Genomic DNA, 113,218 nt, shown 5'->3' with positions numbered 1-113,218 from the left:
AAAGACTCATTACAAACATGGCATTTGTAGCATCCAGTGGGGACATCATTACTTATTTTAATGATTTATACTGTCTTTTTTTACGTGTTAAATTGTTAATCGTGCGGCGTGAACATTAAACTATGTTTGCATTTGTGATCGGAGAAATGACAAACAACAAAAACTACTCTACACTGCTCAAAACTCAAGTTTAAATTGTAAATTTTTCTAAATTGAGGTTTATACATCCACTAAAAGCTGAATAAATAAGCTTTCCATGGTTTGTTAGGATATGATGATATTTAGGTGAAATACAACTATTTGAAAATCTGGAATCTGAGGGTGAAGAAAAATCGAAATACTGAAAAAAATCGCCTTTGAATTTGTCCAAATGAATTCTTAGTAATGCATATTACTAATCAAAAAATACGTTTTGATAAATTTACATTAGGGAATTTAGTAAATATCTTCATGGAACATGATCTTTAAAATATCTTAATGATTTTTAGCATAAAAGAAAAATAAATAATTTTGACCCATATTATTATTATTATTTGCCTATTGCAAAAAATATACCCCAATGACTTAAGACTGCTTTTGTAATAAATATAAAATACAAATATAAAAAACGTACTTATATACTGAGTCAGACTGTCTTTCCAAAGTTGGAATTACCCCACTTTCTAGAAACAGCCTTTATCCACAGACGCCTCCGTAAAATCTGAATATTTGGGTTGAACTGTTCTGGAGCAGTGTTGTAAATAGAACTTAATCACTGGTTTCTAGTTGTGTTCTCTTCTGGAAGACCAAACAAAGTAGTCCGCTTTCACAATGAAACACACAGCATCTCCACAACAAGACAGCGGCAGCAAAAGAGAGAATAAAAGGTACGCCTTGTTTCTTTCCCTGAATATTTGGTGGGGATATGCAAATCTTCCTACATGGTGACGTAGACATTTGGGGGCGTGTTAGAACGAGCTGTGTTTGGAGAGCATGGTTGACTCCTAACTTTTATAAAGATATCTCTTTGGATTTGAAACTTTAGTCTTTGCAACTTTACAGATCTTCTTTATGTATCAAGAGCTTGTAAAACTCCAAAGAGAAAGGAAATTTTAAATGGCATCACATGACTCCTTTAAATAATGCGTGGCTACTCATCTGTACGTGTGTGAGAGAGAACGACAAAGAGCCGCTAAAGGACCGGGCGTTTCCTCAGTTGAAACTCTCGCAGCGTGTTGCCCGTTAAAAAGAGAAAGCGGTCGGAGTGTCGCGGCGAAAGCAGGTGGGCAGATCGAATCAATAACCCTGATAATGAGATCCGTGGGGCGTCATTACCGTCAACCCCTCCGGCCGTATATGTGCCTTCTTCCGTGACGATCGAGCGATGTCTCCGTCGAGCGCAAAACACACCTCATTACCCTTTACAGGTCTCAGAGCACTCTCCTTTTCCTCAGGACATAGGCTATGTACAGTTTTTATGAAGGTATAATGGTTATACTTTTCTTTTAAAAGCTTAACTGGAAAGTAAAGCCACATATTTGGTCGTTTTCCTGGACAAAATCTAAAATCACAAGTCAGACCGCTGTAATTTACCAAGATTTATATCACTGTGTGTGACTTACTGTTTTTATACAGTTAATTTAATGAGGGCTTAATCAGACCACGCTGACAAGAGGAAGTCACTTCACTTACAAATGAGTAATAATGAACTATAAACCACCCGATCGCCATTTTTCTTCTTGGTTATTTTAATTTCCTCAGATTACTCAACCTCACCCTTTCAAAATGCGTTGACAAGTGTTTCAGAAGTTTTACAGTCTACCCAGCTAACAGGGAATAATGTTCTCTCAACTTTTAGGCTACTAACGTTAGGACAAAACATATGTTTATAGAATGGTCTTTTAATCGTATTAATATTTTATTTATGTTGTCATAACGTTGAGAGAAAATGTTCTGAGATCTATATTTTGAGGAACGTTCTAAGACGTTTTTGTAACACTTATATATAAAACGTTTACAGCAAGAAAACTGGACAGTTTAACATTCTTAGAATATTAAAACTAAATGTTCAAATACTGTTATATTTGGGGTAAAAATAAAGTTAGTAGAACGTTGTAAAAAAAAATGTGTTACCTTTAAATAACGCTTTAATCACAACAAGAAAACTGGACTTGCAACAACAACGTTCCTACAACCGTTTTTTAACGTACATTTGCTATCCACCTTTTTCCTCGGAAGCTAGTCCCAAAGAATTTACAAATGGCGGCGCCCATTTTTACGTCAGGAAAAAGGTGGATACTTGAGATTTCCATGGGTGATATAATAAAGTATTACAGTGAGTTCAGTTTATTTGACTGAAAACAAACAACCAAGGTGTTGTAGGGAAAATCCAGTCTTTGTTTTTACACATTCACACTTGAGGGCACCTGCAGAGCCCCTGAACGTCTTCAATCGTTTATCTAAAGCAGGGGTTTCATAGCGGCCAGCCAAAGGGCTTGATTCAGAAACAATTGCACCAGCGTCCTGCGTCGTCGTTGAGTTGTGTCACGCCCTGCTGTCAAATAAAGTCCCGCCATCAGCGCTGGGAGTTCGCGGGATTGAGTTGGACTAATGGTCACTCATTTCCCTCTTGCCAGAAGGCCAGCAGGTATCGATCAATATCCCATAGACATCCATCAAACCCAATATTCCATTGGGAATGGTTTTATTATTAGCGAAACAGCCAGGCGATAAACACATTATGTCTCTCGCTGACCCTGGGAATTGAGTTTGGAGGATTTATGCATTTCCTTGAGCCGCGGCACAAAAACAAGGAGCTCGTTTTGAGCCCGGCTCCATCGGATATGCATAAGATTATTAATATTGCATGAATGCATAATGGACGCAAGCATTTCATACCAACAATAATTTGCTTGCTACGAGGTGTGTGAAAGTAAATTAGGTAAAAACTATTAGTTGCGTGCTGAATGCATACCATGAGTGTTTATATCCGTCAGAATGTGTACACGTCAAATGTTGCGACGTCCCTAAATATCATAACCACGGGATTTAAGTGATTTATTGCCGTAAACTTTACTCAGTCCTGTTAAATAATTAAATGACATTTTCTTCATAATTACTGCTATTGTGAGAGCGCAACGCTATAAATAATGCACAAATGTGTCCCTCATGAGTTGCATGTGGATTTCGCGTGAACTCCGCTATAGATATTATTGATCACGTCTAATTTAATTACATACAAAACTAGATTTTTTTTCTTGAGAGTGATGGGGCCATGTGATCTCTTGGGTTTGAAGGGCACGACAGGATCTCCCGAATTCAAAGAACAGAGCGAATTTATGATTTAGCACTAACCTGGACATAATGCATTCAAAAATCTACACATTTCATCAGAGAGAGAAAAGAGGGGGTTGATTTTTATATTTTTGTCTGGGTTTTTATCCCGTTCTCCACTCTGTCTTGTTATCTATCATGTGATATGATTTAAATATGCTTTATGGCAGATTATCTCATTTATCATGTAGAGCAGGACCTTGCAGATTTCATAGGCCAGTAAGCGACGTTCATCTCGGGTTGCAGCAACTCTAATGCAGCTATTTATCCCAACAGACGCGCCATTGCGCAGTCCGTCACCCTAATCTACAGACACAAGCAAACTCAGTTAACATTAAGACCAGTTCTGTTGACATTTATGCCTCAAGTGTGAACCTCAATAAGGATGACACAAGACAAACCACTACATAGTACATGTCAAGTCAAAAGCAATGAACGCTAATTTATTGGTTTAAAATACTACTGACCAAACGCAGGATGTAAAGGGCTTTACAAATATCTTGTCTTTTAAATACGTCATGCAAATGACAGTTAGCAGAAGCTAGAGATTACAGTTTATAAAGTTTTAAATATAGATATTTTTCTTAACCATAAGCCTTTATTAACCCCCGGAGCCATGTGTACTTTATGATGGATGGAGGCACTTTTTTGGGCTTCAAAATCTCAACACCCATTCACTGTCATAACTGAGCTTTGGAAGAGCCGATTGTATTTGGAGTTGCAATAAGTCTCAAATGTATATTTTATTACAATATTCATACTATAAATGGTGTTTTGGTGCTGTTTGATGTGGAGTGACTGGTCGCTGTAGTGCATCGTCAATATAACGGCTTGTAAACAATGTCACATATATCACATTTACATATTCCTAAATTTACAGAATAAACTCCAAATAGGAGCATTTTGCAAAATATATGCACAATATAAAATATCCATAAACATTTTTACTGTACTTAAATTTTTTAATTTATGTTTTAATAAATCTGTAATTTTTTTTATGACAGCCACCTTTTAATTGTTTATATAAAAAAACGAATTGTAGTAGAAATACAATTATGTAATTGTAAAGTAAACTTTAGCCAAGTGTTAAAAGTGTACAAATCAGTTAATTTTAATCGTGAATATTATACTAATGTAGTATCAACTGACTCTTGTGTATATTTTATATCATTAGTTGAGAGGGGTTTTTTTCTTGAGAATGTACTGTACCTCATATATCCAAAATAATCTATATTGAATCAAATCGAATTGCAAGCTTGTGAATCAAAACCAAATCAAATTGGGAAATTTGTGTCAAAACCCAGCCCTGGTATGTAGTATAAATCTATAGTGCATATATATGACCTGCCATATTTATAAAATTTAGTTATAAAATGTCTTGACTTTTGACTTTAAAAAATGCTTCAGAATATCATTCTACCATACAATTTTTTGTTGTTCTTACATACTGTTGTTACATACTATTCTTTCAGTATGTAGTGGACATTTCCCACGAGACAAATGAACAGCAAGCAATATTAAATATAATTTTAACTGTCTTTTTTCACTCAGTATTTGATTGGACCAGCCAAAATTACATTTTTGTACAGAATTGAATTAAAAAGGCTAAATAACCAGATCTTTTGCCTTTTGCTCATACTAGATCTGGAAGGTCAAGCTTGTTTGTATACAGCACACTGCACGTTCCAAATCAACCCAAAGTCTCTTCCCTGACCTGTCAAGAACATACGCTCACACACACACACACACACAGGCATGCTCATTTACATATGCAAATAAGCCACAGCAGTGGCATTCATTTAGAGGCTTGCTAATGAGCCCCCTCCAGTGCTCATTTATTAGACCTTTAGGCCATTTAGTGAGTCACTTAGCATGTTGCAAAAAGCATATAATTGTTTTCGATGGCATGATCAAGTGTCTTGTCCACGAGAGATGTGCTGTTAGGTCAAAGATCAAGGAGATGTGCGATTACTCAACGACAGCAATTAAGCGGCAAATCAACGGCTATTTAACCATTCTCCACTGTAAGCTGCATACGATCTCCTCATGAGCCTGCGTTGGCGTCTCCTCGCCCCAAAATGAAATGAACGATCGCTGCAGACGCGACCATCGCCCCGTCCCAGCGGCAGATTGTTTATGAGGATCTATGGCTGTGCTTTGGAGGACAAAAACAATGGCAAATCTGGTTTCTATTGATCAGTAAGTCCTCTGCCTACGGGTCTCCTGTTAGTGGCTTTCAGGATGGCAATTTATCACGGCTTTAATGCGGAGGCCGACTTGTTTCTGTCAGGGCTTGAGACTGGGGAGATTTCTGCTGGTGTAAATTCAGCTTCAGCCTTAAAACATTGCAAACAGCTGTCGAAACTGGGAAGTCGCTGGATATTTCGGTAATGATGTGTCATTGCGTTACTGGTGATGTCCAACTTTGCAAACTCTAGTTCTCTCCTTAAAGATGAGGAGATCAGATTAATGAGTTACTCCAAATTTCACAATCACACACACACACAAAATTCTGGACATGATTATAATATAAGTCAGACACTGAAGTGAGTTGCTGTTTTGTTACTCTTCTGAGGAAGATGTCATTCACCTCTTTGGCAGTGTACCACACAGAGAATTTAATGTTCATCCAATCTCATTTTGAGAATTACTCAAGTACTCAAAGAGAATATAGGAAAATGTAACTTAATTGATTTGTGTTTCCTGCAAGCTAAATTTCACATACATAAGAATCTGGCTTTCTTTATTCAAAGTTTAGACAAGTCTATATGGAAACTATCCAAAGCTCTGCTAATCCAAAAGCATTCAAAACTGCATCTTATATTCATCCTGTGTCTGCTTAAGGGTCAATTTATTATTGTTTTTGACCTTTCAACACCTCCCTTTCTGAGGAAAATAATATTACATTAAATTACTATTTTACTATGGTTAAACCATGGTAACTACAAATTGTTTTACAACAAATGCCTAGATAAATCAGAGTATTTGTAGTAAAACTGTGAATAAAAAAAAGAATTGGTTAGAAAATTGTTAAACATTCATTCATTCAATATTTCTCAAGTGATTTGTATTTCTTTTTTGGTTTCTTTTTATAACTGTCTTGGTTTGATGTTTTCTACTGTTTAATTAAAAAATAAATCAGGAAAAAAAATATATAGTAAGGATCTGAATAAATAATTTTTTGAGAATCATTTCAGATTAGTACTTCGGAACTCAAATCGCAAATCATTTAGTTCGCAAAATGATTCACAAACTCACCCTGAAGTTCTGATCTAAATCAAATGATTCACGCTCCGTATTCCTGATCTCAATCAGATGATGGCAGGCCAGGGGCGGATCTACTGGGTGGCAAATGCCACCCTAAAAGAAAGCCTTGCCACCCCTGCTGCCACCCCAGTTGGCAGCAACGAATTAAAGGTTATGGGCAATTTGAAAATTTACGAGCGCGAATCTTTCGTGATCCCGCTCCGAACTCCCGAACTGATTCAAATGATTTGCGATCCCCAAACTGACTCAAATGATTCGCGAACCCGCTTTGAACTCCCGAACTGACTCAAATGATTCGCGATCCCCAAACTGACTCAAATGATTCGCGAAAACCGCTTTGAACTCCCGAACAGACTCAAATGATTCGCGAACCCGCTCCGAACTCTCGAACTGATTCAAATGATTCGCGAACCCGCTCCGAACTCCCAAACTGACTCAAATGATTCGCGATCCTGCTCCGAACTCTCAAATGATTCGCGGTCCCCGTAACTGACTCAAATGATTCGCGATCCCTACGAACTCCCGAACTGATTCAAATGATTCGCGATCCCCAAACTGACTCAAATGATTCGCGAACCCGCTTTTAACTCCCGAACTGACTCAAATGATTCACGATCCCCATAACTGACTCAAATGATTCGCGATCCTGCTACGAACTCCCGAAGTGATTCAAATTATTCGCAGTCCCCAAACTGACTCAAATGATTCGCGAATCCACTTTGAACTCCCAAACTGACTCAAATGATTCGCGAAACCGCTCCGAACTCCCGAACTGATTCAAATGATTTGCGATCCCCAAACTCTAATAATTTACAAAGTATTAATATACCGTAATATTTTTGTTGTTGTTGTTGCTATAAAAACAGACCTAAGCCATCAATAGCCTTTAAAATGGCTTAAAATGCATTGTATAAAAAAATAATGAGGCGATTGGTTAATAATAACACTGTTAAAATACATAATGTAGGCAAATACAAAATAAACTATTTATGTACATGTTATTACAAATGCCTGCACAGGGAGACAAATGCCATGTGATTATTGCTGTTACACTTACAGGACAATCAAATCCTTGTTTAGGCTACTGACCAAACATTTAATTAAAAAATTCACTTAATCTTTCATTTTTGGACACCTTTTTGCTATAGATGACACAGGCTTTATAATTTCTTCAACAAAAAACATGTGAATAGCACAACCCTTACTAAAAAAAAACATGGTTTTATTATAGTAAAACTGCTTAGTTTCCTTTTGCATGATTTCTGAATGCTTGAGACTATAAAATAAATTAGAGTCATAATAAAGTTATAGCCACAGGTAAATGTCGAGAGCTACAATTGTGATTTGTAAATAAGTTATTTTTTCACCCCTATAGTAGGTGTTTTTTCCATCATCATATTTGAGGAAGGGGGGCACAACAATACAATCCTGCTTATGGGAACCCTTAAGGTGTTGTTATACACATCTCTGGGAATGTGTGCTCTACTACTACACACACACACACACACTGAAGCACGCATGGTGTTTTCAGCTCTTCAATATATTGACACATGATGTATGATACACATGTGCACATCAGCGCGCTATGAGAGGATTTCACCATTTCATTTGATAAAACTATCGTCATTCATTCGTATTGGATACACAGACTGACAGAAACGGCAATGTCTTTACGACAACCTGTCAAAATAAAATTTCGGTATAACTTGAAGAAATTAGTACTATTGCACAGTAGAGTATGCTATACGTCAAGTGTGCTCAATAGCTGATAATAATAGTTTATTATAAAACACAAAAACTCTGTCTACAACTCACAAAAATAAAAGTTTGGTCTAACTCGAAATTATGTAAGAAATTGCTTAGAAAAATATACTTAAAAAAAGATATACTAAAACATTATTTTAAAGGAATATCACACAAGTTTTCATAGAAGTTTTAATTTAAGCTTGCCAAAACAATAACACCATATTTTTCAAAAACAATTTCTAAAAGTACATTTGTATTTGTGCCTATGTTTATTTATTTATTATTATTGTCAGCTAATAAAACCTGTGCTTCAGGGACCATATTCATATAACATCTAAGGCTAAATGTAGCTCTTGACTTCTTATAATAAATTGACATATTGATAACACTGAATCTTTTATAATGCTCTTAATTACATGTCGATGCATACTGTATGCATTAGTGAGTGTGGTGGTGCTGACAATAATAAATAAATAAATATTTAGGCACAAATACAAATGTACTTTTAGAAATTGTTTTTGAAAAATATGGTGTTATTGTTTTGTCAAGCTTAAATTAAAACTTCTATGAAAACTTGTGTGATTCCTTTAAAATAATGTTTTAGTATATCTTTTAAGCATATTTTACTAAGCAAATAGCATAATCTACATATGATTTACAGATTATTTTAATAAATATCAAACATTTAATTCAATTGTGCATTATAGCTGACACCTACATGAACAATTACAGTTGTTTTTATGACTATAGGTCATTCTCCTCAAATGCTACTGACGTTAGAAAAGTGTATACCAATATCGCATGTAACTTTAGAGACGGTCCCTAAATTTGATACTCGTCCAGTCAAGCCAACTTTATGTCTGGGTTTTTTTTTTTTTTTTTTTTACTCTTAGTTTTCTTTTCTCTTTGCTGGATTGGATTCATCTGTCAATTATGAACATTCTGCCGCAAACATGAGGTGCGAGCGGTCGCGAGCGCGGATGGGAGAATGGAGGAAGTTTTTTTGTTTTTGTTTTTTGGAGCGACTGGGATGGTGGTGCCCCCTTCATGGAGTTGGTGCCCTAGGCAGATTGAGTCAGTTCGGGAGTTCGGAGCGGGATCGCGAATAATTTGAGTCAGTTTGGGGATCGCAAATCATCTGAATCAGTTCGGGAATTCGGAGCGGCTTCGCGGATCATTTGAATCAATTCGTGAGTTCGAAGCGGATTCGCGAATCATTTGAGTCAGTTACGGGGATCGCGAATCATTTCAGTCACTTCGGGAGTTCGGAGCGGGTTCGCGAATCATTTGAGTGAGTTTGGGGATCGCAAATCATTTGAATCAGTTCGGGAGTTCGGAGCGGCTTCGCGGATCATTTGAGTCAGTTTGGGGATCACAAATCATTTGAGTCATTTCGGGAGTTCGGAGCGGGTTCGCAAATCATTTGAATCAGATCGGGAGTTCGGAGCAGGATCATGCATCACGAAAGATTCGCGCTCGTAAATTTTCAAATTGGCCATAACCTTTAACCAACTGGGGTGGCAGCAGGGGTGGCAAGGCTTTCTCTTAGGGTAGATCCGCCCCTGCTGCTAACTATTTATGTGACAAGCTGCTGATCAGAATACACGTTAGATGAAAACATTGTGCATTACGATCGAGTTTGTCGCTTAATTCACTATATATGAAATAGTTTGAACTGCAGTTTGTGAAGGTTAAAGGGAAATCAGTTGAAAGCAACAAACATTGAAGGGAATGTTCAATTCATCAGTGGAATAAACATTTGAGAAATTGTATCTGACTGTATTAGTCTAGAGTTATAGTCAATGTGAAAAGAGCAGATGGGAAAAGCAGATGAACACAAAACAGCAGAACAAAATAAAGTTAAAGAGTTATCATTCAAATCAATATTGATGTATAGATAGCAGCACTGCAGCTAATATTAAACAATAGATAACTGCAATGAAGCTACAGGTGATGGATAGGAATTTTTGTGTTGCATATATAGATTATTCTGGAAAACATCTGAAAGCCCCTCAGCAATCCCAAAATTGGATTAGATGACTCTAGAAACAGCCACATCCTAGAAAACGACCAGAAGCAGGAAATTAGGCTTGAGTGTCTGGAAAACAAGCCTAATGGGGTGGCAAACCTCGTGGGAAATGGGTGTAGATGTGAGCACGCTCATTTCAGCCCGATATATATCTTCCCATACCCCCAGGGCAGTTACTTACGCCCTCTCAGGCATTTGTTTGCTCCGTAGAAGTGACAGCTAATCTATGGGCGTAAATCAGACGACTGGAGGTTGTGAAAACAGCTACAGAAGAGTCTTTCTCGGCCATCGCCCGCCTTATAATAAATAATTGACCTCATTTTTTTTATGACAAATCTCCAGTTTCTATTAAATCAAGCAAGATACATTGAAGCACTTGATGAACAAGTGTTTATCGACATGCAGAGGAACACTATGAAGATGAAGAGAGGATGTTTTGAGTATAAGAAGTGCTGTTTGGTCGTGCATGTTGAAATATTTCAATGCACCCAAAACTCAAATCAAATACTAGAATGCCTTCAAATTTTTGTGTGTTTATTTAATGTTAGACGTATTTAATGGACTTTTTTGTTTAGAAGTTTGTTGGCGCAATATGAAAATTCACAGGGTTTTTTTTTGGGGGGGGGGGGGGGGTTGACTACCATTTGTATAACCACAGTATAACTACAAATGCCAAAGTTAAACTATGGTTAGTTTTGCATAACCATGGTTAATTTGGGTTACAGTGGTTTTACTCAGGTTTACTATACAGTTTGGGTTTATTTGGAGTAAAACCATGGTTAATTTCTGTAAGGCCTTTTCTGTTAACAGCTCTCCCACAGCGCATTTGTGATTCACAATTAAACCACGTCCCCAAAAAGTGATTCTTATGAGCCGACCCTTGCACAGCTACTGTGGTTATACACATGTGTGAATAGAGTAGGCTTCAGAAAATGCTTCTTCTAAACTAATACAGTACAAGTTACAACACGATGAAGCTGTTACCTAACAAGGTATTTAAAAGATACTTACATTTTTTTTAATATTGAGTTAAATTCTTATTAAAACACAAGCCAACATATTCTTACCTGTGAAAGGTTATCTAGTTTCTTTAGGTGGTTTTTACAACCAAATACTGCGCAATGCTGTTGCATTTTGAAACTAATTTATTGTTGTGACGATATAAACTGCTCCAAGATGGCGGACATGTTAACGTATCCAGTATTTAATCATACAGGCAATATACAACATATTTTCAAACAAAATTTGTTTAAACATTGTTGGTCACAATATAAATACTATACATACTACATACCGCAAGAACAGTAGGCCTATGTAGTATTAGTCACAGTATACATAACGGTATACTAAACCAGTATTAAAACTCAGAATTGTCTTATATTTTATAATATCATCTCATGTTCTGAGGTGGGTTTTCTGTATTTTCTGCAAGCCTCCTCACTGTGATGGGTCATAACCACACGCAACCAGACCATCCATCTGCAGATGTAGGGAAACTTCAGAACGCGAAAGCGCACACCTCAGCGGTCTCCTCAAGCCGAAGAGATCCATCACCAAACATATGCGCTTGTCATGCGGACTTATGAATGGATGAACAAATAGGAAGGCCTGTTTATGAGGCATCCTCCACATTTCCAGAGCCCAGGCAATAAATCTGTCCGTGTCAAAACGGCGCGCCCACGTTCATGGACGAGAGCTGCACGTTGGCGAGCATCTGCCCACAGAAACCTGAAGAGAACAAATGTCTGAAACACATTGCATAACAGCATTTTCTCACTCACTGTGTAGGTAAATGGCCAAATCCTGCCTGCAGTTCTGCAAAACTGGCTGCTGAACTGAATCAGCAGTTTTTATGTTTAGGCTATACAGGAGGTAAGCCAGCTGCTAACATAAACGTACATTAGCAGAAACATTACGTTTCCTGTCACAAGTCTTAAAAACTAAAATTATAACCTTCTAAATTACAAGCTAATTGATTTGAAGTGGTTTTAACAGTCAAGCTACCATTTAATAACAGTGCAAACAACTAGCTAACTGCAATAATGCAACAAATAAAACTATTCAATTATAGTTAGCAAGTTTGAATTAGTTGCTATGTTAGCTAGTTTTTCTAGTAGCTTGTAGTCTGGTCAACTGCTTTAAACAAAAGGGTAGCTTAAATAGCAACAATTTAAAACTTAATGTAGTAGCTATAACGTCCTTGCAGTTAGCTAGTTCTTCTAATAGCTTGTAGCGTAGCTAGCTACTTTAAACTGAGTGGCACAACTAAATTGAGTGGCTATCTTCACTGCACTTAGCTAGTTTTTGCTAGTGGTTTGTGGCATAACGAAGTGCTTTTTGTAAGCGTAGCTTAACTTAAAATGACTTTGAATTGACTCTGTCTTTTCAAATAGTTGATCTTTTAAAAAGCAGTTAGCTACACTACAAGCAAAAAGTTAGCTTAACGTTAAACTACTTTAAATTGAGTAGCTACTTCATGGCAGTAGCTTGTATATTTAACTACTCTTTTTAAAGGTTAGCTTAACCAGCTAATATTTAAATGTATTTAAGTAGAGTAGCTTGTATTTCATATTAAATCAGACCACTATAGCCTTATGTGCCAAATTCAAATAAATTACACAAAATACTACTAAGAAAACTACGAAGAACTTCAAAAGAGTTAAAAGGTTAGCCAATGAGCTAACTTGCTCAGAATAGAATTCAAGCTTACATACTGTATATTGTAAAATTAATATTTTAAAACTATATGGATTAGCATTTCAAATACTGGGTATTTTAGGTCATCTTACCTTTTGGGAACATTGTGAATTGAGTGAAACTCATTAAATCATCATTTATGGTGAAGGGTGGGATATTTTTAATATAGATTACACGTTCTACATCAAACAGCAATTCGTTTTTATACAGCAGGAAAATTGAATTATATTCTATCATCTTATTGTCATTTTGAAGATGACTCGCAATTTTAGCCCCACATTAATGAGGCGTAAATGTATAAAATAAAACAACTGATGGCTTAATAAACAATCTGTTGAAACACTCCGAAAGAAGAAAACATTAAGGCCGATCTTAAAGATACAATCTGAAATTGATAAAACTACATAACCTGGACCAAATCTTTAATAAATAGACACATCAACCATTGTGGCAACAATTCCAAACTGTTTCTCAGTTTAAGACACCTGGGGAGGTTTAGTTATATTCAGATTCAATCCAATAGAAAATTATGTACTTTTATTATAATTATAATTATTATTATTCCACATTGTTATTGACAGGTTGGAAGAATGGCACTTGATAACCAATCGATTTTACACATTCCTTTCCAACAGACAATACGCACAAACATAAACTAAGAGTCTCTTAGTCTTTCAGACGGATGGGGATTTGGTCCAATGGCGTTGAGTCCAACCGTCGGCCATTTTGGCTCACCGTGAACAACCCTGGGGTTCGTGGTAGAGCTCTGGAAGAAACCGCTAGGGGAGGAGTTATGTAAAACAAGCCGATGTTTGTGGCTCCGCCCCTAGCTGAGCCACACCCCCGATCCCTCCCCTCGTGTCCCCATTGAGGAAGCCATTGTTTACAGGATCTGTTCAGTGCTGGAAGCGGAGATGTCTAAGAGTCTCCAGGCGGCGTAAGGGTTCAACTCGTCCTGATCTCGACACAATGCCCAAACGTACATCATCCTGATAACCTTTTCCTGTGGAATGCACAAATGCAAATATGTGAGAATTTCATGAAAACATAGATTTTTACACAATTATTCGTATTATATTTTAATAAAAAGAAAAATCGCATTAAAATTAAAAAAATATATAAAAATCATAATTTAGATTACTCTCAATATAGATATTTAATCACTGTAGTACAATCACTTATTGTTACATTTAATTATTTGATTAACATTAATACAATTTTTTTTTTCAAATTAGTCGGTAAATATTAATAATATAATAAATGTAATATAATTTTCAAAAATACAATTCATATTAAAGAAATAATTCATATAGTCATTGTGGACGTTTTTTAATCATATTTATACATAATAAAAATAATATAAATAAGTTATATAATTCTTAATGGTTCTATAGTTTTTTTTAGGTAAAATATTTTTTTCTTTAAATTTTTGTGGGGGTGAATTATGAGATGTTAATAATATTATTATTTCCATTAATAATAATAATAATAATAATAATAATAATAATAATAATATTACCATGTAAAGTAAATACAATTATTTATTTCTTTTTATTTAAAATATTTCAATATTTTTCTATGTATTCAAGTTATTTTTTTAAATATTTTTTAAATATTTAAATTTAAAAACAATATCAATTAAGATTAAATTCACATTTAATATATAGACATGTTTAATTGAATATTTAATAGATAGATTCAGCCAACAGCTAATGAGAATCAGACATTTTGCAGGAGAATCTTTATATAGAAACTAGAAATGAACTTTTAAATGTTGAGATTTATTCAAACACATGACAGCTACTTCAGCCGTGTGAAATAAAACAACGTTTCTAATATCCACGACCGTCTGAACTCAGCGACTCGAGGGCACTGGGCGGCGGAAATTAACTACAAACTCCTCACGCAGAAACATCCCTGGTGTGTCGTTACAGTTGGCCTTTGAGCAGATTTATATTTGGTGATTTCCGCAAAATGCCCAGCCACGGCGGCTCCAGAGGTGAATCACGCCACTGATTCACTAGCGCTAACGGCTAACGTCATCGCTAATGCCAGCGCTCACTCACCGGGTCGCCCTCCACCACTTCACCCTTCATGTTACGGATGACCATCACCAGCTGAGCCTGGAAGGTGATGATGAGGACGGGACCTTGCTCCATCATTTTCCCCATCGCCAACTACAGCGAAAAACACAACCGAAACGAGTTACTCTGATATCCCATTATTCTGCATTATACGTGCAGCAGGACGCTCTGATGGAGTTACTGGGCCATTAGCGCGCAGCAAATGGACGTTACACATCTTTCCGATGGTTCTTACGTCAATGTTATCGATGTCCAGGATCTTGGAGTGGAACTGGAGACCCATGGCTTTGGCCTGCTGGATGGGGTGAGCCAGCTGACTGTACGTCTGCAAGCAGAACCAGTGAAAACCAGCGTTAGACCGTCAACTTTACACCAGAATCTGTGACAGCAGAGGTGGATTGTGGGACACTCACCGCCTCGTAGCACCAGTCCTTCAGGACGTCCAGCTCTCCCTGGATCATGGCCTGCAAACAGAGCGCATGTTCAGCTTTTGGGGGTTCAAGAGCAAGGCATGCTGGGAGTTGGGCGTCTCACCTCCAGGATGTTGGGAATGATGTCCCGCTCGCACTGCTTCAGGAACGAGTCCTTGTCGAAGTTCGGATCCACCTTCAGGATCTCGGTCAGAACCTCAGACATCTCAGTTTTAGAGAACAAGCCGCCTGAGAAGAACAGAAAACACTTGATCTATATATTTACTATCCATCCATCCATCCATTTATTATCTATCTATCTATCATACATCTATCTATCATCTATCCATCCATCCATCCATCATTCATCTATTTACTATGTATCTATCCATCCATTTATCTATCTATCCATCATCCATCTATCTATTTTCTATTTATCTATCCATTTACAATCCATCCATCTATCATCCATCCATCTATCTATCTATCTATCCATCCATCGATCCATTTACTATCTATCTATCCATTTACTATCCATCCATCTACTATCCATCCATCCATCCATCTATCTACTATCTATTTATCTACCCATTTACTATCCATCCATCCATCCATCCATCTATATATCTATCTATCCATTTACTATCCATCCATATATTATCTATCAATCTATCTATTTGTCTATCCATCTATCTATCTAGCCATCTATCCATCCATCCATTTACTATCCATCCATCCATTTACTATCCATCCATCCATACATTTACTATCCATCCATCCATGTATTATCTATCAATCTATCTATTTGTCTATCTATCCATCTATCCATCCATCTACCCATCCATCCATCCACTATCTATCCATTTACTATCCATCCATCCATCTATCTATCTGTCTGTCTATCCATCTATCTACTATCCATCCATCCATCTATCTATCTACTATCTATTTATCTACCCATTTACTATCCATCCATCCATCTATCCATCTATCTATCTATCTATCTATCTATCTATTTGTCTTTCCATCTATCTAGCCATCCATCCATTTACTATCTATCCAACTATCCATCCATCCATCCATTTACTATCCATCCATCCATCTATACATCCATCCATTTATCTATTTATCCATCATCCATCTATATATTATCTATCTATCTATCTATCCATTTACTATACATCCGTCCATCTATCCATCTACTATCTATCTATCTATCTATCTATCTATCTATCTATCTATCTATCTATATATCTATCCATCCATCCATTTACTATCTATCTATCTATCTATCTATCCATTCATCCATCCATTTACTATCTATCTATCTATCCATTCATCCATCTATCTATCCATTCATCCATCTATCCATCCATTCATCCATCTATCTATCCATTTACTATCTATCTATCTATCCATCAATCTATTATCTATTTATCTATCCATCTACTATCCATCTATCCATCCATCCATCCGTCCATCTATCATCCATCCGTCCATCCATCCATCCGTCCGTCCATCCATCCATCCGTCCATCCATCCATCCATCCATCCATCCATCCATCCATCCACCCATCCGTCCGTCCGTCCATCCATCCATCCATCCATCCATCCATCCATCCGTCCATCTATCATCCATCCGTCCATCCATCCATCCGTCCGTCCGTCCATCCATCCGTCCGTCCATCCATCCATCCATCCATCCATCCATCCATCCATCCATCCGTCCATCTATCATCCATCCGTCCGTCCATCCATCCATCCGTCCATCCATCCATCCATCCATCCATCCATCCATCCATCCACCCATCCGTCCATCCATCCATCCGTCCATCCGTCCATCCATCCATCCGTCCATCCTTCCATCCATCCATCCGTCCATCCATCCATCCGTCCATCCATCCATCCGTCCGTCCATCCATCCATCCATCCATCCATCCGTCCATCCGTCCGTCCATCCTTCCATCCTTCCATCCTTCCATCCTTCCATCCTTCCATTCATCCACCCATCCATCCATCCATCAGTAGGGTTAAGCAGAGATGCCGTGGTGTTGTTACCGATGATGTCAGTCATCTTGTCAGTGACGGCGCGGGACGCTCTGATGAAGGCGTTGTCGCTCTCGTCGTACTTCATCTTCATCTCGAAGAACCCTGGGAGGAGGACAGCACATGAACATGAGTCGGGATGATTACATGACACATACTTTCACTATTTCTCTCAGTACAACAGTCTGACACTAAATCATGCTTCGGTCAACACTCAGCCCTTCCCGTGAGAAAGCCTTCGATCATGAAGGGAAAACAGTCTCGGCTGCTTGTTACTGCGTCTCATTATCACTGCGCTCAACGAGCCTCTGACTGATGCAGTGAACTCAACACAACTAACACCCAGAGCCGCTCCTGAAACATCCAGCAGATCCCTGCAGCACGGCGCCATCTGTTGATCACACATCAGCATTTCAGTCCCACTCACTGTTAAAAACAGCATTGTTGTCCTTGAAGTCCTTCCACTGCTGATACCACTTAGAGTCCTTGTGCAGCACCACACCCATCGCCTCCCTTTGAGAGAGAAAAACACCTTAAAACAATCCTGGAATATGCAACAATACACTTTCTTCCTAACATAAATATATGGTGATGATATCAGCCCCTGAGATGCGACCTACTCGTTGGCCTCAAAGACTTTGTCTTCTGCGACTCCTGCCTTGGAGGAGAAATCGCTCCTCTTCCTCAGTCTGGTGGGCGGCCGGTACGGGCCCATCTGTCCGAAATCACCGATCTCTTTCTTGACACTCTCCACACCCTGAAGACAACAAGAGTTGAAACGATTAAGCCATTCAGGTCATTCTTACGCCACTTACATGCAAGAAAAAGCCACGTAATTCATAGCCTATAACGTAATGAGCATTTCTGTGACGTGAAAACTCAACAACATGATACAGACCTGTGAAATCGCCCGAAACGCTCCGGTCTTTCCCAGTTTTTCTCCCCCTTTAGACACCGTCTCCGCCGACTGTTCCATGCCTTCTTTGATTTTCTTTCCGATGTCCGAGCGGCCGACCTCTTCCAGACCCTGAGGAGAAACGCATGGCATTAGCATGAATCAGCTCCTAAAATATTATACAAATGTATTACAAATATAAAGCTTTGCAGAACGTTTAAATAACACAACATGCATTGAATAAAACGGATCTGAGCAGTCGTGCAAATCACTTCAGTTAAATCCAAATGAATAGGGTAAAAAATCAACCAAAAAATATCACCATTACTTCCTAGTTGAATGATTAGATTAAGAATTGCAACTTTTATTTTGGTATTACAAGTTTTCTAAAATATTTAGTTTAGATATACAAATGAGAGATTATCTAAGTAATCTGACACTAATTTGCAAACATTTTTTAGAGCAGAAATATGCAAAGCTAGGCTCGAAATTATTGCGTCACTTTGTTGACATATTAGAGTCAAAGGTTTTTACAGAAGGAATTTCGGATATATATTTTTTTCACTCCAAAAATCAGAAAAACACTGTCAACAGACGAAAAAAAAATCATGTTTTTTTTGGAACACAATTTTGTAAATAAAAACAGGTGATTGATATTTATTTATAAAACTAAAACAGCAAAAATGTTCAGGATACAAATGGGAATAAAACTGTAAAACTTGGTGCATGTAAGTGCTGCTGAAGTTGAGAAAAAACTCATTTAGTACAAGTCACCTTTCAAGATAATATATTGTAATTGAAATCTAAAGAGACGAATAGTGCAGCAATAAACCATGCAAATGATATATGAACAAACCCCACAGTAAAAACCTTCAGGATATAGATGGGTATAAAACTGTAAAATTTGGTGCTTGTACGTGCTGCCGAAGTTGAGAAAAAACTTGTTTTGAAGAAGTCTCCTTTCAAGACTTCTATTGTAATTGAGGAATAAAGTGCAATAATAAATCCACGCAAACAATAAATAATGAAACCCTCATTAAAGATCTTCAGGATATAGATAGGAATAAAACTGTCAAATGTGGTGCTTGTAAGTGCCACCGAAATGTCGAAAAAATTCAATTTGCCACTGAATTAAAAAAACAAAAAAAACAACGGTTTTGCTTTAAATATTAAATGTGTTTTCCACATAAAGTCAAAACTAAATCCAACAGATTATTGTGCAACGTAATCCTTCGCAGAACATGACAATAATGTGGTGCAAATATTCTGGAAAAACATAACATTCAGCACTTATGCAAATCGCTGCACATTTAATGAATACATAAATATAAATGTGCTCTGAAATGAGAAAAATTGCATTTCAAGATTTGCTGGAACGGCCAAAAAAAACCCCAGCTTTAATTACACTCACCTCCTTCACCGTCTCTGATATCGTCCCGAGTGTTTTCTTCAACACGTCAGAAGTTTTAACTGTTTCGGACTCGATGGTTTTCTGGAAGACACCCACAAAAAACACCATTTTAAATTAGAGAGACGCCATGTCTGGCTAGTTTAGAATCACGAAATCGTACATATTTCCTCCGGGCTTGCTTGAGGGCTTCCGACTCCTCTAGTTTTTTGGCCTCCTCGCGAAACTTCTTGATGTTCTCCTTCATCTCCTTGTTCTTGCTCAGTTCCTGCTTGAGATTGTCCATAAACTCTCCGAGAAAGCCTCTGCGACCGCCACCGGAGGACATAAACCTCGCCTGCGGATGACTTACGTGTGAAAATAATGCTTTAAATCCACTATTTCCCCCCCAAAACAAATAATGTGTGACCCTCACCTGCGCCGTGGCAGCCGCCGGGCCACATATCCTGTACACATGAGCTCTGTTGTATAAAGACGCATACTGACGAGCAACTAAAAGTGCAGAACTTCTCCTGACACACAGCTGAGGAGAAAAACATGCATCATAATGCAGTTTTTACAGAATTATGAATGAAAAAACACCATCTAGTGACAGTTTTGCCATAGATAAACATGCTCAGGAATTTATGTCACTGTCAAACAAGACTTTATACATAAATTACTTATATATCATAAAACTTTGATGCTTTTCCAAAATATACCATGGTATTCCCATGGTGCACGTCCATAAAGCATGGTAAAAGCATGGTACTTCATGGTTAAGAGGTCTAAACACAATCAATCCCTGTATTTTTTGTGATTTGTACATACGTAATCTGATTTAAGAGCTTCGTTTGTTATGTTATTACAATATGTAATGTTACATCAAGGCCAGAATCATGTTTCATAAGCATGACTGATCCATCTATTCACATTGCAGCGTTATAAACGCGCGGTTCTGTTGAACCAATCGCACGCTCGTGCTGCTTTAATCGCGGGCGTCGCGTTTATCATACCAATGTCGATCGCGTTGTTAAAGAGCCCTTAATAATCGGTTTACATGAGAAACTCACCTGGTAACACTGACACAAGGAGGCCGCCATCTTGGAACCGCTGCGAGTGACCCGTTTGGCTGGTGACCTTGTGACGCAATTCCGGGGGAGGAGCGACGTCTCTGGGCAGCCAATGAATAGACTCGTGTTCTCTGACGTGTCGCTTGGTATGTCTTTTATATATTGTATGGAATCTATCTATCTATCTATCTATCCACACACACACACACACACACACACACACACACATATAAACATTTAAAATACAACATATTCCTTGCTGACATATGGCAAAGATTTTATTTTGTACAAAAAATGTTCCTTACAGTAACACAATAGACATTTTGCTTTGAGTTGACGTTTTTCATTTCTGTGTCAACTTAACAATTTTTAAAGCAAAACACAATTATAAGGAATATATTAATTATGTTTAACATGGATATTAAGCTTAGACTAAAAGTATCACAAAAATCTATAAAAACAATAATAATAGAGAACAATAAATCACCATAAAACATGCAGACAGTCCTAATGTTGAATCAATCAATGATATAAAGCACTACCCGACCCACATCTGGCCCACATGAATTTCACATTGATCTGGGCCAAAACTATGGTGCTGTCTGGGATGTCTTGTTTTTTCGTTTCTTTTTAAGTTAGTTGTAGTTAATCATCAGGCCATGTCCAAACCTCGCCCCCAAAAACACAACAGCCAACCAGATGTCAACTAACCCATAACACGTCACAGGTATAAATTTCATCTGTAAATATTAGAAAGTCATGCAAATATATCAATTTTACTGTCAGGGGTATCTTTGACAGTCAATCTTTTTAAATGCTCAGGTTATGCATTGAGGAAACTACAATGTCTCAAATGCATTAAACAGCACAAACATTTGCTGTTTGTCATGGTGGATTTATTTGATTCATAATCGACATTAAGGGCTGCTTAAGAATAAGCATGCACATAAAATTATCCTGACTCATTGAATCTGGATAGAATTAGTGAGATCGTGTGAACTTAAATCGTTGTTTATGAATCTGATGTAGTCCCAATAGATTTCTTAGGATATTTCAAGTCAGGTTTTGACTTTAAGCTCCGCTTAGCATCTTTTATGAAACTCATCGGCTGAGTTTTTAGCGTGGTTATTGGTCAATGTTCATCGTTGAGTTATTTCTGAATTCACATTGATTTTCACGATGGTTGTTGCTGCCTCCATGCGCCGTGTTGCGGATGCATTGCTCCATATGGCAGAGATGGATGCATTGGTATAGATGGAGGATAAAACATGTTATTTTGCTGCATTTTGCTTTTTATTTTTATTTTATATTTATTTTTAATTTTTCCATCTCTCGTCGCATCTCCTCATTTATGGCGTTCTCCTCCTGTGGTCTCTTCTGTTCCTCGACTAGTTTCTTACGATGTTGTTTGATCATCCAAATCTTCTTTTGAGTTGCTACTTTTACCGGTGCAATGGCCTTTTGGGCGTTGAGTTTGCACATTGTGCTGCTTTAATTGAGAGGGACCTTCGTCTGAAGCATCAATGGAATACTTTTGCGCAACAAAGAGTTTTACAGAGATAGCAGCAGAATTATGGAGTTAATTTTGTGGTGGTTTTCCAACGAATACACAATGGCTGAATCGTCGCTGATTTGTCGGTTAGTGATTGTTAGTGTTTAGTGGTTGAGCTCGAAGTTTGTCGCATTCATCCGGGGCGGACGAAAAATTGAGATTCATGTTTTTGGATGTCACAAGTTGAGAGCTTCCACTGCGGTCTAGACACTCGCACCATTGACTTCCTTTGTCAGTAGCTGGTTCTTTGTGCAAATATGTCGTAGTTGATCTTGATTGGTTGTAGTTTCACCATCTGTTGGTGTTCGTAGATTCAACGACTTTGATTCTTCCATATTGGATTCTGTAGCAGCTGGCAAGTTAATTTTGATACTGTAATGCAAGCTTAATTGCTGAGATGATGGAGGACCATTGTTTCGACCTAGCGACGTCAAATTGTATGTTTCGGTAGGAAGTATGATGTTTGATTCATTGATAAAGTATGGCCCACGAACTTGCTTTACTTCTTCCTCGACGTCTAAAGATAGCAAACCAACCATTCTGCTCGATTTGAGAGCTTTGTGGTATGCTTGATCTTGTAGAGACTTGTCGCACAATATCTCTTGCACCAAAACTGCAAAAATTCTTGCGATATCCAATAATGTATTGGCGTCTGTTGACTTTAAACAGCCAATGTTGCAACTGTTCATACATTCTCCATGCATTTTGACCATTTAGGCTAAGTATTTTCCAATGTGGCTGTCGCTGTTAGCCATTAGCTTAGCGTGCACATCTCTAATCCGTTTAAGGAGAATTAAGCACATGGTATTTAGCATTTCTTCGGCCCGTGACCATTTTGAATGTCAGACTGACCCATCAATCATGACCAGCCTGTGAAATGATCTCAGATGCCTTGGAAAGATTTGCGAATCCTTGATCCACATGCTCTGCTCCACCATCTGCCATTGATTACACAAAAACACAGGCGTTCATATGTGAATATGTGCTCTCGTGTGACATGCTCAAGCCATTCCATTCAATATGAACTGAGTGTGAGCTTCTGAATGCTGAAATACAAAGTGAAGTCTATTTTAACATTAATTGTGATATTTGCCAAACTAACAGAATATAGCCTATTCTATAAACGTTTTGCTAAAAAAATTTTTTACATTTTGCAAACACGTTTTTAAAACATTATTTCGGAATGTTTTCTGAACGTTCTGAAACGAGTAGTAACATTTAAAATTATCAGACATTTAAAAAATCAACTGAGATGTTTGAGAAACCTTTCTGTCAACATCATTCCGTGTACAATGCATCCATAAAATGTTTGTACTAACGTTTTGAGAACATTATTACTAGTGGCGTTCATTATTACTAGTGGACTGATTATCAAACATAAAGAGGTTTCGCTGTTTTATATCTAAAACATTTAGTGACACATGGGTGTTTTAAAGACTGAATGTTTGTCTTTTTTTGCTCTCTCTTGCAATGCGGAAGAAGGTAAAAAAAGAAGAAGAAAAAAAAGGACTTCTGTAGGACAGATGACCAGAGGATGGCAGTAAAACTGACTAGGAAAAGTTTTGAATAGAACTACCTGTTGATCTTGTGAATTTTCCTTTACGTTGTTTAGCATACATTTTATAGACTCGTTGTTGTTTACTTGTCCGTTTTTAATTTTATTTTTTATTTGAATTATTGTGGGCTTTCATACTGCATATACACTCCACGTTCTACTGCAATTAGTTAAGGCTACATTTTGCTAAATAAAAAAATATATTAACATGAGAAAATAAAAGTGATTTTATTATTTATATTTGAAACAATACGTTTTTCTTTGTTCTCAAACTATATAACATTACGATTTAACACTAAGAAGTTTATATAATTAATAAAAAAATACTGTTCGTATATCAATCGACATTGAATCTATATTGGAATATTTAATTTTGTTTGTAAATTTAATAAAAAAAAAAGAAAAAAAAATAGAAATTAAAAATGTGTACTTTTATTATGTAATAAACCGCCAAATGTCGCGAGATTACAGAAGGAGCCAAGCATGTGCGATAACGAGAGCAGGGTTTCGCGCGCTGAGCATAAGCTCCGGCGACGCTCGTGAGTGACGCGCGGCTCGACCAATCAGCAAGCGGCTCAGAACTCCGCTCGGCCAATCAGCGACGCGCCGTGCCCGCGGCAGGAGGGGAAACACGTTGTTGAACACTTTTATTGATTCGAGTCCCAGTGCGTTTCGCGGCAAGATTGAACTGTAACAAAAGTGCCACATTTATAAACTTTTAGCGCTTTTATTGAATTAAAACCACGTCTTCAGTTCTCAAGAGGAAGATTACAGGTAAAGAGCCGTTTTTAAAATCAGTTTCGGTTGACCTTTAATGGTATTGTCTTTAAAACCACGCTTACGCGCCTTATTTAACTGTGTAAATATGAAGAAATTTGCATGTTTATCTTGCGCACATTAACGGTTACGTCATATTTAGCGCTTTTCAGACACTTCTTTCTTTCACTTTCTGTCTTTGTCTCTTTGGTATTTATTTTATATCAGCAACGTGCCCTTAAATAAAGTCTTCTTGTGAGGTTAATACGATTTTTGCTATTAGATCAGTTAAGATTTGTGTTAGCAGTGTCTTGAGGGCTGAAATAATTCCGCGTATCTGTGCAAATAGAGTTCAAAACAAGCCCATGAGAGACAGGAAAGTGTTTGTGAAGGTGTAGTAATGTAGTAATGCAGGAGTTCAGAATGGGTTAGCGTTATTTACAATGATTTTATGTCATTAAAATGATTCATGTTTAGCTATTTGACTCATTTAGTTTTCATTTTCAGTTGCTCCTGGTTTATATTTGTCATTTAAGTGTCTGTTTTTGATTCGAGACCACCCACATCATGACCAGCGTACAACCCCTTAATTAAATGAACGCGATTTGCGTTAATTCTGGTCTAAACTGATTGTTTTCTACGAATAAACTCCAAATAGACTCATTAATTAAATTCAAGTCCCATTTCAGCATCCTGTTTTTGGTTTAAACTCGACAACATAAAGACTTAAGGTTATTTCATTCAATGCACTACCATTGAATGGCGTTAGGGGGCGTTTCCGTCTATTTCCGCCAATAACAGGCGTGGTTTGGTTGTCAACAAGGCCTTTTATTACTCTATTATATACTATCTTACCCGTAGGAATGGAAACTAAGCTCTCACAACACTTTGAAATTGGATCTAGATGGGTAGCATGGGAATCCCTTGGTTTTTAGGCACGTACCATTGTTGTAAACCATGTTTTTATAGGCACGTACCTTTTATGAGAGTTTTTTTTTGGGGGGGGGGCACGTATCTCGGTAACACCTTGTTTTTTTGGGCATGCACCATTAATAAAGCCATGTTTTTGTGCATCCATCATGGTAATGCAATCTTTTTTGGCCTGTACTTTGGTAAAACCATTTTTCTTGGGCATATACCATGGTAAAATTGCCTTTCTTGTTCATGTACTTTGGTAAAAACATTTTTCTTGGGCATATACCATGGTAAAACTGCATTTCTTGATCATGTACTTTCGTAAATCCATTTTTTTGGGGGCATATACCATGGTAAAACTCCATTTTTCAGGCAAGTACATTGGTAAAAACCATGTTTTACTTTGGTATTGTTTGGTGTGCCTTTTGTAATCTCATGTTATATAAATATTGTAAGCATTTGTCAATGATAAATATACACCATGCACTAATCATAAATTGGAAAACTAAGGAACTAAAATTAGTCAAATGATGTGGAAGTGCTTGGAAAATAAAGTACCTTGGGTTTTGTCATTCGGTGCTATCACTATATCATGCTTTTTTTGTGAAGGTAACATAACTCTATATAAAGTTGTTGTAAAAAAAAAAAAACCTGATCGCTTTGAAGCAGCTTCTCAGAGTATCAACCCTAAAAGCGCCGTAGGAGACGAACGAGGAAAAAGCTGCCCGTGTCGTTTCACGTCACTGTGAAACGAACACCTTTTTCCTGCTCGTTTGAAGCTCTTGGCTCAGAGCCACGGACTGAGCTATAAAAAGCAAGACGGGGAAACGGTCTGACTCACTGACGTCGCTTGTTGCAGGTTTGCCGCCATGTGGATCCAGGTGCGCACTATGGATGGCAAGGAGACCCATCGGGTCGACTCCCTGTCCAAGCTCACCAAGGTGGACGAGCTGCGCGTGAAGATCGCAGAGCTCTTCAACGTCGAAGCTGAGAGGCAGCGACTCTTTTACAGGGGCAAACAGGTGATGTGGACTTCAGAAGCGGTTTCATCTCCATAAAGTGGACAGGGATTGGTTTATCTAGGGATGCACCAAAATTAAAATGTTTGGCCGATGGAGTTGATGCTTTTTCTCGGCTTTTATTTTGAAAGAAGCCCACAGGGTGATCGCAATGCTTTTTTTTTAGTTTTTGACAACAGTATGCAGATTTATTAATAATTCTTATCACGAATTTGGGAAGATGTTTGTCGCACGAATCACATTGTCACATGCCTTTTAAAAATAAATAAATCGCAAAAGTGTTACCGAGCAACTGACGAGTATCAAGTTCAACGCAGATTTTCCTCGCGCTGTGTGCACTTTGAACCCTGGCAATTCGTGCATGCATTAGAAAATATAGCATTCTGCACTCCATTTACTAATCGTTTGAGGTAATCTTGTGATTTGAATAATCATACAGTAGCCGACATGTTTGCTGCATTAGTTCGTGCCTCTGTTTGATCGCGTTAGTTATTTATATTACCGAAAGATAAGTAATTTTTTTTTTTTTTTTTTTTTTTTTACTATCTTTGGCCAAATAATTTTGGTTGCCGAATATTCTGTGCATCCCTAGTTTTATCTGTTAGTAATTAATTGGGTAGTTAAAAATATGAAGCATTATTTTGTGTATTGTTGTTTTCCTGATAATTTAATCTCCACCATGTCATCCAAGTTGTTCGTGTCTTTCTTCAGTCGCCAAGAACTGAAGTTTATTTTAGGAAAACATTTCATGGTTTTTGTCTGTATAGTGGACTTCAATGGTGACCAACGATTCAGTGCAGCTTCAAAGTGCTCGTCACAATCCCAGACCAGGAATAAGGATCTTGTCTAGCGAAACGATCTGTCATTTCCTGGATAAATAAAATAACGAATTCTCTGCTTTTCACACGATGTAATCCTGTTGGAAAGATCACGCATGCTTAGTTCTTCGGTTAAAAACTCCCTAATTCTCCAGCTTTAAAAATCATCTGTATTCATTGAAAATGCATTTTTAACGTTCAGTCCATTGAGCACCACTGAAGTCCACTAAATGGAGAGTAAATTAAGGAAAGTTTTATTCTGAAAGTGAACTTGCCCCTTAACGTTTAACGTCTTGTTTGGGCATCGTAGATGGAAGATGGCCACACAATCTTTGACTATAATGTTGGGTTAAACGACATCGTGCAACTTCTGGTGCGTCAGAAGCTCCCGTCGGCTCCGCTGCCGAAAGACAAAGAGGCCGAGCTGTCTGACTCTGACTCCGGCTGCGGATCGGCCCAGAGCGAGTCCGATAAGAGCTCCACGCACGGCGAGAGCGACGGCCAAAGCGCCGGGACATCGGGCCAGACGGACACGCCGGATCTCATCGACCCTGGCTTTGGCTTCTACAAGGTGAGAAACTGAGATTAAACCTTCCCGGACGCTCAGGAAATCGTTCTTGCGTAAATTGTCAATTACACTATAAATGCCTCAAGTTTGTCGCTTGTATATTGACATCATTATCTTTAAACACAGTTATTCAAATACTTTAAAAAAAAAAATTTTATTACACTAATCTCTTAAATCTCTAAATTGTCAAATTTGCATAAATTGTTTCTAAAGCATTCATAAAACTTTTTACTTTTGTAAGAACTAATATGCAATGTTTGGAAAATCCCTTTGTGTGTAAGTTGTCGCAATTCAGTTAATCGCAAATTTACGATAAATGCTTATGAAAATATTAAATTGTTGACCATGTTATTGGATGTGTTCTTTGACGTTTTGCTGGCTAAGTTTGTCGTATTTTTTTACATAATCTACAAACTTAATAATTTTAATAGTAAAAACCTTTTTGTTTGTGTTCAATAAACGTTTTAAATATCCATACAAGAAAAAAATGAGTTTAACAATCTCAATGTAACAAACACTTTGCATAATGAACAAAATTCAATATTGACATTTTATATTTCATGTTTTTATATTGCATTTATTATACAGTTAATAAGTTGTCTTGTTATATTTACCAATATGTAGCACATGTAGCAGACGCTTTTATCCAAAGCGATTACCAAAAGCAATTTTTCAGTATTTAAAGAGCGCTAGACTCTAAAATAATTTCGAAATTGTCCAATTTTTGTAAATAGTGACGTTTCATTTGCATCTCATCGATTCTCCTACAAACGTCTTGCCGTTTTTGTTTTTCCCTGATTTGATGGTAAATGTATTTCCTTTAACCTAGATCAATGAGTTTGTGGACGCTCGAGACTTGAACATGGGTGCCTGGTTTGAGGCGCAGATCGTCAACGTGACTAAGTCTTTGAGTGAAGACGGAGGATCCGACGGGGAAGAGGAGATCATTTACCATGTCAAATATGAAGAGTAAGTAAATACTCACTCTACATAATCACACTGATCCTGCTACAATGTAAACAGTCATATTTAACTTGAGTTGTGAATGTGAGTTTGCCGTCAGAATTGAATGACCCCAATATTTTCTTTACGACAAAATAATGGTAAGAAACATCTTTATATTTCGTCCTTGCGAGCTGAACACAAAAATGAATATACAATGTAATCGAATGTAATTGGATTGTTTAAAGTTGAGTTATTGGCATAAATTCATGTCTAATTTACAGCATCAGCATTGAGAGTATACCTTCCTGTAAGCAAAATGGACTTCATAACTGAAATATGCCCAAATTAATAGTGAAATCAGAAAAAAATGGTTAGCTTGTGAGCTAAATCAAATGCAGATGTCTTTAACGATACTCCTCATGCCTTCACTGTCATGTGTGCTTAACAACGAATACAGTTTGACATCAATAAATCATGAACTAATTAAAATAATTTAATCAAAGTCATTTTCAGCCAGGTCTTATGACCCAAATATAAGGCTGAATTGACTTTGAAGACTGACTTTGTAAACCTGTAATATGCAATATTTTCCAAACAGGCTGAAATTATCTACAAAATAGTTTTTTTTTTTTTCTTCTCCAAATTCAAACCGGTTTTCAGCATGAACACCTGTGTTCTTCGCGAGTGCCTCATGCACCTGTTAACATCTCCCAGTTTCAGTCTTCCTTTCATCTTTGTCTTAAGCTGTTTATCAAAGGCGGTCTGTTTAAACGTCCCGTGCTGTTGAATGCTAATGGCGGGAGTGTGTGTGCTCTTTGCAGTTACCCTGAGAACGGCGTGGTGCAGCTGCGCGGGAAAGACGTCCGTCCGAGGGCGCGCACCGTCTACCAGTGGCACCAACTGGAGAAGGGCATGATCGTGATGGTGAACTACAACCCGGACGAGCCCAAGGAGCGCGGCTACTGGTACGATGCCGAGATCCAGAGGAAGAGGGAAACACGCACCCAGCGGGAGGTTTACGGCAAGATCCTGCTCGGGTAGGACCATGTTTTAGTCTTTATAGGGCTAGTTCACCTAAAAATGGAAATTATCATTAATTACTCTGTAAAGGCCCGTTCACACAAAGGACGATAATTTTTAGATGGATAACAAGTAGATGTAGTTATTAAATATTAAAGAATAGCAGAGTCCACTCCACAACTAAAATGATAAAAGCACAGAAAAATGAAATCGTTGGAATCACTTTCAAAATGATTTTTTTTTTTTCAGCTTATGAACGATTCAAACATTGACGTCCAATCAGAATCCATCCATCGAGCTCGATAATTTAAAGCGACAGACGAATGTGCACTTAGACGATATCGTTCGCTGGTGTAAACGCTAATCTCGTTATCTTTATAGTTATCGTTCTTGGTGAGACCGATGCTACTAGAATACTTTGTGTGCAAAGAAAACAAATGAATTCATTCAACCACTTGAAGACAATCATTTACCCATCATTTCACTTGTTCCAAATGTGTTTCGTGCTTCTGTTGAACACAAGATATTTTGAAGAAAGTTGGTAACCCAGTTGTTAACGGTAGCGATCGACTTCCATAATATGGTGAAAAAAAAAATACAATGAAAGTCAAAATGCTACCATCAACTCTTTGGTTACCAACATTCTTCAAGATATATTTTGCACTTCCTTAGGCCAAGCTTTTAGCCGAACAATGTAGAAAAAGTTGTTGCGCAGTGTTTTGGCCAACATTTTACATAGTAGCTGCGTTGGGTTGGCATAATGTATTTGCGTTAATTGCTCCTTCAAATCTGCTTAAAAATGGTCTATTCCACTTGCTGACCATTTTCAGTTATTGGTCTAAATAAATGAAGTTTAAGTGAGTTTCTCATTTTGATTTATGAACTTAAGGATTTTTTTAAAGAACTTTTAAAGCTTTAATATGAAATGTGATATTTAAAATGTTTAAAAAGATTTAAAACTATTACATAGCATGGGTTAAATCATAATTTTTTTTTTTTTTAATATGTTGTAAAGTGTCAACACAAAGGTGTTGCTTCCAGTTAGGAGAGCAAGTTTGCGTTAATTTCTAATGAAATCGTAAGTTTATCTGCAGACTTAATGGTTTCAAAACCATTTTTTATTAAACTTATCACGTTCATTGACAAATTCTATTAAAGTGGTCAATTTTGTGGTTTGATCAAATTGTGCCTAAGAACGTAAGTATTCTGAAGAATTAAAATGGATATTAAAATAGAATATTTAAGTGTATTACAAATTTAATACATTTAAATCTCAACAATCATCTGTAAACATGTCAAAGATTTCGTAAAATAATTAAGCAAACGAATATGCAAAATGTTTGTAAAGCCCCTTTTTATGGAAGTTGTTACCTTCAGCAGGAAAATTAGGTCTTATTCCTCGTAAAAACCAGTGTGCAACTTATCGAGCAAATTAGATATTTAAAATTGCATTGGTTCTGCTGGTAATTTCCTTTGTTTCGCTCATAATGTTTGTCCACACTTTCTACAGAGACGCTGGCGATTCTCTCAACGACTGTCGCATCATGTTTGTAACCGAAATCTACAAGATCGAAGAGCCAGGAAGTTCTGAGGGTCCAGGAGCCTCTTCAGACAGCCCTCTGAAGAGTAAGTCTGACTTGGTATCAAATCGAACCTACATTTTGTGTTTACTGTATTTTTTTTTTTCAATGTTAAGCGTAGACTATAAGTTTCCCGTTTCTGTCGAATCAGGGTCGAATGGACCTGAGTGTAAGGTCTGCAAAGACGACCCGAAGAAGAACTGCCGTGTGTGCAACTGCCACGTTTGCGGCGTGAAGCAGGATCCCGACAAACAGCTGCTGTGCGACGAATGCGACATGGCGTTTCACATGTACTGCCTGAACCCGCCGCTCACCACCATCCCTGAGGACGAGGACTGGTAAACCAGTTTATCTAATACTTCCATCCAAAGCAACAATGAATCAACTCTCGAGGGATTTGAACCAACAACCTTCTAGCTACATCAAAAAACTTGATAATTCTCGCTGTATTTTTATGTTCACAATGTATGTTTCTTAAACGAAAATTCTGTCATTAAGTAATCACCCTCATGTTGTTCCAAACCCATAAGACCTTCGTCTATCTTATGAACGCAAATAGAGATATTTTTGATGCATTTCGAGAGCTCTCTTACCCTCCCACAGAGATCAAGGTCCAGAAACGTAGCAAGGAGATCGTTAAAGTAATCCATGTGACTTCAGGGGTTCAACTAATTTTAATAAGCTACGATAATACTTTTTGTGCGCGAAAAAAGCCGCTATAGGGTAATGTGGGGGAGACGAATTGTTGAATAAACTTTTTTTTTATTTTTTTTCCACACAAAGTATTCTCATAGCTTCATAAATTTTACAGTTGAACCCTTGACGTATCTATACATCAGATAACATTATAGAAAATACAATTTGTAAATTGTTGAATTTGCGTAAATTGCTCGTCAGCTGTTCGTAAAACCATTCTTGCGACACACTGCTAAAATTGTTCTCGTAATCATTTTAATACGTTCATCCAAAGCAAAAAATTGATTCTTGAGGGATTTGAACCAACAACCTTCTGACAACGGCAAATAAACCTGTTAGCTTTAGCTGTTTTTTTTCCTCGCAATTTGTAGTTTAAATTGATCTACAAACCTAAATACTTGAATAGTATTTTGAACGAAAGTTTAAGCTTCAGTATCATAGTTTTGTACATGAAATATTTTAATGTTAAAGATTCTTCGTTTTTTTTTTTTTACAGTAAGATCTAAAATAATTTGTAAATTGAATGTGTAAATCATTCACACTGTTTGTAGAACCATACATGTGACGAATTGTCAATTACTAATTTATTTTATACCTTCATCCAAGACTACAATAAAGAACTCTTAAGGGATTTGAACCAACAACCTTTGGCAAGAACGAATATGTAAAATATGAAACACATTTAATTACTCCTAAAACCCAAGCGTAAAACAATCGTCGATTTCACTCTAAATATGTTTTTCGCAGGTATTGTCCTGAATGCCGTAACGACGCCAGCGAGGTGGTTCTGGCCGGAGAGAAACTGAAGGAAAGCAAGAAGAAGGCCAAGATGGCGTCTGCGAGCTCGTCCAGTCAGAGAGACTGGGGGAAGGTGCGTTTCAGACCGAGTTTTCAAATCACAAACACCCATGTGGTATTGGTTCAGATGAAGTATTTATGAGCCTGGTGTCTCGTTTGGCAGGGAATGGCGTGTGTCGGCCGCACTAAACAGTGCACCATCGTTCCCTCCAACCATTACGGCCCTGTTCCTGGAGTCCCTGTGGGAACACTGTGGAAGTTCAGAGTGCAGGTTTGTTTTTAGTATGCCTCTTAATTGGTCACAGCCTATTAACCTTGACCTTTAAAAAAAAATGTGTTAATTATTAGCTTGAGTGCAAATTTTTAAGTTATAATAATATTTTTTATAGGTCTTTTGTAATCATGGAAACCCTAAAAATGTTTTTTTTTAAATGTTAATAGTTTTAGTATTTGTCTTATTTTGAAAATTATATATATATAGATTTTTTTTTAATGGAGTCCATTTATTAGTTTAATGTAATAAAACTAGTAAATAATGCTATTTTTCAAAAAAAGCTGAATTTTTGTACAAACTTTATAATTTTTAGCTTTTATAATATAATTAATGTGGTTTATAAGGATGTTTAGAACAATTATATAAAATTGTATAATGAACAAGCTGATTACATTTTTAATGCAGTTAGTGTTTATATGCAAAACCTAATTTTATTACATTTATGCGTATTTGCATTATTTGCATATGTTTAAACCAATAAAAGGTGTTACTAATTGAAATTTTTCAAAATGATTCATTAGTTGAAAATCTTTCTAAAATGAAGAAGTCCAGTAATCATGGTAAGGTGATTGTCTTGGGGCTCATGTTTTCATGTTTCTGACGCTCAGGTGAGTGAATCGGGCGTTCACAGGCCTCACGTCGCTGGGATTCACGGCAGAAGTAACGACGGCGCTTATTCTCTGGTTCTCGCCGGGGGCTACGAAGATGACGTGGTACGTTTGTGACTCTCGTCCAAAACTGTCTTTCGAGACCTCTTTCTCTTCCTCCTTTCACCTGTGACCCTGTCTTTACTCAGGACGACGGTAACGAGTTCACCTACACGGGATCCGGGGGTCGCGACCTCTCGGGAAACAAGAGGACGGCCGAGCAGTCCTGCGATCAGAAGCTCACCAACATGAACAGGTCCGAGAACCGTCGCGTTATTAAACATTCTTAATGCTTAGCTGTTTGAGTTGTGTTTTTTGTCTTGCGCTTTATGCAGTATGGAAGATCTCAGAGTCGCGAAGCTGAGATTGCATCAAACGTGGAAGAAATGCAAGATTTTGTACGAGTTTTGTTTTGATTGTTGGTTTGTGATTTGTTAGGGCTCTTGCTCTGAACTGCAACGCGGCGGTGAACGATAAGGAAGGTGCCGAGGCCAAAGACTGGAAAGCTGGGAAACCCGTGAGAGTCGTGCGCAGCTCCAAAGGACGCAAACACAGCAAGTTCAGTCCCGAAGACGGCAACCGCTACGACGGCATTTACAAGGTGAGCGATTTGTCCCTGTTTTCAACATGATTATTTATGTTTTAGATATTTATAATATCTTATTTATTCATACATTTTCTGGAGATTGCACATGATGGACCTTGAAATTGTAACACATACTGCTTTAATTATACTTTCAATATTTTGTTTTTATTTTTATTAAATTTTTTTTTTATGCATTTGTTGTTCAGTAATTTATAGTCATTTATTAATACAAATTTATGACCATCCTTTTATCTATTCATAACTTTTTTTTAATTTAAATCAATTATATATTTTAATTGTACAGTTTAAACAACACTGTTTGTTTTAACTACTTGATTTTGAGTTTTTATTTTGATTATACTTTATATATGCATTTGTTACTCAATTATAATTCTAACCTTTTTTTGTAATTAAAAAAAATTTAAGACTATCCTTTTTTTTAATTCTAAACTTGTTTTAATTAAAAAGAACTTGGATATTTTTTTTAAATGATACAATTTCAAGCACCGTTTATATTTTAATGATACTTATTTTACGTGTTTTTTCTCTATAATACTTTAATCATGCTTTAGTGAAGTTATTTTGATTATTATATATAGTTTAAAATTTAGTTGTACTGCATTTCAGTTGACTGATTTTTTTTCTTTTTTGTTTTACATGTTTAAGTGTATTTAATAATGCATCTTTTTGTATTGTACTTAAGCACAGGAACATGTATTCATTTACTTCAATAATTATAATTTTATTTATTATTCCCATTCTTTCCTTCTCAGGCTTGTATTTATATTTTTCAGTTAATACTTTGAGAACTTTTTTTTTGATAAATTATTTAAATACTATCGTTAATGCAGTTGTATGTGGGAAGTAATTAATCGGCGTGTTAATTAGGTGGTGAAGTATTGGCCAGAGAAGGGCAAGTCTGGCTTCCTCGTTTGGAGATACTTGCTGAAACGTAACGATGATGAACCTGCGCCGTGGACTCGCGACGGAAAAGAGCGCATGAAGAAACTGGGGCTCACCATGCAGGTAATGTCTTCTGCCACATTTCACTCAAGTTTCACAGATTTTGTTTGGGAATCGCTCTGAATCCTCATTCTCTGGCGCTTCAGTATCCTGAAGGTTATCTGGAAGCCGTAGCTGCGAAAGAAAAGGAGAAAGAGAACAAGAACGACGAAGACGAGGTTGAAGAAACGCCCACCAAGGGCAAGAGGAAGAGGAAATCCCAGACCGGTAAGTAACATCCTGATTTAATAAAGACCGAATCTATGAATCTGTCCGTAATGTCTTCGCTTCTCTCTATCGCAGTGGACGAGAAGAGCTCTCCGGCTAAAAACACGCCTAAGAAGATGAAAGTGGAGGCGTACAAACTGAGCAAAGAGCAGAAGGCCTTGATCAAGGACGACGAGCTCAACAAGAAGCTGTGGGACGAAGCCATGGCGTCTCTCAACCTGGGACCTGTACGTTCAGACCACAGAGCCTTCGATATTGTCACTTGTCTTGTAATTAAGCTGCTCTGATTGTTGGTTTAATGTGTTTGTGACACACTTGTAGCGCTTCATCAACAAAGTGGAGGAGGTTTTCCTGTGCATCTGCTGCCAAGAAGTCGTCTATCAGCCCATCACCACAGAATGCCAACACAACGTCTGCAGGGTAAGAGATAAAACCACAGACAAACTTGCATTATAATGCAACAGCGGACTTTAGAGTGGACAATAGAACGCTATTACATTTACTTAAGTATTTTACTCACATTCACAAGTTTTTTTTCTAGTTCTTGTTTGGTTATTGATTGTAATTGTATTCGTAAAATTTGTATATTTTTTTTTTTTTGATAACTCTACTTTTAGAATTTTTACATTTGTTTCAATCAATTTTGTAAGTTTTGCTTTAGGAAAATTATTAAAAAAAAATGTTTTTTTTTTTTTTATTCTTTCATTTGTCCTAAAACCGAAATGTGGTCTTGTCTTGGAATAACTTTTTTTTTTTTTTTTTTTATCCACTTCAAATGCTGATTGTTGTATTATACTTAAAAAAAAAAAAAAAAAAAAAAATGTATTGTACTTTATTCATTTTAATTTTTACGATTCGTTTTTGATTATACTTTTTTAAATTGCGCTTTAGTAAAATTATATTATGTATTTTAAAATGTACACAATACATGTTTTGAAAATGTATTTTAATTTCACCTAATTTTGTTTGTTAATTTTTTATATACACATCAGTTATTTTAAGATTATATTTTAATTATTTTAATTTAATAATTGAATTGTTTTTAATTGTCTTTTTTTATCCCTCCTGCTGAAGTACAGCATTTCATTTAATATAATTATTTTTGTTAAATTGATAATTACTTTTTGCATTTTTTTTTTTATTATTATTTTATCAATTTATGTGATGTCTGATTTTAGGGTTTTTGACAACTTGAGGGTCTCATTTCATCATTGCACATGCAATAGTTTGTACATTTATGAATAAGATAAACACAGTCTTGTTCTCTTCGCAGGAATGCCTTCAGCGGTCTTTCAAAGCCGAGGTCTACACCTGTCCAGCCTGCCGACATGACCTGGGCAAAAACTACCAAATGACGGTGAACAAACCTCTCCAAGCCATCCTTACTCAGCTCTTCCCTGGATACAGCAGCGGCAGGTGTTGACGCTGATGTTTTCGGCACAGTGATGCGGCGCGACAGAATTTCACAAACGAAACATGGATTTCGTTTTTTTTATATATTTAACAATGCATCAGGTTGTAGGATTGATGGAAACGCCTCCGCCTTGATTGAACACCGCTACTTGATTTGGCCCTGTTTTGTGATCTGCCTCTATCTAGCCACTTGACTTTGTTGTAGTTATTTCTTCCGAATTGCGATCTCCGTATTTACGAGTAAAGTGATTCTAGTTGTGTTTTAGCTATAGCTGCTTCAAGTGACGTATCATTGCCTCCTTGTACCCTACACCAGCACAATGAACCATAGCTATGCACAATTACCATGTTCGTTAATTTTTCTCAGCAATTTGTCATTACGATGATTTGTACGAAAACGTTGGCTTTAGAATCCTGTTTAACATCTCGTTGCTTCATAAGTGTGTTTGACATTTTTACTGTACCATCGTTAGTGCTAACTGAATTTAATGAATGCTAATATCGCATCAACTTTTTTTTTTTTTTTTTTTTTGCCATTTGATGTAAACAAGCTTTCGTACAAATGCTATTTAGAATCGTTGTATAAGGTGCTTAAGTAGTAGCGTTTTTACCATTGTTAACGTTAACTAAGAACTATCTATGCACTATTATGGTGTTTCTTCATTTTTTCACAAACCGTAATTTTTCCTTACGATGATTTGTCTAAAAGCACTGGCTCAAGAATTCCATTCAAACGATCCCATTGCGTTGCGATTTTAGCTAATGTTTTTTTTTTTTTTTTTTTTTTGCAAGCAGTAATTTGACATTGCATTGATTTGTGTGAAAGTGCTGGCTCTAGAGTCTTGTTAAAACGAACCAGCGCGTTGCGCTTTTACTGTACCATTATTATCGTTAACTAAATAAAAAATAAAAATGCTATATATAATGTTTGGAACGCTAATATCCCAACAGGTTTTTCCACTTAGTACGTTAACAAGCCTTTGTACGAATGTTAACGTCCGAGAGTTTATGGTGCTGTAGCCGTAATGGTTTTTACTGTACGATGGTTAGCGCTAACTAAATTTCAAATAAACTAGCTATGCACTATGAGGATGTTTGCGACGTTATCTCAGCTTTTTTTGCCAGCAGTTTTTCATACAAGCCTTCATACATATGTTAAGATCTGTGAGTTTAAGGTGCCGTAGCTTTACTAGTGCACAAACGTTTTTACGTTTTGGCTTTATTAAATATTTTATCGTACTGCCGTTATTGGTAACTAATAAAACTTAATCAAAAAAAAAAAACATTTTAACCTATTTACGTTAAAAAAAAAAAAAAAACGACATTTGTTAAACTTATCCTGTTTCTTATCAATTTTGATAAGCAAATAAATTTTAATACGCTCTGAAATTAATAGATATTATCCCTCTTTTTTGTTTATTTGCTTTACCGTTTAACTGCTGTGTGTGCTTTAGAAATGGATCGTCATTTTTCCACTAACTTCTGCCGTTATGCAAACAGTGGTCATGCGTGTAAAACCAGTCCGCGATCTGCATTTCAGTCGATGGTTTTAAGCGCTCCTGGTCTGCCTTGACTCTTCGAAGGTTTTCGAGATAAATCCTTGAACCGTTTTCCGCACAAACACACACAGATTCTCATTCAGGAAGTATTTAATTGTATCGTCTTTTTCGCCAGTTGACGTTCTTTGCTTGTTGTAAGAGTTGTTATAGTATTTGCTAAATAAAATGCCTAAGGCTGCAGATAATTACCTTTTTTTTGTTTTATTTGTTTTCTTTAGTTATACCTCAACTATTTCTAATATTTGCATAGACTGGAGCTGTATATTCTGAAATTTGAAATTGTATATTTTTTAGCACTTGTATTTAGCCATTTTTATGTAGTGGTCGGTGCATAGCTATTTTCTTGCACTGGGATGAGTGCTATATTTTCAATAAACTGTATTGAACTTTTATATAAAAATAAAACCCGTGTGTGTGCTCTTCTTAAAATGCTGTGCATCATATTTTGTAACAAAAATGCCATTTTATTTGAATGTGCACGACATGATTCATTAGCGTGAACATACATTAAGTCCAGAAAATGGTAAAACCGCTAGCGATACAAATTAGTGTTAAAATTAAAATGATGCAGCAATATGCAGCATAATGGATTGTTTTTGTTCAGGAAAAAAGTTAATGATACCGGAAGTCGCGCACATTCTTGCTATTGTGTGTTATACCTGTTAACTGCTGCTTCCACTTTTTGAGCATAGACTTGAAAATATAACTTTTGAATGCTTTGGTCTACAGATTAAAGGTTGGTCTCTTTTTAAAGCAGACACTTGGCAGATTATTGTAGAAGTGAAAGTTATAAGATTATATAACAAAGTTATGGAAGTTCAAAAAATATAAGTTTTTTTATATGAAATGTATATTTTACAAAACATGTTTCACTCCTAAATAAAAACCATATTCTGAACAAGTTATGTTCCAAATTTGAGGTTGCTATCTCAAAAAAATGAGCTTTCTGAAATTTCATATTTCATTTTGAGATGGGTCAATCAAGCCCCATTAGTAACCATTTAAGGGTGCCTTCATTTCCATAAATGGCTTTAGTGACCTGAAACATGTTTTTCCATACTTTTCTCAATATTTATGAAGTAGACATCACAGTCATAAGTATTAAGGGTCAGTATGGCAGTATTTGATTTCAATTCAACCTCAAAAAACACAAAAGACATGCTACGAGAACCTTGGACTTGCGTTATAGTTCACAATGCATCAAAACAAGGATAATCTATAGTTTTTTTTCTATACATTCAAAACACTTTTAGACCTTTTCTCTCACAAAAGGCAATGATATCTTTTTAACACTCCATGAGATTGAATAATGATTTTCACTGATTTTTTTCATGATTTCATCTATGCATCACTACTTAAAAAGTAAAGGTCTGAACGCACTGTCGGATTCTGATGAGTACTCTTCTTGCATATCAATAAATTACCGTTATTCTGTAAAAGATGTGTATATATATATATATATATATATATATATATATATATATATAATATCAAAACTAAAGTCTTTAAGTTTTAGGTTCAGACTAAGATATTACGGTTTAAAACATGTCATGAGGGCAAGAGGGCCCACCGGTGGGCCAGTGACAGTTAACAGGTTAAAAAGCTTACAATGCACTCAAGATATTTGTATAGTCAGTAACGACATATTTTGAGATTATTTAGCACTTAACTACTTAAAAATATTAGTAGGTTAAGCCCCAAATTAAAATTTCATCCTAAATAAAAGAAAAATGGGGATATAAACTGGTAGATAGATATGTTGTGTAACGTATATGATTTATATTCTTTGAACACGTTTCCACCTCGTTTACATCGAGGGTTTCGCAAAACGTGTTTGAAACCGGAAGAATGTGGGATCTAAAAGGCATATATTTCATATCAAACGCAGACGTACAGTAAAGTGTGTCGTACAGGAAGACACACTATTATTACGTGAAATACGTGATTTCCGTGATAGTAGGTTGTACAAACACAACGTGAAAGACCGGTTTAGCAGTCAATCGAGCGCGCCAGCCAATGGGAGCTTACGCTTTGGTGGGATCCAGTCAATCACGACACACGTCGCGCTGCAGTGGGCGGAGACGCGGCCCAGCGTTATTGTAGCACAACCGAGCCTTTGGAATCCAGAAAACGAATAGAATCGAGAAGAAAACCGCGACAAAAAGAGCTAAAAACGAGCCAGAGCTGGAGGTAACGCGATATATACTATCTCTATAGCGCTTTCGGGTCGAGTCCGCGGACACTGGACGAGTTTTTATTGTTATTTGTTTGATGTTACAGAGCAGCGGAGTTGATAAGCTTGTCAAATCAGCAGCATAAACGCTGTTGGGGACAAATATAAGCACACGAAAGCATTTGCACTTGAATACAGGCGTGCATTTGATACATATGTCAAAGTGTGTGATGCATATGTGTTATTTGAATTGTGTCCCGGGTGGTTTTTCCATGCATTTCGCTTTGGTAGCCATGATGCATTCTGCTGTAGGCTGCACATACACAAAGGCCATTTAAACCTCCATGTCTCATGCTGACTGAACTTGAGCTGAGCTCAACACTAGGATTTTAACGTTCATTTTGCATCGATTGGCCAATTCTTTTTCGTCCATGCGTGGATGTTCTTTATGGTTAAGCTTCAAGCATATTTTTAATATATGTAATAAACTAGAGAAAGCGAAAGCTAGTGATAGAAAACTGTCTAAGCTAATAAGACGTGCCTGAGATGAATTTTGCGTGCATTAATTGAATATTTATCGCATGATTGCGTTATATTTATGTTAACAGACACTTTAGTAATATATAATTAAATTAAATGTAAACGATGCACTTTGTATTTTGTGTGTGTGTGTGTGTGAAAAGTAGTTCATCCAAAAAATTTGTAATTTACTAAAATATAATCACCCTCATGCCATCCGAGATCTAGATGAGTTTGTTTCTTCATCATATTCGAAGAAATGTAGGATTCCATAATTTGCTCACTAATGGATGTGAATGGGTGCCGTCAGAATGACAGTTCAAACAGCTGATAAAAACATCACAGTAATCCACACCTCTTCAGTCCATCAGTTCACATCTTAAGAAGAGAAAAGCTGTGTGTTTGTAAGAAACCAATCCATCAAAATGATTTTAATAAAAATGCAGGTCCATAATAACGCTTCCTCAGTGAAAAAGTTGTCTGTATCTGAATCAGGAGAGAAATCTGCACGCACCTTTTGGCTTTTCAAGATGTTATTAATTTATGTAATACTTGTGCGTCAGGAATAATGGTCCATGGGGAAACACAGTGTTTCTTGCGTAGTTACAGTAAATGGACTAAACTAATGATTTTTTTTGTATTCAAGTTGCTCAAGGAATCGTTTTAGGTTCTATCTATTATTGATACTATCAGTATTTATTAATATTAATTTTTTTTATGTAGCTAGTTGTAAGAATTCGGTATTTACAGCTAGGGCCGCACAATTAATTAAATTTCTTAATCGCGATTACAATTATAGATGCAACAATTATGTAATCGTTCAAAGCGGCGATCAATCGTTCTAAATCTACTTATGTTATTCTGCATGTTTAAGATGCGTTTTTTATTTCTACGTGTTATCTTAAGAGTTTTTTTTACATTATTTTGATTTTAGTTTTATTTTAACATTATAATACTGCTCATATTTTTACTTTATCATTTAAAGAAGAAACCCATCCGATGTATAGTTGACATTTGATGCTTAATAGTATAGAAAAGCACTAAAAGTAGAGTGACTCCAGCTTATTTTAATATAAAAATATGGTATGCAGTTGCATCAAACAATGGTATAAACATCTTTAAATGTAAATTGTGATAATTGTAATGAATAATCGCAATTAGAATTTCAAGGGAATAACCAACAATTATGATTTTTGGCAAAATCGTGCAGCCCTATTTACAACGAAAGTAGCCTATTTCCATGCCATTTAAATATTAATGCCTTGAGCAACGTGCCCATTAAAATCCACCTATGCATAAGAAAATATAATGCAAAGCGTCACGGCTGCCAGGATCTTTGTAACTATTCTGCGTATTTCAGTTTTTGTAGTTTAGTTTAAATTAATTTAGTTAGCCATTTTATTATTGCAGCGTTGCTGACAACTTGATTATGTGCAAAAAAGCCCATATATTACTCTTTAAGTATTTAATATTAATTTTACATTTGTATGACTCTACTTCAAAATAGTATCTTTGTTTGAAAATGTGCTTTAAAGAATATTTCCATTGCTAGAACATTCCAATTCTGTCCATTCAGTTTGCATTAGTAAATTAAATGGCATTATCTTTAGTATTGCTGTGCACAGTAATGGATTTCTCATGGAAAATCATGCAAATATCCAAGTTTTATTTTTTTTTTCATGACTGGTGAGCGTTTGCATGATTCCTGTGGTTGTTTCTGATGAAAGCGTGTGCAACACAACAGGTCAGACGAGGATTTCAGCTTGGTTACTGTAAAAATGTCTGTCAGATTGTTTTTCAATACTTTTTAAATAAATAAATATAATTTCCTTTTATCAAACATTGCTTCTTTATATATACATTTCTTGATGGCTTGTCCTTTTAATTAAAACCCATCTCCCACTAGAATAAATCCTAAATAACATGAAATTTGTACATGCTATAGAGCTAATCCACAAATACTTAAAGCAATGGTTTTCTATTTTCTTTTGTATTCATGCAGTTTTTTTAATTGTTCATTTTGAGATATTTGTACTTAAAAAAATACATTTGTAACATTGCAGAGCCTTTCAAATTAACTACTGAATATATTAATATGATTAAAATGATTTGTGAAAAGGCAATTAAGTACAAGACCTTAAATGTGTGTTTTCCCTTGTATATTCAGTGGATGTTAGAAAATAAATATATTGCAGTTTAATGAGAGTTGAGAGATTCCTATTTATGATTGATTGCCTTTATTAATTAGTTTTATTGATAGATAAGTTTATAGTTTTCATCTTTTCAGTTAATTTCTAGACTGTGTTTCCCTGAAAAGTAGGTTGTAAATGTTATAATTTGAATATAATTATGAATAGAGTTTTTTTTGACATTTTAGTTAAACTTTTCCATATACATTCATAGGAATTAAAACATAATATTGATGCTAAAAAATAAATAATTCACACCAACTATCATTTACGATTGACTGAATTGAACATTTTTTAACATTGATCTGTATATTAGTTTTAAGTTCTTAGTTTTAGTTTAGAAACATTTTAGTTCTTCTCAGACTTAAGTATTTGTATTTCTGTCTTTAAAAACTTGAAATAAATACACTTTTTTCATTCATTCATATAAATTGAATGCTTAAATATTGATGAAAAGAAATGCAACTTTTATAGTAATTAAATTTATGATTAGGTGAATTAAAAAAAAATAAAGTTTAGCTTCAGAAAACGTTTTTGTTAATTTCAGCTGTTTTTCTCTTAATTGTTTTAAATGGTTTTAATTTGAAAAATATGAATTTGGTTGTTTTTATTAACCTTTGAAAAATTGTTTCTTATAGTGATGTTCATTCATTGAAGCTTTAAAAAAAAGCATTATTGTCTTTATTATCCTAAAATTGATAAATGTTTACATTTACATGAGATATTGATGTTATGATGATATTGACTGAAATGAAGATAAAGTTACATTGATTCATAGATTAATTTTATACTCAAGTTTATAAGTTTAAGAAAAAAAATAGTTACTCAGGCTTTTTGGTATTTCTGGACAAATTAATAAACTTTTTTATATACACTCATAAAAATTAGTGCTGTCAAATGATTAATCACGATTAATCGCATCCAAAGTAATTGTTTTTGTTAACACAGTATTTGTGTGTATCCTGTATATGTATATTATAAAAATATGGTGTTTATATTTTAAATATATTTATGTATAATATAAATTATATGAATATGAATACATGTAAATATTTTCGAAATAAATGCTTCATGTGTGTGTATTCTTTATGTACATAATACATTTGCACAGTATACACACATATACTATGCAAAGAAAAACTTTTATTTTGGATGCGATTAATCGCGATTAATTGTTTGATGACACTAATATAGATTAAAACTTAAAATTAAACTTTTACAGGAAAGTTATTCCATGACTATTAACAATAATTTATGATTGAGTGAATTTAACAAAAAATAGTTATTTTTTAACTTACCAATTGATAATTGGTTATTTATTTGTGTTGTTTTTATGTTTGCGTCCGCAGCATTTGCTGACTTGGAGTCATGGACCCGGTTTTACCTCCAGACCCGAATCCTGAGCCTAAACCGGCTACAGACGTAACTTCAGACACCGTTCAAGATTCTCCAGTCCAACCCACCTTGGATCTGAACCAGCAGCCATGCCTGGAACCAGCTCCAGAACCAGCCCTGGAACCCTCTGGAGAACTGAACCCGAACCCAGAAATAAAGCCAGAACCATCAGCACCAGAACTCACACCAGAACTACCGATCCCAGAACAGGCCCCGGCACCGGCCCCAGCGGCCAACTCCTACAAGATCATGACCTTCAGACCCACCATGGAGGAGTTCAAGGACTTTGGGAAGTACATCGCTTACATCGAGACCCAAGGAGCTCATCGTGCTGGTCTGGCAAAGGTATCGAATGGAAGTTACATTTACCGTATTTTTCGGACTATAAGTCGCGAAAAATATAAGTTGCATAATATAAGTTGCAAATATAAGTTCCAAAAATACGTCATGACAAGGAAAAAACATACATAAGTCGCACTGGACTATAAGTCGCATTTATTTAGAACCAAGAACCAAGAGAAAACATTACCGTCTAGAGCCACAACAGGGCGCTCTATGTTTATAGCGCCATCTCGCGGCTGTAGACGGTAGTGTTTTCTCTTGGTTCATTTCTCTTGGTTCATGTCGAATTAATTTTGATAAATAAGTCACACCTGACTATGAGTCGCAGGACCAGCCAAACTATGAAAAAAGTGTGATTTATAGTCCAGAAAGTTGGAAAAATGGAAAAAAAATACATTTGAATTTAAATGTAAAATTTTATTACTCATTTGTTAGTGTCATTAATAACAATAAACAACACTTTTTGACAGTATATAAATCTAGGTAAATAATAATTTATAAACATAGCTATTGTTAATTAACGCACATTCATAATTCATTAAAATTAATATGTACAACTTGGAATGTTATACTAATATAATGACCTAAAATTTGATTAATAAATGATGTAAAAGTGTTATTTATTGTAATTGCTTATTTCAGTGTATTATCTAATGTTAACGTATGTAATTTACTAAAGCAATAAGCCCCAAGAAGCCATTGTTTAACGGCTAAGGTGCATTGGATGGTGCCTAAAACCTCTTAGTTGTTATAAATTTACTGTAAACCACGGCTTCACGGGGCTTATTGTTTATTAAAAATGTTTTTTCCATATATGAAGTAAGGTTTCACACAATAAAACATATTAATAAAGTCGAACGTGGCTTAACTAATCAGAATAAAGGACCGGAAATGTCCGTTTGTAATTAAAAGTTTTGCCCAAGTGGATTGTTATTTTTTATGAAACAATGACATCAACATTGTAAACTAGTGTTTTGTTTTTAATGTTAATAATACAATGCATTAATTGTAAAATACAATTTTCATTTAATTTAAAGCTCAATTTAGTTAAAATAATAAGTCAATATAAAATTAAAATCACAAAATTTAGCAGTTTTCTTAAATTAGGTGTGTGCATATATTAGTTTTGTATCAGTATTGTAAATTTCAGTATCCTTTTGGCCGTTTGAAAAACAAAATGTTTATTGAACAATATTTTATTTTTAAAGTAAATTTTTATCTAAATTATCTTCTCCAAACTCTTTACTTATCATTAAATTGCAGAGTTTAAATACATAATAGTACAGTACATAATACGTTTACAGCATTTATTTATCACAAAATTAGCACTTTTCTCTGATGCTTTCATTAAATTATGTGTGTACATATATTAGCTTTATTTCAGTACTGTAGATATCTGAATCATCACTGGCTAATTAAAATAATATTATTATTAAGATTTATTTTTTAAATGTAAAACATTTTTAATAAAATGTAGCAATTTTCTTATGTCTTTTCATTGTGACTGTTCAGATGTATATCAGTAAATAATAGTAATATTTACTTTTTAAAGTCTTTTTTATAAACATTCTCCAAACTATTTGCTCATCATTAAAATTAAAGAATGCACATAAAATTGCTACATAATACTGTAAGACCATTTAACCACCTTGGTTAATGCTAATTTATACATATCCTAATTTTTTACATTTCAAGTTGTGTTAATTAACAATAACAATGATATATCTATAAATTAACATTGAATTAAAGGGTTTGCAAATGCATTTATTCATATATTTTTGTTTAAGGATTAGGAACAAACACAATGAAATGCTTGAATCAGTTGTCTAATTGTACAGTTGTTGGTCACAGTTAGTAAAGTTCATGCGTTGTTATTAAGGTTATTCCGCCGAAGGAGTGGAAGCCACGGCGTTCCTATGAGACCATTGAAGAGATGGTCATTCCCGCTCCCATCATGCAAGTGGTGACCGGCCAATCAGGACTCTTCACTCAATACAACATCCAGAAGAAGTCCATGACGGTTGGAGAATATCGCAAACTGGCCAATAGTAAAAAGTATGCTTTGTTTGATCAAAGCCAATTCTTTTATAACATGCAACATGGTTTCTTTGTAAAGTTTGTCCTTGCTTATCTAAACCTTCGTGTCAGTAAGTTGAAAAAAATTTACAATTAACGTCACTGTTTTTTGGGGGGTATTTTTTCAAAATTTTTGACAGAATAGTAAATGTTTGTATATAAATGTGAGACTAAGTGTGCACTTTTACCACAGCCAGTTTTTTCTTCGGTCCTTCAAGCTACATTAATACTTTATATTTTCTTGACTGATCCCAGGTACTGTACCCCTCAACACAAGGACTTTGACGACCTGGAAAGAAAGTACTGGAAAAACTTGACGTTTATGTCGCCCATTTACGGCGCCGACATCAGCGGGTCCCTTTATGACCCGGTAAGTCACCTTTACTGTGATTAGTGTTTGACATTGGCGACTAGTTGTTATAAAAGTTTATTTTTTTCATTTCAGTTAAAGTGGATTTTATTTTAACTAACACATATGATTTGTTTAGGGTTTGAGTTACTATAATAACTCTGATTATTAGACACATGCATGTGTTCATGATGTTTTTCTTCATAAGGACATCACGGAGTGGAACATCGGCCATCTGAACACTCTTCTGGACATGGTGGAGCAGGAGTGTGGGATCGTCATCGAGGGCGTCAACACGCCATACCTCTACTTCGGCATGTGGAAAACCACCTTCGCCTGGCACACGGAGGACATGGACCTCTACAGCATCAACTACCTGCATTTCGGCCAACCAAAGTCCTGGTGAGCATCCTACGTTCACCTTATATGTGTGTTTGGTTGAGTTCAAAAATTTTTAGGAGTTTGTTTTTTCATAGTTTTTTTAACAGATGAAATAGATCAAAGTGATCAAGTATGATCAGATTTGGTGATTTTTGCAGTATTTTACCAAATAAATGACTTTTTTTTTTCATTTTCAGTTTTTTTTGTTATATTAAAGCAATTAATCTTCTGTTTTATATATAAATATTAGTGGTGGGCATAAATATTTTTTTTTAAATCAGATTAATCTCACTGTAAATGACTCATTTGAATTCTGCCGAAGACATTCAGAATATGTGTGTTACCCAAATAAAATAATGACTAAAAGTAACTAGAATGGGTTTCTCAAGACAGGTGGTGCATTAGACTAGTGGCTCATGTCCTGTTTCCAAAATATGGCGTTATTTTATGGCGTTATTTCCCTGTCAAATGTCGAGAGTGGATTATTGTAGCGCGAAAGTACATTAATATAATGCGCGAGCGCGAATCTCTCTCCTTGAGCGCGGAATATAATGTGTGGAGCGCAAATCTCTCACATTATATTAATGTACTTTCTTGCTACAATAATGCACTCTCGACATAGGTGAAAGTCATCATTGCTCGCGTAGTATAGACCCAGCTCCCAACCCATCTTTGAGAATAGATTAACGGCAATATTTTTTTTATCGCCCAATAAGAGTCTCGCGTTAACGCAGCACGTTAACGCTGATAAAGGCCCACCACTAATAAATATACTCTTAAAATAAAAAATAAACATTACAGCAACACTTAAAAATTGAATACAGTTACAATTGTTTTATTTTCATGTGCATTCAATAAACTTGTGTATTGCTAGGGTTTTTTTTATATAATGTTTTAGGAATAATTTAATGTGATAAACAGTATTATGTGACAAATGCTGATGAAAACATTTAACAATATTTTGTTAAACTATTTTGATATTTGGAAGTTATTTGGCATTACTTACAGGCAAAGGCATAGCAGTTAAAATTATATTAGTCTTCTTTTCATCTGCATTCAATATATGTGTGTAATTATGTATATGATATATTTTACGCATCAATTTCTTTTTGGTACACTATATTATCCCAATCCCACAAATGCTGTATTATAATATTTTGTTAAAGTAAGTTTAAGAAGTTATTTTTATTTTCTTTTGCACAGGCTTGATATATGCATTTAGTTGAACTCAGAAGATTCAAAGCAGTTCATTGGTTATATTTTAACACATGGTCATTTTGGCAGAATTTTACCAATATATAGCTTGACGCTTGCCATATACAACATTTGTGAAGATATAATTGTGATCCATCAGTTTGATTGACATTTAGGCCCAATGAGTGTCTAGCCAACTAGATTTATGCTTGATTTTACAGTACAAACCTGCCATGGGTGCAGTATGAAGGAGCTTAAATATAGATCTGCTTTGGACCTCTTGGTGGCGCTGTTGTCATTCACATCAGCTGTAGACTTTCAGGATGATGTCATCGAGAGAGATGAATTACGTGCCTTGTGCTTTGTCTCACTGTATCTCCCTGTTGACGCATTTAAACACACAACAGGCTCTTTATAATGGAGCAGAGCTTTTCAGAAGCTCTTGGTTGTGAAGTAAATCCTCCGGAGAATCGTTAGGGATGATGTACGTGAATGAGATCATGCTGAAGTATATGTGTCATGATTTAATTCAATAGATAGAAGAATAAACGTATGTTGAAATCAAGGTTTTAACGCGAACAGCTGAATATAGTTGACGAAATTATGTGAAAACCAAGCATAACATCCCTCGATCGAAATGCTGTTGAAATGGCTTGGTATTCTGTTGGTTTGTTTTCCTGAAGTTCAGCTTGACTTTTCCTCTCCGTTCTTGTGGATAAAGGCTTTAATACTGTATTTTGAGGTTCAGAATACACAATTTTCCAGCTGGGCGTCTTTCTGGTGCTGAAAGAGTTCAAATAAACATGCTTTCAGTGTCCTTTTTTTCCACATGTGAGACTTTTTTCTTTTATCACATCCCCCTCGCTCTCATGTTGCGTCTCCTCCCTGGTGTATCCCCTCATTTCTTCCCTTGTAAGAGAAAGATGCAAGTGTGTTTTGCACACTTGCACACAAGTCCTTGATGCCCTTGGCTTGTGTTGTCTTAAAGAAACCCTGAACATTAGACGCAGCTGTTCTGTCAGTATCTCAGTCTGTCGAAAAGAGGGATATTTCATCCATCTGTGTGTCTTTTAATCAAGCAGTAGTCAATCAGGGGTGTTTTCTGCCTTGGAAAAATGTATTTAAAACTGGTGAAAATGTAAAATGAACAACATCGGGGCTTCAAAACGTGCATGAGATGAAAGTGTAATAGGTTGGAAGGAAGAAAGGTTTTGTGATTTGGAAAGTAGGAAGTGTTTGCAGTAAACAGCAGGGTTTCCACAAAATGGTAGAGTATTATCCAGGACTGAAAAGCCAAGTTTATTAAGTGAATTAATTGTAATTCATATTTTTAATGATGCTGATTGTTAATAATACAATATTTATTGTGGGAGCAATCTATACAAAGTGCACTTAACCAATAATCACAAATAAATGGGAAAGTCGTTGAAATGCATTGGCCACAAGAAGGTATTTAAAATACTTCAGAAATTAAATTCTGTTCATTACGTAGTCTAATAGAAAATGCAAACAAATCTTCTTGCAGTTGTTCAAGATTGTAAACTAATAAATTTTTCATAAAATCTAATTGGTTTTTATAATAAACTTTCTTTTGTCAGATCCTTTTATAAAAGTGCACAGGCAACGACTAGTGCTTTTTGTACCAAAAAGGCTCCGGTTAGGTGTGTTTTTGTCAAACAAACGTCATTTTTATCCGCACAATTTACTCAGAAGTACAAAAATGCACCAATGTAAATGTTACACAATTGCAAAAGTTAAAACTGCATCTATTTCTTTAAGAAACATTGTTCTATTCTTTATTTAACTTCAAAGTTGTGTGTAGGTATCATTTGCAAAAGAAACCTCATAACATCAAGAGTCTACATGTAAAAATAATGTTTTTATAATGAAAATGTTTTAGTTCCCTGATCCAAAGTTGGTTCCCAAATGAAACCGTGAATGGTAAATGCAAGAGTTAGCATCAAAAACCCTTATTTAAAAGTTGCATTAAGGCTATATTTAAAGATAGTGCTTGATGCTTGTCTCTGTAGAGTTTAATGCATAGACATGAATCATGTTGAAAGGGTCGTAGCATGTTTTTGGCTCCGGTAGGCACAGGTGTCCAAATGGATAAGGGTGCAAAACTGTGATTCTTTAAGAGGTCTTGTGTAAGTCTTGGCTCGCTCTCTTGAGTATTATTCCGTCTCCATTTCTTCTGTGTCCTCATATATCTCTGAAGTGTTAGCTCTTGATGTCTCTAGCTAAGTATTCTCTCTTTCTCCCGCTCTCTGGAGGCCTTATCTCAAGTTAACTTTCCGCACAGCGGAGAACGGCTAGGCTCGTGCTCAGAAAAAAGGAAAGAGTGGAAAATTTACTCACCCTTCAACTCCGCTTAATGCAACTATGCGTGCGCTCATCCTCCCCACCCAAACACCCCCTTCTGCTTTTGAAATTGAATCCGTTTTACTTTTCTGGTAATTACAGTATGTTAAAGTGTGTGTGGTAGCTGTTTGCCTAACCCTCTGTTCAGCCACTGTGAAATTAACTTCATTCGCCTCCAACTCTCCTCCCATCAAAGTCATAATTCTCGCCGCCTCCTGAGATCTAGTGTCAGATTCTTAAAGATTGCGGAGTGGCCCGAAGTGGTGTGCACGCTGCCGGAAATAATCGCTGAGCGAGGGGAATGCTGCAGCTGAGAGGATAGCTTGATTCTTATTGCTTGTTTTCTTGTTCTTGTCCTCTTCAAGACGATGACAAATAAAACCTTAAAGCTGCCGGTGGTGTCGATGCCGTTTGGCAGGTAGGGGTTTTGGGTGGCCGGCGTGGGATTGGAGAGAGATTGTTTCTGGGAAGTGAAGTACGGAATTGTTTCATGGGCCGTAAACAAGGTAAATGGGATGCATCCCTTACATACGCCCAAGCTCCTAAGTACCCTTGTATTAAAATCTCAAACGGTGTTTAGTAGGCGCTTTGTGTTCATTTCGTCATTCCGGTGGTACTAGAGGAACCTACAGAAACTGGAGGCTTTCCTCCAAGTGGGCGTTTACAGTCACACCAAGTCAAGCACCTTGGATTTACCTTGATTTATGGTGCCCCTGGTGTGATTTTCATCAATATTTGCTTTCTTCCCCAGAAAGTTCCAGATCGAATAAAGCAACTTTTGGTTGCCAGATAGAGTTACTGTCAGCTTGATCTGGTGGGGTTAGTGGGGTGTAAGGATACTCTTGCTGGCAGGAAGCATTCATACCTTAATTACAGCCGCCCATCAGATCCAGCTTTCTATGTGCAAGAAAAGGAGAGAAAAAGCAATTATTATTGATTTGTGGAGGCACCTCAAAGACCAAACTGAATCTACTACAACCAATGTCCTTAGAGTTGGGGTGCTTATGGCCAGCCATTCATTGGCTCCATCTTTGGTATTTCAAAGCAATAGATGCAACAAATGCATGTCATCATGGCAATTGATTAGCATTCATGTTTGTTGCATGTAAAGGCCAGTTAGTGGCATCCTTCTGTTTTTTAGTGTCCTGCATTGTTTTAAGACACCGTATGAAGGTTTAAGTAGTGTCCGGATCCCTGCGTGCACTTAAATTGTGCTTGGTCTTAAATATTTTTGAATGCAATTCTAGTAGAATAATTTCTACATGGAGCTGCCAATAAAATGGCACTGTTTCTAAAATATGTGCCAAGTCCAGGATCATCAAATTCGGGAGGTATAGTTTGTTTCAAACAGTTCAGTTAATTTTGAGATTGTGCTACTGCCAATTCCATAATTGTATGAATATGGGGAAACACAGGCTGCTAACTAGCAGCTTTCTTAGCTTGCAAGTTTCCATCTCCGTAGATCTGATTTCCATCCTGTACTTGTTCCCGTTTGGTTAGTGCATAGCCAGTTTCCATCCCTCTTTGTTTTCCCTCCATAATACTTGTAGTTTTTCTCCTTTAACTTTTCAGTAAAACCAACATCACATTGTAAAATAAAACAAATCTCTTCTTCTACATTCCATTAGCTGCATACAAAAACAAACCTTTAATCCATCCACTTGGTATTCAGTTGACTTTCAGACGATCCTGCGCTTGTGTAGAGAAAACCACTGCTGTGAAATTGGCCTGTGTTTAACTAGAAAGTGCCACTCGCCCATAAAATCGCCCGTTTTGCCTCCTGCTGCCAGTAGAGGGCAGTGTGACGCCTCTCAAAACCCTCCTGAAGCCATGTTCCCCTCATTGTGAATGTGTGATTTGTAGCTGGAGCCCAAGGGAGGGTGATGCACCGGATTTACATTTGCGTTCGAGGCCTCGGGAGGGTTTCGGCTCTCCGGAAACTTGAGGAAATAATTAGGCTAATACAGACAACGTCAATAACAACGTCAAGCGAATTGAACCTTTAGAAGATATTGTGCTGTTTCCTTCTCCAGCAAAATCATTTAAAATTAAGCAGCACAGCACAATCAGTATTAGCACCGCGCGTGTTTGAGCCGATTAGCCAAAATAAATTGGCTCTCTCGCAGTAATTTTCCAGGCTTTGTCTCGGTGACGTTTGAGTACTTTGTCTTTAAACTAGCGTGTGACTGGTGAATGTGAAATAGGGGTGAAATGTTCTCTGTGTGTTTTATGATTTCGAGGGCTGTGTGATGATCAGACAGCGAATCTCACAGAGACGTCTCGCTGCGCGTCCCTCAAGTGTCTTTCCCTCTCGTCTTTTTTCCATTGATCCTGCTAATTGATCTCGTTTTTTTTCCTCTTCTCCACAGGTATGCCATTCCTCCCGAGCACGGCAAGAGGTTGGAGCGGCTGGCGCAAGGTAAGACCTCCATTCGTTAGCGTGTCTCAATGCAGAAATGGAGCATGGTGGGTTAGCCGATCAAAACAGAGGTCATTTGCATATTAAAAGAAAAAAAGGAGTGAAAAGGAAATGTTGAAAATTGGAAAAAGTTTTATTTTTTATTCTTTATTCTTCTTTGGTGCAACAAATATATATATATATATGTAAGCACCATTATAGTAGTGTGAATGAGCTGCACGCTGTATTTCACGTCTTTTGAAATCGCACAATAAATTTGTGTGAGCAATATATAAAATGTTTGTTTTACTGAAGGAAGAAAATCATACAGGTTTGAGTATAAATAATGGCAGAAGTTCACTATCGGATGAACGATTCCGGCCTGAGAGGGAAAATCCTGTTCTGCGGGTCTTTTCCTGCCCCAAATTACACAGACAAAACATCGCCGTAATCCTGAATGAGGTGCGAGACGGTGCTGACAGAAAATCCTCTCCGCACCTCCCGAAAGTTTGCGGAGCTGTCTAGGAAAGCCCTGGCGTCTGCCTGTGGTTGTGTGGATCATGAGATGTGAAGATGTTTGTGCGTCTCTGAGATCTGAGGCTGGTGTACTTCAAAACGCTACCATAAACCACATACACAAACTCCTGTCCCACTTAAACAAACACCCTGCTTTAAACGAACGAACGAGCACTCGACATGATGCCGGGCTTTCAGTGATCAGCGTTGAGACGTCACACAGAGAACAGACGTATATACAAACACCTACAGCATTTTCACACCGCAATTTGTCTCTTTAGCAGCCTGCGTGATGAATATTTTATATTATTAAAATAATAAAATAAATGTAAATCTTTTAAGTAGTATTATTTTGTTTTTATTTAAATACTTATATATATACATTTAAATTAAAGTTACTGATGAATCACGATGTTATTATATTAGAAAAATTATATCATATGTTATTATTGAACAATATTGTTTATTCAGTTATGGTTATTTTTTTAAGATTCATATTCATGTTTAATTTTAGTATGTATTTTAATATTTTACAATTATATTCAAATGTTAAAATTCTATTAAAAAAAACTGAAATTAAAAATAAGTGCTTTCATAATGTATATTTATATAAAGTACATTTTATCTCTCTTTTGAATAAATTATTTCATTTATTCTTCATAGATATAGATTCAAGATGATTTTTGAAATATTCAGATTTGTATTTTTAAATATGCATTTTATTGTATTTATATTAAATATGTTAACAACTATATTGTTTTGTTGTCATCTAGATACAATTTTAGCACCATTTCATACAAATGTATACTTTCTAATTTTTATGTTTATATATGTATTCTAACTATGTATATAAAACATTTTAACATTTTATAAATATCCCTAATTTTATTATTTTATGGGTGAACACTTGAAGTGCTAACACAATGATGAATCATGATTTCTGTGTGAAACTCTTCACACGCACATTACTAATGGTTTATGCAAAACTCTTATCTGTGCATAAAAATATGAATTCACACTCCATCACCACGTCCTTTTCATCTGTTAAATCTGCGTTGAAAGACGAAACAAAGGCAGTCGCGGCTCTAAATGACAGTATTGTACCTCAGCATCACTCTTCACACCTTAGAGTCAATGCGCTCTACTCTCCTGCTCTTCTAATGCTCTCAACAAATGACTGAATGCCTGACGATATTTTATCATCGGTCGCAGTGAGTAACGGCGCTTCGCAGAGACACAGAGTCTCAGTTGGACGATCCCCTCTTCAGCTTCTGAAGGTGTCTAATGCTGTTTTGACAATGTGAGGCCTCTTTTTATGCCACATACATTGTTTTAACAGAGTTTCTGCTCTGTTTTTTGCTGTACGAATAACAGGAAGTGGAAGAAATATATTGTACGTTGTAGCAATGCATTTACAGGAGGAAAATCTCCTGTAACGCGCATGATTTCCAGTGTTTTTAGCTGTAAATGTTTTATGTTCAGCGCTAAAGAGGTTATGTAGTTTATATCGATGAGCTTAAACTTTACAAACATGGACTAACAGATGCAAAAGTTTGTATTTTTAAATTGTTATTGTATTTATCTGTATTGTTATTTATGTAAATCATTGCAATAATGTTTTTATAGTAATACAATTTTATGTTTTTGTTTATGTTTTAAGTTTTTGTTAATATCTGTGCATCTATATTATTATAAACACAAGATGATTTTTAACAAATATGTGTTTATATTTATCGTTACAACAGGTTTTACGCACAAATACACGCGTTTGCACCGTTTGCGCAGGAAAACCGCTGCTTTGATCGAAAAGAAGCAAAACTTCACTTGTTTTAGAACGAGTGTTTCAACAATAGCAAAGAGAAATGGCTGCTGAATTATCGTACCGTCAAGTTACTGTGGCAAAAGTTCTTCCCACTAAGTGAAAATTACTCAAAATCTGCCGTATTTAAGCCACTTAAGTGTATTGTGGCTAATGATAGAAGGCTGCGTATGAATCACACACCATAAAATTGTGTGTTTGTGCTGTTGTGCCATTTATCAGACGTTTTGGTTGTGTCGTTGTGACCTTTATTGTTATCTTTGGGAAGGAATGTGGAGACGATTATAATAATTAAAGGCTTTCAGCATGATTCAGCGCGCGGCTGATGTGTTCGACCCACAGCGCACCGGCACAGCTTTTACCCGTAACCTCAAAACCGGTGATTATATGTTTTGCGCGTAATAAGCACTCTCCACTGAATCTCCACAAATGATTTCACTGTAATGGTTTTACATCGGTTCTGTGCTGAAACCCTGCTCTGTACCGTCTACATTAGACAGTATGCTAACCGCCATTTTTGGGGGGCTATATTAAAGCAATGTGCCCCATGAAGCCGTAGTTTACAGTGAATATATAATATAACGCATTGCATTGTGCCTTAAACCCCCTTAGTTGTTATAAATTCACTGGAAACCATCTACATAGTAAGGTTTTCACAGAATAAAACAGAGCAAATAAAGTGTAATGGTCTAAATTAAAACAGTATTCTTCCACCAAACAATGTAGTTCCTCAGAAACAGTTGTGGTTCCAACAGAGTGGTTGCTGAGCAACAGACAAATGTAAACAAACATAGTGTGTGTTTGTAGAGTAATTTGAAACAGCTTGGAATGCGGCTCAACCAATCAGAATCAAGGAACGGAACTCTCCACTTTTTAAAAAGATTTTGAATATAATAATGATTATATAATAATAATAATACCATGATAATGATGTTAATTAATGAATATGTAGAGTAATATATTTAATTGTTTTTACATGTATTAGTATACAAATTATAAATCAAATTTATATATATATATATATATATATATATATATATATATATATATATATATATATATATATATATATATATATATATATATATATATATATATATGTGTATATATAATTTATTTCTAATGTATTCTGTTTTTGTGAATTAGAATGAATTGTTATTGTTAATGTTTTATCATAATAGAAGTTAATAACAATGAATTAGAAAAAATCCTCTAATAATGTCTTTCTGTAATTCCCTTTAAAGATCTTCAGTCTGTTTATTTCAGGGCTTCATCCGTTGGCATCGTCTTACATTTGCCCTTTTTGCTGTTTGTGGCTTTCTGCAGGTTTTTTCCCAGGAAGTTCTCAGGGCTGCGATGCATTTCTCCGTCACAAGATGACCCTCCTTTCGCCATCCATCCTGAAGAAATACAGCATCCCCTTTGATAGGGTGAGTTATTCTCACATTGTTGTATCACTTCCTGTCACTCGGACAGCAAAAATGTTCAATCAGATAATACGGCTGGTGATAACTGGAATAAATTGAATATGATTTTATCAATGCAAACGATAATCATAGTGGTTCACAAAATCAAACAATGCTTTTTGTGTTTTTGTAATATTATGCAATACATTATATAATAATTAACTATAAATCAAAAACTTATCAGTACAGCACATTTTTTATTCTAATTATTTATTTCGCATTATTATTGTTAATATTGTTAGTAAATAAAGTATTACTGAAATGATAATAATAAAAACAACAAAAATATCCATTTAATTTATTAACTATTTTAAAATGTTCTGTTAATATAATTATAATTTTATTATGCAGATTGTCCAAGTATTTCTAGTTTTATATTCCATATTTCATTATGGAATCATTATTAATAATAATAAATTATAAATACAGTAGTAATAATATAAAATTAATAAAAAGTAAATAGGTATGCCAGTTAAAAAACGTTGCTTTTAATAATTTATGATTTTATTATTATTTTTAAATATCACTGATATATGATTTCATTTACAATTTGTTGGTATATTAATTTAATTCTTATATATTATTCGGATTATCACATAAAATGAAATAAACAGATTGAAATTTCATTAAAAAACATTTGAAATTTAAATAAAATGAACTAAATTTATTAAAATTTTACCAACTCTGAAATAATAATATAAAATTTATATATCTTTTTTTTTTTTATTCCAGTTAATATATAATTTTTCTCATTCAGAAACCTCTTGCGATCTTCATGTCTTAGATTCAGTAATGATCTAAATATAGTCCAGTTTATATAAGTCGGTCTGTGTTTCTCGATGTTGCCATAGAAATGGTATTTGATGGGACTTATAGAGATCAGCGCATCCATAGCAACCCAACTGTGCAATTTATATTGACTGAGACGCAAAGAGCAAATCTATAAAAGCCATAAAAGATCAGCATAAGATCAGGTGGGCTATATAAGAGGATCAGATATCATTTACACGTGTGTTGGATTTGCGAGCTGATGAATTATCAATCTATTCATTTGTTATCAATAAGACATGTAGCTTTACGGTTTTTCATGTTCACGTTTAACAATTTTTTTTTTCTATGTAAAGTATCAGACTTCTCTGAACAAAGATTTTTCCCAGTTTGTATCTGAATCTGCTACATTTGTTACTGCTGAAGCACTAATGCAAATTCATCAAAATTAATGCGACTATTTTCCGTTCAAGAACAACTTATATGATCAACTGTTTTTTTTATTTATTTTTTTTATTAAAGTTTCATTAATTTGCCAAATACAGAAGCAATTAAAACGAATGTATTGTAATTTGTTATGTGATCTTGCTGTTACATGATAATTTGCTTAATACATTTTAATTATTTAAAAAATGTAATGATAAGGGATGGAACGGTATGAAAATTTCTAAACATGATTATAGTGTCCAAAATTAATGAACAAAAGTACAATTATCGGTTATCGGGTAACAATTATCGGTTAATTTGCAGTTATTGATATCACAGTATCGTCAAAAAGTGATTAGATTAAATGAAGCTGAATAAATGTTCCAAAAAGTACTGACACATAAATCCCTTCTGCAAGCTTATATTTAAAATAAACAAACAACAAATAAAATGACTTTTTATTTGCATTATCACTGAAACAACATTACCAAAGATGTCTAGATTTTAAATGAAAACATGACTAACAAAAGTTTGTCTTATAACATGTTCGAAATTTTCAAATAAAGCTTTGAAAACATTTAATAAAAAGGTAAACCCACATTTCAGACTCATTATGCAATCATTAATAATAATAAATTATACATTTTGATTATAAAAAATGTATGTGATCATGCTGATAATTTGCATAATACATTTCAGTTATAAAAAAAATTAATGATAAGGCATTTAACGTTATGAAAATTTCTAAACATGATTATAGTGTCCAAAATTAATGAACTAAAGTGTAGTTATCGGTTAATGATTAACGATTATCGATTATTAACGATTATTATTTATATCATCACGGTATTGTTTAAACTTGCTGGAAATGTTCAAAAAGTACTGACACATAAATCCCTTCTGCAAGTGTTATATTTTAAATAAACAAACAACAAATAAAATGACTTTTTGTTTGCATTATCACCAAAACAATAACATAAGCAAATGATGTCCGGATTTTAAATGACTACATGACTAACTTTGAAATGTTCAAATAAAGCTTTGAAAACGTTTAATAAAAAGGTAAACCTCACATTTCAGACTTTAAATAAAGAAAAGGGTTTAGTCCAAAAGATAATTCATTAAATAATGATAACGTATTTTATTTACTCCAAAAATATTTCTAGATAACTTATCTGAGTTGTTTAAATGTCTAGAATCCACACAAGCTTGTTTTTCATCAACCGGTCAAAATTAACATTGCTACCAGTGCACGCTTTTTCATGAACATAGTTTTTCTTAAAGAAAACGCATCTGAGATAGCTACTCTTAGTCACTTATCTATTTCACACAGTTGTGGGAGTCTCTGAAGATACGCTTTTTTCATGCTAATTCTAATGTAGGCTTATGTAATGCTTATGTCGCAGGCCGCCTGCATGTAGAAATTGTAGTGTTATAGTGCTTAGCTTTGCATTCAAAGATGACAAGGGTGCTAAACTTCACACACAACTTTAAGTATATTTGCACAACAAACGCTCTTTATATGCCGACCACGGACCCCTGCTAGCGTCCGCGCCACGGATTACATTTCAATTTACCCCGCCGCCCATTTCCGTCCATGCAAATTAGTCATTTCCACAGATAATTCCCATTGTTATGAGCCGGAGACCCTCACGGTGAGATTAAACCGGGAATAAATCTCTGTAATGAGGCTAGATAAAGTTCAGCACAGCTATACATTATGCTCAACCCTTACAATCCTGATTTTGGCTTCCACTGCTCCTCCATGCGACGGATGTTATTGTCACTTTTGAGTCGATGTGACACTCGGTGGAGCCGGAGTGAGATGAAACGGAGAGGGAGAAGCTGAAGTGTTGATTTCAGCAGGTTTCCTGTCTGTCTGTCTCTCTCCGTGTGTCTGGGGACGTTATTAGAGCTTCAGCTCAAACTCCTGCTAGTGAACAGTCAGTGAGAGTGTGAGGAGAAACCCAGGAATCATACATTAAATCTCATCCGCTCCGCCATTATGGTGACAGTTAAGACTGTACGAAACATACCACAACACTTAATACCAGTATATAGGAAGTTTCTCGGATGCTATACCTTGGTATTCTTTTAAGTACCTTAATGTAATGTCAACATGAAATCAAAATGTACTTCGATTCTTGTTGAACAACCTGTTACACTCTAAAATACACTCATTGTGGAAGTAGGTTGTAAATTAATTTAATGTTGATTTTAAGTGATTTTTTTTTTGGCGTCAGATTTTTGAGACTTTTGAGTCTTGTTTTTGGTTCTCATCTTCTGTAAACTTGTATTAATATTTGGTGGGAAAACTTATACACACATTAATATGCTATTAGGTTTAATAATTATTTAAAATGAATACTTTTTATTATTTATTTCTAAATAATTAGCATTTTTAATTAACAGTGCATTAATGCAAAATTCTTATTAGTCATTTTCATTTTTATTAAATATTTTGTAAATGTAATTTTTTTTGAATATTTTTATTCAAATATATATGATATTTAAATAACAGATTTATTTATTTTAATACAAATGTACAAAATTGACAGTGAATTTCACTGAATGTATTTTTATTAAAATTATATTTTTTGCAATTAGATTTTTTTGTAATGCAAATGTACACCATAATACCAGACTTTATTTTTAAAATTAAAATAAAATTTAATTTTGAGTTAATTTTATTACTTGACTTTCTCCCTTTGATTCAGTTCCAATAAAAATTAGTTTTGTCATATTATTTTTATTATACTTTTTCATGTTATTTTTGGTGCTTATTCAAATTTTTTTCTTTTGTTTGTTCATTGTAATTATTTTAAATATTTTTTACTTTAATGGTCTTTTTATTTTTATATTGCATTTTAAATGTATTTATTATATATATATTTTTTTTTATTTAAAAATATTTATTTATGTTAGTTTTGAGCTGTAATCGTCACTAACACAGTATCGCATTCTCTACAAGTGTGGAATTAATCTAATTTCGCTAACAGTAGAAACGCCTGAGGACTTAATTGTACGAAAAACCAGACACGTAGCATAGAAATATAACTCCAAACAGCATTAATGAATTTTACTTTCTTTCTAATGGACGCCAGTGTGATGCTGAAGAGCGACTCTGCTGATCACAAAGCAAGAAAACGGGGTGAAATGAAAATATTCATTAGCTAAGGCTGGCTAACTCTCGGCCATGCTCCACGCCTCCACCTTAATTGCGCTCGTAGCGTCTGGAAATGTCTTTCCAGCGTTTTGTTTGGCCTGCGGCTGAGGGGCCCGAGGTCTGAAGGAGACGATAAATGGAGAGGAGGCTAAGGATTTCTCACAGCAAATTTCTTTTCCCATCAGCCGCTAATGGCTGCAGATATTAGCGCTGGAAGCCGGCGTGTTTCTCAGTCCCGGCTGATTTTCCCGCGACAGCTTTTTCTCCCTCTGAAGTGTCGTTTGCAGCTTAATTCAGCAGTTATTGGCTCTTTCATCAAAGTACAGTTCACTGAGTCCTTTAAATGTTGCCATCGCCCAGATCACTGTGCAGCCGGATGAAATTAATAATATGTAGGGAAGCGGAGCAATAGCCGGGAAAAAATGTAACATCTAGCGCTTCCATCTTCAGAGACACATGCGTCCCGCGAGGATCAGCCGAGAGCTTCATGATTATTACACATGCAGAACTCACAAGAAAGTGCTGCGCATATTGACATTCAAACTCCAGTTATTTGCAAGGACACTTGTGCTTTTATTTTTTTATTTATATATGTGTGTGTGTATGTATATATTTCATTTCATTCTATCATTTCTATGTATTGTATTTTTATGCATTTGTTCCTTAATTTGTTTATAATTTTTCATTAATTCCTTCATTTTGTTCTTTCACATTCATAATTATGTCTTGCTTTTGTCTTTTATTTTTTATTTCTTGTTTTTTTTTAATTATCCATGCATTCATTTTTGAATTACACAAGTATTTTTTTATAATTTGTCATTTTTCTTAAATTTTATTGTGTTTTCTTTCAAATTCATAATTCTTTGGAATTTTTTTACTTTAATTGAATAAATAATGTTTATTTACATTTATTTTAAAGTGTTCATCTATTAGTTAGGGATTCAAACAATAAAATTAACAAAATAAATTTTATTTTACTTTATTATTATTTATCTAATTTTTTATATCAATTTTTTTAGGTATTTTACAATTCCTCACTTTTTAATGAAATTAAATTTAAATTAATTGCATTAAGTTGACATTTTAGTTGTTTAATCATTAATTTATTATTTCAATAATAATAATAATAATAATAATAATAAAAGTAGTTTATCCCCTTTATAAGTCAATTTAATTTAAAAGTATTAATTCGTATGTAATTTGACTTTTATTTGTAAGTATTCGTCAAATAAATAGCTAATAAATATAGCAAGTTGTTTGTTCCTTTTGTTTATTTTTTATCAATTTATTCACATGATTTCTTTAATATTTCATAGTTCATTCATTCGTATACCTTGTATAAGTTTTTCAGAGATCACTATGATGCTAACATGGCGTTAAAAACTGAATAAATAAATAAATAAATTCCTTGTTTTTTCACAGCTTTTTATCGTATACCATTTTAGTAATAGGTTTTTTTTTGCTATTAAAATGCTGTACTTTTTACAGTTCTCCAACATTGGCGTAAGAATCGAATTCTCTTACTTACGTATTGTATTGTATTAATTTTGTGCGACATTATAATCAGCACAGATGGCGTAAAACATTGACGTAGATTTTGTGATGATTTAGCTGCTGTTGTCTGTCTCTTGTAGATCACGCAGGAGGAGGGCGAGTTCATGATCACGTTCCCGTACGGATATCACGCCGGATTCAACCACGGCTTCAACTGCGCCGAGGTCCACGAACTTCGCAACCCTGCGCTGGGTCGACTACGGCAAGATGGCCACACTGGTGAGCGCGACTTTAACTCCATACGCGACTCTTTCACTCGTTCTTTTCTGCTTTCATTAGTTATTTCACGTACTTTCATTCATTCTTGCTGCTTCGCTCCTGATTCATTCGTCCTTTCATTTGATGCTTTTGTTTGTTTTTGTCACATCCCTTCACCCTTTTTTTCTTTCTCTTGGGTTTTGTACAGTTTTGTTTGTTTTTCATTTGATTTTTCCTTTTTGTTTGTTATTCGTTTGTTTGTCCTGTTTGTTTGGTCTTTATTTTTGTTTGACCTTTCTTTTGAATATCTTTTTGTTTGTCCTTTTCACTTGATCTTTCTTTTGGATTGTTCATTTTCTTTCTTTTTGTCCGTGTTCATTCATTGTTTGTCCTTTTCATTTCTTTTTTCTTTTCTTTTTGTCGTTCATTTGTCGTTTCATTTAGATCGTCCTTTCTTTTCATTTTCTTTTTGTCTGTCCTTTTTCTTTTTCATTTCTTTTCATTTGTCCTTTTGTTCTTTTTTTCTTCTTTGTGTTTATTTCCTTTCATTTGTTCTTTCTTTTCTGTTTGTCCTTCTCACTGTTTTTTGATTGTCCTTTTTGTTGTTTGTTTTTCTTTTGTCCTTTTCATGTTCTTTCTTTTTATTGTTTTTTTATTATTCTTTTTCTCTTTTTGTTTGTCCTTTTTATTAGTTTTTTGTTTTTGTTTGTCCTTTTTTTTTCTTTTCATGTTCGTTTTTGTTCTTTCTATTTATTGCTTTTTTTGTTTGTCCTTTTTGTTTTTTGTTTTTTATTTTCATTTGTTCTTTCGTTTATTAATTTTGCTTGTCATTTTAGTTTGTTCTTTACTTTTGTTTGTCTTTTCTTTTCATTTGTTTTATTGTTTGTCCTTTTCACTTGATCTTTCTTTTTGATTGTTCATTTTCTTTCTTTTTCATTTGTCCGTGTTCATTCTTTCTTTTTGTCCTTTTCATTTATTTTTCATTTTCTTTTTGTCTGTCCTTTTTCTTTTTCATTTTCATTTCTTTATTTTTGTTTGTCCTTTTCATGTTTTCTTTTTATTGTTTCTTTTTCTCTTTTGTTTGTCCTTTTTATTAGTTTTTTGTTTGTTTGTTTGTCCTTTTTGTTTTCATGTTCTTCTTTGTTCTTTCTATTTATTGCTTCTTTTTTGTTATTTTGTTTTTCTTTTCATTTGTTCTTTCGTTTATTAATTTTACTTGTCATTTTTGTTTGTTCTTTACTTTTGTTTGTCTTCTTTTCAATCGTTTTTTTTCTTTTTGTTCGTTCTTTCTATTTATTGTTTCTTTTTCTCTCCTTGTGTTTGTCCTTGTTTGTTTTTTTGTCCTTTTCATTACGTTTCCAGTTTGTCTTTTTTCTTAGTTTTTTTATTTTGATTGTTCTTTTTATTTCCTTTTGTGTTGTTTTTTTTGTTCTTTTCCTGTTCTACCTTTCTTGCTTGCCTTCTCGTTTGTCTCTCTCTCTCTCTCTCTCTCTCTAATATTACACATGTGCGAGTGGTTTTTCCTGCCTGTGTTGCACTCTGGCATTTAGAGACTCGTCACACGTGATGATCTGGATGTATTGTAATGATTAGCAATGTGCTGAATGTGGGATCACAGACACGCGGCTAATTAAAGCGCATGAGCGGATCTAGTGTTTGTATCTCTCTCGCGTCGCTCTCATTATTTCCCTTCCTCTTCTACAAGCGTCTGATGGAGGGCCTCATTAGTCAGAGATCTTGAAACCTGCACATTCATGACAAAATACTGACTTCTGGCCTCTTCGAGAATCTGTTATGTGCAGAAACGGTGTTGCTGATGCTGTGAATATTTGTTATATATACATTTTTATGCATGAAAAAAAAAAATGTATATTCACAGTATTACTTGATTTTGTTTATCATTGTAAATGAAGCGTCGATCATGTGTGAGATCTCAGAGAAACAGGTAATGATGGACCTTCAGCGGCTGGTGTAATGGCCAGACCTGGTCTAGAGCGAGAGACACGATGAGTTTACAGAGTTATTAACATGTTCATCTCAGAAATGAGACGCAGCTTCATTGCTCTGGTGTCTTCAGAGGCCTGTGATTGTTTCTTTCTCCATTTCCATTTCCTGGTTGAGAAGTGAGAAATACAGCAGTAAAAGAGATTCATCTCAGAAAGTTCAGTGTCAAAATAATCATTTTTTTTGTTGTTATTTTTTTCAACTTTATTTTACGGTGTAAAAACTTTTGAACTCCCTTATTATTCACTTTTATACATATCTTTAAATCTTTATTTTTTTTTGCTTGTTCGTTTCATTTAAAATTTATATATTTACTACAGTTTAAAACGTTGATATTTTTTAAGCAAGGATGCATTAAATTGATCAAAAGCTAAAGTTAAGACATTTATAATCTTACAACAGATATCTATTTCTTTCTGTTTATCAAAGAATCCTGAAAACGTAGGGCTGCATCACTAGAATAATTTACCTTTTAAAATATATTAAAATAGAAACTGGTATTTTAAATATTAATTAATTATATATATATATATATATATATATATATATATATATATATATATATATATATATTAGTGCTGTCAAAATTAGCGCGTTAACGCATTCGATTAATTTGAAATATTTAACGCGTTAAAAAAAATAACGCAATTAACGCGGTTGCAGTTTTTTTTATTTCCAGTTGTGGCCTGTGTGTTCAACGTGCAAAGAAATATGGATAAGACCAAGGAAGGACTTTTAGACGGAAAGTTTCAGTATAAAACATCACATGTCCTCCTCAGCTGCAGCAACTTGCGCTCTCTCTCTTTATCAAGCTATAAAACAAAAAGGGGACAAAAAGATCATATTATCTTTGTGCATAGGCTATAGATTAATTAGATAAATGAATAATTTTTTTAGAACTTAGAAAAAAGATGCTGCAGCCAATGAACAGCCGGCGGGGGCTGCAGGACGACGCAGACAGTTTTTAATGTTTATCAGACAATAAATACTCAAGATTTTGCTTTAGTATAACTCACAACGAGTTTCACACACCTTCTCCGGGCACGTTGAGTTGTTGACACTTAACAGTGGGAAAAGCGACACATGCGCTATTCACTTGTATAACTTAGGGGTGAATGGGTAATGTAGTTTCTGCTCTGGGTGGGATGAATTAGGAAGCTTGCATTGTGAAGGGCGCTCTGAAAATCGGCAGTGCAGGTAAAAGATTAAAACCTCTATTAAAACAGATGTCCAAATGAGCGTACCGGTACGCTACAAGCACGTTCTGGGCGCACGGAGAGGTGGCGGTACGCTCAAGAGCTATATTTGGAAGTGGCGGTACTGAGTACAGGTGCATACCGGCCCACTTAAAGCACTGGCAATGACTATACTTTGGAATTTTTTTGCAGTCCACTTAGAATTCAACATGGAAATCATTTTTTGTTTTTTATTGGCATTGATTGTTTTGAAATTCAAATGGTACTTACATTTCTGTGTTTTTATTTCTGTAATAAATATGGCTTTCAAGCCAACAGTTAATTTGGAGGATATTGATGGTTTATTGCAGGTATGTTGTTTACATGAGAAAATCAGTGTTACAAGTTAAACAAAAATTCCAATAAACAATCATATTTTGAATTTAAATAGTTTCTTTGTCTGAGTTTACATTAATTATTAACATTTTACATGTACATATCCAAAAAGTTTCAGTCTTTTAATTGCGAGATTAATCGCGATTAATCGCGATTAATTTTTTAAAAATTGTGCGATTAATTAGTTAATTTTTTTTTAATCGATTGACAGCACTAATATATATATATATATATATATATATATATATATATATATATATATATATATATATATATATATATATATATATTTAATCATATTAATGCAGCTTTGGTGACCAGAAGAAACTTCTTTAAAAAAAAAAATGTTGCTTCAATCTTTTAATCTGTAGTTTATATATATTTATTTTTACAATTTTTACCAGTAATTTGTAGTTTTAGCGGCGTTTTTGCCATTTAGCATTTTTTTTTCTCCTTTTCTCCAATTATGAAAGTATTCAACTACAGAATTAACGTTAAACGTTTTTTTATTTTTATATTTTACATTTTATGTAACTTATTTTTATTAATTTATACTATTAACTTTATATTTATACATTTTATTTTAACCTATTACTTTAAATTATTATACATTATTTTGTATTACTCTTAAATTTACTCTTTTTCCGGTTAATTTTCATTGTTGTGGTCTAAAATAATCACAATGCATTCTTTTTATCTTTCTAAACATATTCTTAAACACGCACACACACACACACACACACACACACACCACACACACACACACACACACACACACACACACAGATGTATCTCCCTATTGTCACAATCTTTGCTGAAGAAATGTAGAAGTGTTTTGGAAACAGCAGAGTCTCAGTTCCTTCCTGAAAAATGTTCACAGTGTGATTGTACTCTTAGTTTTGGTTGGTTCCTCTCCTCAGCGCTGCTTGTTTTCCAGGTGGACTCGGATCCTTCCAGTCGGGTTGGAATTGCATTTCAGAGCATAATATGGCAAGCCCCGGAGTTACGCTGCGAGACATTGACATTTCGGAGTGAAGAATAGCGCTTGTTGCCATTATTATGCCCACACACACACACACACACACAGGGTTTGCTGTGTTTGTCTTCACTTCAGCTGCAGAATGTTTCTGGTAATTGAACAGCAGCTCCGGCGCAGCGCAGGAAATAACGGCTCGATGTAATACAGCCAACTGCAGCTCGCAGGAAAATGACTTTTATTTCCATCCGTCTCTCTCTCTCTCTCTCTCTCTCTCGCTGTTGATTGAGAGATGTTGATTTGTGCGTTTTTTCACTTTGGTCCACGCCGCGCAAACTCTGCGATTAAAAGCTTGTTTTGTTTTTTTCTCCTTCCAGTCGTCGGCGTTGATCGTTTAATAATCTTGCGTGAAGACTTGTTTCATCTAATCATCACATCTCCTTTCTATCTCCTTCATTTTCCGTTCAATCGTTGTTTCAGACACGACTCCAATGATGCAGTTCATTTGATTCTCATCTGTTATATAGTTTCATCTTATTGAACCCCAATACTTTGTAGTTTTTAAGGTCCTTTTTTTGTTAATTTGCATATATATTAGAAAAACTTAATATTTTGTTCTCATTAAAATGCATTTAAATCATCTACATTTAATTTTTTTATTTAAATATTTGTATTAATGTTCAGTATAATTATTTTTATTTTAATTTAGACAACCTTGTATTATTCTTTTAATGTAAATATTAATTTAGTTAAATTAAAATTTTTGTTAGATATTTTTATTTTCAATTCGTATAGTATTCATTTTTAACTTTATTTTATAACAATGAATGTGTTTTAATATTTAATTATGCTATTTATTAATCATTATTATTACATCAATATTTTTAATTTATAAAATTTATACATATTTAAGACATTTTAAATTAATTAGCATTTTATTCATATTACTCTAGATCTCAAAAAAAATGCATGCATGCAAAAGTGTACTTTAAAACTGAATTTAAAAATAATATAATGCAATATAAATGTACGTTAATAACATTTTTACCAATTATATTATTATTGAAAGAACAAAAATTGTGCTGATTAGCCCCGCCCACCATGCAATTTCATTAGTCTCCAATATCACTCCTCATATTTGTGTAATAAACCTTCATTCTGATTAGCCGTCATTGTGTCACATCATGTATATCATGCAATCAAAACTTCGAGACATAACTGTTCTAATGTCGTTGGTTGTCATTTGTCTTCTGTAGTGCTCGTGCCGTAAGGACATGGTGAAGATCTCCATGGACGTCTTCGTTCGCTGTCTGCAGCCTGACCGATACGAGCTGTGGAAACAGGGGAAAGACAACATGGTCCTGGACCACCTGAAGCCCACGAGCCTCACCAGCCCCGAGCTGGAGCACTGGAGGAAAACCAGAGTCACGTACAGAGAGAAGCTCCTGCGCAGGTGCCGGCCAATTTTGTGTTTATTTGGTTTTGGCAAAAATCTGCTGGATGGCCTTTTTCGTTGCTTTTAGAAACTAAATCACTAATACTATTACTAAAAATAAATGAAATAATGCTAAATGGAAACTTGTTTAGTTCAAAAACATGTCCCCATGAAAAGTTTCGGAAGCAGTGAGTATAGTATGTGCTTTTAATGCAAAACCCAAAACATTGTTAAATTGCTCGCTCATAGTATCTTATGGAAAGATAAAAGTTAAAAGTTTAGATAGCGTGACGTAGGAATGACACGTTAAGATGACATTTATGGTCAGTTATAGTAACAGCTATTGTAATACAGAAAAATATAATTTAAACAGTTTTTGTCACTGGTCGAAAACTTGTGCACATGTTTTAACAATGTCTCTGTGACAATTTGCCATAGAAGTGAAATTACTTTTATTGTTAGAATTTTAATAAATATACTGTAATTTTAGAAAGAAAACTTGAGGTTTTTCCTGCTGGGAAAAAAAAAATCATTGTTTCATTTTAATGGTTTTAATTGCTTCATTTCAAATCAATTTGAATCGTAATCAGTAAAAACAAGCGGGAAATGTTTGGGTTGAAATTAAAGGTCATTATCCATAGGATTTTATTTTTAAGTGCTTAGGTAAATTTTTTATCGACCTTTACTGTTCGAATTGTAATATTTAAAAACTGTCAAGAGAAAGGTTTTTGGGTTGAAATAAATGTTATGCATTGCGTTTTTTTTTTAAGTGCTTAGGTAAAGTTTTTATTGACCTTTACTGTTAGAATTATAATAAACTATCAAGTGAAATCTTTTTGGGTTGAAATGTTTCTTTTCCGCTTGCGTTGCTTTTTTTTGCAGAGCTCAGGTGAAGTTTTTATTTACCTTAGACCTTTACTATTAGTATCGTAACAATAAAACTACAAAGCAGGAAACGTTTGGATTGAAATACAAGTTATCTTTGCTTTGTTTGTTTGTTTGTTTGTTTATTTGGGGTGGGAGGGTAGGGAGGGTTAAATAGAGCTTAGGCAACGTTTTTATTATTCAAATGGGAAAATATTTGGTTTTAAATAAAAGTTCGTTATCAATTTGCGATGTTTTTTGTAGACTTCTGCAAGGTATTTAGTGACATTTAACCTTTAATTTGCTAATCGTAATACGTAAATCTGTGAAGTGGGAAAAGGTTTTATTTGAAATAAAAATTTGTGTTTGGGTTGTTGTTGGAACGCTTATGCAAAGTTTTTATTGACCTGTTACCTGAATTGTAAAATTAGCTTGAATTGTAATAGATAAAAATATCAAACAGGAAACGACCATTGACCTTTACAGTTCAAATCATAATAAATAAGAACTATGAAGTGGGAAATGTGCAAGTTGAATTTTGCTAACCGTTTTCGTTGTTTTTTTGTTTTGTTTTGTTTTTTGTAGAGCTCAGGCGAGGGTGAAACAGTTTCGGCGTCTGAAGCTGGAGGAGGTGAAGGTCCTGGACGAGGAGGGAGTGAAGCTGGATATGAATGAGTATCTACACAAGGTGGAGGAGCGCGAGGAGCAGCGACGGCAGAAAAGGGATGAGCGCATGGCGCGGGAGGCGCTCCTCACATTGGAGGCGCTGGAGAGGGAGGAGCAGGAGCAGGCGGAAGCAGCGCTTCGGGAAGAAGGTGACAGGAATGAACGTTTAACATATAGAAACCACCCTAGTAACCACAGAGTAAGACAACTTTTTATTACTGAATGTGTGATGGTAAAAATTGTTCTTCCCGTTCCTCCATATTCTGTGAAGACGGAAAAATGGATTCCCAGGATCCTCCGCCGGAAAAACAGAGAGGAGGAGGAGGAGGAAAAGAAGAAGAAGAAGAAAAAGAAGAAGCCAAAGCATCCCGGCGAGCTCTCCTTCCAGGAGGTGTTTGAGCAGTTCGCTTCCAGTGATGTTGACAGTAATGGAGCCACTCCCGACCTACAGGTCAGCGCTTTCTCTGATCCCAAGGGTTTTTAGGGGATTTTAAACAATGAGGAAATTTATCGTTAAATGTTTTTGTTCCCAGCTGAGTCCCTTCCCGAAGCTGAAGAAGAAAGTTGAAGTGAAGAAGAGTCGTAGACATCCAATCAGCAAGCCGCCCATGCGCTCTCCTCACTCCATAGTCAAACAGGAAGCCTCCAGCGACGAAGGTGAGTACATCATTAACAATAAACATTAAGTGCAATGCACTTTAAAGCCCCCCCGAAGTGCCTTAAAACAAGCAATGTTTCTCTAATAATAATAATAATAATAATAGTGCGTTTTATTTCATGGCGCCTTTCAGAACACCCAAGGTCACCTTACAAGCAATATACAGGTCACTGCATAAGACAAGACACACAACAAACAAACTGCATATACATATAAAGTGCATTTAAGTCTCAATAAAACATGTTTAAAAGATATGTCTTAAGACGCATTTTAAAAGTCAACAAGCACTCGCTATCGTGAACATCGAGGGGAAGAGAGTTCCATAGGCAGGGGGGCAGCATAACTGAAAGATCTGGCACTCATGGTAGTAAGGCGAATCCGAGGTACCACAAGAGAAATTGAAGATGAATATCTAAGTGCACGTGAAGGCGTGTAAACATGGAGAAGTTGAGTAAGGTATTTTGTTGTAAGATTATGAAGTGAGAGGTAGGACAGATTGCAGGATAGACAATGTATAGAGAGAAACAGTTAGATTTAGACACAACAGATCTATTGCCAACAAGCAGAGCCTCAGTTTTGTTGCCACTTACCTTCATGAAGTTCGCTGAAAGCCAATCCTTAATTTCAGCTAAACAGCTTGACAAAGATGGCCTGTGAGTTTGGCAGACAGGTAAAGTTGGGTGTCATTCGCATAACAGTGAAAATTAGTACCATATTTCTTTAAAATATAACCAAGAGGGACATACATATAATGAAAAGCAGTGGACCCAAAACAGAACCCTGGGGAACACCAGTGGTGACTGTAGATATTCTTGAACTAAAACCTTTTAATTGAATATGCTGACTGCGTCCAGATAGATATTGACAGAGCAGTTCTAGTAATATCAAAATGTGTGACATTCTATGTGGTGACATCATTTCAATTGAAACAGGAAGAAAGGACGGGACATATCGTCTCTTTTTTTAAATAATCAAAAGTGTTTTAATTATATCTGTTCGGGCCAGCCATAACAGCTGAGATTGGAAAAGTCACATTTGTCAGTCACAGTCTAATAGATTACCCCCTAGATTAAATATGAAACTCTTAGTAAAACATGTTTTTTAAATAAATGCTTATGTCTCTGGGCCAGAGCCAAAGTCCAGATGTGTGCTGCAGCGGTTCGTGTGAAACAATGTGAAAGCTCATTTGCACCAACTGAAAGCATATTTACACTGTCTGAATCATTCCCTGTCACCTAGATTGTGCACTACAAACCATTCATTGTACAGGAAATACTACACTGTGAACAAGTGACAGATCTATATAATGCAGGACTCTGCAGAGCATTTGATTGGTCAGAAGATTTGATAAAAAGATGAAGCATGATGTGACTAAAAAACTGCATGCTTTGAATGCTTCTAAATTAGAATTTTGTCACTGTTTTGAACCACATTATCTTACAGATAACCTTAAGACTAACATATTAATGCTAACACCCAAAAAACTTTTATTTTGATTTAATGGGGACTTTTAAGTATGAAATTAAAATAAGTTATACATTTTATATTTTAGGCCTTATTTGTTTGTTTGGAAAAACATTATTAGTTATCACTTTAAATTTCTGTGTAACATTTTAGAACGGAATTACAAAATATTTTCGCGAATTTGTTTTGCTCATGTTTTGAATACATTTTATAATGACGTCCTTAAAATGACATCCATAAAGCCATTCTTGCATGCAAATATTATATTCTTGCAAAATATTGTGATTTTAAGGTTATTCGTAATTATATTTTTCAAAATTTTAGTAGAGCTACATGTTTTTTAAATGTAGGTTGTAACAATGTCCGTAAAATGGAATGTTTGTAAAGAGTTCTTGCATAGTTCATTTAATTTAATGTAGAAATTTGCATTAGAAAAGTATTATGAAAAATGTTGATATTCATTTTACACGTTTCAAATTAAGTTCGTAATGACATTTTTAAAATCAACTGTTGTATGTAAATGTGTTTATAAACCCATTCATGCACAGAAAATAGTTTTTCTAATCTCTCAAAAATTACATTTGAAATAACATTCGAAAAGTCTAAGGATGTTCTTACAACTTTGTATAAAATGTGCATAAATTTAATGCAGCAATTTAAAAATATTTTTAATAAAAGTTTTACCTGAATTAATTTTGCTCCACATTCATAGATAGCGTTCACAATGGCAGTCGTAAAATCTAAATATATTTTTAATTTGTTCATAAAGCTATTGTTAAATTGCTTGTTTTTCCTTATGCTTCAAAAATTACATTTGAAATAATGTATAAAAAATTGTTTCAATTTTAATTAGACAATTTTTAAATTGTTCATAAACCTGCTCTTAAATTACACGTTTTTCCATATATTCAAATAATGTCCATTAAAAGTATTGAATGACATTCAATTTAATGATGCAAAATTGTCTCGCTAGTTTCATAAATGACCATACTATTTGTAGTCATGAAATCATAAAGTTGTTAAATCGAATGACTGCAGAATTCTATGTAAATTTAAATCAGTGACATTTCATTGTTTCATGAATGTATTTCATAATAATGTTCTTAAAAGATAAAAAAAAGTATTAGAAAAAAAAGTAAAGAAAACTATTGGTTAATAATTTATGGAAGAAAGGTTTTAGAAATGATTTGAAAATTTGTTTTACTAGCTTCTTGAATGAGGCCTAATTTACAACAATGCAGGTTATTAAATTACAATATTCAGCATTTGTTATCAAATGGAGTTCAGGAGAACAAAAGAAACTTTGCATCCTGGTTAAATGTCTGATGGCTTATTTTCCACTGAAGAAAAATATGTTAAGTTATATATGTTTTTACAATATGAATGTTTCTAGAACATTTCAGGCCGGCGTTTCATTTCGTAGTGTTCTGGTTTGATGGCGAGATGTTGTTTTATGTTTGTTTGTTTGTTGCAAAAGTGTGCACTTGCGAGCACAAAGAGAAAAAGCAATAAAGTATGAAAGAAAGCAGCCACAAACAATCAGCGCTTTATAAGACGGGGCGGGTGAAAGACGGTTATTGATTTGTCTGTGCTGTGAGTTATGAAGAGACAGACAGCTGTAAACCCCTAACACCCACTGTCACTGTAGGGGGCAAAATACAGGACAGAGGAGCATCAAACTCTCCAAAAATACATCCTTACCTGCTGTCTGTAGAGTCACCGCTCAGAGGAAGAGAACAACGCTCATACTGAGCCGTGTTCCACTTCTATCTGATTAATTCACTTCGAAATAAATTATCTATCTATCTCTGTCTGTCTGTCATTCATTCATTTGTACATTCTATCCAGCCGTCTGTCTGTCTTTCATTCATCCAGCCATCTATTGTTTGTTCATTCTATCCATCCATCCATCCATCCATTGTTTGTTCATTCTATCCATCCATCCATATATTGTTTGTTCATTCTTTCCATCCATCCATCTATTGTTTGTTCATTCTATCCATCATCCATCCATCCATCCATCTCTGTCTGTCTGTCTGTCTGTCTGTCTGTCATTCATTTGTACATTTTCTCCATCTATCCATCCATCCATCCATCTATTGTTTATTCATTTTGTTTATCTATCCATCCATCCATCCATCCATCCATCTCTGTATATCTGTCGCTCATTCATTTGTACATTCCATCCATCCATCCATCTATTGTTTGTTCATTCTATCCATCCATCCATCATCCATCCATCTATTGTTTGTTCATTCTTTCCATCCTTCCATCTATTGTTTGTTCATTCTATCCATCATCCATCCATCCATCCATCCACCCATCCATCCATCCATCCATCCATCCATCTCTGTCTGTGTCTGTCTGTCGTTCATTTGTAAATTTTCTCCATCTATCCATCCATCTATTGTTTGTTCATTTTGTCTATCTATCCATCCATCCATCTCTGAATGTCTGTCGCTCATTCATTTGTACATTCCATCCATCCAACCATCCATCCATCTATTGTTTGTTTATTCTATCCATCATCCATCCTTCATTCTATTGTTTGTTCATTCCATCCATCATCCATCCATCCATCCATCCATCTATTGTTTGTACATTCCATCCATCCATCTATTGTTTTTTCAATCTATCCATCCATCCATCATCCATCCATCTATTGTTTGTTCATTCTTTCCATCCATTTGTTGTTCATTCTATCCATCATTCATCCATCTCTGTCTGTCTGTCTGTCGTTCATTTGTACATTTTCTCCATCCATCCATCCATCCATCCATCCATCAATCTATTGTTTGTTCATTTTGTCTATCCATCCATCCATCCATCTATTGTTTGTTCATTCCATCCATCCATCCATCCATCCATCTATTGTTTGTTCATTCCATCCATCCATCTATTGTTTGTTCATTCCATCCATCCATCCATCCATCTATTGTTTGTTCATTCCATCCATCCATCCATCCATCCATCTATTGTTTGTTCATTCCATCCATCCATCCATCCATCTATTGTTTGTTCATTCCATCCATCCATCCATCCATCTATTGTTAGTTCATTCCCTCCATCCATTCATCAGTTTTGTTCTTTTATTCTTTATTGATTGTAAGGTGATGTATAGAGAGATAGTACAGTGACTCTCTCTCTCTCTCTCTCTCTCTCTCTCTCTCTCTCTCTCTCTCTCTGTGTTTCTGTAGAGCTGTACTCTGGGCTGCCTGTAGGTGGCGGTGTGCAGCCGGAGGCTAAGAAGTCCGAGGAGAGCGCCTTGTGGCAGAACCGCGTGCCAAACTTCCTGAACGAGAAACAGTTCAACGTTGCGATGGCGACCATTGAGCCGCACTGCGCCGTCTGCATGCTCTTCTGTCCGTACACACAGGTAATGCACTGAGCGCAACTATAGTAGCTGAAATACTGTGTACATCATAACACATTATCAGACTATCATCACAAAGTCCGGTCCACTTCAATGCTTTTTTAATCAAAAACTGTCCGACTGAACAGGAAGTTGTTTTGAATCCTTGTTTATTTCTCTTTGGTTTAGCATGCTGTCCCGTCTCTTGTGTTTTTGTGCGTGTTTAGCCTATGAAGGACCCCTTCCATCTCTCGGACACGTCCGGTCTGGTGTCACGGGTCGGCTGTCGCACGCGTCCGCTGGTTCCAGAGATGTGCTTCAGCGCGGGTGCGGAGAACACCGAGCCGCTGCCGTCGAACTCCCACATCGGTGACGACGGCACCAGCGTCCTGCTGTCCTGCGGGAGCTGCGGCCTTCAGGTCCACGCTAGTGAGTCACACAACACCCCACATGTGCTTCTCTTGATACAGCGCTACTGTGTTGAACTAAAGCCTCACACAGAACATGGTTTGGAATTACAGTGCACTGGCATTTAATCATTTTTCTGTACAAATGGGATTGATGGAGGCCTTTGGTTATTTGTTCTTTATTTTTTGTTTATTTATTGGTGTGTTGCCACTGTTTTTCCTTAATAGACTATTGTACAATATAATAACTAATATATATAATGTTAGTATTGTGTCAGTCTCTTGGCCTTCCTCCTAATAATAAAAGAAGTCAAAAACTCTCCCATCTTTTCACGTCTGCACCTGTATCTCTCCAGCTGTGTGTTTGCCTCCTTCACACCAATCTGCATATTTCCTGTGTCTGTGTTTGCTAATAAACGCCCTTGATTCTGTCTTTATCTGGCCGCGAGAGCGTCTCACGGCGGCCCGACTGTCACTCCAGCCAATTTACCGTCAGTCAGGCTGAACTCCAGTTATTTATTTAGACGAGCACAGAAAATAAACCTCCCGAAGAGGAAAACAGAGAGGGGAAAGTGGCTCGTTTTGCCGGTTTCTCTCCACGGCGCGAGTCTAAGCCGCGTAGCCAATTAGCCGCGAGTTCACCGAGGTGCCGCTGCGCTCTGATTGGCCCGTTTGTGCTTTAAACGAAAATGACAGTTTAGACTAAACTTATTTCAGTTTTCTTGATGTTTTTGTGTTTTCCAGAAGCATCCGGCCGTGGTATTTGCCATCGACTGACGCTATGATTAGATTTACTCGCGAAAGAACGACGGAATGAACGTCAGCGTGCTAAAAAAAACGCTCTGTTTCGCTCAGATACCTTTCGATGACTGTTTGTAAGTTCATCACGGCGAGTTGTTCAGATTTATGAAGTGCGATTGCTCTCGCATGAGCCGTCGCGCGTTCGTCTGCTTTTAGCAGCACTAATCAGTTTACCGTCGCTCTGTTTTCACTCTGTCAAACTAATTCAAGTCGTCACTGTGTGCCAGAAGAGTACTTGCTCATATCTTACCTGCGCTGCTGTCAGCTCCACTCAAGCTTTCTGAAAGAAGCACAGCTTATGAAACAGATATTTCTAGCTTGATTATCACCCGATGACCCGCGTTCGATAGAAATAGCTGATATTTAATGTGCACCTGTGTTCATATGTCCCTTCAGTTATATATTTTTGCACAGGATATGGAAGACAGCCTACAGTTACTGTATTAACTAGTGGAATTCTTTTTTTATGCAACTCTAATTAAAACTACTACAATAATCATAATTAAAAGTATTATTTTTAGATTTTGTACATTTAACACTTTTTTGTTCATTTTTTGTTTTTGATCATTTATTAATTAATTTTGTGTTGTTTGTTTTTTTGTTTTGTTTATTCTTAATTTGGTTCTTTTTGTATATTTTTTGAAATTCTATTTTTATCAATCGTTTCTTCCATTCTATTTTTTTTCTTTTGTTTATTTTTTCTTTTGTTTATTTTGTTTCTGCTTAATTCGTTTTTTGTCCTTTTCTATTCTTTCTTTCTTTCTTTTTGTTATTCTCATATTTTGTTTTCACAATTTATTTTCCCCCTTTTCTCCTTCATTTGTGTATTTTGAATTATTTTGTTTGTGTGTTACTCGTTTCTTCCAATTTTTTGGTTATTGTGGTGCTTTTTTTAATCTTTTTTTTTCTTTAATAATAACAATAATAATAAAGTATGATTATTTATGTATATGTTATTTGTTTTGTTTGTTACTTTGTTTCTGCTTAATTAATTTGTCTATTTTTCTGCCATTCTTTTTCTTTACTTCTTTTCCTCTTTTTGGTATTGCCATAGATTTTTCATAAAACATTTTTTGTAAATTTTTCCCCCATTTATTCTGTTTTTAGACACAAATTCTCCTTAATTTATGTCTATTGTTTATTTATTTTTTATTTAGTTTCTTTTTTTGTCTTTAAAGTTAGTCTTTCATTTGTTTTTTAATACTAATAAATATATATTACTATTATAATTTTATTTATATATGCATTATGTAATTAGTTTGTGTTGTTTGTCTTTTTTATGCCTTTGTTTCAGCTTTTTTGTAAATTAAACTGTCATTATTCTTTGTTATTCTCATATTTTATTTTTATTCATCTTTATTTCATTTATTTATGCTTTGTTTTTTGTATAATTTTAATCGAATCATTTTCCCAAAATATTTTAAAGGAAAAAATAAAAGCATGTCTTTAATCATTTTACTCTGAACTTGGTTTAATATAATTATTAAGCCACTTAAGGCTGTATGAAATAGGGATTTTACTGCATCAAAGCCCCTTTCCTATAGTAAAAATCCCTTTACCATAGTAAAATCACTAAATTTTGACCTCAAGTGGCTTAGTGCTTTCATTTACTGTCTCCATGCCATGAGCTCCCCGCGGCTCCCCAGAGGTGTTTTAAACGCTCAGATTCCCTCGACTTCCTCTTACAGCGGCAACAGCGAACCACCGACCCGAATGAACAAAACAACAACAACATCAGCATCTCCAGCTTGTTTGCTTTTCGAAGGCTTGAAGAAAGGGCTGTGAAGTGAAAGACAGCTTGTTAGTCGATGCTGTCTTTGCCTCCTCGCTTCTCCAAGCTATTTTGGGTTTCTGCTAAGCGCTCGTACGCTTGAACTCACTCACAGAGCTTATGAAAATGGCTCTCCAGAACATGTGCGCGTGTCGCATATTAAACTAATGCCCGGAGGCCATGTGTGTATCCCGTCCTCCATTACGGCTCCGGCTGGGCTCGGCTGCGATGTCCCGCTGCTTGTGTTTACCTGCAGAAAGCTGCTGATTTCGATAAGGCGGGAAGAGCAGTAAATGACAGCATGTCAACTGCAGCTTTCCGTTCGCGTGAGCTTTCACCTCCGGTGCGCACGATATCAAGGTTAATTTTCCTGTTGTGCGCTTTTGCAGGAAGTCTGTGGTAATTACCAGAGATGGTCTTGCTATAGAGAGATGAAGATGGTCTGTATTACTTACTATTCACCTTTTTCTTCTTGTAAAATAGGCGTGTGCTTTTGTAAATTAAAATAAAGGTGCATAAACCCTTTTTCTGTTAGTAAACATTGTGACATTTTTCTGTGGGTGTAGGCAGAAAGATTCACCTGACCGCTTCACTAACGCTAGCTGTGAAGTTTGTTTGTTGGAGGAAATCCGATTTTACCTGCATTTGTTAAGTCACGCACTATCCGGGACTACGATTGTTATTTGTAAAAGGTTCACTTTAATGGACAAAACCAGAATCATTTATACGATACACAATCTTTTTTTTTATTTTCTGCTCGTTTAATCACATTTAACCACAGCTGACGTTTTTTTTTTTTTTTTTTTTCTTATGTCGAGTTGTGTTGTGTGACACTCAATTACAGTTTACAGATCCCATAGGAATGAAACTGCGTTTTTTTTGTGGTACACTCTAAAATTTGTTTTATCCAAAAGTATTGTTTAGTGTAAAACATGTTGACGATTAGCCGATTCCTTAAATGATAGCCGTTTCCTCTTTCCTTTCCTCTTTCTAAGCTTGTTTAATTGCGACATAATTTTTAAAGTAACATACGCTAGTGCATCGTACATACTACGTTTAATTTATTTTCGCTTCGTTTGTTTTTACTTAGTTTTATACTTTCTTTTGTGCTTTTTTGCCACCTCATTCTTTTTCTCTTTGGTTTTGTTCTTCCAATTGTTTCTTTTTGGTTTGACTTTTGATTTTTGTTTTAATACGTTTTTGCTCTCTTATTTTGTTTCATTCGTCTTGTATTCTTATTGTATTAAATGTAGGTGAATAAAGTATTTTTTAATGGAAAATTACAAAACCTTTTCTTCATTGTTACGTACGTACGTTTGTGCTTATTTTCTTTATTTTTTATATATATATATTTTTATTTAATTTTTTAATTTTTCCATTCTTAGACGGCTAAGTTTGTGTTCTCGTTCCTCCCAGGTTGTTACGGCGTTAATCCAGACACGAAACTGGAGGGCTGGACGTGTTCTCGGTGTACTGCTGCCGAATGGACAGCCGTAAGTATTTCAAACACCTTTCATATATATATATATAAATAAAAACAGAATTCTTCAACCAAACAATGAAACAATATAGTTCCTCAGAATCAGTTATGGTTCTAACGAAGTGGTTGCCAAGCAACACACAGAAGTAAACAAAGATGTTGGCTCAGCCAATCAGATTCAAGGACCGGAACTCTCCGTTTTATAAACCTCTACACTGCACATTTATTGTTGCGCTGAAGCGTTTTGTTCGTTATTGTGTTCATTGGTGTTGTTTCTCATCGCAGGCCTGCTGTTTGTGCAGTTTAAGAGGAGGAGCTTTGAAGAAAACCACAGATGACAGGTCTAATATCTCAAACTCTGTTTCTCTCATATCGCATGTAAATTACGAGAAGCTACGCAGCATCTGTCCATGCTCTGAACTCTGCTAAACCGTGCGTTTGGTGTCCCGTCCGCAGGTGGGTTCATGTGATCTGTGCCGTCGCTGTGGCCGAGGCTCGTTTTGTTAACGCGGTGGAGCGAGAGCCTGTGGACGTGACGGCCGTCCCTGACACCAGGAAGAGTCTGGTGAGTCAAGACACACAGAAGATGACATTACAGTCCTTTTTGTGCTTTCTGTGTTTTTGCTTCGTTTTATACTTTGGTTTCGTCACTCACTCATTGGTGCCTCCATTGATTTGCTCCATTGTGTATGATGTCCTTATTCATTTTTCTGTTTGTGTTTTTGTTTATTTCTTTCGTTCCTTCTTTTTTGTTCATGTTGTAGCTTCATTCATTTTCTACAGCTGTTTTCAGTTGTTTGTTCTTCTGTTCCTTACTGGCCTTATATTTGTTTTTCAACTTATTTGTTTTTTTTGTTGTTGTTTTCTTTTATTTGTTAGTGTGCGTTTTTATTTATTTTTTGTTTATTATTTAGTTGAGGCCTATTTTTTCTTATTATGTTTTGTCTGTTTTTGTTTTTATTTTCATTAATTGGCCTTTTTAATTTTTTTTTTTCTTTTCCATGTTTTTTTTTTTTTTTTTTTTTACTTTAGCTAGTTCGTAAATTTTCTGTTCATTTATTTTTATTTTATTTGTTCTTTTTTGTTTTTTTGCTCATTCCTAAGTTGTTTTTCTCTTATTTTTGCCGTGTTTTTTTTTTACTTTTAAATCTTTTGCTCGTTCTTTTGTTTATTCTGTTTCATTTATGCATTTTTGTTAATTCCTTCCTAAATTATTAAATAATTTAATTTGTTTCAATTTAATATATACATTTTTAATTTGTTTCTTTCCGTTTTATTTACTTTGTTCTGTTTTGCTCAGATTTAAGTATAATTTTATAAATTTTTTGTCTTGTTGTCGTTGTTCTTTTTTGTACATTGTTCATTCATTCCCAAATTTTTCGTTCGTTTAGCAATTTGCCTTCTGTTTTCATTTGTTCATTTGTGTTTTTTCATTTAGTTTATTTCTTTCATCTTATTTGCTCTTGCGTTCACATCTTCCATGTCTTCTTTTGTTGTTTCGCCATCGTTCTCTCTTTCCCTGAGAGGATATGATGCATTATTAATGATGTGCAATGCTTGAATAATCAGGTGTCATTCCTCACTGTGCTAAATGAACTGCATTGATTGTATAGGCAGGTTTCTCCTCCTCTGCCGCACGTCTGAATGCTGCTCAATGTGTCGGCACAAACACACAACCCAAAGCAACTTCAGACATGAAAAACATGCTATAAACCTCTCGTACTGTTCATGCATCTGACTTCAGCCTCCAGTCGCCATTAGCAAGCAGAAACACAAAGGTTTACTGCAAATCAGTGCCAGAAACGAAAGAACATCAAGCATTCAGTCTCGTTATTTGCACAGTTTCACTCTAGAACAAGAAACCGCGTTGTGTTGTAGATTAAAAGGAGGTTGCTTTATCTTCTCGCTCGCCACGACACAAAATGGATGCCAGCTCTTGATGTATGAATAAATAACTGCGAGCTGGATGCTCGTAAATCACACATTTTTTTCCCCTTCTCTTGTCCATTGGCCTGTCTTGCAATCAATCCCTGGCGAAAGATAAATCAGAGGCTTTCACCGGCCGATGAAATATTTCCGAGCTGGCGGCGCATCGAAAGGCCGTCGTACATTACGGCCGCTTGGCCACAGGGAGTTGAAATGAAGTATTGACAATTTAATAAAGAAATTTTATCCCCGTCGATATTCCTCTGTGTGTGTGTGCGCGCACGCGTTTGGAGGCGGAAATGGAGGAGAAGAGGAGAGAGACGGGGATGAACGGACACAACATGTTTCCATTTGAGAGGATATTTGCAAAATATGCTGCGGTGTCAGGTGCATAGATTTTAAATACCACAAATTCGAGCCTAATTTCTGCATCTTAAGTCAACGTTGAATACAAAACGGACTGTGTTTGTGAACGTTTCTGCTGTTCGCTTTAATAGCAAATGTTCATCTTTTTTAATCTTTCATCGGAGCTGCTGCTGCACTCTTGAAATTACTTTCATTTTTAGCTGACACATGGAAATAATGTTAGCTAAGAGCCAAATAGCTGTTTAGCATTGGCATTTGGCTCAGGCGCCGTTCTGGTATGATGATCTCACTTTCTTCATTTAATATCTGGTTTATTAGCGAACGTCTGCTTTTTGGTTTGTTTCCTTCATTAGCTTGGTTTCTGTTCTCTTTTATGTCTTTTCTTTATTTCTGTTTCTGAATTTGTTTCTGTTCTGTCTTTCATGTTTTATATTTTTTGTTTGTTTTGGTTCTTTTAGCTCTATTTGTTTGTGCTTTTTCATTTATTTTGGTTTGTTTTGTTTAGCTTTGCTCCATCATTTTTCCTTTTATTCTTTTTCCGTTTCTTCTGTTTCGTTTCGTTTTTCTCATCTACATCTGTTTTCCTTCTTTCTTTTCTTTATTTTTTAGTTTCTTTTAGCTCATTTCTTCTACTTTTGTTTCCGTTAGTTCATATCTTTTTTAATTGTTTATTTTTTTATTCCTCCTTTGGCTTGAGTTTTTTCTTTCAGTGACTCTTTCTTTTGCTGTTTATTTTCTGTTTTCTTTATGCATTCATTGCTTGTTTTGTTTTTCCTTCATTCCTTTCGCTATTTTTGGTTTAATTTATTTTAGTTTGTTTTTTTCTCTATACGTTTTCGCTCATATGTTTGTTTCTATTTCTTTAGTTTGTTCTTTCATTCTTCCATTTGTGTCTTTTCTTTCCTTTCTTGTTTCTTACACTATTTGTTTCCTTTTGTTTTGTTCTGGCTGGTGTTTTATATTATTTTTTTAACTAATTTCTTGCTTTGTTCTCCATTTCTGAATGTTTAATCAATTTTTCTATTTTTTTTTTATTAGTTTCTTTGTGAGGTTTTATTGTAGTCCACACATTAATAAATGTTTGTATTTATAATGTTAGTTTTTTATACCTCTTTACCATTAGTCTAAAAGCTTTATAGCACTGAACTCCCATTCAGCCTGATGGATAAAACCACTTTTCGTCATGATGGAAGCTCGTCATGTTACAAAGGTTGCAACTCAAGTTTCATGTTTCCTCATAACTATTTGCAGAAGTGCGTCTACTGCCACAAGACGACCAAGCAGATCTTGGGTGCGTGTATCCAGTGCTCGTTGGACAACTGCTCCACGTCCTTCCACGTCACCTGCGCCCTCCTCGCCGGAGTCGTCATGAAGCCAGCCGATTGGCCGTACGTGGTGTCCGTCACCTGCCACAAACACAAACAGACCAATCAGAAGGTGCGTAGCTGCTATAGAAGGGATCTCAATGCACATGGGGTGATCCTCAAACTGACGCGTTGCCTCCATTGCAGGTCAAAAACCGCACCCGCGAGCTGTCTTTAGGTCAGGAGGTCATCGGCAGAAGCAGCAATGGTTGGTTTTATCGCTGCACCATCACCGGCATCGGCACGCAGAACTACTACGAGGTCAATTTTGATGACGGCTCCTACTGTGATAATGTCTTCCCAGAGAACCTGCTGGTGAGAATGTTTTCTCATTATTATGGTGATCATGGTTGCCAATTGGCTTTGGCCTTGAAGCCCATTTCCACCACTTAATAGAAAATAAAAAATGGAAATAAATAAGTAACTGTAATAATGTCTGGCATCTTGTGGCTTATTGTGGTCAAAAATGCGTAGGTCTGGTCCTGGATGCTGATTGGTCAAAGTCTAGATTGGCTAAATCTACCTCTAGGTTATTATGGTTGGCCCATTACTTCGGCTCATCTAATCAGATTTTAGAGCTACAACTGTCTGTTTGATCCATCATCTGTTTGATTTCTCTGTTCCAGAGTCATGACTGTCTGAGGAACGGCCCTCCAGAACGGGGCGAACTCGTGGTGGTCAAGACATTCGACGAACGGGTTCTCAACGCATCTTTCATAAGGGAAAATGTCCAACGATACTACCAGGTAGCTGCGACGTATACACATTTTTTTTTGTAATTATTTATGCTTTTATATATAAAGAGTTATCCATTTCAAACTGAAACATTTCATTGCTTGCTTAGTTTGTTTTACTGTTTGTTTTCTACCGTATTATAGTTAGTATATAGTTAAAACCCATAGTGACACCCAATTTTAAGAACCTTAATCTTTAAGACAGCTTTCTTGTAATTCCACATCTCATCCGAGTCTTTCAGGAGTCCCACATTTGGTGCAAAGTTGGCTTTCCTTGTACACAGAGCAGCCGTTGATGTATTGAGCGGAGGGGAGCTGAGATTAATGGGAAAACGAGAAAAGTAGGCAGATGTGGCGCATGGGGGATTTATGGAGTCTTTAGATGAAGCTTATGAGGTGTGATGGACCGCAGACGTGGAAAGTAGACTGCTATTCATCAGCTATTTCACGCACACACACCACTCCTCACAGGAAGTGCTTTTGTGTTCTTGTGCAGTGATGGGTCGATGTTTTAATTCACATCTGGGTCACATTTGAATGAAAAAGTGACTCAGAAACTACCAGAAAGCTTAAAACGAACATGCTTTTTCAGTTTTTCTTCTAAAATGAAGCATACCAAACTATGTTAATACATTGTTTGACACATTGTATGAACTAGTTTGACTTTGTCAAATTCTTTCTCTTTAAAACTCAAACCCACACACACACACACAGTGTTTCATTGCTCGGCTGAACTCTTGTGACTCCTCTGTCAGCATTAACGAACTGCTTGATTCTGTCCTCCGCCACAAGACTCATGTGTGAGTCATGGCATTCGTAACAAGTGCCGATTGCTTTCGTGACGTCACTTTTACCTTTGCAAGATGTGACAAACACTCTCCCACTCGCTGTGGGCGATCTGTAACTGGATGCCTGTGAGTCTGACAGGTCTTGAAGCCGTTGGGAATTGATCTGGAACAGGGTGCTGATTGCAGACTGGCGGAAAGTTTGCAGCTTATGTTATTGTTGGATGCTCTTGAGATTTTAAAAGAATGATCTGGGTTAAATGTAGTTTTTTTTTCAGCTCTATCAACAGCATTGACACACTAGATTTTGCATTATAGAATACATGTGGATTGCTGTATTGTCAGGACATGTGCTCGGCATTTTATAATAAAAAATATTATTGAATATTTTGTACATATTTAAATTCATATATATATATATATATATATATATATATGCACACCTGTAAATTCATTTCATATCATTATTTTATATGATTGTAATTATTTAAAGTAATATAAAAATATACGTACAACATGTCATTTACAACATGAAAAAATAAAAATGTTATTAGTTATACAGTACTAATAATTGATTTAATGAAATATGTAATGCATATTTAAAATGACATTCGTATTTTGTAGTACATGTGCAAATTTGAGCATTTTTAATAAATGTAAATATATAATACATATTTAAATGTTAAATACATTAATTTCATTTCTTTTTTACATATAGAATTATTTTTACATTGTGGTATTTTTTTTTTTTAATTTATATAATTTATATATATATATATATATATATATATATATATATATATATATATATATATATATATATATATATATATATATATATAATATATTACAAGAGAAGGATCCGAGGCATCTAAACTGCCTGTATTTCTGTCCAGGTGGAGTTTCAGGATGAGACACAGATCTTACTGAAGCGCAGCGAGATTCACTCTCTGAACCAAGAGCTGCCTAAGAGGGTCATGTCTCGTATGGTAAGCGCTTTTATTCACTTCGGGCCAAGTACCGTATGTTTCCGCACACAGAATTCAACGTGTAGCCAAAGTGCAGGTTTAACACTTTACAGCTTTCGTGGTTTTTCAAGCTAACAGTGCAGTTGGAGTCCATTTGGAGAGTTCTGACGGACATCGCTGAAGGATTATTGTCTTTTTTCTTTTCAGCAGACAACTGTGAACCAACAGCAACCTCAGGCGCAACCGTCAGATGAACCTTTGGCCGCAAAACGCCCACGTCTGCCAACACCGCCACCCACACTAGCCATTGAGCCCTCGGTGCTACCTCCAGAAATAGTCACCGCTTTCCTGCCCGCTAGTATTACTCCAAACACCAGCATTGCCCCCTGCCTGCCTCCACCCACATCACTTCCTGTTTCAGCACCCACACTTCCTGCCCCAGAACCAAGTGAGAGTTACACCCACAGCTCCAGCTACATAGCCTACATGGAGTCTCTCCTCAACTCGGACTTTCCTCCAGAAGAGGGCGAACATGGCGTTGAGCCGATGTTCTGAAGCACTGTTGCGGGCTACCAGCTACTTGTCAATGCTTCATACAGACTTTAAATTCATCTACTGCATGTCTTTGTTTCATTTATTCGCTGTTGTGCTAATCTGAGTCTCCCACCCATGAATGGTGTGTGTGGGACACATGCGTGTCATTATAGACTGAAGCCGAAACATACCCAGTACATAGCCTTGGGGGATGCCGTACTCTTCCGACTATTTCCACGATCCCTTTCTCTGGTTCTTCCACTAAATGGAAAGAGCCACCATACGTTTTCAGATGGGATAATCATTCACTGTATGTGCTGTTAAATTTATACCTGATTTTTTTTCTCTAACGAGTGCTAAATATTTTTCTAACTCAAGCCAAAACATCATGCTACCCGGTCACAGTTCAAATAGACAGTCTATATCTGTACAGTTTCAGGTATTTTTCTCTGTACTCAAGTGTTCGGGCGGAGAGGTCACAGGAAGAGTTTAGCTGGGCTCAAGGGATTTAATAAGTATTTAAATGTCTTTTGTCACATATAGGTTTAAAATATTTGTATAAAGAAAATCCATTATGGCAGCATCGGAAGCTACAGTTTTCAGTTAGTGTACACATTTGTGTTACGATAGATTTGTGCGTCTCAATGTATCCTTCTATAATCAACGATAAAATGTTTTTTCAGCCACAGATGATTTGTTTTTGTAGCATACTTGGTAGACGTTGATATTGAATACGATTCACCCGGTCTGTTTTTTTATTATGATTACTGTTGTTGTTATGATTATTATTTTATTTTGATGAATCTTTGCAACACAATGTCGAAAGATGAAAAAAAAAGTTGTTGAGTTTATAATTTTTATTCAAGAGGTTGAAGTGGCGTACATTTAAGCGTGTATAGTCATAGGTGATATTAAACAGATACGCAATCCGCCTTCTCAAGGTGCTATAGAGGTCTTAGACTACTGAGGGGCGGTCTGGGTCAGGTGACCCACAATGAGGTGTACATACTAGACGTCCTGCTCACGAATTGGAAAAATGTTCTTCAGTGTAACTTCTAGTCTTACAAATGCCATGTCACATTTGAATAAAGGGTCTGGTTGTCGCTTTGGATTTCTTTTCTCTTTTATTTTGTTTGCCCATCCTGATTTCATTTTCTGATGTAAGCGATTATCAATCGGCACACCTCCTTCACCGGTATTTGCAGGTTCATCATCCATATAGCATTGAGAATTTGCTTCAGCGCCCCTTGATTGATTCGTAAACAAACACTGATAAGACCTTTACAGACAGGATTGTCATTATAGACTGAAGCCAAAACGAGCCCAGTACATAGCTTTGGGGGATGGCACACTCTTCAGACCCTTCCCACAATCCCTCACTGCCAATTCTTCTCTAAACCAAAATAATGGCCAAATATTTTTAGATGGAATAATCATTCACTTTAGCATGCCAAAGATTTTGGAGAATTGTTAAAAATGCAAGATAAATTAATACAAGAAAAGTCCCCAGATGAACTTATTAAAATATTAAGTTGACAGCCCTTCTTTTTCAATATATTGTCTCTTACATCATGATTTTTTTTCATACTATTATTCCTCCTTTCATTAAGCATGTTTTTTAATAACATAAATCTGAATTACACCTTTACATATGAAGTGATTATGAAACTAGTGAGTGCATCCTCTTTCCTTCCGTTCAATGTGACAACCACCATTCTCATCTCAACACTGTTTATTGTTTTCTGCCTGCCAGTTGCCTACGGCCGCTCTGACACTAGACACAGTGTGTCAATGGCATTTGTACTCCCGTGTTTCTGGGGTTTCTGCTTTGCATTAACAGAAACGTCACAAGGGGCAGGTTTAATGAAATAACCCACCACAGCTTGCATACTGATGATGGCAAATGTTTATCTGTGCAGAAGTACTAGGAAAGATTCTAATAAAATGTGAAGTGAAATGGTGCTTTGTGTCTGACAGTGTTTATTTCCCTGGAAAAGCAATAAAAACATGGTTTAAATAATACCAGTAAAAATAAGTAGGAATGTAGGAATGACTAATAAATAGGTAATTGTAGAAATAATTATCAAAAAATAATAAAATATAAAAAAATATAATGTAAATCATTCATAAAAAATGAATAAAGTCAGTCAGTGTTAAATGTTGAAAATATACATTTTCTTTAAAAATATTTAATTGGCTAGGTGTGTTCTTATGTACAGTACTATGTCGTGATTTCCATTTGTGGAAATTTTTTTAATTGGTTTTTGTAATTAATCACATGACCCAGTTTACAAATTAGTTACTTTCCCTAAATGCATCTTCGAATCCTTATTCAGTAATCACAAACGATTGTAAAGGTCATGAAAATCAATTGGCCTAAAACGAGCTTTGGCTCTTGAAAATGTGCCATTTTTATAAATTGCTCTCTGGAAACTACTTTTCCAAAGTTCAGAGGTCAGTAAATTGCTGTTTATTCATTTCAAACGATCACAAAAGAAAAGATTAAAAGCTTTTCTCCAGACCAGATCCATTAAAAATAAACCATTATGAAAAAGTACCATGAATCATCCCAGGCAAAAAGATTAATCTGGTTTAGAGCTGTTCTGTCAAATCGAAGCCTCATTGACATTTAGCCACTCTAAATGTGCCTTTATCTGATTAAAAACCAATTAGGCTTTTAAAATATCGGCTAATTGTTTCACACAACTAAAATGAAATGTCAGTTAGGATTTGTTTGGTGCCACTGTAGATCCCATAATGCAGTGCGCACGCCGTCGTTCATAAAGTTAAGAATCCTCTTATGCTCTGAGATATTTAGACACACAGCTGCCTCCGTACTGAAGAGATGTAAAACGAAACCTGCACTCGTTACCTGCTGCATATCTTCATTAGTTCCCTGTGTGTGTGTGTGTGTGTGTGTGTAAATTCAAGCTCACATGACTTGAATGATAACCCACCAGAGCATGACGTGTTACAAACACACACAGCTGCGCCTTAACAGGAGACGAGAAATAAAGCCGTTAATAAAGACGTAAGTAGCTTTTTATGAAAGCGCTTTGCATAAATAGACTCGTTCGGAGGACAGGACAGGATTCATGAGAGTCACTGGAGTAATTTGTGTAATCAGGTCTGAACTGATCATTACACAAGCGGTTATTTGTGTCCGTCTGAACCAAACATTTGTTAAAATACAAAAAAATGGGGGGTGAGATGATATGATAAAATTGTATTTAATGATATCTAAATTAACTTTGGTTTTGCCCCCATTTTTCATGAGCTGAACTCAAAGATATAAGACTTTTTCTATGTACACAAAAGGCCTATTTCTCTCAAATATGGTTCACAAATCTGTCTAAATCTATGTTCGTGAGCATTTCTGCTTTGCCGAGTTAATCCATCCCCCTCACAGGTGTGGTATATCAAGATGCTGATTAGACAGCATGATTATTGCACAGGTGTGCCTTAGGTTGGCCACAGTAAAAGCCCAATCTAAAATATGCAGTGTTAGCCTAACTTTGTGATATGCTTGAGCTTTTTTATATCTATAGATTTCTCTAACTTAAAAAAATAATGAAACAATATATTCGTGTTGCCATTTCATATAAAACTGAACTATTTTGGTTGCTGAAACAGTATATAAGCTGTTTTTGGTAGAAGGGGAAAAAAATACTGGCTCAGGTCGGACTTTATTGTAAGTCCGTTTGAAGATTGTAAGATTGTAAGAATCGTCTTATAGTTTATTTCATTATTATTATTGCACTTTATTATATTAATGAAGTCAATGGAATGAAAAATCCCAAATTCTGAACCATTTAAAATCGGTATTAAAATATATTTGGAAATGACATCAAGCAATACAAATGTAATGTCTTTCTGTCTTTATTTCTGTATGGTTATACTCTTGTAGCCTATATGTTCTGTTTTTATTAGAAGTCAGAAAAAAGAGAGTTCTCACCTCAGTGCTGAAAAGTTAACATTTCGAAACGTTTCAAAATAATTGTGATGTCACACATTTGTTTATATACCTTTTTGTTAATCAATTTTAACCTCTTCTTGCCATGAATCAGTAAATCTTCTATCTATCTATCTATCTATGACATATAGATATCTACTTATCTCCATACATCTCTCTTCTTTCTTTCTTTTTTTCTTTCTGTGCTGTTATACGTGATCAGCATCTCAATCTCCATCTTTGATGCTGGTGAAAGTTGTTTTGAAGTCAGCAGATGAAACGGGGCCCTGCGTGTCGGGAGCGGGTTTCTGCGTGACCCCCAGTGACCCCGTCGCTGTGGCGGGGCCGTTTGATGTGAACGTGCTCCCCCCTAATTACAGGCACCAGACCGGCTCCGCCTAAGACAAATTCTGCCCGAGCAACAGAGCTGCAAGTGACAGCGTCGCTCTGACCCGTCTGTCTCTCTCTCTCGGGGTGATCCGCATTGATATTCCACTCGTGTCGTTACATCCAGAACAGGGCGCTGGGATCGTGCCAGATTCGCAATTACAGATATTAAAATGCATTTAAAAAAAGACAAGGCCTGCTTTGATATTACGGATCAGGGCAGTGAAATACTAAAGGAGAATTTAGTGCTGGCCAAGCTGAGATCTCCTGTCATGTGACAGGAAACAAACGACTTTTGCTGAGACATGTATGTGGCAAATACAACTAGATCAAGATGGACATGAACAATGTGAATTTGTAGATTTAGTAAAAATTCTACTTATTGAATTATATATTTTAAACATAATTTTTTTCTTGATTCTTTTTTTTTTTTTTTTTTTTTTACATCATTCGTTTTTTACATATTATTCAAAACACCACTTTTACACAAACTTTTTGCTCAAAAATGGTTTCATTTGGATTTAAATGCACATTTTGGATTTAGTTTTTTATTTGAATTTCATTATTATCTTTTAAAAACTTTTTTGCACAAAAATGGGTAAAAGGTGCACATTTTTATTAATTCAAATTTGATTAGGATTTTTAAAAATAAATAGATACATATATATTATATATATATATATATATATATATATATATATATATATAAAATAAATATTTTAAAAAATATATATTTTTTAACAAAAATGGATTAAAGATGTAATGTAATATATATATAAATAGAAAGAAAGAGAGAGAGAGATTGTAGTTAAATGCAGGTAATGTGACAAGTTCACAAACCACTGTTACTTAATGCTTGCAAAATTTTTTGCATTACAAAATGAGTCCTGTTTCATATTATATTTTTTTCCCAAAAAGTAAACAGTATATTTACCATATAAACATTAAGCATACTCATTATTACATATTTAGCATGCACATTATTAAAATTCAAGCTGTATAAGTGTTATTTCTAGGGGTTGCACAGACTAGTCGACTTCAATGCTCTGCCATGACTCTTTATGCTTGACGTCGACTAGTTGCTGGTCCTCTCTTACTAGTAATGCATTCATATAAATATAATCTATACTGTGTGTTTTGCTTGATTTGTTTCTGATTTAGAATGAGCAGAAATCTGAGGAAACATAAGGACAAAAACACACATGTGTGCAATATTATGAATGTAAGCACAGTTTGAGAGTTGTTTTCAGTCGCTGTTTGAATACAAATGTCTTGTCTGTGGAGTTTGTGTGTGTGTGCATGACAGACGGGGAGAGAAAGACATATAAGCCGTCCTCTAAGTTTAATGAAAAACAGCGTCGTGAGTTACTGGCATGCTAATGAAGCATCTTTGTCCAGTCAGGGACTACAAACTAATCGCTCCTCTCCTCCAAAAGCTCCTAAACGCTCCATTAGTCCAGAAGTGGATGAGGGATCTGATACACCGAGCTCGGCTCTATTTATTAGCGTCTCTAAAATGGCTAGTCATGCACACACACACACAAGCGTTCGCTAGCTACCTAAATGAGGCCATTTGTTCTGTTAATATATTAAGCTAACTGCAGTAACTAACACAAAACCCTAAAAGAAGTCTTTGAGTAAATGATGTTTAAGCTACTTTTTAGCTAACAGCTAATTCCTCCGTCTAGCTGCATGAGAAACTCTCTTCTCTTTCCAGACAACTGGTTATTTTCGACTGGAGTTATAATAGACAGAAGAACTGGTCTCAGATCAGCTGTGGAAGGACTATGTGTCCTACGACCGCTAATAATTATGCTGCTTAAAACCTAATTTCATATACAATTAGCCTTTAACCTGTGAAAAGCCTTGACAGACCAGTGAAATCAAAATGGGAGTTTTGTGGCTTGCAGTCCATGTCTGTTAGCATTAGCTTTGAGGTCATCGAAGTCGATGAAACTTTTATCAGACATAAAAAATGTCTTTCTCTTCCTATAATTGAACCAAAAATAGTAATCTATATGATCTAGATCAGTGATGGGGAAACAGGGATTTAATCCAACCCTGACTCACCTGCTTGTAGCCTTATTGAAGACAATGATTAGCTGGTTCAGGTGTGTTTGATTAGGGTTGGAGCTAAACTCTGAAGGAAAGTGGACTGGAATGGCCAAGTTTTCCCAACCCGATTTAGATTGACTAGCAATAGCACATGGCAAAACATGGTTTGCTAGCTAGCATGCACAATTGTGTCGTCTTTGATGGTGACCTTCAAAAGACAAGCTGTTCTAAAGAGAGAAAGGCGAACTTCATAAACTCTGCATTCATTTAATTTACTTTTGCGCTTAAAGCAGACTGCAGGAGATTAGCCGTAATTGTTCTTGCATACGCAGGATTAGCTTTCACCAGGTGTTCAGCTTCCTGTCAGAGAGACACTGAAAACAAATGAGAGAATGAGTGATATCTGACCCATTATGCACCAGGGAGAGTTTAGATGACGAATCTAATGAAAAACGAGATTTTTGTGCTAATGCAACGCTATTCGTACGTATTTTACGAGGTGGCTTATTTGTACGAATTTGTATGACCTCACTAGTACGATTTGATACGATTTGTCTAAATCCCAGTGACGGTTAGGTTTAGGGGCGGAGTTAGGTCATTCGTAAAAATTCATACGAATTGTGCAACTCGTAAAACACGTACGATTTGGCAAAAATCTTATGAATTTGTACGAGTGTGGTCGTACGAATAAGCCACTTCGTCAAATATCTACGAATTACCGTGAGATCGGGTTTGGCTAATGCCAATGTTACAACACTAGAGAACTTAGCCAGAATGTTCTACTAAAGTTACCGGAAGAACGTTTGTTCATAACGTTGAGAGAACCTTTCCAGAACATTCAAAGAATGTTTCCAGATAGATCGATAAAAGATTTTATATGATGGGTGTCTACGATTATTTTGCTTATCCAATAACTTAAGAAAACGTTATTTCTGAATGTTGGAAACAATGATTTAGCACTTTGCAAACATTGTGGCAACATTAGCTTTATATATCAGTTAGTCTTGAGTCAGTTCATTAAAACGTACAATGAACGGATTTGAACAAATTTGAAACGAATACCATCTCTAACGCCATTTTTTTGCTCAAGAAAGGATTATTCTTGTCCACCGTGAATATTAATTCAATAGGCCCACATTATGGCTAACTATATGGAAAGATAAATCTCTTCATCTATTGTTGAGAATTAAAGCATATAAAGTGGGCTGATAAGAACAGAAGGATTTCTTCTACATGTAGCGTTATAAACCTCATTGGCAGTCTGACATGTAGACAAATATACTGTATGATCTAATTCCTGGTATCTGTGGGTCATTGTGTAATCATAACTGTTATCACGCACAGTTATTACGACGCATGTCTGTCAGCGCACGTTCCAAGGAAACCTCTGTGTTTTGCTGCATTTCCATCTATTTCACACAGGATTGTAATTAGAGAAAAGCGAGGAAGGCAAGAAAACGCTTCCCTTAATTATCTGTGTATGTGTGTGAGTGTGTGTGCCAGCGCGGAGTGGGAGATTTCATTTGAATAAAATTGAATTTAATCACCATGTAGAGAGCGCGAGAGCAGGGAAAATATTTGCAGCCCTCAGGGTCAACATTACATGAAAAAGAAATTAAAATAAGTAAACATATTTCTCCTGTTTGCTGCTGTGGAGCTGGAGGGGGCTGCAGAATTGTATTTGATGCTGTGTGAACAAATTTTTCACTCTGTTCCAGGAATATTAGCTCTCTCTGCCCCCTAGCCTTTCTTTGACATCTGCCTGCTTACGTCCTGTGATAGCTTTTCTTCAAATTAACGTCTAATCTAATATTCTGCCCAGTGTGTGGTAAATGCAGAGAGCTTTGTTGATTACAACAAGAGCGCTTGTTTGCACGCTTGGACTGCAAAGAGTTTTACTGTTTATTGGCGGGAGCGACGCAAATTGTGCGAACGCTCAATTGCATTTTACGTAGGCTATTAGTTTCCGCATTAAAACATTTTTTACGTAGAAGTTGTCTTTTGTGGGTAGTTTTGACTGTCAAGTGAACTAAGTGGTACTTCCCAAAAAAGCTAGTTAAAGTCAGTATTAACTTGTCTTAATGTTATTAGAACATTTTAGAAACATTACAAAACAACATTCCCACAACTTTTTTATTGTTTATTGGCGGGAGCGACGCAAATTGTGCGAACGCGCAATTGCATTTTGCGTAGGCTATTATTTTCCGCATACATTTTTTTTTTTACGTAGAAGTTGTTTTTTGTGGATAGTTTTGTCTGTCAAGTGAACTATTGAGAACTAAGTGATTCTTCCCAAAAAAGCAGTATTAACTTATTTTAACGTTATTAGAACATTTTAGAAACATTACAAAACAACATTCACACAACTTTTTTTATAACCTAAAACCTTTGTTGGGTTGCTGTCAGACCTGATCGAGTATATTTTTTGTAAAATCTGTGCCATGCAGATGCAGAGAAGGAAGACTTAGTTAGTAAATTGGTTGCGTCACTTGCTTGCAGCTGTAGAAATTTTGTGCACATTTTTAATTAAATTAATTAATTAAATATTCTGCCTAAAATAGTTTTCTCTGGACTGGTGACTTCACAAAACTTTTACCCTGTTCGACTCAAATTAGTTTTTATGTTCTTTGTTAATTGAAAGGAAACTAACACACCGCCGCCTCCTTCTTTATTTTTGAGCACTCTTAATCGGGTTTTAAACCCTGCTTTGCGAGGGGGCTTGTAAATTCATTACACATTGTGGTCGGCAGACGGATGCAGCCTGTTTCTGGTCTCACTGCATTATAAATGGACTTGCTGGCCAGATAATTAAAGCAACGATGCTCTGACATAATTCTCCATTAAGCAATAATGCGATAAGGATGAAGTGCGAATCCTTGCCCTCTTTAGGAACAGATGAGCGTCTTCCAGTGTAATGTAATTCTGTTTGTAGCAGTTCGTAAACGTCGTAATGAATCGGAATAGCCTACAGGAGACATCAGCTGTAGAAAAGCCTTGTTTAACAACAACAATAGCTCAGTAAATCCTTCAGAATGCAGATGAAGTGTTCGGATGTTAAAAACAATGAAAAAATTACGTAAACAACAATTCAAATAAACATATGGTGCCAATAGCGCCCCCAAGTGGTAGTATTTTCTCAATTGTTCTCAAACAGGTTTCCAAGACTCACTGTCTGTCATTGGCAGCCATTCCCTGATAAATATTTGTATCTTTATACTAATAATAATAATAGAAATAGTTTACTCATGAATTTGGATTCGCAAAAAACGTCTAAACTTTAGATGAGTTTGTTTGTTAATCAGATCTGGAGAAATGTAGCATTATGGGACTTGCTCACCAATGGATGCTCTGCAGTGAATGGGTGCCGTCAGAACGAGAGTCCAAACAGCTGATAATAACACTTCAGATCTAAACAAATATGTTATTATTGGACTCATATTTTAGTTAAAATATCTTAATGATAGATTTGTTTCTCAGAAACATGCAGCTTTTGGCTTCTCCAGATGTTAACTGATGGACTGGAGTGGTGTTGATTATTGTGATGTTTTTATAATCCATTCTGACGGCACCCATTCACTGCAGAGCATCCATTTCTCCAAATCTGATGACAAAACTCATCAACGTATTGGATGGCCTGAGTGGATTAAATAAATCCAATTAAAATTTGTAAGTGAACTATTTCTATAAACTCTGATAGAAAAATGTAACTTTTACAGTACAGTTTTAATGGGTCCAGAAGCAAAACCAGCTGAAAACCACTGATCTGGGCACAACCACACAATAGGTTTGAGGCTGGTCTGGAGCCCTGCTTAGAGGCGAACAGCTTGCAGAGATAGAGGGAAGGAAGGACCGGTGCCAGAGAGATTGCAGGGTCAGTCAGCTGAAGGACGCGTGTTGTTGGCCCCTCTGGCTGTGCTGTCCACAGCAGGCATATGTTCCCGGCCTCAGCGGTCCCTCCTGTCTGAATGTGAAGGGGGTCGCGGCCACTGCTGCATTTTAATCCTCTAAATGGAAAGTTTGGAAATGCTATTATCTTCCATCTGCCGGCCCCCCGCACACGATAAGGCCCCGCTCCAACAGCTTGACAGGACCCAAACGCCTCACTGCACTGTGTTCCTCTCACGAGAGGGCAGCCAAGATCCGTGCTAACGCCAGAACACGTCCGACATCTAAAGAATCCGAGGTTTAAAGATTTTTCACTTAAAAACTGCACTTACATTCCAGTCGGAGATCTTCAAAGGCAAAAAGTGCTTCCTTCACTTAGCTAGAGCGCTTAACCAAAGTTACCCAGAGAGACATCGCGCAAACACAACATATATTATTTATACTTATTTATCAAATGCCTATTTAATGTGTCTGCGGAGCATGAAACTGCATTCCACACTGAAAAAGAACTGAGCTTATACCACTGTAGTATTTACATAGGGTTTAAAGTTGAAAGAATACCATGGTACTTTTTGATGCTTTTGTCATGACCAAAAAACATGGTATCATAAAAAAATTTATAAAAAAAAAAAAACGATACTATTATTGGAAGTGATGGGAAAACATGGTAATACCATGATACTTTTTGGTACTTTTGTAATAACCATATTTATTATGTACCATGGTATATACCATAGATTGTGTCCAAAAAAAACAAGGTATGATATAAAAATAAATATATATATATAAAAACATGGTACTTTTATTGTAATAGATGGAAATGGCATTCTTGTGATGATAGTCAGGTACCATACTAGAATAAGTCCAAAACTGTTTTTTTTTATATATATATAAAAATAAATACACAATCAAACAAACATGGTACTTATATTGTAAGAGATGGGAAAACATGAAAACACGATTTTGGCACTTCCCAAAAATACTATTGTAAAAGATGGAAAAACATGGTAATACCATTGCATCTGTACTTTAGCACTTTTGTGATAACCATGTGATGTTCCATGGTATATTAAATTAAATTAAATTTATGCATTTAGCAGACGCTTTTATCCAAAGCGACTTACAGTGCATTCAGGCTATACATTTTTACATATCATGTGTTCCCGGGGAATCGAACCCCCAACCTTGCGCTTGCTTGCTTGCTAGCGCAGTGCTCTACCAGTTGAGCTACAGGAACAGGAATAAACATGGTACTGGTACAGTAGTTTTTTTGTATCACCAAGCTTGTGACGATTGTAACATGGTACTGCCATGGTATTTTGGATATAATTAGCATGACCTTGGGTACCCAATGTACCATACAGTAAAAAAGTTCAAATATATGGATGTTTATTTGGATGTGGACCCCACAGACGCACACATTGAGGATAGTCCAGGATGTGGTCAGACCTGCAGTCTGTGTGTGGCAGCTTTGTGCAATCACCTCCGTGGATTTGCAGCGGATGTTATTCTGGAAACTGGAATTAAACCTGACTCTAACCTAATCCCGGCTTATTGCCATCTATTTCATTTCACAGAATACGGAGGGGTGCCACTAAGCACTAACACACACACACACACACACTCATATCAGAGGTGATAAAGCTCTGCAGTAGGATAGTGTGCGCTTAGACAAGCCGCAAACACTTTGAACTCACATTATGATCATTTTCACATCACTATAGCTCATTTTACACTGGAAATTCAATTTCAGCTCAGCAGCTAACGCCGATAGAATAGCTAGCTGCTTACAGCGGTTGCCCTTCTTGATTATTCTTATCTTCATGTTTCTTGTTAAAGATATTAGTAGCACAACACCTCAAATCAGTCAAATAAAAGTTCACCTAGATAAGCATGAGGGATTAAGTCGTGTGTTAGCAGTCAAGATCAAGAAGGTTTGCCTTAAATTAATTAAATGTACCCAAACGTGGTTCTTCACAGCTAACAGGAAACATTCTCACAACTTTCCATCACATTTCTTAAATGTTATATAAATGTTAGGACAACGTTCTTAAATTAATGTTTATGGCGCGTTCTTAGAACTATTAATATTTGATATACATTAAAATAAACGACAATCTCAGAACATGTTATATTTACTTAATGAATGTTCTATATAATGCTGAAAGAAAATGTTCTTAGAATATTAAAAATAAACGTTCAAATAATATTATATTTGGGGAAAATATTACATTATATGACACATTGAAAGAAATGTTTTAGGAAACTTTAACATTCTAAACAAGACAATGGGACGTTTAAATGCTCTTAGATTATTAAACATGTTAAAATACAGTTAGGCACATTTATATTTGGACACATTTAAATTTTTTTGTTAATTTAGCTGTTGACCAAAAATTGGAGGAAAGGTTAAGGAATTACCAGCATGTCCTCAAACCAATATGCCCGCCTGGGTCATTTGTCCAAATCCCTGAAAAACAACCTATCCTTTAATACTGTATGTACCGCCCCCCTTTTCAAGGGCTCAAAAGTAATTGGACAATTGACTCAAAAGCTTTTGGAAGCTGTTGCTGTGAACCCAAATGATGTGGTCAAAGGAGCTCTCCATACAAGTCAAACAGACAATTGTTAGGTTTCAGAAACAAAACAAATCCATTAGAGACTTAGCAGGAACATTAAACATTAAACATTAAGTCCAAAAAATTGAACCAATCCATTATAAAAGAACGGCTATGGGGGGTTAATAAAGTCCTTCTGAAGCGACGTGATGCGTTTGTGTAAGAAAAATATCCATATTTACAACTTTATAAACCTTAATCTCTAACTTGCGCTAACTGTCGTACACACATTCTCAAGATAATGGTGTCCAGCAGATGACGCAGGATGTAGTCAAACACGGTGAGGAAGTGACCTGACATGCTTTAGTAGTACAAAAGAAAAGTAAAGAAAATTATTTTAATATAAGCCAAGAGGACACTGGTGGATTGATGAATTTATGATGGATTGCTTCAATTTTTTGGACTTCAAATTTCTGGGCTACCATCCACTCCCATTATAAAGCTTGGTAGAGCCAGTAAGTTTTTTTAATATTATTCTGATTTATTCATCTGAAAGAAGAAAGTCATACATCTAGCTTGAGGGTATGTAAATCACGGGGTAATTAGAATTTTTGGGTGAAATAACCCTTTTAAGCGCGGCCAAATCAACAGTTTGGAACAACAGGGTGTATAAAAATGATTGTAATTCCTAAGAAGTTTATGTTACATTTTTGTTTAGCCCCTTGAATTAAATCTTAAAGTCTGCTCTTAAATTTTGTCTTTATTGTTTCATATATATATATATATATATATATATATATATATATATATATATATATATTGAGTGAAATAAAGTTAGTAGAATATTTTAAGATTTTCTTTTAGGAAACTGACAATTTTAATGTTCTTAGAATGTAAAAAAAACCTTCGAATAATGTATCATTTTGGGTGAAAATAATGTTAGTACAACTTTTTTTATAAACTTTAACATTCTAATCATGATTAGAATTTAAAGGTTACAAAATGTTTCTTACAACATTCTATTAAGTAGGCTACAGCATATTTTCACCCAAAATAAACATTATTTGAACGTTTATTTAGTTATTCAATTGTGATTGAAGGTTATTCAAGGAGTGTTTGCTCATCTGCAGGGCGGATCTAGAAAAATATTGATGGGGTGGTGAGAAGGGGGCAGGAATTTTTGAGGGGTGGCAACATATGGCAGATGTACTGAATTTAGTCACAGTTATCACAGTTTGATGATAAATATATGTGCACACTACAAAAGGACACAGGCTGCCATTTACAAACTTAATCTCATGCAATCAATGTCTTGCATTTGAAACAGTTCATATAAGGAATAAGTGACCATACCCCATAAGCACCACCAAAGTCTATACCAGTATCGCATGTAACTTTAGAGACGGTCCCTAAATTCGTCCCTAAATTCGTATCGTCCAACGTCCAATGTTTTTTTACTTTTAGTTTTCTTTTCTCTTCGCTGGATTGGTGATGTACTCTACCCGGGCATAGATGTTCATCCATCAATTATGAACATTCAGCAGCAAACATGAGGTGCGAGCGGTTGCGAGCGCGGATGGGAGAATGGAAGCATCTGGGATGGTGCCCCCTCTGGGAGTTGGTGCACTACTCTGCGTGTAGGGGGTGACGGTACTGAACACCTTTAATATTGCAGACACTAGTCCATATCGAGATTTGATTAAATGCTCTACTTTTGATTTGTTCATTAAAAAATGGCCGAATTCCGTGACGTTCTGCTTTATACAGCAAGTTCCATTTCCACAATTCAATTTTCAAACACAAACGGGATGAAAGTGTGAAAGTTCTGACACAAAACGAAGTTGTTACGTATCCGCACGCTTTTTTAAAAGTGGGCAACTATGTTTGACAGGTGCAATATTTGAAAATCGAAAATTATTAACTTTTATTTTAATTATTAACAAAGCGGGTTCGCCAATCATTGACTCAGTTTGGGGATCGCGAATCATTTGAATCAGTTCGGAAGTTCGTAGTGGGATCGCGAATAATTTGAGTCAGTTATGGGGACCGCGAATCATTTGAGTCAGTTTGGGAGTTCGTAGCGGGATCGCGAATCGTTTGAGTCAGTTATGGGGATCGCAAATCATTTGAGTCAGTTCGGGAGTTCGGAGCGGGTTCGCAAATCATTTGAGTCAGTTTGGAGATCGCGAATCATTTGAATCAGTTCGGGAGTTCGGAGCGGGTTCGCGAATCATTTGAGTCAGATTGGGGATCGCGAATCATTTGAGTCAGTTCGGGAGTTCGGAGCGGGTTCGCGAATCATTTGAGTCAGTTTGGGGATCGCGAATCAATTGAATCAGTTCGGGAGGTCGGAGCGGGTTCGCGAATCATTTGAGTCAGTTCGGGAGTTTGTAGCGGGTTCGTGAATCATTTGAGTGAGTTCGGGAGTTCGTAGCGGGCTCGTGAATCATTTGAATCAATTCGGGAGTTCGGAGGGGGATCACGAATCACGAAAGATTTTCGCTTGTAAATTTTCAAATTGGCCATAACCTTTAATTCGTTGCTGCCACCTGGGGTAGATCCACTCCTGCTCATCTGCAACACGCCTATAGGAAGTTTCCTTTTAGATGTAAAATAGACATATGCCTTTAAGATGTTTATGATTTAGAATGTATGTAAAACAGTTTGTACACAGCAGATGAAAAAGATCTTTAACTGTACATGTGCTATCTGGGTCGTGATTGTTATTTAAATGATTTTTAATGTTATTTAAAGATTCCTAAAACATGCTTTGTACAGCGTGCTACTAACTTTATTTACACCCAAAAATACAACGTTAATGACTGTTTATTTGTAATATTCTGGTACAGTTTTCTTGCCACCTTTATCTTCTCACCATTATGCGGAGGCTGAATATCATTAACTCGCAGAACTCAAATGTCAACAAGCGGAGAGGGGAGCATCTAATTCACGTAAGTGTAAAATAAATAGCTTCTCATACATGTTCCTGCATATGACAAATTGATTTGTGGAAACTCAGATGGAAAGAGGGAAAATCCAGCAGACGGTTCTGCAAACACGCACTCAAATGTAATTGAAGTCCCCGCAGCCCGAGGGCAAAGCGCGCGCTTTCCCGCCATTTATTTGTTGGATAGCGGTCGCGGCTCTCTTTCAGTCAATACAACGAATCTAAATCATTTTCCCTCTCCGTGTAAGTGCAGATGATTATTCAATATAAAGCTATTTATTTATTTATTTATTTTTTGCTGATGCACTATTTCCTTTCAGTCTACCGGCAACACGTGTTTTTAATTTACAGTTCGTACCGCAGTTGAAAGACAAGTCCATTATGTCGCAATGTGAGGCAGAGTGAAAGAGATTGCTTTTTGTTTGCTTCCTGTGGTATATGACAATGGGATTTCACTCTTTTTGCTCAGATGTGGTTGTGACTAGAGGCTTTCTGGCATTGCTGTGAATCCGCCGCTATAAAAAGACCTCCATTCATGAGGATAATGGCCAAATTACAGGTTCCTGCAGCCGAGCACCTGGCCTCTGGTCCTCCTTTAACCATAGTCCATTTAGCCATGTTCCCTGCTCTCCAAAGCACAGGTGATGATGACATTGGTTAGGCACATAATCTCTCCTAATTGCCAGGTTGACACAAATCATTACGGACGGTTTGCGCTTTCCCCCGTTGCCGCCCGGCGCGCGCTGGGCTTCATCCCCCGAAAAGGGAAGGTGCAGCCCTTTTTAAGAACTGCTGATGGCCTTATTTTTCTTTTTTCCCCACACTAGGGATAAGGTTATCTGAGCTATTCGTCATGGAGTTTGCAGATAATTAGCTTTTTAAAGTTTCCCCCCGAAGTCAGGACTGTCCTTGCAAGGGCAACCTGTCTCTGGAAAAATGATTCAGCTATAAACAAAAGTTTTGAGCAGGAATCCAGAAATCCCATAGCAGAACTTACTAAACATTATTTTGTGTATTTGGTGTAATGCAATGTTAAGGAAAAAAAAAAAAAACATATTTTCCAGATAATGAACTGTACATTATTGTTTCTCCTTTATGCCCCGCCTTTCTGAAACATGTTTTTTTTTTTTTTTTTTTTTTTTACAAAGCTCATCATTCTGAAAAGCGAGGCGTGCTCTGATTGGTCAGCTATCCAGTATGTTGGGATCGGCTGAAGACAAAAACTATTTTCAGTGTTTAAACTGACAAGGCTTAAAAACACTTGCAAACGATGAAATGAAAGCTTTTGTGATGATATGCAGCAGTGAGCCGTCAACTACAATTTTACAATATTGCTAATTATTAATAATATTAATAATGTTCATCGTCTGGCTGACTACGTCTTGTATTAATTTTTCTAAAAATCCTGTCATACGTGCAAAAACTGAAAGTCACCACTTATAAGCTACTACTAAATATTGTAGAAACATAATTTTCTGTAAAGTTGCTTTGTAACGATTTGTATTTTAAAAAGCGCTATACAAATAAACTTGAATTGAATTGAACTGCCCTGATCGTCTTTTTAGACGGCTGAGATCGCAGACGGGGCCTCCTCAGTCGGGGGCCCATATAATCGTCACCACCTTTCACCCCACTAGTGACGCCTCTGGCCGTAAATCATGGTCAGCTACATAATATCACGTTCATAATCCAAGGCAATTCATCTGTGATTATGAAAGCGATATTGCGTAGCTTGTCAGTTTTACTGTTTACATTGTGTGGAATGGTGCGCTGTAATTGATTGAGTGAAAAAAATATATATATTAAAAAAAATAAAGTTTATTACGTCTTGGAACCAAACTTTTCATATTTTCTAGTTTATTAGAATAGTTGAATAAAAGGTAAAACATGATTAAAAATATGACATTTCTTATATCTTAAACAAAGTGTTGGGTAAATAACAAAGCAGCTTATTTAACAAAGTAAATAAATAAATAAATAAATAACAAAGCATTACGAGAGTAAATAAAAATCTACCCATTCATTTGACAGGAGTATTTAACAATCCAGTAAAGGCTGAATGTGATTGGCTCAAGCCTCCCAGCACTGAGAAAAGTAAGGTTTTCCAAACATTTTATTTTTTTTTTTGGTGCCGTTTTGCTTTATTTTCATTCATATACAGCAAAAACTTTTAACCATCAATAAAGAGTCGTTCATATGTAAAACTGTGGGTTTTATGTGACCATTCTGTTTTTCCCACATGCATGTGACATGTGATGTCATCAAGCCTATTTCCGGCCACACCCATCTAACAGAATCACGTGTTGGCAAGCACACCGGACAGGTTGGCCATTTTGTGTTTCTTTGATATTATGCTGGTAAATATGTAGCTTATTTTTGCGCCATTGGTTTGAATATTGTTTTTGAAATGAATGCTATGTTGTTGAATTATGTAGTAAATAAACCAACGGCGATAAACAAACCATTGGTATAAACCAATGTTTGGTGAGGTATAGCAGGTGTCGAGTTAACATCTATTATTGATAAATTGTTCAAATAAAACTTAATTGATGTAAATGTTGGTTAAATGGAAACATTTATTAAGTATTGGCGCTTTACTAATTGCTGGTTTTGTTATTTGGTAAACAATGCAAATGTTTATGTTTTGCGTTCCTTTGTTGAGTTGTGTTTGGGATTTGTTCATTGCTTGTTGGTATGTTTTGTGTAGCTTTTATTATTGATGCTTAAATGATGATGTTGCTCAGAGTGCTAACAAATAACCACTGGTGATTAATAAACCAATGTTTTATGAGTTAGCATGTAGCAGACCGGTTTATCAAAGTTTTGCTGCTGTACCTGCTGGTGTGGTATTTTCCAGGAGGGCATAAAAATGCAAATATTTGTTTTTGCAGTGCTGTGTTGAATTACTTTTGGGATTTTACTTTGCTGGCCTGTTTTGCCCCTTTTTTATGTTGCTGCTGGAATAAATATTGGCTTGTTGCTTCTTGTGGTAAATATAATTTGGATTCGTAACTTATTGGAAGTCTAACTCTTGACGATTAAATATATGCAAAAAGTTTTAAATAAAAAGCCAGGTCTTTTAATAAGGACAGGTTTAGCAAACGTTTGCCACTTTTTGCTTGGTTTGGGGTATTTTAATGTGGTGTTTTTGCAAGTTTACTGTTTTATAATTGTTTCTTCATTGCACATTATTTATTTGATTTTAATTTCCCAACTGAATTTTAACATGATGAGCAACAGCATTTATTTAAATAATTGCAAGTTGGCTTGATATTTGCATTCAATACTTTTTGTCCTGTTGGGTTGTTTGTAACGCATTTCCATTTTTACTAAAATAACGTAGCATCAGTATGCATCTACAGGTTGTGTGAAAACAGCTTGTTTAAATTGGTCTTGTTGTACACAGCCTTCAAGAGTCTTGTGCACATGTAAAACTTCATGTCAAATTCATGTTTTCATGGAAATTTTCGTTAAAAGGAGTGTGTTAATTTCAAAGATTGTGCAAATACAACTATGGGATTAATTTCTGTGAATGATTTTGTGAATTTCAGTTTTCAGTGCCATGTTTTGTTGTATAAGATTGAGTAGGCAGCTAAAAAAACCTTTACGCAAACTAATTCAGTGTTTGAGATATATATATGTATATGTATATGTGTATATATTAGTTTTAATTTAGTGTTTTGTATATTTTTTTCTTTTATTCATTTATTTATTAAATGATTTTGAATGAGTTGTTTTTTTCTAACTTGAAAAGAATGTGCAATACTCACTAGAGTTAAATATTTTGATTTTATTAATGAACTAAAACACTTAAATCTTTTCTTCTAGAGTTAGTGTAGCACCCCCCAAGTAAGACGAACATTTGATTTTTGATTGCAAACTTGCAGACTTTTAGATTTCTAAACAGGAATTTTCAAATATCCTACTGTCCAGAATAATTTAGCAAGCTTGAGGAGGTCCAGTGTGAGCAGGTGCACTTAAAGCCAAATATATAATAGGTTTCCATTGCACTCGCGAGTTTCTGTGTAGCAGGTAGAGGTCAAGTCACCCTCTGTTAGCACTAGCACACGGCATTATCCCCGTACTCTTTAGCAGGGCACAAATCCGAAAGCACAGAGTTCCTATCAACGGCCTGGGCCTCGTTCAATTGACTGCCTCATTTCCTGCTAGCTAGAGAGCTCAGCCGAGCGTGTGCGTGAATAACCGTGCCACGCAACCCGGCCGGGTGTTTGTGCGAGCGAGAGTGTGTGGTTTGACCCGTGACTGCTGGGATACGGACACCGCTGCTCCTGTTACAGCAATGAGTCATCGTGCGGCCCGGCCTCAGTGAGCACACAGCAGTGATTGATAACTACCCAGAAAGATTGCTCATCCCCTCGTTTATTTATACCGCTGCCCTTCACGTCTGCTTTCTTCTGAGCATACTTGCATTTTAAGAGCTATATGCATTTGTTTTGTCGTTTTTTTGTGCATCTGTACATTTGTAGTTGCATGTCATAAAATGCCATTTGATCTGAGTGGCATGTAATATGTAGGCTTATATGTTTTTATCCAAATTGATATTGTTCTATGCATTCACCCTCAGGCCATTCAAGTTTATTTATCAGATTTGGAGAAATGCAGCATTGCATCACTTGCTCACCAAAGGATGCTCCGCAGTGAATGGGTGCCGTCAGAATGAGAGTCCAAACAGCTGATAAAAACATCACAATAATCCACACCACTACAGTACATCAGTAAACATGTTGTAAAGCCGAAAGAAACTAATCCATCATTAGATGTTTTTAACTAAAATACGAGTCCATAATCCATAAAACCACTTCCTCCAGTAAAAAAGCCATATGATCTGAATCAGGAGAGAAATCTGTACTGATTATAAGCCAAAATATTAAATGTTATTATGGATCATGGACTCGTATTTTTAGCCCAGAAGCAATGCTTAAATGATGGATTTGTTTCGTACAAACACTCAGTTTTTGGCTTCATAAGACATTAATTAATGGCCTTGAGGGATCTTTTATAAATTTAGGACAAGTTGTAGCGTGTATGTTTTCGATGAATCGTGATTTGTGAAAACGCTCGTAGATTTCACGAACAAACTAGTGAATGTCTGTCTGCCCACTGTCTGTTTTGTCTGCTCTTAAAAACTTTCCTTTCCGGTTTTTGACCACTTTCAAAAAACGTTTTGATCCTGTCCGTTCTAGATGATCTCAAGAACCTGTGGACGAGTCTAGCGCTGTACTCCCTAATCGATTTAGACCTACTATATTGGACAATAATGTAGCATTAGAAAGGTTTACTCCAGTATTTAGGCAGTACTTTGCAGCATGCTAGCTTTCGTCTGCTTTGAGGTGAAAACGTTTACCCATGTCTTTTAAGAAAATAGTTCCACACATGCACACCTGGTTTGTGTATATTTGAGGCTCGGCTGGTTCTTCTCGCAGACAGGTGGCTTCATGCTCGGGCTCTTTCGGCTGTCTGATGAGCTCCCGTCAAGCAGAGTTTTATGTGCCAACCTCCGTCACCTGTCACCCGTCACTTCTCACAATCATTCAGGGGAAGTATCCTCAATGACATCACTGGAGTGACCGTACGGAAACTAAATAGTGATAATGCTGTTTGCGGGTCATTTTGACCCGAATATTTCATGGTTAATAGCAGATGCACGGACGAAATATAAAACCTTGTTTAGATGTATTTTGTTATGTTGTTATGTTTCTCAACCAGCCTCTTAATGTGTTTGTTTATATTTATGCATTCGGCAGACACTTTAATCCAAATAAACATTGCGTTAAATTTTATCATTTCACTGCAAACTTATTTTTTATTCATATTTTGAAGTAGTTCTTATTTATGCCACATTTTCGTTTTCCCAAAGTTTGGGAATTTGTGTTGTTTATTTCGTTGAATACTTTAAACTTGCTAAAATAAATAAATTCTTTAATATATTTCAAGTAACAAAACAATAAAATAATAATTGTAGCTAAGTATACTATCTTTGATTTTATCAAATGCACCTTTTGATCTTAAAAACATTTTAGTGAAAGTTGAATTAAAAAATTTTTAAAGTAACAATTCTGTTGCATCAGACTTGAATCTTTACTTAAAAGCAAGCAGACTTAAATTTAGACCTTCGTTTAAATTGTATCGTACGTTTAAATCTAAGCGACATTAGCTTTAATTTTGTTACTGTTGATTTGATTTAGACTGCATCAATCCAGTGCTGAATCCATAATGATGGACGAAATGAACCTGTTTAATCACAGTTTAGGATTTTAATCCCAGATAATTAATCTGGTTCAACATAGCTTGAGTTAATAAAACCTAGTTCAACAAATCCTTGATTAGCTTTAACCTTTATAGTAAGATTAATCAAGTGTTTTTCATTGTTAGTTTGTTAAATAATGTAGTTAACTATTTAAAGCACATTTTTATGTTTGAGAAGTATTAAATTTAAATTTTAACCCCCCCCCCCCCCCGTTTTTTTAAAGCGTGAATAAATCCAATTAAAAAAAAAGTATAGTCTACTCTGCATTATAACTCCATGCAGTCAAACTGTTGTCTAATTTCTTTACTAAAAGCTTAAAAAAACCTGTTAAACCAGTAACAGAACGAGCTACAGATGCTAATAGAGCAGCAAAGGAAAGACAAAGTGAGTATTTCTCCATCTCCTGAAGCGAGCAGTCAGCAGAACACAGGGAGGCCGAAAGTGTCTCGTCAGAAACAAACCCCCTCGTCTCGCATGCGACCTGACACAAACACAGCAGGCCGGAAATTAATAGCGTGTTTGTGAGCGGTGGCGATCGATTTCTCCTCGTCACCTGCCAGCGTCCTCCCAGCGCTGTTCTGCAGCGTCAGACGCTCGACACAAAACAGAGGAACTATCCAAACTTTCCTCTTATGGATGGACACACTAGCGCTCGCCTACTTCCTGTTGTTTGATGCTCTTGCTGGAACAAAATGATTAGTGGGGCTACATAAATCATCAAACCAGACTAGACCGAACCAGAAGGGTGGCCAGCTAAGACCTGTAAACCACAGTAGGCCAGTTTTAAAAGTTTTTGGGTGTTAAAATTAACCAGACGTGCTGAAATGTTGCTGAAAGATGCAAAATACTAGAATTACATTTTGGATGACACACACACAGAATAAATAAATACAAATCTAAAGAAATATATATGATTAATGTTCAGCTTAAAATGAAATGCATTGCATTTTTACATAATTTTTTATGACAATAAAGCATATTGTCACATGATTTTTAATTTCTCTAAATAAAAGTAATAAGTCTCTCAAAGTATTGTTGTTGTTGTTGTTGTTATTATTTTCCTTCTAAAAGTAAGAGGATGAATGTACTTAATGCTCAGAAAAAATCCTAATGCAAATTATCCATGGTCCTATTTAAACATTGATTATTTTTATTATTATTTAATCAGCTTTTCTTTAACTTTTAAAAATGTTTAATATCATGCAAATGTGTTTCTTTTTAATTGTTATTTCTAATTACATTATTTTTGTTGCATATTGACTTTTTTTCATGACAATCAGAGTAGCTTTGTTGTCCTTCCAGCTCTATACGGTTTACACTACAGTGAAAGACAGCGTTTCTTAGATAAAAAAACACAAAACACAGGACTGAAAAGAACTAAACTGGACATAATTGTATTAAACAGGTTAAGTAAAGGTTAAATAAGAACTTAGAAGACTATTAAAAAAATAAATAAGAACTGTAAACATTTAACACAGACTACACAGGACTGCATATGTGCATAGAAAACAGTGCAGACAGCAAAATTTTGTGCAAAATTGTTTGTGCGGAGCCAGAAAATGCATTGGGATGTGTGTGAGGGTGCTTCAAATCAAGCATATTGTCACCCAATTTGTCATTTTTTAATATAAAGTTATGCATTTAGCAGACACTTTTATCCAAAGCGACTTACAGTGCAACATTGTTTACATGTGCTGCCTGGGAATCAAACCCACAACCTTGTGGTACATTACATCATGGTAGTTGTTGAACTGCCTTTATTCAAGAATAATTTTTTTTAAATTAAAGTCACAAAAATTAATATCATCATAGAAATGTCAAGTGTTTTTCTTTCTTTTTTTTCTTTTTTTAGTGTATGACTTAAATATTTGAGCATCTGGCCATAATTTTCACTAAATATGACCTAGACGTGTTCGTGACAGATTAGCTTTTTAAGTTGATTTGGGAGGAAAACCTTCCTGTGCAATGATAAATCCATGCGAATGGAAATATTAATGCGATCTGCGTGTTTTTCCGGCAGGTGTGTCTGTGCAAACCAGATTTGTGGGGCAAAGATGCATCGTGCTGTTTGAGCCCTGCATTATTTATTCATAATAGCAGCATTAATAACGGAGCGGCCTGCTTTCGGCTCTATATGTCAATGCCTGGATTATCATAACACGTCCGACAGGTAACCTCTGTAAAGGACGAGCTGGAGCTGTTATTAGAGGAACAGGAGGGTAATAATCTACTCTTGTGTGATGTTCTCCACATGTGAAGGGTTTAGTGTGACTGGGACAGGACGATAACACCGGGACGGGGTCTGACTCCTAAACGGCCGTCATGTGAGGTCGCTCTGCCACACTGAAGATCACACTGGACACGGTTTATTCACACTCTCTGTGATTGTTACACAAGGTCATGACTGCGCAGTCTGCTGAATTCATTTAGATGAGTGTAGATTGATGGATTGGCAAAGGTCAGATTTGTAGAATGAATCTAATGGTTTGTTTAATAATAATAAAATAGAAATATCTAAATTTTGTATTAAAATTGTTTAATACTAAAATTATGTATTTAAGAATAATCAAACATTACGGTTAATGTTATTAATTATTTTATTTTTAAAAAATTGTTTTGTAATCTTTTTTATATATTTTATTGTTTCTTAATTATGAATCATTCTTATAATGTTTATATTATTTTAATGATTCAAATAGTATGTTTTTATTACAAATTGAATTATATATTTAAGAATACGTACATATTATTTTTTGAATATTATTTGATTAATAATCAATATTAAGTAGTTTTTATTAATAAAGCTAATATTTTTATAGTTTTAAAGAAATTCTGTTTAAATGTAATTGTTGAAATTATGCACTTGTTAAATA

At 35.6% G+C, this 113,218-nt stretch overlaps 2 protein-coding genes and 2 pseudogenes across 3 annotated transcripts; 2 read left to right on the top strand and 2 right to left on the bottom strand.

Annotated features, from left to right (window-relative positions):
* Positions 1–13,187: 13,187 nt before the first annotated feature.
* LOC113039416 (mitochondrial import inner membrane translocase subunit TIM44-like) lies at positions 13,188–21,036 on the bottom strand. 2 transcript variants are annotated; one of them, XM_026197320.1, is made up of 13 exons: positions 20,947–21,036; positions 20,310–20,417; positions 20,058–20,231; positions 19,898–19,978; positions 18,490–18,618; positions 18,212–18,348; positions 18,019–18,104; positions 17,604–17,696; positions 15,670–15,794; positions 15,549–15,599; positions 15,371–15,460; positions 15,118–15,228; positions 13,188–14,054 (listed from the first exon to the last, which is right to left on the bottom strand). In XM_026197320.1, exons 1-13 carry the CDS (start codon positions 20,974–20,976, stop codon positions 13,935–13,937), a joined length of 1,335 nt encoding a protein of 444 aa, XP_026053105.1. In that variant the 5' UTR covers positions 20,977–21,036; the 3' UTR covers positions 13,188–13,934. The 2 variants fall into 2 exon arrangements, with proteins under 2 accessions (XP_026053105.1, XP_026053104.1); XM_026197319.1 differs by having other exon boundaries at positions 20,058–20,417.
* Positions 21,037–21,461: 425 nt separating this feature from the next.
* On the bottom strand, positions 21,462–23,514 carry LOC113039425 (uncharacterized; annotated as a pseudogene).
* A 1,159-nt stretch (positions 23,515–24,673) lies between these two features.
* On the top strand, positions 24,674–39,068 carry LOC113039411 (E3 ubiquitin-protein ligase UHRF1). Its single transcript, XM_026197313.1, has 17 exons — positions 24,674–24,827; positions 26,584–26,746; positions 27,872–28,132; positions 28,959–29,098; positions 29,896–30,111; positions 31,605–31,720; positions 31,826–32,012; positions 33,118–33,241; positions 33,332–33,439; positions 34,051–34,155; positions 34,239–34,345; positions 34,528–34,690; positions 35,564–35,701; positions 35,785–35,905; positions 35,981–36,132; positions 36,227–36,325; positions 37,179–39,068. Exons 2-17 carry the CDS (start codon positions 26,594–26,596, stop codon positions 37,326–37,328), a joined length of 2,340 nt encoding a protein of 779 aa, XP_026053098.1. The 5' UTR covers positions 24,674–24,827; positions 26,584–26,593; the 3' UTR covers positions 37,329–39,068.
* A 1,849-nt stretch (positions 39,069–40,917) lies between these two features.
* On the top strand, positions 40,918–90,254 carry LOC113039430 (lysine-specific demethylase 4B-like; annotated as a pseudogene).
* Positions 90,255–113,218: the final 22,964 nt, after the last annotated feature.

This window comes from Carassius auratus, chromosome 22, assembly GCF_003368295.1.
Source record: "Carassius auratus strain Wakin chromosome 22, ASM336829v1, whole genome shotgun sequence".
NCBI lineage: Eukaryota > Metazoa > Chordata > Actinopteri > Cypriniformes > Cyprinidae > Carassius > Carassius auratus.
The sequence above is the reverse complement of the archived record's forward strand: the minus strand, read 5'-3'. Positions and strand labels throughout refer to the sequence as shown.

What these genes read in the sequence shown, in the direction of transcription:
- LOC113039416 (XM_026197319.1), bottom strand. Translation starts at nt 20,976, where the DNA reads ATGGCGGCCTCCTTGTGTCAGTGTTACCAG. An exon ending in CCTTGTGTCAGTGTTACCAG is followed by an intron (nt 20,418 to 20,946) that starts GTGAGTTTCTCA and finishes TTTTCTCCTCAG; the next exon opens with CTGTGTGTCAGGAGAAGTTC. An exon ending in AGGACTGGTGCTACGAGGCG is followed by an intron (nt 15,461 to 15,548) that starts GTGAGTGTCCCA and finishes TTCTGCTTGCAG; the next exon opens with ACGTACAGTCAGCTGGCTCA.
- LOC113039411 (XM_026197313.1), top strand. Translation starts at nt 26,594, where the DNA reads ATGTGGATCCAGGTGCGCACTATGGATGGCAAGGAGACCCATCGGGTC. An exon ending in GGGGCTACGAAGATGACGTG is followed by an intron (nt 34,156 to 34,238) that starts GTACGTTTGTGA and finishes GTCTTTACTCAG; the next exon opens with GACGACGGTAACGAGTTCAC. An exon ending in AACTGGGGCTCACCATGCAG is followed by an intron (nt 35,702 to 35,784) that starts GTAATGTCTTCT and finishes CTGGCGCTTCAG; the next exon opens with TATCCTGAAGGTTATCTGGA.